At 49.1% G+C, this 140282-nt stretch overlaps 3 protein-coding genes and 1 long non-coding RNA gene across 18 annotated transcripts; 3 read left to right on the forward strand and 1 right to left on the reverse strand.

Moving 5' to 3' along the window:
* Nucleotides 1-2804: 2804 nt before the first annotated feature.
* Nucleotides 2805-105077, forward strand: TRAPPC10 (trafficking protein particle complex subunit 10). 12 transcript variants are annotated; one of them, XM_023630263.2, is made up of 24 exons: nucleotides 2805-3046; nucleotides 28119-28200; nucleotides 33065-33200; nucleotides 41665-41861; nucleotides 46035-46230; nucleotides 48074-48185; nucleotides 50633-50880; nucleotides 51170-51226; nucleotides 62785-62931; nucleotides 63579-63693; nucleotides 64531-64607; nucleotides 65398-65489; nucleotides 67658-67798; nucleotides 68115-68227; nucleotides 71316-71830; nucleotides 72914-73055; nucleotides 74491-74649; nucleotides 75463-75692; nucleotides 82307-82407; nucleotides 84306-84432; nucleotides 85833-86003; nucleotides 99742-99919; nucleotides 101316-101510; nucleotides 101859-105077. In XM_023630263.2, exons 1-24 carry the CDS (start codon nucleotides 2980-2982, stop codon nucleotides 102095-102097), a joined length of 3837 nt encoding a protein of 1278 aa, XP_023486031.1. In that variant the 5' UTR covers nucleotides 2805-2979; the 3' UTR covers nucleotides 102098-105077. The 12 variants fall into 12 exon arrangements, with proteins under 12 accessions (XP_023486031.1, XP_023486032.1, XP_070108544.1 ...); XM_023630264.2 differs by lacking the exon at nucleotides 51170-51226; XM_070252439.1 differs by lacking the exons at nucleotides 2805-3046; nucleotides 51170-51226 and adding an exon at nucleotides 4506-4593.
* LOC138920934 (uncharacterized) lies at nucleotides 64962-66694 on the reverse strand. The gene is made up of 3 exons (XR_011432994.1): nucleotides 66582-66694; nucleotides 66364-66462; nucleotides 64962-65095 (listed from the first exon to the last, which is right to left on the reverse strand). It is a non-coding gene; the product is annotated as an uncharacterized lncRNA (long non-coding RNA).
* A 1045-nt stretch (nucleotides 105078-106122) lies between the features above and the next one.
* On the forward strand, nucleotides 106123-124527 carry PWP2 (PWP2 small subunit processome component). Its single transcript, XM_023630265.2, has 21 exons — nucleotides 106123-106287; nucleotides 107451-107563; nucleotides 108709-108803; nucleotides 109222-109321; nucleotides 110258-110401; nucleotides 111316-111451; nucleotides 111765-111997; nucleotides 112396-112539; nucleotides 113293-113363; nucleotides 113855-113991; nucleotides 114558-114706; nucleotides 114888-115035; nucleotides 115364-115514; nucleotides 116537-116717; nucleotides 118475-118622; nucleotides 119216-119324; nucleotides 120686-120751; nucleotides 121683-121901; nucleotides 122057-122207; nucleotides 122485-122559; nucleotides 123903-124527. Exons 1-21 carry the CDS (start codon nucleotides 106270-106272, stop codon nucleotides 124096-124098), a joined length of 2784 nt encoding a protein of 927 aa, XP_023486033.1. The 5' UTR covers nucleotides 106123-106269; the 3' UTR covers nucleotides 124099-124527.
* Nucleotides 124528-126080: 1553 nt separating this feature from the next.
* GATD3 (glutamine amidotransferase class 1 domain containing 3) lies at nucleotides 126081-139208 on the forward strand. Of its 4 annotated transcripts, none has more exons than XM_023630266.2 (7): nucleotides 126081-126844; nucleotides 127146-127198; nucleotides 128443-128556; nucleotides 129423-129542; nucleotides 132948-133040; nucleotides 136836-136992; nucleotides 138314-139208. In XM_023630266.2, the coding sequence occupies exons 1-7, from the start codon at nucleotides 126371-126373 to the stop codon at nucleotides 138440-138442; spliced, it is 1140 nt and encodes a 379-aa protein (XP_023486034.2). In that variant the 5' UTR covers nucleotides 126081-126370; the 3' UTR covers nucleotides 138443-139208. The 4 variants fall into 4 exon arrangements, with proteins under 4 accessions (XP_023486034.2, XP_070108333.1, XP_070108332.1 ...); XM_070252232.1 differs by having other exon boundaries at nucleotides 126594-126844; nucleotides 127146-127326; XM_070252231.1 differs by having other exon boundaries at nucleotides 126596-126987.
* The last annotated feature ends 1074 nt before the right edge of the window (nucleotides 139209-140282 follow it).

Raw genomic sequence — 140282 nt, forward strand, 5'->3', positions numbered from 1 at the left:
TTTTATATTGTCCCATATGTCCCTAAGGCTCTGTTCATTTTTCCTCCTTATTTTTTCTCTTCTTCAGTTTGAATAATTTGTATTGATCCGTCTTCAAGATCACTCACTCCTTCTGCTATCTCCAATCTGCTCATAAGCCAAGGCAGCGAAATTTTCATTTCAGTTGTACTTTTCAGTTCTAGAATTTCCATTTGATTCTTTTTTTTTTTTTTTTAAAGACTGGCATCTGAACTAACAACTGTTGCCAATCTTCTTCTTTTTTTTTTAATTACTTTTTTCTCCCCAAATCCCCCCAGCACATAGTTGTATATTTTAGTTGTGGATCCCTCTAGTTGTGGCATGTGGGACGCCACCTCAACATGGCCTGATGAGCGGTGCCATGTCTGCGCCCAGGCTCCAAACCGGTGAAAGCCTGGGCCGCCGAAGCAGAGGGTGCGAACTTAACCACTCGGCCACGGGGCCGGCCCCCTGATTCTTTTTTGGTGCTTTCTGTCATTCCACTCTGAGTCCCTATCTCTTTACTCATTAAGGCCATGTTTTCATTAATTCTTCAAATATATTTACTACAGCTGCTTTATGGTTTTTTATTTGTAAGAACAGCATCTGGGCCATCTGGGGGTTGGTTTCTACTCACTGCTTTTTTTCTTGATGTGGTTTAGACTTTCTGGGTTTTGCACGTCTAGTAATTGTTCAGTGTCTGTTGGGCATTAGATAAATCATACGTTGTAGAGACTCGGGATCATCTTCCATGGAAGTCTTGACTTTTGTTCTTGTTGGCAGTTCAATTATTGTCTTTATCACCTTGCATTTGTATACGTTTAGTTTTTATTTTTATTTTTATTTTGAGGAAGATTAGCCCTGAGCTAAGTGCTGCCAATCCTCTTTTTGCTGAGGAAGACTGGCCCTGAGCTAACATCTGTGACCATCTTCCTCTACTTTATACATGGGACGCCTACTGCAGCATGGCTTTTCCCAAGCGATGCCATGTCCGCACTTGCGATCCGAACCAGCGAACCCTGGGCCACCGAGAAGCGGAACATGCGAACTCAACCACTGCGCCACTGGGCCAGCCCCTAGGTTTAGTTTTATGCTTCGTTAGGTTGTATCTGAGGAATGTCCAAGGTGTCCCCAAGCCCCCCCAATTTGGTGAGATTCAACGTCCAAACTCTGTTTCTCTTGCAGATCTCGTCAAGGCTTTGCTTTACACCTTGTTAAGGTAGGTCTGGCATACGCCTTATTTTAGGGCCGGGGTTGGCAACCTGTGACTCACACCTGGGCCATGCCCTGTTTTTGTATGGCCCTTGAGCTAAGAATGGTTTTTATATTTTTAAATAAATGTTTTAAAAAAAAATCGCAGAGGAAAATGTGAGACAGAAAGTGTATGTGGCCTGCAAAGCCTAAAATACTTATCTGGGCCTTCACTGATAAAGCTGGCTGACTCCTGGGGTCACGGCCCTCCAACTAGAGTCTTAGCTGAACGCCCTGGGTGTTAACCAGGTATCAGTGAGGTCTTTCCTGTTCCCCTGCTTGGCCTCTAGTCTTTGTGCCATTCCTAACTCTGTAACAGCCACTTCCTGGAAAGCCCTATGGAGTCTCATCCTGAACGTGCTGAGCCGTACAGACACTGAGCTGTATAGGCTTACGGGGGGCTCCCGAGGACTTCTGGCTCTCCACTCCTGATTAGCTCCTTCTTCTCCAGTGCCCCACAGCCTCCAGCTGTCCAAAACTCTGATCTTTGCCTCCTCACCCAGCTACAATGCTCCGTGCTACACTGTGCATACACATTTAACAAATATGTTCACACTCAAACTATTTCCCACGTACACTTAACCTCATTTGCAGAAGTTACCCCAAACCTACTTTCCTTGCACAAGAAACTTATATGCAGTTAAAGTAAGGTTTCATTTTATGGTGTCCTCAAAATGCGTACCACTGCCTACTCCATGGAAGGCTCTGTGTGGCTGGGTATGGGGAAGGGTTGGGGACTCACGCAAAAGACACAGTGCCTAATGCATGTGGAGACAGGAAATTAGTGCTACCGGGAGCAGGAGCAACGTGTTGTGGAAATCCAGAGAGAGGCGATTCATTCCAACCATCTGGAAGGGTCTGCACAAGCTGGTCTCCCAAGCCAGCCTGGAGGAGGAAGTGTGGTACTGTGGCGTCTTTGGGGGTAGTGAGAAGGCATATAATCTTGTTCTATTTTATGGCAGTAACATTACTCCATAAAACCAGTATAACCAGAAAACACAAGACCAGCAGTTTCGCAAGGGCTAACTGCCGTGCAGCCCAGGGGTGGGAATTAACCCTGTGTCTCAACTGATTCCCCGCGAGGCATCCATACTCTCAGCGTCTGCTAAGAGTAGCAAAGCTGGGGTAGGGGCAACAGGCCCACACGCAGGTGAGTCACGGACATGCTCGTGTCCCCAGGCCCTTGTCAGTGCCTCCAGGGGTCCTGCCTGTGTCCACACACTGTTGTCAGTATCCCCCGACGTCGCCCCACGAGCAAACGCCATTGCTAGTGCCTCCCGGGGTCGTCCCGTGTCCACATGCCGTTGTCAGTGCCTCCCGGGGTCCTGCCTGTGTCCACACACTGTTGTCAGTATCTCCCGAGGTGGCCCCGTGTCCGAATGCCATTGTCACTGACTCCTGGGGTCACTCCGAGGCGCGGAGGGAGCTTCTGCGGAGCCTCGCCCGCCGCCTGCCTTCCCTCCCCCGAGGCCGCGCGCCGCCAGGACGCCTTTCCGTCGGAGGACAGCGCCGGCTGGAGGCCTCCCCTTTAAGCCGTGCGCCCCGGAAGCGGTACCGCCGGACCGGAAGTGGATGCGGCCGGCGGCGGGCGGCCGGCTCCGGAGCTGCCTCGCGCGGCCGGGCGGGCGTCGGTGTCGCGGCCGGCGGCGCCGCTCAGGCTCGGGCTGGCCCGGCGCGGCCTCGGGGCTGCCCATGGGGCGCGGGGGGCCGGGCCGGTGACGCCGGACGCCCATGGACGCCCCTGCGGGGCCGCTGCCGCCGCTGATCTACACCATGGAGAACAAGCCCATCGTCACCTGTGAGTGCCCGTCGGCGCGGGACGGGGCGGCGGCCGTTGCGGGCAGCCCGGCCCAGGCTCGCCCGCCCCGCGGCCCGGCCCCGCCGCTTCCTGGAACGGAGGTGTGGCCGGGGCGGCGGCTGCGGCTGGCCCTCCGACCCCACCGGGGCCGCCTCCGACCTCCTCTGGGGAAGTCAGCAACTTCCCTCCGGTTTCGGCCTCCGACCTCCCCCCGGGGCGACCTTCGACCCCGCCGGGGCGACCTCCGACCTCCTGTGAGGAAGTCAGCAGTCTCCCCCCGGGGACGGTCTCTGATCCCACCTGGGCGACCTCCGACCTTCCCTGGGGAAGTCAGCAATCTCCCCCCGGGCATGGCCTCCGACCTCTCCTCGGGGACGACCTCCGACCCCGCTGGGGCGATCTCTGACCTCCCCGGGGGACGCCCTCCCAGGCCGTTCCGGCTGCAGTTTGACAGCCCGGGGAGTCGAGGGCGAGGAATGGGGGCCCCGCCGTGCACCCCGTCCAGCCCCAAGCGGGAGCTCGCCCCGCGACCGGAGGGACCGGCTTTCCCGGTGGGGACCGTTCCCTCTGATCCCTAGGAGGGCTCCGTGGCTCTCCGAGTTGCGACGGGGACGAAGTTTGCGTGCGTTCTTGTGTTGGAAGACATGGGTTTGTGCTTCGGTGAAGGGTTACCCGGTAGAAGACGCAGGTGATCTTCGGGGCCGTGCAAAGCTGCCTTTGCACGGGCACGGCGGCTTTGCTGATGGAGCGGGGACCCCGGCCGGGCGTTGTCGTGGAGTCCCCGCAGGCCCCTCGGGAGGAGAAACCCGTTTTGCAGATGAGCCTGTAAAGGCTGGGTGAGCTGCTCCGCCAGAACGTCCCACTCTGGAATCCACACTCTGGACAAGCAGGCTGGTGCCTCTTTGTTTTGGGGGTCCATTTTTTGTTTGTGACACATTTATGCATATGCAAAGGAATTGTTTTCCTCCTACAGGAAAAATTCCCCCTGATTTTTACAATGGTTAGTTTAGAATTAAATACTTTAAAAAACACGGAGCTTCTGGGAAACGTTGAAATGTTGCCTGGGGTTTTGATGACTTGCAGAGAGGTTTTTCAGACTATTAGGATTTTTAACCTTTAACAGTATTCTCTGTCTTCAGTTAATTTTTTCAAATGGTCTTTCATGCTTTGAAAGGAAGCACTCGTTCTATAGAAGACTTTGGGGGCCTAGGCCGCAGTAGACTGTTCTGTAGGTCTTGAGCACGCTCCTGTTTCTCTCCTCGTTTTAATTTTTTTCTGACTAAAGAACTTTCTCCTGGTATGCTCCCTCTTGTCAGATCCCTGGGAAGCTGTGTGTTTAAAGTTTAACTTTGTTGCTTCAGCCTTAGGTGATAAACTTTCTTAGGAAGTGGGCTGTGTCTCATCTAAATTTGGACACTTGTGTAGTTCAGCAATAGCTGTGTGCTTTTTCCCCCAGAACACTTGTCAACTAAAAGTCTTAAGACTGCACCTTCAGCCCAAGAGGACAGGTGCACGTACAGCTGATCTGGTGGCCCTGCAAGTCCCAGGTACTTTGTGAGTCCTCAGGGAAGAGGGGCCGTGCTGGGTCTTCCTGTTAGCTTTCGGTGTCCTCCAGATCCTGGAAACTTCTCCCCAAGTGCTGGGCACATTTTGAGTGCTTTATAAATATTACTTGTATGGGTATCCACATATTTAATTATATCTCGTAGCCCTTAGCTTACATTTTAATAGCAATATATTTTTCTAGGCGTTGTGTAAGTACATTTCTGAAGAGGAAGTTCCTAAAGCTCTATTGGATTCAGCTGTGACTAAGTGGGTAAATTGTTATTCTAGCAGTCGGGATTTGAGATACGTGTTTGTTTGTTTGTTTGTTTTCTGAGGAAGATTAGCCCTGAGCTAACCTCTGCCGCCAGTCCTCCCCTTTTTGCTGAGGAAGACTGGCCCTGAGCTAACATCCGTGCCCATCTTCCTCTACGTTATATGTGGGACGCCTGCCAAGCATGGCTTGCCAAGCAGTGCCATGTCCGCACCCAGGATCCAAACCGGTGAGCCCCGGGCCACCAAAGCGGGATGTGTGCACTTAACCACTGCGCCACCGGGCTGGCCCCTGCGATATGTGTTTTAATGTTTAGTTTCATACACTCTTGCATGGCACACAGCTAAAGGACACAGTTTCCTTTCCTGTAGATTTATTAGAATAGCTTATGTTGGTGGAGATTTTTTCCATGTTTAAAGCATAATGAGTAAGTGTTACCTCTACTGACGGCATCTCTGTCTTAAAGGCACAACCTTTCATTCATTGGAGTCTCAGAAAAGAGTGGTTTCAGTAAACTTTTGGAGAAAGTTAGCTGGAAAAAGAAAAAAGGTTCCTTTAAAAGTTGCAAATTTTGTAGCTTTTAAGAAGGCTGACTTCATGGATCAGACTTGAAGTTACGCTTCAGTTTATCTGGGGCTGAAGCTTCGGGAAGCAGTTGTTGTCCTGGCTTCTCCTCATGCTTTCTTTATCTTGTTCCGTTCTTTCAGCTGCATGTTTTGAAGGGCGAAGCTAGTCTAAGCCATATAGACAGAGGTATTGGAAAATTGCTTTAACAGTCCATCCAGAGACTCTTTATTCTTCACATTTTTGATGTTATGTACATAGTTCTCTTAGTATGCAACATTTTTGTTTTTAAAGTCTACTTGCATCTTTGAAATGTCACCACTTCAGATCTCCTTGAAGACTTATCAGGCCACTGCACTCTTTTTTTTTTTGAGGAAGATCAGCCCTGAGCTAACATGTGCTGCCAATCCTCCTCTTTTTGCTGAAGAAGGCTGGCCCTGAGCTAACATCCGTGCCCATCTTCCTCTACTTTGTATGTGGGGCACCTGCCACAGCATGGCTTTTGCCAAGCGGTGCCCTGTCCTCACCCAGGATCCGAACTGGGGAACCCCGGGCCGCTGAAGCAGAACGTGCCCACTTAACAGCTGTGCCACCCGGCCGGCCCCAGGCCACTGCACTCTTATGAGGTCTGTGTTAGTTCATTTTAAAATGGAAGCAGAATTTATGCTGGTTTTCAATTTCATAGAATTTAGGACATTTTACTTCAAGTGAAAATGAATTGTGCGTAGACCTTTCTGAGAAGAATGTCGACTGTGGCTGGTTCAGGGAAATTTGGGAACTGTTTATATGTGGCCGTGAGAAGAATGCAAAGTCCCCGGAGATTCGGGGTAAATAGAATACATTATTACTTGAAAACCTTGCTGAATTACTTTAATAATATTCTGAAGCTACCCGCAAGCTTTAATGGGCTTCAGTCCGTAGTTAAGTTTCTGGACCTGGTGCGGGGGGACTACCTGAGCAGGAGATGTGCTTCCGCCCAAGGCTGGTTAAGCTTGTAAACACTGGAGAATGCATCAGAAATGCGCAGGGATGTCAGCTCAGCTGTTTGTGGCACTGATGATGTGGTGATGTTGGGCAATAGATTACCTAATCATAGCAATGAGAATACCTATGGTGTCATTTATTAATCATGAAAAATGTGCACTGCAACTGAAACAAATCCAGCAGATGCATTTGATCTAAATTTAAGTTTTAGCTTAGATTTTTTTCAACCACTGGCTCAGTTCTCTGCTGTAGAATAAAGACTTAGGTTTCTGATCCGAAGGTATGTTAGGAAAGGCATTCCTTTTCCAGCTGTCTTGTTTAGAGGACAAAGTTATTGTAATTTCACTGATTTGTGGCTGTTGTTTGTTGACTGTCGGCATCATATCTAAAGTGGCACACGCCCTCGATGTGGAAAGGTGCGGTGCTCCATCCAGATGATCTGTTCTCACCAGCCTCTGCTTAGGGTGCTCCTTTCATTTCTCTGAATCTCTGTGTTTGGGGTTCTGCATCTGACATTATACATTTTGAAAGAGGGAAAAAGACAACAAAAATGAGCAGATCTGTAGTGCTTTGTACCTGGTTGGAGTTGGGTTTTTTTCCCCTTGTAGGTTGAAAGTTTTAAATTTGCATATCACAATTTTCCACCGAGCCCGAAAGTATGGTGCTTGTGATTTAACCACTTTCTCAGTTTCATTACCAGAAAAGTCACTTAAAATGTCTTTTTTTTAAATTGATGCACATAAATGCAGGTCTTGGTCCATGTTAAATGCTTAAGCCAGTAGTGAATGAACGACTGAGCAGTGGGAGAAACGTTTCTCCTTGGCAACCCTCAGTGGTTCCGGGGGTACATTTGGGGCGTGGACGGGAGGACCAGATGTGCTGCCCTTGCTGGGTCTGGCCTTCCTGCCTGTGCGTGGGTACATGACCCAGGCGTACGCAGTCCCTTCCTCCCCTGTGAAGTGGGCACAGTGGTAGTTCTAATCTCAGAGGATTGACATGGGATTAAAAGAATAAATATGTGTAAAGCGTAGTGATCAATGTGCAAAAAAATGTTTGCTGCTCAGGAGCGATTCCTAAACTTTCTGTGTTCATGGAGCCCTCAGTGTCTCAGTAATTTCTTCATGGCACCTCTGGGCTACAAAGAATATTTAATAATTCCATTTACTAAGTAGTTAGGTCCAAATAATTTTATTAAGTGTTATGTCCTAACAGTAGCTATTTAAGAAAAAATAATGCATATAAATTGGAAGAAAAATTTGTATTTCATTCTTAGATAACCCTAACAACATGCTAATGGGATGGCTGCACTTGTTGGGCACTACAGCTTCTTTCACCTGGGAATCAGCTTGGACCTTGCGACCCTCCTTGGCTGTCTTTTCTTTGTGGTACTTACCTTTTAGCACAGCCCCCCCCCCCCCTTCTGTGATGATAATGATGTCATTCAAAGGAATGAGGAATGTTATGCGATCTAATATTGAAACTGTGAATACCTCAAGTGGGGTCTGGTACCTTTCCAGTGTTGCTGTTTCCTCATTAGTTTCAAATATCTCTTGAGCGCCTGTGGGTTTGCTTTGACGCCCTGAGGCAGCTGGGGACACAGTTTGGGAACTCACGTTACTCGTATACGAGCCCACCGCTAGCGTGGATTTGAACTGATCATTTAGAAGTGAAAAGCTTCCTTTTCTATTTGAATTTCAGCTCACATGCCTAATTTACGAGATGTGTTTCTGACAAGTTTTTAGTAAATTAAAATTTTGTTTACGCAAATGACACTTAAGGGTCTGACTTTTTTTTTTAAGTGCTAGTGAACCTCTGGAATAATCGTGTGTGGCAGACATAACACACGCCAGTCTTCCCAGAGAGGCACGGACAGCACGGTGGTGCAGTCCATGCGGTGAGAGAGGAAAGCCTGAGTTGGTCATCTTGCATTGGAAATGCAGGGGGACTTACTGAAGGATTTTTTGTCTAAAAAACGTTTTTTGCCAGTTGACAGAGTATCTTTTTATATGAATTGCACAGCTTAGTGTGTGTGCTCTCACAGGGGACCGTGTGCAGGTCTCCCTTCCCTCTGCTCTCGCCTGGTGGCTTCCGCTCTAGATGACAGACCAGGCGTGGCAGAAGACTGCACGGCCTAAAATACTCCAAAACACAGGTCTTTCTCAGCAACCTCCTTCCTTGTGTTTGCCTCCGAGCCTCCTGGGCCTTCTCTCTTCCCTCTCCTGTCTCTCCTCTCTCCATCCTAGTCAAGTCTTTGCTTTGGAACTGGTTTTAACGTGAATTTTGCATGTATTCACAGTATTTTGGTCCCAGAGAATATTTGGTTTTTAAATTCAAAATTGATGACCTTGGGGGCCTGCCCAGTGGCATAGTGGTTAAGTTTGCGTGCTCTGTTTTGGCGGCCCAGGATTTTGCGAGTTCAGATCCCAGACATGGACCCACACACCGCTCGTCAAGCCGTGCTGTGGGAGCGTCCTACATACAAAATAGAGGAACACTGGCACAGATGTTGGCTCAGGGCTAATCTTTCTCAAGCGAAAAAGAGGAAGATTGGCAACAGATGTTAGCTCAGGACCAATCTTCCTCTCCAAAAAACCAAAAAATGATGACTTTGGAGTTATTTGTGACTCCTTTTTTTCTCTCACAGCTGACATTTAGTCTGTCAGCAAATATAGTTTAATCTTTAAAAAACTTATCTAGAATTCAGCCACTTCTCCCTAGCTTTACTGCTACTCTCCCAAACCCAAGCCTCCATCTTTCCCTGGGACCACTCCAGTGGCCTCCCAGCAGGCCTTCTGGTCTCTGCCCTAGCCCTTGAGGCCAGTTCTCTACGGGGCTAAGAGCAAGTCCTCTGCAAGAGAAGCCACAGCATGTACTTCCTCCGCTCAGACCCCTCCAGTGGCCACCCGCCTTCTCAGTGTGACATTCACAGGCCTTCCTGTGGGCCACGAGACCCTCCCTGACCTACAACCCCCTGGCCGCCGACCCTGGCCTCCTGGTCGTGCCTTACACCCCTGCAGCCTGCACCCACTGTGGCCTCTGCCGCTGCTGTTACTCCAGCCTGCGCTGCTCTTCCCACCCCCTCGGAGATTCCCTCCCCAACTCTGGTGGCTGCTCAAATGCCACCCAGCTATTGTTCGGCATCCCAGTGACCTTATTCAGTCTTGGTGGCTTGTACTCCCTGATGTACATATTTGTTTTTTATTGGTTTATTGTCTCTCCACCCCTCACCCAGGCTGCCCACAGACTAGAACCTGAGGTGAGTTGGAGGAACTTGGTCTGCTTTGTTCACTGCTGTTTCCGGCACCTGCAGCCGTGCTTGGCATGTGGTAGGTGCCCGTAAATTAAATAAGTAAAGGAGGGAGCATTTCTCTCAGGGAAAACTGCTCTCCATCACTTAATGCTTCCATAAGTTAGAAGTTTTGGTGGCATAAAATTATTTTCTTTAAATACATGTTTTTATCAAGATATGACAGCTTTGTAGAAAATGCTTGGAGACTTTAAATCCTGATCACTCAGACTTGTTTTTAGGAAACTGCTATGCACGTAGTTTTTTTGATACTGGAACATTCTCTGTTTAGAGTTTTTTTTTTTTTTTTCCTGCTTTATCTCCCCAAACCCCGCCTGTACACAGTTGTATATCTTAGTTGCAGGTCCTTCTAGTTGTGGGATGTGGGATGCCGCCTCAACGTGGCCTGACGAGCAGTGCCATGTCCGTGCCCAGGATCCGAACCCCGGGCCGCCGCAGCAGAGCATGCGAACTTAACCACTCGGCCATGGAGCCGGCCCCTGTTTAGAGTTTTTGAACCGAGGAAATGCATGTTAATCTAGTAAAAGAAATCCAGCTAACCGGTATGCCAGGGACTGTATTCTTTGTGGTGATCCTTCTGAGTTGTGTTCGGATATGCTGTCTTTACTGCAAGTCGACAGAAATTTAACTACATCCAAACCAAAGCATTCTTGGGTGGATGCATGCAGCTTCTGAGGTGGAACATTTAGGGTTGAGGGACTGTCAGCCTGGCATTTGGATGAAGCCTTGAGAGAAGATATATTTGTAACTTGTTTTTTTGCTAAGGAAGATTAGCCCTGAGCTAACGTCTGTGCCAGTCTTCCTCCACTTTATATGTGGGTCACTGCCACAGCATGGCTGAGGAGTGGTGTAGGTCCATGCCCAGGATCTGAACCCATGAATCTGGGCTGTTGAAGTGGAGTGGGCTGAACTTAACCACTATACCACGGGGCCAGCCCCTATTTGTAACTTTTCAAAGCTAAACTTTAGGGGCTGGTCCTGTGGCCGAGTGGTTAAGTTCACACGCTCCGCTTTGGTGGCCTAGGGTTTCACTGGTTTGGATCCTGGGCATGGACCTAGCACCACTCATCAAGCCGTGCTGAGGTGGCATCCCACATAGCAGAACTAGAAGGGCCTGCAACTAGGATATACAGCTATGTACTGGGGGGCTTTGGGGAGAAGAAGGAAAAAAAAAGATGATTGGCAACAGATGTTAGTTCACAGCCAATCTTAAAACAAAAACCCTAAACTTTAAACCTTAAAAATGCATAGATAAACTGGGATCCATTTTTATTATGAAGAATGGAATCTTGAAGTGGGATTGCTGGCTCAGAAGGTGAGAGCACTTTGGAGTTTGAACCGTGTTTCCCAAGCACCCTGTGAAAAGCTGTTTTCTGAGTTACGCTTCACTGGATAGGATCCATCTTTTTAATTGTCACCAGTCTGATGGATGGGAAAACAAACTTGTAGGTTCTTTTATTTTAAAAAAGAGCTTTATTGAGCTTTAATGTATGTACTATAAAATTCATCCGTTGTAAGTATACAATTTTTTGACTATTAATAAATTTTTCAGGTTGTACAGCCATTACCACATTTCAGTTTTAGAACCTTTTGGTCGCTTCAACGGCCTCCTTTGTACTTGTTAGCAGGTAATCCTTGCTCCCACCCCCAGACATAGGCAGTCAGTAACCTGCTTTCCATCTCTATAAATTTGCATTTTCTGGACATTTCGTAGAAATGAAATTGTGTAATATGCAGTCTTGGATCTGCCTGCTTTTCCTCGGGTGTTTTTGAGGTTCATCCGTGTCGCACCATTAATGATTTGTTCCTTCTGTTGTTGCTGTACAGTATTCCACTGTATGGATGGGCCACATCTTGTTTATCCATTCACCAGTTGATGGACACTTTCCCAATTTTTGGCTGTTGTAAATAATGCTGTTGTGAACATTTGCCTGTGTGTCTTTGTGTGGACGTGTGTTTTCATTTTCATGGGAAGATTCCTAGGAGTGGAATTGCCGTGTTGTATGATAAGCTTATGTCTGACTTTTTAAGAAACTGCCAGATTATTTTCCAAAGTGGCTGTACAGCTCAACCTTCCCACCAGCAGTGTTTGAAGGTTCCAGCGTCTTCACATCCTCTCTGATTCTTCCTTGTCTGTCTTTTTTATTGTAGCCATCCTAGTGGGCATGAAGTGGTGTGTATCCGATTTTGGTTTTAGTTTCTATCTCTGATGATTAGTGATGTTGAGCATCTTTGCCTGTTCTTATTAGCTGTTTGTATATCTTCTTTAGTGAAATGTTTGTTCAAATCTTTTGCACATTTTTAAATTAGATTATGATTGAGTTGTAAAGTTTATTATATTTTCTGGATACATGTTCTTTATCAGATAGATGATTTGCAAATATTTTCTCCTAATCTTTGGTTGTCTTTTAATTTTCTTAATGGTGTCTTTTGAAAGGCAAATGTTTTCAGTTTTGACGAAGTCCAGTTATCAGTTTTTTCTCTTGTGGATTGTGCTTTTGATATTGTAGCTCAGGACTCTTTGTCCAGCCCAAGGTCATCATAGTTGTTTGGTGTGCTGATGATGTCTTCTGAATTACCTCTTCATCTGCGTCTGCTCACATTTAGGAAGCAGAGCCGAAAACCTGTCTAGAAGATGAATTGGAATAGCACTAGGGAAAGAAAGTGCGTTCCGTGTCTGTATTTTATACGTATGTATTAGCAGTTTTCTAGGGCTGCGGTAACAAATTATCAGACACTGAATGGCTTAAAAACAGAAGTTTATTCTCTCACAGTTCTGGAGACCAGAAGTTGAAAATCAAGGTATCAGCAGGACCGCGCTCCCTCCTGAGGCCGTAGGGGAAGCCCCTTCCTTGCCTCTTCCAGCTCCCAGAAATCCTTGGTGTTTCTTGGCTTGTGGCTGCATCTCTCTGATCTCCGCCTCATCTTCACACGGCCTTCTTGCTCTCTGTGCTTTCTCTTCTGTCTCTTATCACACTCACCGTTAGATTTAGGGCTCATCTAGATAAGCTGGGATAATCTTGTTAGAGATCCTGATCTTAATTATATCTACAAAGACCCTTTTTCTAAATAATGTCCCATTCACGGGTTCTAGGGGTCAGGGTGTGGACGAATCACTTGGCCCTTTCAGCCCCTTCATCTCACTGTCTGCACTGGCATCCAGGTGCATACTGGCCAGCACCCCCGCAGGTCTTTGGTTTTCTACTGTTTCTTCTATTTTGGGGGGGCTTGTCCTTGCTGTGCTCCTGAGCAACGGAACGATTCCTGGGCATCTGCGGTTTTGGGGTCTAGATGTTGACACAAGGTGGGATGATCTCTCAGAAAAAGATGAACCTTTTCTGCAATCTCTCTTTCCTTAATTTTTTTTCCCTAGAGCATAAATGCCTTTATTTGGCTTCCTGCACATGTGTTATGTGATATTTTGATCCTCAGTATTGTTTTAGGCCTTTGTTTGCAAAATTTTTAAAAAGTGAGCAGAGAAATTTTAAAGAAACTGACAACAGGTTTAAACCTTGCTTTCTCCAGGGAACGTTGTATGTTTGGAAATTTTTCTTATTTTTAACAGGTCTGTTTAGCATTTAGAAGTCATTGCGTGAATTTCAGAGCTGAAATTGTAGGGAGAGCCTTGGAAGTAACGGTGCCCCGTTTGGTCGTCATTCCTGCTGCATCTGTAGCTCACCACTGGTGGGTACTTTTAGTGCAGCTGGGTCACTTAGTAAGTTTCCGAGCATTGAGGTGAACAGTGAGAAGGGCTGTCAGAGATCATTTTGAAGTTGAAGACCTGAGGGCTGGTGGCTGTGCCGGACTAGGGTCCCTCAGTAGTTGGTGGTGCCTCGAGGATAGCGTCAAGGTGGCTGATTCCTCCTCTGCACAGCTCTGCCAGGTACTCGGGGAGTCAGACCTCGTCTGCCTACACAGAAGGGGCTTGTCCCTGAAATTATCCCTCAAGAATGCCTTTGCTGTAGAGTTAAGTAAAATAAAAATATCGCTTCCTTTACTTCTGCAATCTAGGAACTAAGTCAGCCACACTAGAAATTTTTAGTATAATCTTACTCATTCTAAAATTAAATTCATATTCTGAGAACTGGACACCCAGCAGCATCATTGCTTATGCTGTAGGACATCGTGTCCTTTGGGGGCCCTGGGTTGCCTAGTGTAGAGTATGAAGGGGTTGGGCCAGATTCACCAGTCAGCGAATACGTAGTCGTCATCTGTTACATGCCAGGTACCATTGCAGGTACTTGGGTTTCCTCCGTGAGCAAAGACCCCAGCTCTCTTAGAGCTATGTTCTAGCAAGAGGAGATGGATGTAAATAGTAATTTATACAATATAACAGGTGAGACGTGCTATGGAAAAAGGAAGAAAGAAAAAAAGATAAGAGAAATGTGAGAGTTGTAACGTTTCGAACTTTTATTATGGAAACTTGCAAATATGTAAAAAAACCAGAATAGTGTAAAGGAGCTTTAACAATTGTGTGAATTGGTCAATCTCTATGCCCCCCCATTCCTTCCAATCCTACATTATTTTGAAGCAAATGGCAAGCATCACATACATAATTTATCTATGAATGTGTGTGTTATGGACTGAATGTTTGTAACACCCCCCATTCATATGTTGAGGCCCTAACCCCAGTGTCTTGCTATTTGGAGATGGGGCCTTCGGAAGGTGATCAGGATTAGATTAGGTCCTGAGGATGGGGCCCTCATGATGGGATTAGTGGCTTTATCAGAAAAGGAAGAGAGAGAGCTCTCCCTTCCTCCTCCAGCACCCCAAGGAAAGGCCATGGGAGCACCCAGTGGGAGGTGGCTGCGTGCGAGCCGGGAAGAGAGCTCCCACCAGGAACTGAATGACCAGCACCTTGACCTTAGACTTCTAGCCTCCAGAACTGGGAGAAAATAAATTTGTGTTGTTTAAGCCACTCTGTCCATAGTATTTTGTGATGGCGGCTAAGACAGTATGTATCTCTAAAAGATAAGGACTTTTTAAAAAAATTGATGTCATAATAGTTTATAACATTGTAGAATTTCAGTTGTACATTATTATTTGTCAGTCACGATATTAATGTGCCCCTTTACCCCTTATGCCCACCCCCAACCCCCTTCCCCTCTGGTAACTGCTAATCTGTTCTCTTTGTCCATGTATGTGTTTATAAAAGATAAGGACTTTAAAAAAACATAACTGCAAAACCTTTATCGCACCTAAAAAGAATTCCTTAATGTTGAATAGTCAATGTTTACATTTCCGATGTGTCTTAAATGTCTTTTTTTTTTTTATCATTTAGTATCCAAATAAGGTTTTTGGATACATCTTTAAGTTTCTCTTAAAATCTTGGTTTCCCCTCCATCTCCCTTTTGTTCCTTGCAGTTTGTTGAAGGGCCCAGGTTGTTCGTCCTGTGGTGGTCTCGCCTCCTGGGCTTTGCCAGCTGCGTCCTGTGGTATCCTTAAACACCATCCTCTGCCCTCTGTGTTTCCTGTGAGATGGTCGTTGCAGCCCGAGGCCAGGGCGCATTCAGGTCGGACTTTGGCAAGAGTGTCTCGTAGGTGGCGCTGTGTTCCTCCATGAGCAGGAACGCAGTGTCTGGTGGGGTCTCTTCGTGATGTTAGCAGCCATTTAATCTCACATCATTAATTCTTTAAGGGTTGCCAAATGGTGATGTTCTAATTTCACCATTTCTTCTTCATTTATTAACCGAAATATTTGTGTAGAGAGTGTGTATGTGTACATACATATACACACACATGTATATACATATATTTATATTATTGGTTACCCAGTGGCATAGTTTGTGTGGGAAAGGAAGACTAATGCTTGGTTTCCTTTACAGAATTGTTTTCAAAGTGAGTTGGCTTACTAGTGTCCTTTAGTGGTGCTCAGTTAGTTTAGGTTTTTTTTTGTTTTTTTTTTTAAGTCTCGTTATGAATTTAGGATTTAAACAACTTGACTTGTTTCAGCCCATTGCAGTTGTCATCCTTACTGAGGTGCAAGTTGTTCCGTCTCTCCCAGTTGGCTTCTCAGTTATAGGGATCTTTGTAATTTCTTTGTTGTCTGGTCTGACAAGATGTCCAGACTCCTTTTGTCCATTTCCTGCTGCCCCTTTTCAGGGGACAGGGCTAGGATGGAAAGGTAAAGTACGGCACAAGGTCACACTGATCTTTTCAATGCAAATTCAGGACCTCAGGGCTTTAATGAACTGCTCTGCCTTCTGTATTCTCTTTGTTCCGGTTCTCATGGGTGCTTGGGGATGACAGAGTTAGAGCGAGGTTCTCAGCCTGGAGCTGCGGCGGAGTGCCCTGGGGGGCTGGGTGCCTGGAGGGCTGGTTAGCACCTGTGGCCGGGCGGGGTGGGGCCTGGGCATTAGCGTGTGCAGCAGACGCCCAGGTGGTCTGGTGCTGCAGACCCGGGAGCCGCATGTCCCCCTTCCACAGGCTCTGAGTAACTGCACTCTAACTCTGCCATCACAGGCTGACTAGTGGAGACATTTAAACTTTCTGTCATCGTTTTTGTGGCACTTGGCTCAACCCCACTGGGAACGAACAGGTTCCTGTGGTTCAAGCCCCTTGTCCTGCTTCCTCTCTCTGTGGTTACACTGCTAATTGCGTATCATTTTAACTTCATTTATTTTTTCCTGATATTTTTAGGGAAAGCTTTTTAAAATTTAATTTAGTTTTATAATTATATAAAGTATTTACATGCTTCCAAAATCAAATCTCCCGCACGAGGTAGAGCAGTCTGGCGCACATCCCTGTCCTTTCCCCCTCCCCTCCCGCCTGGGTATTCTCCTTCCATAAGACAATTCGCGCATACTTGTATTTCCCTTACTTTCTTTTTCTTGGTTAAGAGATTGCAAACTACACATACATTTTTCCCATGTCGTTTTTTCCCTCAGTGTTGTCTGGAGAGCATTCCACACTAGTGTATAGAGATGTGTCCATTCCTTTGTCACAGTCCTGTAGAGCTCCATTATGGGGACGTTCCGTGGTGTATTCTCCTAGACCCCATTGGTGATGTCAGAGAATAAGAGGCATAAACTACAACAGAAGTAGAAAGGTTATTTGGGGTCTCAAGAATTGCAACTTGGGAGAGACACATGCGAGTAGAAACTCAAATGTGCTCCAAGGAGGACAGAGGAGACGGGTTAGAAGAGATGAATTACACAGGTTGTTTTGCAAGATTTGTGATTGGCGCCAGCAGCATCTATTACCTCTTGGCTACACACGATTGGTTGCTAAGGCCATCCCTAAGGCAGAAAGTTCTTATCTATGGGAGTAAGCATATTTCTTGGCAGAAGGTCAGGATGACAGCAGTGAAGCACAGCTCAAAGGTTATGTTCCATCTGGGTGGAGACGTGTAGAAGCCCCGCTTCCCGGGTGGCCATCCAGCTCCATTTTAGAAGCTTTGACGCACGTTACACCGTTTTGTTATCGTCGTCTGCAGTGGAACTTGAATGGTTTTGTCTTTTGCTGTTTCAGAGTCTCACATCGAATAGCCTTGTGTGTGCGATAGCCTTGTGTGGGCATCTGTCTTCTAATTTTGCTGGGGTATCTGTTGGGATAGATTTCTGGGGCTGCAGTAGACGTGGATGTAATTTTGCTAAATGTTGCCAAATTCTCCTCCATAATGGTGCACCTTTTGAAACTGCAATTAGACCTTGTGACACGATGACCTTTGAACAGAGTCTTTAAGGAGATGAAGGGGAAATCTGGGGATAGAGCAGCTTGGGGACCCTTCTATCCAAAGCCCAGGACAGGGGCATGCCTGGAGCGGACGAGATCTCTTCTTGAATTTGTGAGTGCTATGATTTGAACTGCTACAGTCATCCTGTTATCTTTATTTAAAAATATACAAACTGTTAAAGCCCGATTCTTCAGTATTCTTTTTTTTTTTTTTGAGGAAGATCAGCCCTGAGCTAACATCTGCTGCCAGTCCTCCTCTTTTTGCTGAGGAAGACTGGCCCTGAGCTAACATCTGTGCCCATCTTCCTCTACTTTATATGTGGGACGCCTGCCACAGCATGGCTTGATGAGCAGTGCCATGTCCGCACCTGGGATCTGAACCGGCAGACCTTGGGCCACTGAAGTGGAACGTGCCCTTAACTGCTGTGGCACTGAGCTGGCCCCTTCAGTTTTCTTATATTTAGATGCATTTATTTGATCTTTCTTTTTCTGTTGAAACTCTTGGATTTTAAGTCTAGTCTTGTCTCTTGAGAGCTAGAGAAGGTGACTGTCGTCCGCTGGTTAGGAGTGTTTGCTTAGACCTCTTTAACACTTGGCCGGGGTGCTAAATTGTCTTTCATTTTGAAAAAGAAAAAGACTTTGGGACTTTGTATCTTGTGACTGGTCTCCCATGTATCAGTTATAGTTTCTTTTCTGCAAACTCCCACGTGTGAAACTTGGTTAATGCTGGCATATTGTGGTTTTTTCCCTTTGATCACTCCTGGGGGTGGTAATTGTTATGTGGACTGGGTACTGGGAGAGTGAGAGTGTGTCACAGGCAGGGGCAGGAGGAAGGCTGGGTGGTACGGGTGTAACGGGGGAGCTGGGGATCAATCGGGGGGTATGCTGAGTTGTGATTTGAAATCACCGTCGTTTTGGCAGGCGTGACACAGGGTCTGTGACAACTGACAGCCAAGCGAAGATGATCCCTGTCACCTGGCTGCGGGAGCGACTCGTCTTTAAACCAGGCCTCTGCAGTGCACAGCTGCGCGAGGGTCCCTTTGCTTTTCTTCTCAGCTACGTGCCTTCCAGTGGAGAGAGGGCAAGGTTTCCGCATAGAAGGGGGGCTCAGTGGCCCAGTCATTGTGAGGCATAGAGTCCCCCTTGATTTCTATGTGAAGAATCTGGATGGCGTCTGGATCTGTTCTGTTCTTCCTTGTTAACCTTCAGTCCCTGCCCCCACCCCCAAATTTGAAAGCCTTTCGTGTGCGGAGACTGAGGGGCCACTGGGGAGGGTTTCCTTATTCCATGATTATGCATTTGATATTAGTTTTCCCCATGAAAGCGCTATCAATTTGAAGCATTAATTAATTTTCATTACTGCATTGACATTATACATAAATTATAGCAAATACGTTTTACATTTTATTGAGCAGGCTGAAATGACTTCCCAGTTTGTGACCTTGGACTTTTTTCTTGCTGTTGTTGAGGAAGCTTGGCCCTGAGCCAACATCTGTTGCCAGTCTTCCTCTTATTTTTGCTTGAGGAAGATTAGCCCTGAACTAACATCTTGTGGCCATCTTCCTTTATTTTGTGTGTGGGATACCTGCTACAGCATGGCTTGATGAGTGGTGTAGGTCCGTGCCAGGGATCTGAACCTGCAAACGCCAGGCTGCCAAAGTAGAGCACGTGAACTCAACCACTGCGCCACCAGGCCAGCCCTGACCGTTGACATTTTTATCGTCCATGTGAAAGTCTGTTCTACCAAAGCTGTTGAGGAGAAATTGATTAATGTGAGGTCTGTCGGCAAGCACATGCATTCTTGGGGTTAAAGACTCTGCCCTCTTTACTACTTGTTTTCAGATGGGAGTGAGCCGCCTGTTAGTGAATTGTAACTTTATTTTGTTAACAGCACACTTAAAGAATGCTGTTTCTACAAAATTTTCTATAAAGCAAATGTTAGATAAATTATGTATTTCCTTTGACTTTTTCTTCACAAGTACAATCTTAGAATCTCTTGCTTGGAACAGCCTTAAAATAGCTCCTCTTGTCCTAGTCCAGCCACTCCACAGCTGTGTGGTCTCTAGAGTCCCAACTGGGAGATGGTCAGATGTGGGCTGTGGGTTCCTCTGTCTGATGCCACAGCACTTCTGCTGAGCTGCAGTCCGTCCCCGTCATCCCCAGTCATGAGTGCTGTGGAGCCTGCAGGATAGAGCTAACCCTTTTAAATTAAGACATCATCTGTTAGGTAGGTGAAGGCAGCCGTCTTGATAACAGGCTACAATAATCTGGATGTCTTCAACAATTGAAGAGAAGGAGGGCTGTATTTTATTATAAAAGTTACTGTTCCCACACAAAATTGGGGTTCTCTTGCCCGATGCTCATAAAAAAGCCAATTATTATGACAGTCAGCTTTTGGGAAAAGAAATGTAACTTTATTTTGCGAGATCGATCTGCAACGAGACATGGGGCATGTGCCCTCAAACCTGTCTCCCTGGTCCAGGGTTTGGGGCGCAATTTGTGGGATGAAGCACAGGGCGGTCTGAAGTGTGGAGACAGATGACTGGAGGTGAGGAGAAGTGAGGTAACTGATGATGTGCGCAAGCGTAGTCAAGCTTCATGTCTCTTCACAGGACATGTGTTCACAAAATGGTGGTGTTACCATGACCTGAGGGTGGAGTTTTTAGCTCCCTGACGTCAAAAAGGTTACGGAGCATTTGTGCAGGCCCAGTTGATGAGTTGGTGGTCTCAACCTGCCTGAACTGGACAAGGGATCTCAGTTCCTGAAAAACCACTGTTAATTACTCTATTGATAAGATGGGATCAGTTGAACAAGGGTCCTGGAGGGCCCGGGGTTACATTACTATTTGTCTTTACTAAGATTATACTAAAGGGTTTGAAGAAAAATTATACTGTATGAGAGTACCAACAAATATTTAAAATTTTTATTTAAGATCTTTTACCTAACATAAATCTCCAAATTAAAATACTGATCTTGAGTCAGTGGAACAGAATTGAAAGCCCAGAAATAAAACCACACATCTATGGACAGCTAATCTTTGGCAAAGGAGCTAAGAACGTACGATGGAGAAAGGAAAGTTTCTTCAATAAATGGTGTTGGGAAAACTGGACAACCACATGCAAAAGAATGAAAGTAGATTATTATCTTTCACCATATGCAAAAATCAACTCAAAATGGATCAAAGACTTGAAGATAAGACCTGAAACCATAAAACTCCTAGGAGAAAATATAGGCAGTACACTCTGACATTGGTCTTAGAAAGATCTTTTCAAATACCATGTCTATTCTGGCAGGGGAAACAAAAGAAAAAATAGACAAATGGGACTTCATCAGACTAAAGAACTTCTGCAAGGCAAAGGAAACCAGGAACAAAAATGAAAAGACACCCCACCAACTGGAAGAAAATATTTGCAAGTCATATATCTGACAAAGGGTTAATCTCTAAACTATATGAAGAACTCACACAACTGAACAACAAGAAAACAAACAACCCCATCAAAAAATGGGCAGAGGATATGAACATTTTTCCAAAGAAGATATGCAGATGGCCAACAGGCACATGAAAAGATATTCAACATCACTAATCATCAGGGAAATGCAAATCAAAACTACACTTAGATATCACCTTACACCCGTTAGAATGGCCATGATCACCAAGACAAAAGATAGCAAATGTTGGAGAGGATGTGGAGAAAAGGGAACCCTCATCCACTGCTGGTGGGAATGCAAACTGGTGCAGCCACTATGGAAAACAGTATGGAGATTCCTCAAACTAAAAACAGACATACCATATGACCCAGCAATCCCAATACTGGGTATTTATCCAAACATCAACAGTTAACATCAGTTGACATCAACAACTCAAAGAGACTTATGCACCCCTATGTTCACTGCAGCATTATTCACAACAGCCAAGATGTGGAAGCAACCGAAGTGCCCATCGACTGATGAATGGATAAAGAAGATGTGGTGTATACATACAATGGAATACTACTCAGCCATAAAAAAGACAAAATTGTCCCATTCTCAACAACATGGTTGGCCTTGACATTACTATGTTAGGTGAAATAAGCCAGACAGAGAAAGACAAACACTGTATGATTTCACTCGTATGTGGAAGATAAACTAGCACATGGACAAAGAGAACATTTAGTGGTTACCAGAGGGGAAGGGCCTTGGGGGTGGGCACAAGGGGTGAAGGGGTGCATTTATATCGTGACTGACAAACAATAATGTACAACTGAAATTTCACAATGTTATAAACTATTGTGACCTCAATAAAAAAAATACTGATCTTGAAAATATATGATATCAGGTATTTAGAAAAGCTGCAAATTGACTGAGCATTTTGGTTTCTTTTTTTGCCACCTTCTCAGGGTTATGATTTGCCGATCCTTTGATGCTTTGGTGATAAGACTTTCACAGCTCTGCGTGTTTAAGGATTGGTAACAATGGAAAGCAGGTGACAGAAATGTTCGCGGTGTTGGTGGAAGGTCTTCTAGAACCTGTATTTTCAGCCACGGTGTCAGCACAGCCACTGTAGGTTAATTAGCAAATGGTAAAATGAAGAAACAGCAGCAAAACGGAGCCGTAGTGAAGGATGCTGAGTGCAGAGCCAGGCGCCTGGGTCTTGGTCGGTCCTGGCGTTGATGCTAGGAACTGCTTCCCCTCGGGCCGGTTGGGGAGGTTCTGGGTGCCTTGGTTTCTGTGTGTGCAGGGGCCCTCTCTCCTCGGGCTGGTGTGAAGGCTCAGGGTGACTGTGTGCCTAGGGCCTCCTGTCAGCCAGCTCTCACCTGGGGCCAGATCCTCCTGGATCAGCAGATCAAAGGTATTACGTAGATTTGGGGGTTTTTTGGTGAATTAAATGCTTTCATTTTTCCCTTGTAAGTGTCTTGTATACTTTTCATAGTTGTATTTTTTTCCTGTGGCTGCTGTAACAAATTACATAGATTTAGTGCCTTAAAACAACACAGGTATTGTCTTATAGTTTCAGAGGTCAGAAGTCTGAAATGGTCTCATTGGGCTAAAATTAAGTGGTTGGCAGGGCCCATTTCTTCTGGAGGCTCCAGAGGAGAGTCCGTTTCCTGCCTTTTCCAGCTTCTAGAGGCACCACATTCCTTGGCTCATGGTCCCTCTCCCATCTTCACAGCCAGCAGTGACCGGTTCAGTCTTTGAGATGCCATCTCTCTGGTTCCGGCTTTTCTGCCTCCTTCTCCCCAGTTAAGGACCCTTGTGAGTGCGTTGGGCCCATCTAGATAATCCAGGATAATCTCTTTACGTTAAGGTCAGATGATTAGCAACCTTAATCCATCTGCGACCTCCATTCTCCCTTGCTGTGTAATGTAACACATTCATAGGTTCCCGGAATCAGCTGGAGATTTTTGAATGCCCTTAACACAGGTGTGGAAAAAAAAAATCATAGGACATAGTGATTCTATAAGTAGAAAAGCCCTGTGTCCTTCCCACAGTGAAGGTAACTTTTGAGAGGTAACTTTTCAGTTTAACCTTGTTTTTCCCCAGACAAGTTTTAGCTCTTGAGCAGTCAGACCACGTTGGTAATTTATGCTCTTTCTGGAGACTGTTTAGTGCCAAATTCAACCTTTTCTTTTTCTTTTGGTGAGGAAGGTTGGCCCTGAGTTAACAACTATTGCCAGTCTTCCTCTTTTTGTTTGAGGAAGATTATGCCTGAGCTAACATTTGTGCCCATCTTCCTCTATTTTGTATGTGGGACGCCTGCCACAGTGTGGCTTGATGAGTGGTGTGTAGGTCCATACCTGGGATCTGAACCCGCGAACTCTGGGCCGCTGAAGTGGAGCACGTGAACTTAACCACTGCGCCACCAGGCCAGCCCCCTAAATCCAATCTTATGTCATAATCAAGACCTAAAATCGTTTAAAAATTATTGCATAAACATTATAGGAATATTAGCCACAACAAATTTATAGCTTTTTGAGCATAATGCAAACCTTTTTCCTTTAGTTAAAGAGTAACTTGTACCTTTGTTTTGGTCTCGTTTAGACATCTGACATGCCTGTAATCAGAAAGCGAGCTCCCAGTAACCTCTCCCCACACAGAGCCGCTGTGCACCCTTCAGTCTGGATGCAGGTTTTTAGCAGGCTGAAGCACTGGTTGTCTGTCTGTCTTGTTGGAGGCATCTTCACACAAAGCAGGACATCCTGGGGTCCTCTGCTCTTTAAGTATCAACTTAATACTGATTCTGTTCTGGTTGCAGTTGACTGTGAAGAATTAAAAATCTGAATTTGAAAATGCTTTGGCCTAAATAACTTTGTGACTTTGCAGCTCTAGTGGACCCTAAAATAAAAGGTTTTGTGCATGAAATGATTGAAAGTCAAAGCTTCCATTGCTCTTTTCGTTGCTGGAGGATAGACAAATTACGTATGGGTATGAGGACAGCTGGGGCTGGCCTGAGCACAGCCGCGGGGTCCGTCTGGGCTGGCGCTGAGCTTTGGCCAGACTCTCATCTCAGCGAGAGCACCATGGGTCTGGAAGGAGTGTCTAGTCTACAGTGACAGTTGACTTCTCTGAAAATTGCAGTTGTTTCAAGAATAGCCATTTTCTTATCATTTTATTGTTGGTCATCTGAAATCTGAACGATAACATCTATGTCTAGTTACTCATGTTTTGTAAACTGGTCACGTGTTAGTGTCTTTTTAATATTGGTATAAGTTACTACTTCCTCTTTGAGTTCCCAAGTCCTTCTGTTTTAAAGATTTTAAGAAAATGTTAAGCTGAGTTTGTTGAAATATGACCCATTTATGCTTAAATCACTGAAATCATCTTTTTGAATTCTTTTTTCCCCCGTGTTTAATTAGTTCTTATTTGCTTTTAACATAAAAAGTTTTAAATTGCGTGATTACTACATGATGTGTGCTGGTCAAATTCTCAGCGACTTGCGCGGTGAGGGCCTGCGTGGGTCTCTGACCGCGGGGAATAGGTCAGTTCCAGCTGGTGTAAATTGTGAGGAAATGGTTTGGTTCATTCTCTCAGAAACTGGGCTCTGCTTGCCGTTCTCGAGGAGTGTCTGAGCCGGGCTCTCAGCCTGGGACAGGTGCCGTGCAGGTCCAGGCAGCACCCAGACACAGTGCCCGCGTCTCTCTGTTCGGAGCAGGTGACTGTCCCCCGATGTTTCCCTTCATGTTCAGGGCTCCTGTGCCTGCTCCTCAGTCATCCCTCCTGCCAGGGGGCTGCCAGGCACTGATACAGCCAGGGCAGAGGAGGACTGTGCTGGTCTGCACACACCCCTGCACCCGCCTGGGTGCGGGCCCCTGTGTGCCCCCTGGCTCGCCCCAATCCTCAAATCGCTGAGCCCCCAGTGAGTGACGAGAGTGGGTCCTGTGTGTGTAGACACACGCACAGGGAAAGAGATTTATGTCAATGCGATCAGGCTTTGAATTACTCTTATTAGTTATTGTGATGTCTCCCCTCTCACCAAAAAAAGGAATCTCCGTTGTCTGAATTGAGTCTTTCAGTAGGCTTCTTGAGTCAGAAAAATAAACCCCACTTTTCTGCAGAGTCCTCTGATGCGGGCACGTCAGTAAAACCTCATTTTGCTTTTAGTAGCTCCTTTCTAACGTCCGCATCCTCATTGGTTTTCCTCGTGCCTCTGTTGCCCATGGGATTAAAATGGAAAATCAGCCTGGAAGTTGCTCTCTCTTACAGTTCAGATCCCAAAGCTCTAATGACTTTTCTCCTTCATGCTTGAGCTATTCGGGGAAGCTACAAAGTCTATGTTGTTCATTTAATTACCTGTCACATAAGATGAGATTTAATTCTTCGGAGTTTTACAGTAAGCTCTTTCCCCTCTTTCTTTTTGTGCTCTGACTCTCTGTGGCCCATTTTCAAAGGCATCTCTCATTTTCATAGTACTCGAAATAAAGATTGAAGAGTATTATAATTGATAAGACCTGTGTATTCTGAGAAGCTTACGGTGGCTTTGCTTCGTTCTTGTCCGGTCAGGGTAGAGTGTCAGTGGGTTGGAAGGATTTGGCTGCAGACGTAGATCAGGGTGCTGTCGTAGTCAGCTCTTGCTGCCGTAGCAGATAGCACAGACTGGGGCATAAGCAGCACACTTGATTCCGCACGGTTCTGGCGGCTCGATGCCCCAGATTGTGTGTCGACAGGCTTGGCTTCTGAGGCCTCTCTCCTTGGCTGTGGATGCTCTTTTCACATCTTGGTGTCTCTCCATGTGTCCCCAGTTCCTCTTCTTCTAGGTCACCAGTCAGGTTGGATTAGGGCCCACCCTGAGGACCTCATTTTACCTTAATCCCGTCTTTCAAGACCTTGTTTCCAAACCCAGTCTTGTTTCGAGGTACTAGGGGTTAGAATTTCAACACATGCCTTTTGGGGGAGGACACGGTTTGGCCTATAACAGGTTCTGAGGTCAAATGGTCACATGTTGAGTCCCCAGTTACTGTCAGATGACATCTTTGCACTTGACAGATGTGCTAATTGACCTCTACTCTTTTCAAGTTAAAGTTTGGACTTAAAGATTTATTCCAGATAGAATATAAGAAAAACTGTTACTTCATAGTTTCCATTTAGACGAGTTTTATTGTTTAGCAGGATTTCCTGTGGGAGATGGCTTGGGGGCGGGTAGGAGGCATTTCATTTTTTTACTCTGTGTACATACGTTAATTGTTCATTTATGTTAGATTTTATTGCAAGGATCATGTGTGTAGTTTTATACAGAAAATCAAGTGAAAGAGGAGAAAGCTTCCATGTAGTTCCCCTCATTTCTACCTAGCAACGAATAGTGGTTTTTGTATGTTAATCTTGCGATCTAGTAGGGGCCGGCGTGGTGGTGTAGTGGTTAAGTTTGCTCACTCTGCTCTGGCAGCCTAGGGTTAGTGGGTTTGGATCCTGGGTGCAGACCTACACTACTCACCAAGCCATGCTGTGGTGACGTCCCACATACAAAATAGAGGAGGATTGGCACAGATGTCAGCTCAGGGCCAATCTTCCTCACTGAAAAAAAGAAAAGTTAGGAAAAGAACATCTTGGAACCTTGTAAAGAGGCAACAGGAATTGGCAGTCAAAGATAAGAAATCTGGGGCCAGTCCCGTGGCAGAGTGGTTAAGTTCGTGTGTTCCACTTCAGCAGCCTGGGGTATCGCCAGTTTGGATCCTGGGCGCAGACATGACAGCACTCATCAGGCCTTGCTGTGGTGGTGTCCCACAGCACAAGCAGAAGGACCTACAACTAGAATATACAACTGTGTACTGGGGGGCTTGGGGGAGAAGAAGAAGAAAACAAAGAAGATTAGTAACAGATGTTAGCTCAGATGCTAATCTTTAAGAAAAAAGATAAATCTGAAGCTAACTGAAGATTTTCTGTAATGATTTCTAAGATGACTACCAATGACCATGATGAAAAATGATAAACATAAAAATTTTTATTTTAACAAAAAATGTAGTAATAGTGAGCCTTATTAAGTATTTACTTTGCATCAGACCTTGTTGGAGGTTATTTACTGTGTTGACTCATTTAATTCTCACCAGGCTGTGTTGGGGAGGTATTTTTATTTTCCCATTTCACAGATGGTCCCCCGACACCCAGGAAGGGTGAATGGTATCCCCAGGCTTATTCAGCCAGTACGTGGCGGAGCTGACATGGGACCCTGGCGGTCAGGCCTCAGTGTTTGTGTCCAGTCACGGTGCACCCCGCCTCTCTGCCCCTCTCGGCTCAGCTGCCTAGAAGTATCATTCCTCTCAGCAGTGACTTGACATTGTTCTGTGGTTTGGGGGAGGTTTTTTTAGGTCCATGAGAGCAAAATAAGCAGATGTATTAATGGCCCATATCAATTCCTAGTGATTGCTTTAAGATCAATATAAAAGCAGTTTGGAAAATGGTTTTGCTGAAAAGAGGATCCTCTGAGTATAAGCATTTGAGTCATCTATATGAAAAGATTTTTTTTTAGCTTAAGTGTAATATGGTCGTACAATCGTTTTATGAGCGCTAACTGGGTTTTCAGCTCTCTTAAAGCCAGGATGGAGAGCTGAATTAAACCTGAGTGGGCAGCATTAAGTCAGGCGCACCCGCATTCGGAACTAGTGTCTGCCGCTGGCCAGCTTTGTGCTCGAAACGCCTTGACCTCTCAGATCCACTTTCTGTACCTGTGAAGTCTGGTTGTGTTTGACCTTGCCTTCTAGGAGTTACCTAGGACTAAACGAGAGAGTGCATGTCAGGTGTCTTGGGTAATATGTGCACATGGAGAGTGTCCTGTGTATTGTAGCTGCTACTGGCGTTTGGATGCATATTGAGTTTATTTTGGTGAAGAAATTCGTGCTCACTTCCCTGGATTCCTTGTCTGCACGGAGTTCTGCAGCTGTTCTGAAGTTGAAGGGAGCAGTGGTTGTAGAGCACAGACTCAGGAGGAAAGCTGAGGGGAGCTGAGCTGGCTGCATCTCTACTAAGCTCTGTGGCCTTGGGCAATTTACTCAACTTTCCTGATCCTCATTCTCCTTGTGGGGAAAATCATATGTACCTACCTCACAGAGGGGTTGTGAGGGTTAAGTTAGATCATGTATGTCAAGGGCTGGGTTTTCCTGAGACCAGTTATTTAAAGGTATGAAGCAGCCTTGTTTTGTAATGTCATATTACTAAGTATAAAGTTGTCTAAAATTACCCATTTAATAACCTTTAGAGCCAATTTTGCTATATTCATCTAAAAATGTCATAGCTGGATTTCTCTTTGTTCCTGTTATAGGTGCTGGAGATCAGAATTTATTTACCTCTGTTTATCCGACGCTGTCCCAGCAGCTTCCAAGGGAACCGATGGAATGGAGAAGGTATGGCCTATTGTTTTCTGGGTGTATCTCCCTCTTCGTTTTTAGACATTTTTTTTTTTTTTTTAAAGATTTTATTTTCTCCTTTTTCTCCCCAAAGCCCCCGGTACATAGTTGTATATTCTTTGTTGTGGGTTCTTCTAGTTGTGGTATGTGGGACGCTGCCTCAGCGTGGTTTGATGAGCAGTGCCATGTCCGCGCCCAGGATTCGAACCAAACACTGGGCCGCCTGCAGCCAAGCGCGCGAACTTAACCACTTGGCCACGGGGCCAGCCCCCATTTTTAGACATTTTTGTGAGCAAGTGAGGTAGTAACAGTTGAAGCCTCAGTTCTAAGTGGATCGTAAAGAAGCTGTGTGGCATCCCTGAATCTGTGGGCCTTATTCTTTAAGGAGTGTGCTGATTGTCTCAGCGAGACCTAGGGTGCTGGAAGCAAGACAGGTCCTCTGAGTTAAAGGCTCGCTTTTGTAGGGATGACTTCTGATTCTTCATGGCTCATCAGAATGTCTTCAAGACACAGGCGTTTGGAAAGGAGACGTGCGCTCACTCAGACTGCGCATCAAGCAGAAGATGTACTCTCGGTGTGCGCTCTCGTCAAGAGCCCTCTCCACCCTGAGCTCCTGTGCTCTTTGCTTAAGGATGAGACAGTGTCCAGAAAATGTTATTTAAAAATTAGGAGAGAAACCAGATCAACCATCCCAGTTGACCTGTTGTGTGTAATTGTTCATCTAATGACTTGATCAGAGGAAATAATTGACTTTGAATTATCTTATTAGAAAACTTATTTCTGGTAAGATTAGATATTATTTCTAGAAAATGTTTGGATTTTGACTTGTTAACACAGGTAATCTGATTTTAACCAAGGTGTATAAAAAATCTCCCGTTGTTATTGATGTTCGTGTAATTCTAATTCTTGCTGCATTATTCCTGTCTGACCACCACTTTATACCATTGTAACGTGAAGAATTCCTGTGGCTTTCTGGGGATGACTTACCCAGGTTCTCTAGTGAATCAAGTCTATTTTTTCTGCACAATTATAGTGTTAGAAGGAATGTGTTTAGTTACTAACGTTCAGTATAAAGAGTGTACAGGATGTGGGAGAATGCCCTTACAGAAGAAGTGCTCAGCATCTGAGGAGGCCCAGTGCTATGAACAAGAGAGAACAAGCTTACAAGTGGAGGAGTTTAGTACCCGACAAAATGGAGTAATCTGGAAGGATTTTGAATAAGTAGACACTGTTTACACATTCAGAAAGATAAAAGAAAAAAAGTGTGTCCAAGAAACAAGAAAGGGGGTTATGAGGAAGAAGAAAAAATGAAATAAACTACATAGATTGAATATATGTATTCATCTCTTCGTCTTCCTCAAACCTCACTAAATGAGGAAAAAAGTGCTGAAAATGCCTCAGTGCACAAGGACAGAGGCGGGGGGTGGAGATGGAGGCAGCAGAGAGCTGGGAACACCTTCCGGGAGAAGGAAGAGACACAGAGGAATTGGGAGAGAGAGCTGAGAAAGCCATGTGTCTGCAGAGGTGGCTCCCTGAGAAGCAGATGAGTCCCCTGGCAGGTGACAGGGCCCATGGCCTTGGAAGGCGAGGGTAAGACCAGGTTGGAAAGGTGGGTAGCAGAAAGTGTGGGCAGGGAGTAGTTAGATGCAGGGCTCCTGCTGCCGTGTGTATGTGTGTGTGTGTCTGTGTGTGTGTGTTTGTTTGTTGAAGTGACCAAGCTTGCCTGCTCCTGCAGGGGCCTGGAGAGTCTTTCTGTGGACAGAAAACCTCCAGACTCTTGGATACGAGGCACTACAGAAAGCGGGAGAAGTGCCATTCTGAAACCAGCAAGTCTCAGTCTGAACAGGGCACAGCCGAGATCCGAGAACTGTGTGCCACATCCCAGCGAGTGGAGACCTCATCTCAGGAGAAGCCGATGGCTCCTGGAAAAGGCCTGCCACATTCCCTTTCTCGGCCAACACTGGGGGGATGTGCTTCATCACGTTTAGGACCGAGGCTGCCTCCCTGATTGGTGCAGGAGGACTCTGGGCTCCTGAGGGACGCTTCCAGGGAAGAGAATTGATAGATGTCTGATGCTTGACTTTGTGTGGGTAGTGATCAGAGGGTTTACAGTTCTGTTGGAGAGCTTGAGAGGAATTAAAAATGTTGATACTGCGAGCTAGGAAAATAAAAAATGCCAAGAAGAAAAGTTACATTATAAGGCTCCTGTAACCATAGTGTGTTACTTGGCTCATTAGTGAGCAGTGTTGCTACATTTACTAATAAGGGAAACAACATGGACAACGACTCGTGATAGAACTGCTGGAGGGTGGAGGGAGAGCAAGAGCTTGGGCACACACAGCTGGTTCTGCATCTTCCATCATGGACAGTCGAAGATTGTCTCTAAATTTAAAGTGCTCGGGGAGGTGTAGCGTGTTGAATTCCGCCTCCCAAAAAATATGTCCACCTGGGACCTGTGAATGTGACCTTATTTGGAATAAGGGTCTTTGCAGATGTAATCAAGTTAAGGATTTCTGCATGAGAGTAGTGTGGGCCTTAAATCCAACGGCAAGTGTCTGTAGAAGACACGGGGGAGAAGATCACGTGACGATGGAGACAGAGATTGGAGTGCTGCGTCTGTAAGCCAAACAATGCCACGGCTTGCCAGCAGCAGGAGAGAGGCCAGGAACGGATTCTCCCTTAGAGCTTCCAGAAGGAAGCAACGCTGCCACACCGTGATCTCAGATTTGTGGCTTCTGAGCTGTGAGATAATTAGTGTTTTAAGCCTCCAGGTTTGTGGTCATTGGTTAGAGTAGCTACAGGAAACACGTGTGGGAGGAGGCCAGAGAAGGATGGGGAGGCGCCTGCTCCTGTCGTGGGGGAGGGGGTGTGAGAGAGAAAAGCTTCTCAGTACTATTTAACATGTTAAAGCATGTACATATTACTGTGATAAAAATTAGAAATTGATTAGATCTTGGAAATAAAAAAATTGAAGCAGAAACTTTACTAGATGCAGTGAACAGTCGTGTAGCTGAAGAGCAAATTAGTGAGTTGGAAGATGGAGCTTCGAAATTGGAGTTTACTGCTGGAGATTGATGCCAAGGGCTGGAGCTGGAAAGCATGGAAGAAGAGCAGAGACACAGGCTACATCCAGGAGTTTCAGTGTCCCTCTAGTAGGTGTTTCAGAGGAGAGAACAGAGAATGAAGGGCTGGTGTCAGGATTTTCCCAGATGGGAATCAGGAGATTGCAGGAGCTCGCTGAATGTCCAGCAGAATGAAGATAAAGCAAACAAAAAGCTGTGCCAAGGAAGCAGGAGAAGAGCAAATCCGAACCTACAGTCTGTCCAGGCTTACAATGCAGCAGGAAATACAGCACCTAAGACTGGGCTTCTCCAAGTCCTGAGGGCAGGTACCTTTGAACCTGATCCTATCCCCTGCACTCTCCTGAAGAAGGAAGGCTGAATCCGAGCCCCCCCGCCCCCGCCCCCAGCCCAGGACGACGCAGGTGTGAGAGATTCTGTTCCTCTGAGGCCTTGGGGGCCAGCTGGGGCCCAGGATGGCCAGGGGCCCTCACCTGTCACTTCTGGCTGCACAAAGCCACATATGTTTGCTCCAGGGTGCCATTTAAATATTATGTTCACTGTTTGCCAGAGCACGGAGATAGTTGGGAAGCAGTGCTTACTAGAAACCTTCTCAGACACAGATGATCAGAAATCTTACGGCCCTGTCTGAAAGAATTAAAGGGCGTATCTCGACAAGAAGAAAAATGAGCCCAGAATTCACAGGATGAAAGAAGTGGCTGCCAGCAACAAGTCATAAAAATATTTTACTAAAATTAAGGTATCAATCTTTTTAAAAATTAAAAAATCTAAAATTTCAGATATGGGGAAGGAAGCAGAGAAGAAAGTGTATCTTTCCTGTCTCGTTCAAGAAGAGGGTCGACATTTGCTTTAGTCTTTGAAAGAATGATTTGTTCATGCATATTAAAAATAGTGGAGTAGAGATAGATGGTTAGACTTTCAAGCCAGCAGAGAAAAAGGATGGAAAAAGAAAACTCGATTAATCCCACAAGGGACAGGAAAAAATAGAGCCTGCAATAGGAAATACGCAAGTTCAAGTATGAGCCTAATCGTGTTAAATGTGGTTGGTGTCAGCTTACTAAACAGAGACTCCAAAGAATACGAAATCCAGCTCTTGGAATTTAAAGGAGACACAGCTACTACTGGTGGAAAATAGAGGTATGGAAAAAAGATGTATGTAGCATAATTCATTTTTCGGAAGTGTAATGAAATAGCATCCATATCCTCTGACAGCCTTAGATTAGATGTCTGTAGCTTGTGGGATTCCTCCATCTTCTTTTTCTTCTTTGGTTGAGAAAGAGTGTTTACCACTGTTTTTTCATGCTCTGCAAACAAAAGCGTGTTCTCTTTCATCGGACAGTTCTCTCTTTTTTGAATGGTACAGATTGTCCCAAAAGTGTTAGCCCAGATGAAAGCTTTCGTAGCTTCCCACTGTGCTTGGCATCTGGGAGCGCGTTTCCTCTCTTATGTAGTGACTAGAGATTCAGTTAAATTGCAAGTGATGCCCGTTTGTCTCAGAAGTCTATAGCACTGCAAACAGCCTGGTGAGGTAGAGTATTGCTGTGTGCTGTCATTGAGCAAAATGAAAGATTTTATGGAGGGGGGAGTTTGACATGTAAATGTGAACTGTGAATTATTAAAGTAATTGCTAGAACTTTTTGGACAGAGTATTATAGTTACAATTCAGGGTTAATATTATATATGTACTTCTGAACTCAGAGCTATGGTTAAATTATGTTGTGTTTTTCCTGTTTCTTTCTGCTGAACGTTCTCCTCAGTGGTGTGTTAAACATTGTTTCTAGGTCCTATGGCCGGGCTCCGAAGATGATTCACCTGGAGTCTAACTTTGTTCAGTTCAAGGAGGAGCTGCTGCCTAAGGAAGGGAACAAAGCCCTGCTCACCTTCCCCTTCCTGCACATCTACTGGACAGAGTGCTGTGTAAGTGCTCCTCGAGGGGAGGGCGCTTGCAGTGGGACTAAGCATGCACCTGTCTGGGCTTTGTTAAGACAACTGTAATTTTTCACACTTACTTTTTAATGTACTCTGTGTGTTGGTGGTCTTCTCTTTTCTCCCTTCCTCAGCTAGACGTGCAGCTTTGTCCCTGCATGTTTCTGTCCTGGTGCAGGGCCTTGCACTCATGGTAATCACCAAAGACAGTCTTCCTTCCTGTGTTGCCAGTTATTGTGAGCCATCTCACTGTCCCCGACTGGCCACTAGGTATCTTTAGTATTCGCTGTCAGTTTTGTTTTCATAGCGCCCTGTGTTCACCATCATGGCAGTTACTCTGCTTGATCATGCTGTTTGTCTCTCTCGCTGGTGTATCGACTTTCTGAGGGCGGGGCCCTGTGTCCTGCTTCCTCCCATCATGGTGCCTTTTGCAGGAGGCTCTTCATGACTGCCCATCGAGCGAGGGACACTACTGTGTGGGTATGGTGGCCTTCACTTGTACTATGCAGTTGTGTATTTATGAACCTAGAAGGAAACTTTTCATTCCTTTTTTTTTTTTTTTTTGAGGAAGATTAGCCCTGAGCTAACATATGCTGCCAGTCCTCTTTTTGCTGAGGAAGACTGGGCCTGAGCTAACATCTGTGCCCACCTTCCTCTACTTTATATGTGGGACACCTGCCACAGCATGGCTTGACAAGTGGTGCATAGGTCCACGCCCAGGATCCGAACTGGTGAACCCTGGGCCACTGAAGTGGAATGTGCGGACTTAACCGTTGTGCCACTGGGCTGGCCCCGAAACTTTTTGTTCTTGACAGAATTTTTCAGTCATGAATTAATATAGAATTCTGTGGGTCATTTCTTCCGGTTTTGACTCCAATAAAGTAAGCATTTTGCAGTATACAAAATATATAAATCGTTACATACTGTGACATTTTAACCTGAATCTGAGGCTGCAGAAATCGTTCTTTGTAATTTTAATGAGCGGGGACTCGAAGCTCATGCCTCGTTTCCCCTGGACTTTGCCCCTGGGCCACACCTTTTGCGTTTGCTGGTTTTGCTTTGTGACCTTTCCCAGGGGAGTCGTTGATGGTCTTACTCCCCCAGCAGTGAGTGTGACGGCACGTCTGAGATGTCGTCTAGATGGGAAGCTGGTTAGAGACTCAGTGTCCAGGGTGTTTATCGGGGGCCAGTCATGTAGGCAGCCTCTGCCTGGCATGTACCAAAACTGTGGAGTCCCAGAGGGGAGCAGGTGTCAGCACAAGCCATAGTGTTTGTACTGCAGTTTAGGCCCAGTGAGGCACTCTTGCCTCACGGTGGCGGGAACCCTCCCCAAATCCGCGTTCCCAGATGCCAGCCTTGGGAGCAGGCCCAGAGGTGGCCGTCCCGCCTGCTGTGCTGACTCTTCTCTACAGCCCTCAGTGGCAGTGTTAGATTCGACCTCGTGTGAGGGGTTGTCCAATTTCTCCATGCTATAGTTCTTTTTTGCCCTTGCAACCAAGAAGCCCTCTCTGGGGAGCCCCTTTCAGACCACATGAGGGTCCTGCTCCTTGTCCTGCTTGGATTTAGCACCCACTGATGATCCTTCCTGAACCAGTCTTTACTCAGAGCTGCAAATGCCATGCCCCTAAATGTCTCAGCTGGTGCTATGCTCTGGAGAAGAGTCCGTCTGGGTTTCTGCTTTATTTAATGCTCTGTAGTCAGTTATCCTTGCTTATCTTGGTGCTTGAGTTGTCCCGGATTTGCCCACTGAGTGTCACCTCCAGCTGGCTCCTGTGTCCTTTGGAGCATTTTCTAACTTTCTGGCATAGCAACGTATTCTTGGTTCTTGGACCTTTGCTCCCTTGTCCTGGGATCAGCCATTTCTTCACGGAGCACTCGGGGAGTATCGCCGCGTCTATGCCCTTCAGTAGGCGGAGTTGAGAGAGTACACATCTTAGAAATCCTGAGTTGATGCTCATGCCTCCAACTGTAGCCTAACCCCACAGGCTCCTTCTTGCCGTAGCCCAGTCCGTGTTGATCTCCGCCCTGGCTCCCGGCAGCGTCCACACGTTAGCTGCTCAGTCCTGCAGTCTGCGCACAGTGCTTTCAGAATTGCTGCGCCCAGGAACAGACCTGTGGAGAGCCCCGCGTTCGTTCACCTGGTCCTCTTCCAGGTGGACTGCATTGTGATCAGAGTGGCTTTATGAAACTTGTCTTCTCTGTGTCCAAATAAATGATCAGTTTTTGTGGTTGTTCCATGTGTGTTTGAGAATGTATTTTCTCTGTTTTCAGATTATAATGGTAAATATGTGTTTGTAAGAGCTGTCTTACTGGTTGTATTGTTTAGCTCATTTCTGTTTTGCCTCTTGGCCTGTCTTGAACTGACAGTGCCATGTTCAACTCTTCTATTATTGGTGTGTTCTACCCTCTTGCATCTTCCGTAATTCCTGTTTTCTGTAGGTGGTTGATCTTATTATTTAGTTGTATAGGTATTCATAAATATATTTTTTATGGAGCAAAATATGTAATTAAAAAACCAGTTTCTGAGTAGTGTATCATGTTTAGGAAGGCCTGGTCTATCTGAAGATAATAATTGATCTTCTCCTATATGTTCTTTTAATCATTTGATAGTTTGTTTTATATTTGGACCTGTATAGTTTCAGGTTATTTTTGTGTGTAGTAGGAGATTTGGGGCTTCATGATCTAATATTATAGTCTAAATGGGTAGCAAATTAGTTTGACTTCATTTCATAATCGACTGTCTTTTCCCCACTTATCAAAAGTGTCACCTTTATTTTAAACCAACATCCTGTATGCGCAATATCCTAGACACCTCAGTTCTATTAACCATTGTCTGTTCTGTGCCAGGACCAGACTTCTAATTATTACATTTTTATAATATGTATTGGTATCTCTTCTTTAAAATAAATCTCTTGGCTATTTTCTCTTCCTTAGAAATTTTAGAATCAGATTGTTAGGTGTATAAATTTTGTTTTCCCAAAATGGCTGTACCAATATATCCCATCCCACATGCACTTCTCTACTCGCTAGTGACATTCCTCCATTGAGAGGCTGGTCTGTGTTTCTTCCAGTTGAATCTGAGAGGGCCTCTGCCTGGCAGAAGGGGCACTCTGACTTTTGAAAAAGACTAAGTCATAAAAGGTAATGTGTCTCCTGCTGGGTCCTCTTGGTATGCTTGCTCTTAGATCCCAGACACCATTGTGTGAGGAAGTGAAGTCCCCATGGGAAGGCCACCTGGAGGTGTAGAGCCCCGGTCCCAGCAGGTCCTGGCCAACACGCTAGCGTCCGCCAGCAGGCGTGGGCTGGCCCCTGCGCCCAGCCTTCTAGCGCCACAGCTCATGCTAGGTGGAGCAGGCGAGCTATCCACCAAATCGCTGGCTCGTAGACTCGTGAGCAGAGTAAATCTTCCGGACCACCGCATAGTGTAGAGGTTTGTGGCAAAGCGGGAGGTGACTGGAACAGCAGTTGAAAAGAAAAAGACAAGACTGGAGGCGCTTTGATTGGGATTGCCTTGAGTAAGTTACAGGTTCACCTGAGAAGAATTTCAGTAATCATGAATCTTCCCACCTGGGGGCATGGTTTGTGTCTCCATTCTTTATGCCGTTTTTGTGTCCTTTAGTAATGGGTCATAACATTTTTCATAAAAATATAGTTTTTGTGGACATTATGAAGGAGGTTTCTTTTCCTAAAATTACATTTTCTAATAGAGAGCCTCTGTTTTTTTGTTCTTGTTGTAGGTTTTTGTTTTGTTTTAGTTTTGAGTATTATCTCTTAAGCAAAAGTTCCTGGAGCAAGTTGATAATGTTTAGGATCTTAGATTTAAAAGTAAAACTCTTAGTTATGTTCTCTCAGTAGTTGCTTTAGGGTTTATAGTGTACGTCAGTAACTTACCACCTCAGTCATGACCTTCAGGTCACGTTCTACTGCCACGTGGGCTGAAAACTTCCCAGCAGTGTGCTGTGCCGTCGTGGCATATGTGTTAATCCTCTGCGTGTTACAGACCCCACAGGAGGTTGTTACTCTTATGTTTTCAGTCAGTTATGTTTTCAGGAGATGAAGCATAAGAGAACACGTCTTCATATCTGCCTGCATGAGGACCATTCTCAGAGCTCCCCTTTCCTCTGTGCAGATCCCGAGTTCCCATGGGGTTCGTCTCCTCCACTGAAGGACTTCCTTCACGTCTTAGAGTGCAGGTCCATTGCTGCTGAGTTCTGGCAGCTCTCATATGTCTGAGAAAGTCTTTATTTTGCCTCACTTTAATTTACTTCACTGAGTATAGAATTCTGGTTTGACAGTTCTTTTTTCCTTTCGACACTTAAAGTTGTTACTCCGCTGTCTTGGTTTCCATTGTTACCCATGAGAAATCTTTCATTTTTGTTGTGTTACTTTCCACATAAAGTGTCTTTTTTTTCTTTGGGTTTTAAGATTTTTTCCGTTTATCACTGGTTTTAAACAATTTGATTATGATATGCCTTAGTATAGTTTTCTTCATGTTTCTTGTGCTTTGGGTTTTTTGGGCTTCTTTGCCTTATAAGTTTGATCAAATTTGGAACATTTTTGGTTATTATTTCTGCAAATATTTTTTATGTTTCTCCCTTTCTCTCCTTTGGGGACTCCAGTTAATTATATATTAGGCCACTTGAAGTCTTGCAGCTCACTGACGCGCTGTTGATATTTGATCAGTCGTGTGTTTCATTTGGATAATTTCTGTTTTTCTGTCTTCAAGTTAACTGACTGTTTCTTTTGCAGTGTCTAATCCGCCCTTAGTCCCACCCAGTGTATTTTTCAGTTTAGACTTGGTGGTTTTCATCTCTAGAAGTTCCACGTGGGTCTTTTCCTTCTTTTTAAAAGATCTTCCATGTCTCTGCTTAACATCAGTCTTTCTTCTGCCTTCTTGAATATATGAAATATGGTTATAGTAACTATTTAAATGGCTTTCTCTGCTAATTCTATTATCTGTGTCATTACTGAGTCTATTTCTATTGACTGATTTTTCTACTTACTATGGGTCATATATTCTTTCTTCTTTGTCTACCTGGCAAGTTTTTATTGGATGCCAGACATTGTGAATTTTATCTTGTTTGATGCTGGTATATTTGTAATCCTAAAAGTTTTCTTGAGTTTTGTTTAATCTGCTTGCTAAGTTTGATCCTTTTAGGTATTGATTTTATGATTTAATGGGTCTGGAGCAGTGCCCAGTCCAGCCCTAGTTATTCCTTACTTCCTGAGTGCCCCACCCAGTGACTTGAGGTTTTCCAGTCTGGCCCCTTTCCAGGCCCCTTGTGAGTGTCTAGTCCTGCCTTCTGGGTCTCTCCATGGCTTTGGGTGGTACATGCACACATGTGCTGATCAGTTCCCTGCTGAATGCTCGAGGGGCCCCTCTGCAGGCCTCTTGGGTTCTCTTTGTGCTTGGTGCACTCTCTTCCAGGATACTCCGACCTCCTATGAAGTCAGCTGCCTTCGTCTCCCAGGACTCTTCGGCCCTTTCTCATCCACGCAGGACATCTGCCAGACTTTCCCTCAGTGCCCTGCCATGTGCTGTGGTCTGGAAACTCCAGGGGGTCAGCTGGGCCCCTCGCGGGGCTCACCTCGTTTCCCTCTCTTGAGGATCCCTGTCCTTTGTCCCCTGATATCCAGGGTTTTGAAAACCCTTGATTCATGGGGTTTTTTTCGGTTGTTTCAGGTGGCTGTGTCAGTCTGGTCCCTGTACTTCGTCTCATCTGGAAGTGAGAGTCCTCCTGTGCACTGATTGATGTCAGCATGCACTCGTTGATTTCTAGTTTTTGCAGTGTAATTCATTCCCGTCATCATTTATTTTAATGCTCAAATTGTCCCAGATTTGGCCTCTGTGACCTTTCGAAATGTCCTTATTCTTTTAGCACTCCCTTACACAGGATTTTCCAGGGTCCTCTGGTCCTGTCCCTGCCGAAGCTCTGGGGTCAGCTGTTTCTCCAAGGAGCCGTGGTTCTTTCTGGTGGAAAACTGTATTTAGAAATGAAGATCTGGAGTTAGGAGTGCTCTTTGTTGTTGAGCCCTCGCAGTGGACTTACCTAGAGAATAGATGTATGTGGTATGTGTTTGCATGTGTGTCTGTCCACACATACATTTGCGTGTGTTCCATATGTAGCTTTGTGGCATGCACACACATCGTGTACGCACACACAATCCAATTCCAATCCAACACCACAGGGTTAATTCTAGTAACTCCCATCTGTGACACGGAGAAGCCAGGCACTCCTTGTCTTCCATGTGTTTGCTTATTCGAACAATCACTGTCAGTGAGCGTTCTCCTGTCACTGAGTCCTGTTCCCCCACAACACAGTGCCCCTCTCTGCTCTGGGGCTGCCGCTTTGTGCTGGATCACCCCCTCCTAGGACCTCACGTGATCCACAACACGCCGGGCAAGGTCACGCCCAGAGGGAGGCCCTCTCTGCCCTGCTAGGCCTCGGACACCTCGTGTCCTTCATCACTTCGCGTGGGGTCCCACATCTTGTTCTGTGATACCCTCCTCGCTCTGCTTGTCTCTGGTGCTGGGGCGGGGCTGCTCCTTGTCCCCCATCAGGACCCCTTCCCCACCATCCCACTAGTGGGTTCTTCTTCTTTTAGCTTGTTTCCTTAGGGACCCTTAATGTCACTGGCTCAGCGTGGGCTCCTCTCCTGAGGAGTCACCAAGTCTTTGTAGTGATGTTTGCTGTTTGCTCTCTGTCGTGAGTGGTGAGCTAGATTGTGTACTCCTGATTCCCTCAGAACTTTGGGGAACTCTGCCCTGCTGCTCAGTGAGGTCTCTTCCTGAGAGTCCTGGCAGACTGCCCAGCGGAGTGTCCCAAGAAGGGACACTGGTGTCCCCTCAGGGGGTGCAGCAGTCCCTCCCTGGTGTGGAGAGCGGGGCTGGGGGTGGGCCTGGAGTCGGGTGGGGGGCACCTGGAGCTTTCACAGCCCTTCCCGGCTCCCTGACTTGGTGGGGCCCTGTGATTGGTGTCTGCTCACTGACTCTAAGGCTGTGGGGTCTGTGGCTGCCAGCCCTCTGGCCTTTTGGTTTCACTTTCCAGGTGTGATGTATCCGGGCTCTTGGAGTTCTGACAGCACACCAGCATTGTAAACCTCATCTTCAAGTCCTAAGAACCGCCAGTCTCTGGAGGAGACGCCGTAACTGATGGATGTGAATTCGCAGAAAATTGATTTTTGCAAGATAGTTTTCATCTTAATTTTTTAGCAAAAGGTCGTTTCAGATTGTATTTGTTTCTCATTTAAACTGAGGACATGGCAATTTTTAAAATCAGACTAAAATTATAAGCACTGTCCTTTGGATCTTTTCACTATTAATTAAACCAAAAGTGGGACTGGATATAGAATTTGAGATTTAACTCATTCGTGGATAATCACATTAGCACATGTCTGTATGAGCGTTGTTCAAGAGAGTGAAAAATCCAGAGAAAATACAGGCAGGATGATAAGGAATCTTTCTGTTAAAAGAGGGGAAAGGATATATTTAAATAGAGGTATTAATTATAGTTCTCAAAGGTTTTTAGATGCCTAATTTTGAAAGGAATTAAGCATCTTGGTTTTAGATTTTCTCTCTGAGTCTGCCAAGTGGATTTGCGGAGCCTAAGAGCAATTATCAATAGAGTTAGACATAGCAAGGACAGTTCCTGTTTCCCTGTTCTTTCTGGAAGAGGACTGAGGATGGACTCACTGGCTTTTGTGCAGGTGGGGTGCTGTCTTTGGCAGGTGATGTTTGGGCCTCTGAGTCAGAAGGAGCATTGATTTTTAGGACCAGGATGGCTCCTCTGTCAATCCCTGGGAATCAGAAGAGCTTGCAAGAAGCACTAGGTTGTGCTCTTTCCTTGGGTTTGCGTTGGAAGCGGCCTTGCCCCTGACATGGTCTGTGAGTGGCATCGAGGTTAGAGTGGTTTTAGGGGCTTGCAGAGAGCTGAGGGGCTGCAGAGAAAACTGCCGGGAGGCAGGCCTTGGCTTCCTACAAACGGTCTTGGCCCTGCAGTGACAACTAGCCAGCACGATGACAGCTAGCCTGCAGCAGGAGGAGCTGCTCGCCTCCGCCATCAAGGCAGGACACACGACTGGATGGGCTTCATGCAGTGGTCGGGTTCAGGGCCTTTGGCCATAGAGACCTGGGTTTGAAGGTCCCAACTTACCTAGTAGACTCTGTCACTGTGGCAACTCACCGAGCTCTCTAACTCTCAGTCTCTTCCTCATAACTTTGGAGGACCTTCCCTCAGTGTCAGGAGTATCTGGGGACCATGTGCACCGAGGGCATGGTGCTGAGCCTGCCCAGAATGCCCACAGGTGTGGCCAGTGCTGGGCTTTACATGGAGTGTCCCTGTGTCGGAGCCATAAGGCCCTGCGGCCTCTGTGTTCTCTGTTATCAGACACGTTTTGCCCTGTAAACTAAAGCACATTGATTAACTTGCTTTCACAGTGACTTATTTATTTTTAGGATACTGAAGTGTATAAAGCTACAGTAAAAGACGACCTTACCAAGTGGCAGAATGTTCTGAAAGCTCATAGCTCTGTGGACTGGTTAATAGTGGTAGTTGAAAATGATGCCAAGAAAAAAAACAAAACCAACATCCTTCCCCGAACTTCTATTGTGGACAAAATAAGAAATGATTTTTGTAATAAACAGAGTGACAGGTAAGTGTATCTTTAATTTTCCCTCCTTGGGCTGATAGCTGGATGATGCTGGCTCCTGGGTAGCGATGAAAGTTTACTCTGAGCAGCTGTAGTGTTCCTGACCTGGAGCATGTGATGGGGGTGCCCAAGAGACCAGGGCCCTCCCCTCCTGCTCTGGCAGGCAAAGAACTGTGAGCAGTAACGCCCTGTGTGTGGCGTGGGAGGGGCGGGTCCAGTGGCTCAGTGACCGTGGAAGAGACCACACAGTGGGTCCCCTTTCTGAAGATTGGTAATGGGTGTTAGCACAAGAATGGCTTCTCGAAGTCCTACAGTCCTGTGTACAGCAGGATTCCTTAAATGTTTTGTAGCTATGGAACCCTGTGTTTTGTTTGTTTACCATATCACCTATTAAGGGTTCCTAAAAACAAGCTATAAAATGCTGACTTACTCTCCTTCGGAAACTTGAAAGTGACTCGGAAATTCTGGTGGCCACTTTGTTGCACGGACTTCCTTTCCCCTCTTGTTCATCCCTGTCTGAGTCCTGTTGTCGTCCTTCCTCTTTGGCGATGCCATTCCCAGCCTGACACTTATATAATTTACCGTCTGCCTCTCCTAGTTTAGCGCTTTAACTCGCCCAGGTCCGGGGGTGTAGTGGTGACCCTGCTCCCTGCACTGCTACAGTGTGGTCTAGTGGCAGAAACAGGCATTACTCCACCCCCAGCTCGCCACGACTGTGGTTGCCACATCTGTGGTCACCACACCTTTGGTCACCATGGTGACACATGCTCAGTGGGAGGGTTCCAGAGTGCAGCAAGAGCCTGGAGTAGGAGAGCTGGACTGCTCTGGGGGCTAATGGAGCTGCCCTGAGAAAGCAGCAGTGGGGCTAAGAAATGAAGGATGCATAGGAGTTGAAGGAAGAGATCCTGAGTGTATGTGGCTGGGAGTACCAACCAGACACTGCCACATGGCTCCTTTATTCTGTGGCTGCATCTTGTCAGGGCCACCCAACGAACTGACAATTCTTCTAAGGAAGGAGCCATAGGTGGACTTCGTTTTTATGTTCCACACAATACTGAGTACATAGTAATGTTCAAACTTGCCTTATTTATAGTTTGAATTAAATATTAGATTGTCCAGCTTATGGTTTATCTTAGAGAAATTTTGTGCAATCTGGACTTTGGGAATTTTTTCCTAAGGTCTGTTATTCATAAATTAGTTATCACAAAGGAATCAGCTTGACGTTTTATCAAGATGCTCCGTAACTGAGTGTCCGTTCCTTCACTGCAATGCAGGTACACTAACATTTTTGTTCTGAAGGAAGGAATAGATGCCCTGGGCCTGGAGGGAAGAGAGCTCTGTTTCACCAGCTGAAGGAAAAGTGGGCCAGCATGGCATAGTGAAGCAAGAGATGGAGCCAAAAATCAAACCAAATGGCCTTTCAGTTGTTAATAAAACAAATCATATTTGTTTGGGATTTTATTAAGTAAATAAATTGGTACTAATGGTGGGTATTAGTCTAAACTTATGAAATGTTCAAATTGTATGATTTTTCAAAGTGCCTATTGCTTGCTTTTAAGCCTACATTATTATTTTTTTATCTAATTGCCGAAAGTATGTTTCTGCTGAGCCTATTTAAAACTAACTTGCTTTTAATGACTATTCGTTATACGTAAAATTTAACTTACTAAAGTCTTTAACATTTCATCTTTAATATTTAAACATACCATCTAACATTTTGATTTTCGTCAGTTTGCAAAGCCACCTTTAACAAATCTGTACTTCATTTTTTAATGTAAAAACCTGGGTCACGTTTTCATAAATTTGAATTTAGTAATGTCTGTATTGACAATTGTTTTATTAGGTAATATAACTTCCGGCCTTTGGAAATATCAGAACACGTGGCCCTGAAGTGGCTTACCTTTTTTTTAACTTTAATCTTGTATTTAATTTATGATTATAAATATTACATGTTTATTGTAGAATTATTAGAAAAAGACAATAAGCGAAAGGAAAATAGATATTAACTGTTAGTGTTTGGTGTATCTTTCAGACTTTTTACGCATAATGTTTTGTGCTTGCTTTTTTCATTTAGTACGTTGTAAAAATTTTGCCATCAGCAGTAAATGTGCGTCTGTACCCTATCGTTAACGAGTGTATGGTTTCTCACAGTATCAAGGCACGTAAGGTATTTGTACAGTCTTCTGCTAGACGTATAAGTTACTGCTTACTTATTATTGTAAACAATATTATAAACATCCTTCTAGCTTAGATGGTGTATACATCCTTAATTATTTCCTTAGGCTAAATCTCTAAAAGGAACAGTCCTCGGTAAAAGGTTTTGTGCATTTTTCAGGCTTTTGGTAAGTATCGCTAAATCAGAGGGTTGGCTTATTAATTGTGCCAGCAGCTGTCCCAGTGACTGGCAGAGACCCGGCCTGGAGCCACTCGTTGTGCTGCGCCTCGGGACAGCCGTGCAGCAGGCCCTGTGAAGACGCTGCTCTCCTCCAGATTGGGCCCACCAGCCTGGGCTCTCCGTCTCTGAGCCAACCATCTAGGCTTGATGTGAATTTCTGAAGCATAGTTCTTTCTTATTAATAAAAGGAGAAGAAGGTCTGGCAACAGTAAATGCTGAAGGACGTAATAAGGGACAGAGAATATAATGAGTATATTGTCTGAGTGATAAGTACCAGGTCACTGAAAAAAAATTTTGTTTTGATGATTGGTGTTTGTGTTTGTTTCCTTTTCTACTCCACCCTGTAGGCATAGGGAGAATTCTGTGTCTGGTGAGCAATAAATGTTGATAGTTACAGTCCTTGAGAATGCCTTAAGGATAAACTACTGAACTGATAGATTCCAGCAGTTCATAGATTGAATAAATACATGTTAGCCCTTTGGGATCTTAGGAGTGGGCTGACTGGACCCCTTCATCTGTCAGGGGCAGAAATATTCTCAGAGGGGTGGAGTGACTGGAATCACAGCCAGCTGCCGATTTGATAGTTGTCTTCCCGGTGCTGACCTTTCACCTGGTGGGTCTGCTAGAGCGTGGGCTGCTTCCCCTGTTTTGTCTCCTGGCTTATGATTCCACAGATTAGCCCTTCCTCCAGAGGGCGTGAGGGGGCACAGAGACAGTGAAACTTAGAATCTCTTCTTTTTGCTACTTGCTGGTGATTCAGGTGAAATATTTACTGAGGAGAAATGTTGACGCTCCTAGCATCAATATTTTAAAATTATTTCTCAGTTCAGATTTATTCATATTTCTAAATTATTATTATCAAGGATAAAGTTAGTTACCTTTTCCAACCTGTTAGATGAGTATGTTGCCTTTTCCAAATCCATTGGAAACTCTCTTAGTTTTATGCCTTTGGTATTTTTACACCACAGATGCAGTCTTTTTGTAGTGAGATTGTATCACACCTATATGTTCAGCCATATTCATTAAGCCTTTACTTATTACTTATTTATTAACCCTGCTCTTGAGGAGCTCCCAGTCTGGTGGGAGAGACGGACCTACAGAGAGAGAAGGTGTTTACAACGTGGCCCTCCCGTGGTCGAGGTGTAATCACAGTGGGGGCCGAGCAGGCAGAGCAGCTGGGGGGGAGGGGGTGGGGAGGGCTCAGTGAGGATGTGTCAGCTGGGCCGGGGTTGAAGGGTGAATGGGAGCGTGCTAGGTGAGAGAGGAGAGCGTGAGAAGTTCACTAAGAATTCAAGCCATAGACACCTAGGTTGGATCCATGTTATAATGGTCGTCGTGTGCCATGTTATTGCTTTCTAACTTTTATCCTGTCAATTACAAGGAACTAGAGATTTTTGAAGGGAGCAGGGAAAACAAGGTTTGGCAACTAAGTGTGATATAATCACCTTATTTTACAGAGATCCCTGGAGGCAGGGTCTAAGACTCAAGACTTGTCATAAATCCCTCTCCCCTTTCCAGTCCATTCTACAGCAACTCTCGGAACAGTAGTTACTGCTCATGGGGCATCAAACCTGTTCTTGAGGAGGCCTTTTCCTCGGCTGATTTCTCACTGCCTGCCTGATGTCTTTCACCAGTTAAAGAAGGAAGAAAGGCAGGGAGGGGGGAGGAGGAAAGGAAGGGGAGGAAAGGAATCAGTTTTCACTCCAGGAGAATGGTGGCACCTGGGCAGTGGTACTGTGCTTGGAGAGTATTTTCCAGATAGTCCGTTCATGTCTCTGCAGGTGTGTCGTGCTCTCCGACCCCTTGAAGGACTCTTCTCGAACTCAGGAATCCTGGAATGCCTTCCTGACCAAACTCAGGACATTGCTTCTTATGTCTTTTACCAAAAACTTAGGCAAGTTTGAGGATGACATGAGAACCTTGAGGGAGAAGAGGACTGAGCCAGGCTGGAGCTTTTGTGAATATTTCATGGTTCAGGTACTTGATTAATTATAGAACTAGACAGTTTCCTTCTTCTCTCCTTCCCTGTCTGTCTTTCTTAATAGGCAGCTCTCTTCTGGTAATTCTTATTGGCACAGTTTTTCAAACTAAGAGGCAACGTAGTAGCTAACAGATGTTTCAGTCTCTTGGCCTGTCCAGCAGAGAGCAGAGATGGTCTCCTGAGTAATTACGTCATCAGCTCCCCTGCCGCTTCAGAGCTTGGCATCCAGCCTTTTTTGAAATGGCCTTGTCCTCAGGCCATTTGACACTAATTGTGGTTTTGTTAGTGTCTTGGGCCTTGTGGGGCGTCCACCGTGGGAGTGACTCAGGCAGGGGAGCCCTGGCGGTGGTGATGGCCCTGGTGATGAAGATGCCCTCCACCTGCCCAGCACTGGGATGAGATTATGACTGCCTAGGAGTATTTCCTCTGTGGTGTAGTCTTATAGCCTTAGGTTCTAATAAAAAGCTCATCTTAAGCTAGTTTCTTTACCATAGTTTACAAAATGTTTAGGTTTTTAAAATTGTAGTCCACACTCAGCTGTTTTTCTCTTTTGAGAAGAGAAGTGAACAAAGGGGTGTGACAGTATAATTTGGGGATAACACTGCAGGAGGTGACAAGAAGGCTGCTCTTAAGGTCCCTTATTCTTGTTCACCCTATTTTGACTGAAAAAGTATAATTTTCATATTTAAAAATCAGATATGTATTAATTGCTGATGAAATAATACACTTTGAATAAATAAAAGACTAGTTCTGATTAGAAATTCTGGTATTTCTCTTCTTCTGGTGCTTAGTGGTACTTGGATGATTGGTAGTCGTAGGGAATTGGAATGTGTTCACCATTCCGAGTGATTGACCCATTGCAGACCTTCCAGATTGCCCTGTCTCTCCACCCTTCAAGCTTAGTAAACTTAGTGTCTAAGAGTTACAAACAAGAAAGGGGGAGTCTGAATGAACCCAGTGGAATTGGATAAGAATCTGACGTATCAATGTGAACCCATGGTTGGATGGATGGATGGATAGATAGATGGATAGGTAGATAGATAAATTCAGAAATATAGATGTATGTGTGTGTGTGAGGGTTGGCACACGTACATGTATTTCTTTACTCTGTCCTTTGATAGTGCCTAGAAAAAATGACTCCAGTAACAATGAGCACACCTAGTGTTAGGATCTTGGTTTCCAAACTCCGTTCTCCAATAAAAGGTGCCAGGGCTCCCTGTAGAAGTAGTTGATTCTGGGCCTGGGGCAAGGAGAATTCAAGATGGACCTGGAATATGTTGTAGAACCAGAAAGAAGTAAGTGCACAAAAAGAGATGGAGGTCCGTCAAAGAACGTAAGCAGCACCTAAAGGAGCCTCCTAATGGCCAAAGCTGGAGCAGTTTGTGCAGCAAAATAAATAACGATAGAATTGGATTTTAACCCATGGAATAAAATTAATATCCATGAGTCTGCATGGCTATAAATAAATCGTTGGTTAAATAAGTAAATGGAGGCAAAGGTTCAGCTCTTCCATATGGAAGAATTCCAGTTAAAAAATGTCTGGGATGGCAAGGGAGATAGCAAGGATGAGAGGGGAACTGGCGTGTCCCGTGCTGCGGCTGGGCCATGGAGGGTCTCCAGCAGTCACGCTGGCCTCCTCCCACTTCTCTCCTGCCTCCTCTCTGGGCGCGCGTGAGTGTTGCCGTGCTGTGGTCACCGAGTGGATTGTCACTCAGCGTCGTGCGAGCGTTCCTCGCAATGCTGCCTGCTTTCCTCTGGTGTAATCTGCAGTAGCTATGTACTGTTTCACAAAACTGAGTTATGTTTTTGCCTTTTTTAAAACTTCTTTTTGGTGAACAGGAGGAACTTGCCTTTGTTTTTGAGATGCTGCAGCAGTTTGAAGATGCCCTGGTGCAGTATGACGAGCTGGACGCCCTGTTTTCTCAGTATGTTGTCAACTTTGGTGCTGGGGGTGAGTAGTGAAGTTTTGGAAGCAAATTCTTTTCTCAGCGTAGTTTTTCCCACTTTTCAGTAGTTTGGAAACTGCCATGTCTTTAACCAATGATTAAATCATTTGATGTTTTTATACGAATCATGTAGATTCCTATGGGAACTGGAATGGTTCCTGTAGGAAATGAAATGAGAATTAGGAATTAGTCACTTAGACTTTGAGAAGGATCTTAAGTAATGAAATGTTTAAGACGTTTTTCAGGCATAAAGTGTCATTTCTGTACTGGTGGTGCCCCTGCTTCCGGGCCCCTCGCCAGCACAAGCCTGGGAGTCTTACTTCTCCTGAGAGACTGTCTTTGTAATATTGGAGCGCTTGTGCAGTGAGTTTTCTATGACACCAGTGTAATGGGTATTCATCTTTTTTTAAAACTTTTAAACAATGTCTTAAATTCTTTTAAAAGTACAAAATTAGTACAATGAAACCATATACAAAGAAAGTTTATAATTGTCCTGTTTGTTGGTTGACATTTATTTTGAGAGAAATGGCATCGTTTTATATAGAAATTTGTCTGTAGCCTGTTCTTATTGACAGCCCCTCACAGGCGTGTCTCCGAGGTCACAGGTCAGTTTCTGAGTTATCTTTGTTCATAGCTGCCTAGTGCTTCCCAGTGTGGATTTGTTCACATGTGTGCAGCCATCCCCTGGTCTTGGACATTTGGGTTGTTTCCACTCCTGCCACCACAAGCAGTGCTGTCATAGCCATCTTTGAAAACCCTTGTCCCAGTGTCTGAAGAAAGGGCTGATCTCAAGGAACCATAACATCTGCTAGAAAACTTGTGGGAAGATGAGGTGCTGGGACAGTCAGCTTGAGCCAGGGACACTGTCCTTGTTCTGGAGATGATGATGAAATGTCACTGATTGGGTCCCACTCCAAACCAATGGTTATGAAGTTCAGGTTTGGATCCCTTACTTTGCTAAGACAGAAATATAAACATATAACCAAAGCAAAATATTTACTAACAGAATAAAAAAATTTTAGAAGAGGTAAAATTACATTTCTTAGATTTTACATATCCATACTATACATATATATCTTTTAAATATCTTACATATTTCTTACATTATATTTCACATAATTTCTTTGTTCCCTCAGTTTTAAAATAAATCTGGGGCAATTTAAAATCTAGGAGTAAGCCTGGACCACCTTTCACAGCTAAATGATAAAATTGTTCATTTTTGTTCATTTATACAACAAACACTTATTGAGAGCCCACTATGCCAGGCACTGTTCTAAATAGAGTAGGGAGCAAAACAGAATCCCTTCTTTCATGGACTTTACGTGAAGGGGGAATAGGCAAAGAAAATACACGTATAACTTGAAGTCACTCACTAATACTGTTAAGCGCAGGCTGCAAAAGAGCCTCCAGGGGAAGGGGCTAGAGTGACAGCAGGTGCTGGCTCATTCAGACAGGACGGTCTGAGAGGTTCTCTGAGGAGGCGGCATTGGACTGAGGCCTGAACGAAACATGGCAGTGAGCCGGGAGAGTACTGAGGATGGGGCGTTGGTGTAGGGACTCTGAGGGGTGGGGAAGCGCCTCACTCAGCCTTCAGGTAAATAGCTCTGAGTGTACGTTCCGTTGGATGAAGGATGCTGTTAGTTGTAGTTGCCCCTTCAGCTATTTAGTAGCATCAGTATGCCAATATAGAGTCGCTTCCTGATAGGAACATCAAATGACATGGTTATGATAACCTCCTTTTTGGAGTCAGAAAAATGGATTAAACATTTTTTTCATGAATGTCGAATGACTTGTTATTGTAGATTCTTATGTTTATTTTAAGATCATATTTGAGTCTTAAGACAATAAGTTAGAATTGGGGAGTCCTGTTGGCAATTTTTGATAGGCAAGAATTTTTTCCCCTCCTCTTCCTACGTCTACATCTTCCTTGTCCTTTCCTCTAGGAGCATGACTCAGGTAGTTGACATGGTTGAGTTAGAGGCAAGCGTGAGGCTTAAATAAGTAAGGAAAAGTGTGGGACGAAGGAAGGCAAAAAAGACCAGCATGGCCCCGTGAACAGGCTGCTCTCCAGCACACAGGTAGAGGTGAGCTAGCACAGCACGCTCCGGCCCAGGCCTGGAGCCTTCTCAGAGCTGACTGACCACAGAGCCTGAGGTCTGTCTGACCACTTAACCCATCTGACTCTGATTGCTTCCCAAGCTGTTCCTGACCTGGGCATGGTCCCTGTGCTCATCATCAAATGCCGAGTACTAAGTGGGTATACTTGTGGTAACTACCCCAGGCCTGCATCACTAGCCCAGTTCCACGCCAGACCAAGGGGGGCGGGCCAGTGGCTAGGGAGCAACTGATTGTTAAGCTGCCCGTTGGTATACGAGGTCTCATAGTCCTGAGCAAGACTCTCAGAAGGTGAAGTAATCTTAGTCAGCGCCTTTCATGATGTGTGTTTGTTTAGATGGTGCCAACTGGCTGACTTTTTTCTGCCAGCCGGTGAAGAGCTGGAATGGATTGATCCTCCGAAAGCCCATAGATATGGAGAAGCGTGAATTGATACAGAGGCAAGAAGCCACCCTGTTAGATCTGCGCAGTTACCTGTTTTCTCGCCAGTGCACCCTGCTCCTCTTCCTGCAGAGGCCGTGGGAGGTGGCTCAGCGCGCCCTAGAGCTGCTGCACAGCTGTGTGCAGGAGCTGAAGCTCTTGGAAGTGAGTCGTCTCTTTTCCCAATTTACCCGTTTCTTCATTGTTCAAACAGAAAACTCTGAACCTTGAAATCCCAGGCATTGAACTGTTGGTGCTTAGGAAGGATTTTTCTTTTTCTGAATGTCTTTAATTTTTAGCGTATTATTTGTGTAGTTACTCTGTACATTGATTAATTAATTGCTTGAAAATATAATTTCTGCTCTCAGCATGGTGGAGTTCCTGTTGGCCCAAAGCGAGCCTCTTAGATCAGTTTCTTAAAATTACTTTTTAAGATAACTGGCTTATTCCGTAGGAGCTGGTCTTCTCTGATCAAGATTACTCACCTCATGGACGTGCAGAACTAGGTTTTGTAGGTAGACATTTCTTTCAGAACTATCTTTTCATTTTGCACATGAGCATGCGGGTAACAATGTGAGTGACACGCAGCAGGCTGTGCCACATTAATCAGTAGCACGAAGTTTAATGGAAGGGACATTGTAAGTATGTGTGTGCATGTGTGTGTGAAAGAGCCAGTCAGTGAGGCTCTACACTGCTTATCTGTAGGAAATATTTGCCTTTGAAGCTTCATTTGCCCCAGGGCTCCTGAGCTCCTTTACTCCCATGAGTCGTGAGCATTTGAGTGAGGTAGGGGAACTTTGACGACTGTCTGGTCTGCGGTTCTCACCTCTGTTGTTTGAGTGACCTGTCTACCCAGAGAAACGCACACGTGCACATAGGAAATGTTCCGTGTAGCTTCAGAGGATCCACGGATACCCACAGCCCCGGTCCCCTGGTCACAGGCCCAGCGGGTGTCTATTCCGTTTTGCAGATGAGGAGAGTGGGTCTGGAAGCAGTCAGTAACTTACCCCGTGACACAACTAGTCACAGAATCCCGACTGTCGAAGCCAGGGCAGTGTCCCTTCTGTTGTGCTCCACACCAGGGCTCCCGGGGGCCCTCTCTAACGGCCTTAGACGGTGAGGGCACCTTAACCGCATTGGCTGCACCCTTGGGAGGGCTAGTCGTTTGTAACTTAGTAGCGTCTGTTTTGTGTACCCTAGAATACTAAATAACAGGCTCAACACTTGGTTTGAAATAATCTAAAGAGATTTAAACTTTTTCTTAACCAAATGAAGAGCAATTATTTTAGTTAATTTCTAAATAAGAAATACCTGGCCTAGGTGAGGCATAAACTCAAGAATTTAAGAATTTTTATCAAATTATTTTTCTTGCCTTAGACATCCGATCAAGTGAAGGAGGAAAAATAATGATTTTCTTTGGCTCCCTCTGAGTAGATTTAGATAATCGGCTTTTGCTCTTCCGACCTAGCTGGGCAGACAAGGGGGCTGGGAGATAACTGTTCATTACTAGGACAGGGCTGTCTGTGTTCATCTGTGTCTGGAGATTTTACCTGGTTTAGAGATTCAGTCTTGTTAGTGGATTGGGGGAAAATTGGGGTATTAGAGTCCAAGCAGTTCACACTTGGCACTTTCAAATGGGGAGACCTGGGGGGGTTCACTAGGAAGTGCTCTTGCTCAGCTTCAGGCAGGTGTGGGAAACCACGGTGGGCAGTGCTGAGCCCAGCCCGTCACAAACTCAAGAGTGTTTAAGAATCTTTCTCACCTTCTTTTTCTTGCCTTTGAAAGTTGACTAGTCATCAGGTGGCTGCTGGCCTGCAGAGAGGAGAGGAGGCGTTGCCAGAGCCAGGCCGAGGAGGAGAGGGCTGCCGTGAGGGGCTGGGCCCTCCTGCTGAGGGGCTACTGTCTCTGCAGGAAGGAGCCGGGCACCTACGACCACTTCCCTCTCCTCCTCTGCTCTGATCTCCTGCAGGCCTTCTGGAGGCCGGGAGGCGGGGGAGCTGTTGACAGCAGGGGGAAGTGGAAAATGGAGCTGGGAGGCCAGCCAGGACATGCAGCATAGAGTCGGGGTGGCGGTGCCTTTTCTTCTCATGTCGTTGCTCACTTGCAACTGTCCCCTCCTGGAGCCCTTCTCATTCCGGCTTGTCCAGACAGTGCAGGTGGGGCTGCCGGAGGGCATGTTAGCTGTCTCCCTCGTTCACTGCCCAGCAGCACACTTGCCTCCACCTGTCAGCTCTCCCAGTGCACAGTGGGTCCTTCTGCCCGACTTAGCTTGTCCCCTGAGCTCTGTGACCTCCCGGGCCATTGTGGAAGTGAATACACACGGGTGCATTATTACCCTTTTGGCTGGAAAGAGAAACGTGCAAGTAACAGGTGCCTCAGAGGTGCTTGTGGCTCAGGGGCAGTGTGTCAGCGTGATGTGGTTGGGCCCTCGGCTCTCGGGCTCTGTGTGGGCGTGCACTGAGGGCTTCTTAACTGCTTTGTGATGCTGCGTGCACCTCACATCCTTTGCAGTGTTCTTTCCCCTGGCTCTTTTCTTTCTGAATGAAATGGTCATCGTCATCTAGATCTTTCCTTGAGTAGAGGCTGTCCCTGCTTTCTATTACATTTATTGCTCTTTTCTGGTTCTGCTATGTCCCTCTTAGATGAGTTGACCAAAGCTGAATGCTGAATTCAAGGAGGACACACCACCCACTGCTCGCTTTCTCCGTCTCTCTCCTTAATGATCCAACTGCTTGGTGCCTGTCCCCTCATGCCCCACCAGCTAGTTGCCGTGTATGCCTGCGCTGTCACCTGTGTCTGCATTTGTCAGCCTAGTGGACGAGGTAGCTAGGCCTCTTGGATGTGCCTTGCCTGCTAAACTGCCTGGGCTTGGAGTCGCCGCGCTCCTTTGTCAGACCCCCGTCCCATGGGTAGATAGGCCTGCACGATCTTCTCTCGTCTTGCTCTCTCGTTTGACCAACGCTGACGTGAATGCTGTTCTCTTGCAGAGCTCCACTGGTGACTTCTTTTTCACTTCAGAAGTGTTTTCCTTGAAGGTGTGACTCGAGTCCAGTTGTCAGGTGTCCTTCGTGAGGGTCAGGTTTTAGGAAAACAGCCAGCACAGAGGCTGGGAGGGTGGTCTCTGGAGGCAGCCTGTCTGCCCTCAGATCCCACCCCGCTTCCCGCCAGGACTTGACTGGTTGACTTACCCTTTGCACTGCTTTTCCATCTGTGAGATGGGGCAAACCAGTAGCTGCCATTTGGATTGTGAGGACCCATGAGATAACGTGTGTCCAGGGAGCGTTAGCACAGTGCCTGCACGTCATCAGCCCTTCATACAAGTTAGGTCTTAGCGTGACCTTCCTTGTTAACATCTTCTGGAGTATTTCCTTTCAAAGGACAGAGAGTTCCCTGTAAACTCAGGTGCCAGCGTTCTCATGAGACTGTGGAGGTTGTGCGATGCTTGAAGCACGAAATTATTCCCTCAACTTTCTCATCCACGATTCTTCCTGTAGGCTGGCGTTTTGGTGCGGGAAGATTGTTACGTCTGAAATAAGCTTTACAGTTGTCAATTAACTTAAAAAGTTTATTCTTAGAGTTTCTTTTAAATTTTTGTAGAAACATTCAAAATTCAAAAGACTCAAAATTATTTCCTTTTTCTGTACGTTTGATTCTACGCTTGAGAGTAGCCTCATTTCCCTGGGACTAGGCTAGCGTTCTGGTGGATACTTGTTCATGTTCCCATCAGTGGCCAGAGGCCAGCGTTGAGCTTTGGTTCTGACACACAGGGCCGAGGTGGCTCACACTGGTGCCATCCCAGCCGTGGGCCAAGCTGTGGGGACAGAAGCTAGGGACTCGGCCAGCTGCAGACTGGGCCTGCGTGTGGTTCTTTTAGGGTTACACTTATGTTAATCCATTTTAAGCCCAAAGCCTCAGTATTGCAACCATTTTGTGCATTTCTAATTGTGACATTTCTTTAGCAGAAAATGCTGTATATATTTACTTTCATGGCTTGTAAAGCATGTCCCGGTAACTTCCTGGTTGATTTGTCAGTTGATTTAAAGTATCTTCTTTGAGAGTAGGAGGCAGTGTGGTGGCCAGATGCCGTGGGAACAAGCCCTACCTTTGTGGTAGGGCCTGGAGTCACACCCCGGGGGTGCCAATTAAGAGCCTTAGGTGAGCTCCCTGATTGAAAATCCATAAGAATGGAAATTGTACCTGCCCCATATGGCTGTTAGAGATCAAGGAGTAACATCCATAAAATTAGACCAGTTTTGTGTGAGTTCAAATGACTCCATTGCAGAGTATTTCTTTTTTTCTACAGCATTTAAAAATTTTCCCTCCATTTACCACAAGGTGAATATATTCTCTGTATAAATTTGGAAAATACAAATTTAATACAAAAAACAAAGAAGGAAGTCTCATTGCTTAGTCTAATAGCGAGAGGTCCCTTTGGGCCCGTGGCCTTTCCGTCTGTAGAGGAAGCGCAGGCTGTCGTCAGTCCCGCTGTGAACACTCGGACGCTTTAAATTCTTGGTGATCACAGCCATGTGTGTCCTTGTACATCCGTCTTTGTGTGATGTGTTTGTACAAGTAGAGTTGCTAGTTCAAGGAGACACGTTTTTAAAGCTTTTAATATATATCGTCAAATTGCCTTCCAGAAAGATCGTCCCATTCTCAGTTATACTAGCAATGCCTGTTTTCCTGCATCTTTGGTAAGAAAAAAAGTAATATGTGTATATATTTTAATCTTTAACAAATTGGTAAGTAGAACAATATTAGGAAGATATATTCTAGAAGCCCATTATATGTGTGTTTCATCGACTGCCCGAATGATTTTTTTTTAATGTGTTCACTTCAGGGCTGATTTGTTTTTATCCTCTTGTGTTCTGACTGTGTTCGCACACAGGGTGGGCCGAGTAGGAGCAGGACTCCTTGGCATCCCAGAGGAGCCGCCTGGTCTAGAGACTGGCCAGAGCTGCACACAGAGCCCATCCCAGCCAGTCGGCCAGTTTGTGAACAGGGGCCACGTGTGGTCGAAGCTTCCAGGTTAAGCCACAGGAAATAGATTAGGCCTGTGATCCAGGCTGGCCCACTGGGATTGGTGTTCTGAGGTTGGGGCCCCACAGAGGACGAAAGCCGAGGCGTGGCTCAGGAATGCAGCTCAGGGTCGTCAGGTACTCGCTGTGTACCACACCCTCCGCCGGACTCCTCCGTGGGCAGGCGGAGGCTGTTGTGTGACATTGAGCCATGAGGACCTGCACTGGAAGAGCAGTGGCAATGGGCAGGAGGAGGGAAATGTGAAGGGTGTTGCTGAGGCAGAACGGCAAGAGTTGGTGGCTCTCAGGAAGCAGAAAAAGGGTTAGAGGAAAGGACTGCCAGGCATCATTGCAGAGACAGATAACTGCCTGCCAGGCACCGCTGTGAGCGCGGGGCTGGGACACAGGGTGCACGGACGAGGAAGAGACTGGGCCCACTACCCTCAGGAAACCCAGAGAAGAGGACGTTGAGCCAGCCATGCACGCAGGCTATCAGCACGCTGCTGCCAGGCCAGGAGAGGAATGTTCAGGAGAGGGGCAGCGTCAGGAGGGAGAGCAGCTCTGCGCGGGTGCCGCTGGTCAGCTGAGTAAGCATTTACACGGGGCCTGGTACGAGGGAGGGAGGTTTCTCAGGATGCTTTTTGTGTGAGCCAGGTTTTAAAAGATTCACTCATTCAACAGATGTTCACTTGAGTGCCTCCTTTATGCCAAGCAAGCATGTATTCCAGGTGCTGTATTTTTAGCAGAGAGCAAGAGAGACCAGACCCCTGCCCTGTGGAGCTTGCATTTTGATGGAACGAGTAGGCTGAGGAAGAATTCACCAGGTGGATGTGGCTCGTGGGGCAAGTGTGAGAGTGCATTTCAGGTAGAGACAATTTGGTCACCTTTAAGGAACCGTAAAGGAGCTTGGTCTTGGTAGAATGTAAGGGGGGGAGGTAGGGCGTGGAGGGGAGGGTACAGAGGTGCTGGGGGCCAGATTTGGAAGGGAAGCATGAGGGTCAATGTATGTCACCTCGAAGGTTGGATTTTGTTCTCCAGCTAGTAGGGAGCCATTGTGGGTTTGAAGCTGGGGTGCTGTGAAAGGTGTTAGGACCTGGTGTGCGGAGGGCAGAGAGAAGCGAAGCGTCAGGTGGGGCAAGGAGAAGAGTTGGAGACTTCTGCCATAATCCGAGGGAGAAAGGATGAAGCACAGAACTAAGGCGGTTGGGGTAGATTTTAAATAAATGAATTCAAGAAAAACTTGCTCAATGAATAAAATGGTTTTGAGTCAACTGAATATATGTAAAAATAAATCTTGATCTCACACTGTCCACAATTTCAGGTGGAATTTTGATCTAAACAAGAAAGTTTCTGGAAGATAATATGGGAGAATATCTTCATGACCTTGAGGTTAGCAAATGTTTCTTAAGCAGGACTAAAAGGCACTACCCATAAAGGAAGAGAGTGATAAAGTGGGCTACGTGAAAATCAGAACTTCTCTTGGTCAGTAAATACCATTCAGTGAGTGAAAAGGCAGGCCACAGAGTGGAGGAGTGTGTCTACAGGCTGTGTAGTCGAGGCTCTTATCTAGAGAATGTGAGGAACTTGCACAGATCAGGTAGGAAAGACTGACACAGGAGCGAAGAGGCAAGGGAAGATGTCCAAAGGGGCGGTAAGCCATGTGAGAGGTGCTTAATCTCATTAATCCTAGTGAAATGCAAGCTAAAACCACTGTGAAATCCCACACACGTCCCCCAGAATGGCTGACATTGAGAGGCTTGACAAGTGTCAGTGAGGGTGGAGAGAGGGAACTCATTCACTGAGGAGGGAGTGTGAATGGACCCCCTGCTTTGGAAAGTGTGGCAGCACCTGCTGGAGCTAAACACAGACATCCCCTGTGACCCGACAGTGTCAGCCCCTGGCGCACACAGGATGTGTGCGCGTGTGTACTCAAAGACAGTGCAAAAAGGCTCGTGGCAGCATTAGTCATAATTGCTAGAAACTGGAAATAACCCAAATGTCCATCACACGCAAGGGATGCAGTTACTGCTGTGTGTTCAGATAGCAGAAGAGCATACAGCAGTGAAAACGAATGTAGTGGACGAATCGTACCAACATGAAACTGAGCTAAAGAAGTTAGACACCAGAGAATGTGTGCGTTTCGATTGCATGAATATGAAGTTCAAGATTAAGCAAAAGCAGTCTGTTGTGAGGCGCCCACCAGCGATGGTTTGCGAAGGGGACACGACTGGCAGGGGGCTCTAGGGTCCATGCTCTGCTGCGGCCATGGCTCCAGCGGGGGTGGGCATGCGAGGGTTTACTTAGCACGCGGTGTTTTTGAGCTATTTGGGTTATATAAAAAGTGGAGGTTTAGCAAAAGAAAGAATAAAAAGAATGTCTTTAATTTTAGGCTTGGAAAATGGTAAAACAAGAATAATAGCAGTCTATCAGGAGAGGAGGGGCTTTAAGAAAACTAAGGAATATAGTATATTAAGAAATTAGTTTTAAAAGTTTGTTGTTGACAAGAGAGGTTCTCTAGATGGCCCAGAAGTCTGTGGAAGGGTGCTCAGCATCCTTCTTGGTAGGGAATGTGAGTCATCAAGAAACGCCGAGACCACCGCCTGGTAGCTGAGGAGATGCCAGAGCTGCAGCTCTGCTGTGTGGACTCGGCCCGCAGAGGGGCGCGGAGGGTGGCTCCTTGTCGGGTTTGGGCGGCAGGGGGTTCTGGGCCTGGCGGCCTTCAGAGGGACACAAGCTGCCACCACCTGCAGATGTGTGGGTCACTTGGCACTCCTGGCGTGTTTGATGAAGTGCGTGCATCCCGCGTCGGCTGCCTCTCAGGCGCCGGGGCTGGCGCTCCTGACTGGCTCACTGACGTGAGCTCGCCTTCGCTGCACCAGGCTTACAACCGCTTCTAGTGGTTCCTTGTTACCATGGCTGCGGTGCAGCCGCTCTTTTCCAAAGTTTATCAGGCTTTAAAAGTTCTCAGATTCTACCATGATGGGTAAAACAACATTAAAAAACATCGACAATACCAGATGTTGGTGAGGAGATAGAAAAATTGGAACTCGCATGTAGTGATGCAAGTGTAAATTTGTACAAGCACTTGGGAAAACTGTGTGGCAGTGTCTGCTAAAGCTTAAACACGTGCCTGTCCTGTGACCCACCAGTCCCATTCCTAGGTGTGTGCTCAAGAAAATGAGGCCAACCAGAAGACAAGCACGGGAATGTTCAGAGGAGCTTGTGAACTGGCAGAGGGTCTGACTTTGGTTGATTTCCTGGCTCTGTTTCCCTAGGAATAGATAGAGTTGGTGCAACTATGGACCCAGACGACATGGCTTATGATCAGATCGCCTTCAATGTGTGGGTTGTGTCTGGACTGGGAGACTGCAGACACCTGAGGGTGAGGCCTTGTTCTAGGCCCCCCTTGGTGGCAACTGCTGTTACCTCGCGGTATCCGTGCGGCTGTTACAGGAGATGGTGGTCCCAGGCCCACAAGGCTTCGTGAGGGACCCAGTGCCGAGCCCTCCTCCTGCACAGCTGCTGCCGGGATTCTTGCAGGAGAGGGGCCCCTGATGGTGCCTGCCCGTGCCCTTCTGAGTCTGAGGAGGCTCCCTTGCCAGGGAGGGGGCAGCATTGCAAATAGTTTTATCCGGAGTAGCCAAACCCTGGAAACAACCCAAACGCCTGCCAACAGGGCGATGGATCAGTAAATTGTGGCATATTCGCAGAGAGGCGTGATACCCAGCAGGGAAGAAGAACTAGCTGCTGATAGACTCAGCAAGGCTGAATCCCACTGACATTGTGCTGGACAGCAGGAGCTGTATGCAGAAGAGCTCGTGCTGTGGGATTCTGTTTGTATGAAGCTCAGCAGTCAGGCAAAAGTCACTGGTGGTGACAGAAGTCAGAATAGCGTTCCTTTTTGGGGTGAGTGTTCACTGGGAAAAGGCTCAAGGGAACCTTCTAGGGTAACGGGAATGGTTGGTTTCTTGATTTCAGTGGCGATTACATATGTAAAAATTCATTGAGCTCTAAGCTTAGGATTTGTACCCTTTACGTATCTCGCTATATGTATTTTGTAGCTTATTTTTTTAAATGAATAATGAAATGAATGAAATCAATGAAAAAAGTATTACTCCAATTTTGTTTTAAATGCATTTGTTTCACTAGAATGTCCAAAAGCCTCAGATGCTGCACTGTGGAAGTTCTGGGCTGCCAGAGAGCCCAGCTCCGTCAGGACTTTGGGATGGGCAGGGAAGAAGCAGGAGAGCTGGTCCCTTTGGGGTGTTTACATGGGCTCTGGTTGGGAGCCGAGACAGACAGACACACAGAAAGGAGCAATGTAAGAGGTAAATGGCATGTGAAACATAGACACCATAGGACACACCAATTAATATGCAGATGTTTTTCAGTAAAAACTTAAATTTAAAATGGTGTGCAGCAGGAAATGTAGGAAGCTGCGATAGTCTCTGACGATAGAGGCCATTAGAACGCTACAGCTGCTGAGCAGAACTTGTGGTGGAAACCAGAGCGTGCGGGAGCGGTGAGCACTGTGAGGGCTGTGGTACCCAGAGGAGGGGCTGGCTGCGGTCCCCAGGCAGCACTGGGGAGGATTCCGGCTTCAGTTACAGAACGAACACTGCTTCTGTGGTAATAGGGTAGAGCACTGTGAGTCACGGGGCACACCTTTGTTCTTTGTCGTGCATCTGTGTCTCCGTGTGGGCACCTGCCTGGTGTTTCCTCTTCCTGCTGCCTTTGACCTCCTCCAGACTGGAAGTTGAAACTTCAGCAGCAGCCAGTGCCTGCCCCTAGGTTTTCTTTTTTTACCCCTAGAAAAGCTACTGCTGACTGATGCTGCTACTTTTTACACACTATTTTTCAAACTTACCAAAGTGGTACTTTCTCTTTGGAGAAAACAAACATACCAAGAAAAGATCTATTCCCTAATCTTTCCACAAAGTGGTACCATGCTTTACGTCATGGTGCGAGTCTCTAGATTCCTTCCATGCATACATGTGTGCCATACGGGTCCATTGCTTTTGGCTCTCTGCCGGTTTGGAGAGTGGCCCAGCGCCCAGGGGCTCAGGCCCCTTGATCCCGGAAACCGGCCGCCTGCACCTGGCTGCTCATACCCACAGCTCCAGGGCTCCCCTCCATGGCACTCCCTGCTCTGACTCCTGGGTGTTCTTTCCCCTCCTTGGATTCGTCTGAATCAGAAGACTCTTAACCTAAAGCGCTGTGTATAGCCCTGCTTGGTATGCACCCTTCATTCTCCCTGGCTAATTACCAGTGTGAGCCTGGGGAGAGGTGGCATGGTTAGCAGAAGTTTCCATACAGTTGGGTACCTGTGCTGGTGGTGTCTTGTGAGGTGAAAGTACCCAGATGGCCTGGCACCTGGGAACCTGGAGGTGCGGAGAGGCGAGGTCAGCTCGCTCAGAGCCCGCCCTATTTGACTGGGGAGGGAGGAGCGTGCTCTGTTCAGGGTCCCAGAGCTGTGTCCTGCCAACCAGCTCTTCTCTACATCCCTGTGGGTTTGATCCATTGTCCAGGTGAGAAAGTTGTACCACTTTATGAAAGTAGCTTCTGATCACATAATTTTTTTCTATGCTGATTATTCTTTTCAAAGGATCTAAGTAGTTTATCTCATTTTTCAAAAACTGGGCAATTTAGCTTTGATGGGAACATTTAATGGCACTCTCCGTTCTCTGCACTTGGCTCTGCGTCCTTTTCTTTGTGCTCAGAGTGCATTGAAGGAGTCCTTCTTGCATAAGTCAGTTTTATCTGCATTATATAGCTCTTCACTTGTCAAGTGATGTAGAATTGCTTCTTAAGTTTCCATTTTGAGTAGTACCAGTTAACATATCTCACCAAAACTGGGATACCAGTCGTAAGATACCTCACGATGTTAGTGCCACCCAGAACACAGTCAGCACTGCCAAGTGTTAGGGTTAAGATGCCATCAGTTGTGAGACACAGTCCTATTTCAGAGATACTAAAATGTGAAAAAAAAAATGCATTTTAGAGCCGATCATATACAGTAGATGCTTTTGTATTTCTGATAATATAGGATTATTGTTATTACTATTGTTTTACCGAGGAAGATTCGCCCTGAGCTAACATCAGTTGTCAGTCTTCTTCTATTTTGTATGTGTGTCACTGCCACAGCGTGGCCACCAACGAGTGGTATAGGTCCATGCTCAGGAACTGAACTCAGGCCGCTAAAGCAGAGCGTGCCAAACTTAGCCATTAGGCCATGGGGCCAGCCCCATAACATTATTTTTTTAATAGAAAGACTCAAGTATATACAGAAGTAGAGAGGATGATATGGTGAACTTCTGGGTACCCAGCACCAGCTTCAGTGGTCGCCAGCCAGCGCACAGGCAATCTCTTAATTCATCTGTGTCCCTGTCCACTTTCCCCTGGATTATTTTTCAGGCAAATCCTAGACATCATGTTTTATTTGTATGTAAATATTTCAGTCTGTATTTCTAAGCAACGGGAGCTCTTTTTTACAAACATACTCACACCTAAAAAAATAGGAATTAGGAATTGTGGTTGATTTTTTTTGGTGCGATTATGTTTGTAAAAAAGAGCATTACCATTAACAGTAATTCCTGAATATCATCTAATAGTTACTCAATATTTCAGATTTCTCGTTTTGAACATGCTCTTTCTGAAAGGTGACCAAGTGGTTGCCTGGCAAAGGCCACTCTTCCCTTCATAATATGTGTTGTTCAAACTGAGATGTGACATCTCTCAAACTTAGAGTAAGTGCTGAGAGTCGGCCTTTCTGTAGGCTTCTTTTCTTAGTAAGCTTTTTAAAATGCATTATTGAAAGCTGTGTCCCTGCCATGTCACTCATTGTCATCAGAAAGATGAAACCCAGTAATATCTCTGGACCCAGATCACTCCTTTCCATAGGTGAGCGGATGTCACTTTGGTTGCCATCCCCTTATCCTCCCGGTGGCTTTGCAGATGACAGCACCGTTAGATTGGGTCGCTGCTTGAACGTGTGGGAGTGTGTGCTTTCCCTGAGTGCTGTTCTCACGCACCTGCACTTGTCCCCTCCCAGGTCTCTGTCCCGCCTGGCGCTCTGGACTGCTGGGTGTTTCTGAGCTGCCTGGAGGTGTTGCAGAGGATAGAGGGCTGCTGTGACCGGGCGCAGATAGACTCGAACATTGCTCACACCGTGGGTTTGTGGAGCTATGCCACAGAGAAGGTAACTGCAGCTGAGCGCAGACGTGTGCGCTGTCCTGGGCGGTGCTCTGGGGCGGTTGGAGTAAGCTGTGTGAAGAAGTGCTGTCCACCCATCAGCACACGGGTGCTCTCGGCACTTAGGGCGTCTGGTAGCAGCCCTAGATGAGATGCTCCCCTGCTAGTATTGCTTTATTCAGCAGAGACCGAGCACTTGCTTTGCTTATGCTAAAGGCTGGTTCTAGGCCAGGAACTGGGGGGAGAGGGTAGAGAAAAGGGTGAAGCCTGGAACATTGCGTACAAATGCAGAGTGGCTTCCGCTTCAGTGACTGATGGCAGTCCCGTGTGTGCGACAGGATGGCCTGCTGGGGTTGGGGTCACGGGGCTGCAGATTGAGTGGGAGACCTTGAAAGCTTGGGAGAATGTAGCTAGGTAAATGGTGTAAGCTGAGAATTCCAGCCGCAGAGCCACTCTGAGAATTACTGTGTAGGGAAGGTGTGAGTTTGAGATTACTCCAGTAAGAAATATTTTTATATCCAGATAAGAATCACTTGGATAGGAGAGCTAGATTTCTTTTAGAATTAGGTGGATTTTAATTTTTATATTTAAATTTATAAATTTGCTGCTTACTCTAATGGCAAATTAATTGAAATTGTGGGTTTATCTCAACAGCTAAAGTCCTTGGGCTATCTGTGTGGACTTGTGTCCGAAAAAGGACCTAACTCAGAAGACCTCAATAGGACAGTTGATCTTTTGGCGGGTTTGGGAGCTGAGCGACCTGAAACAGGTACTTCCTGAGATGTGCCTGTGCGAGCAGGACCGTGGAAAGTAATGAATATGCTGGTTGTAACCTGCATGTGGTAACTAAAGTTCTGCCAATGTAATTACTTACTATTTGGGGAATTATACTCCTTATTAGCTGACCGGATTAATACACAGGATGTTTTGCCTTTTAATAACATAAAGAAATGTTAGAAATAATTTAGGAAATTGGAAGGATTTTTACAGATGTGCCTGAGTTTCTGAGAGGCCTAAGTGAGCAGCTCGTGGCTCTTTCCAGCCTGTGTGGCGCTCCAGTGCAGTGACCCCCGATTCCAGATGACCTGTCTTTCTAACAATATGGCCAGACAGATCCTTTCACTCAGTAAATTACTCCTGGGTAAGAAAGCACTTTGAAAGGAGCATTACTCGTTCTTTCACCTGTGAATGTAGTGATGAGTATGGTTTAGCAAAACTGCTGCTAAAAGTAAAGAATACCTAATGAGCTGGGAGGACTCCGACTAAATTGAAAATGTGTAATATTTACATTGCACTGTTTCAACCTGAGACCACCGCAGATCATTTTGGAAGTAATTTAATTCTTTGGAGGATTTGTAATATGTACTTTTAAAAATTCTAGTCTTAATCAAAGATAAAAGTATTAAATGAAGAGTTTAGACTATTTCGTGAATATGTTAATTGGACAGGAATACAAGTAACAGTGTAGTTTCAGTGGCATGGCCATGTTCATCGTTTCCACAAGCATCAGATGGAGTCACCTACCTTGGCATTTGAGGGTAAATGTGAACTCATATGATTGGATGTAATGAACATGAATAAAGACTCTTATTTCTTTTCTTTTAAGCCAACACAGCTCAGAGTCCTTATAAGAAACTCAAAGAAGCATTATCATCAGTGGAAGCTTTTGAAAAACACTACTTAGTAAGTATTACAAATGTTCCCCATCTATGTGGCAGAAAACTCGTCCCTAGAAGGCTCTGCTGCTCCATCACCTTCTGCCCTGGGAGTGAACTGGTCTTCGGGATCTCCACCCCCTCCTCCTTGTTGGCCCTTTAAGTTTCTTTGGTACCCTAGGGAGTTGTGATGAAACCTGGAATAGTTGTTGTTCATCAAATGTTTATTAGTATCCGTGGTGCCATAATTAGGCATAAGAGAATCTTTGGATATTTATAATTTTGTTCAAAATGGTACTGCTCCTTCAATAGAATAGAAATTGTAAGAAAGGATAATGAATCGTTTTCTGTGTACACAGGAATAATTTGGACTTGAACAGAGCTATTGTGCTTTATTTTAAAGGGTTTAAATTTGGGAGAGACCTTACAAGGCAACGTAGGTAGAAGCTTGGTGGATCCGCTTTGTTCCCAAGTCACAGTTAACTCGGGAGCGTTCGACGGTAGACTGTAGTGTTCCTGTTAGCCAAAAAGTGAGAAAAATATTAAAAATGTAACCCACATACAGAAAGTACTTTGAAAAGTTAAATATTCTCTGCCTGCTGAGTTTGTGTTTCTTTTATTATGCTTCATAATTTACACACAAGCTAAATGACTGTATAAATCTCACATTACGTTAAAACAACACGAAAATAGATGCAAAGTGAAAAATGACACGTTAATAAGGAAGTCTTTTGCTTCAGCTTTGGGTAAATAAAGATAGAATTTGTCTAGCATTAAAATTAAAGAAGAGAATTATGTGGTCTTTTGCGTTCCCACAGGATTTGTCCCACGCTACCATGGAAATGTGCACAAGTATCGGGAGGGCTCGGTCTGCTAAGCTCGTTGGGAAGGACCTGGCAGAGTTTTACATGTAACTGATTTTGAACTTTTCTTTGCATTTTAAACATTTCCTACATGTAGTAAGAGAAAATTTGTTGTGTATGGAGTTAGTACAAAGTGTACATAAATTTGTAAAGTGAAAAATGTAGAATCTGTTAACCAATCTTTTTTTTTTCAATTTCTTCTAAAACCAAATGGAGAGATTTTTAGCTTATTATCCTTAATAGCTGCTATTGATCTTTGAGTTTCTTTTATTTAATTAAATTCATTTAATGAACTTATATAATATGTTATATATAGATATATGTAGGTAATATATATAATAATACATGTAATATACATATTATAATTAAATTTATTTAATTAAATAATTATGAGGAAATATTGAAGACTCTGCATCCAATGGCAAGTGAATTGGGATATGGATCCTTAAATATCTTGTTCTATAGCAGTTTCTCTAGTTTATATCATATGCCTCCTAGGAGGATTGAAATTCTCGAGGTCAGTGATGTCAGGTAACTGCATGTCTTGTATCTGTGAGAGAGAGGCGATTTGTGACTGACTAAGAGATGGTGTGTATAAAATGCTGTAAACGTTTCCAGTCTAGCTCCAGCTTTGGAGTTGAATTCTAGAGAAAAGACTAAAAACTTAGCCTGTTTCTCATGTGTTTGATAAAATCAGCCTATCCAGGAGAAGAACCCTGGCTGGCATCAATTGCTCTTTCAAAGTACTGGAAAGAGATATAAATTACAAGGGAAAAGATGTTTAAGTTTCCTCAAAAGCAATGTGTGTTTGAAATGACGTCTTGAACTGTTTAATAATTTCATTGGATGAAACAAGAAAGAATAATTTTAACTGATTGAAGTGGCTGCAAAGAGATGCATAGATCATCTAAATGAACTTACTAGTTTTCCAAATGTGGTTGCAGCAGCTAGCCAGTCACACAACCAGCTAACGGCCGAGTTGGCTAGCATTTGGCTCTCTTGAGTCTCCATCTTTTGTATCTAAGGAGTAAGTTATTAGTTAATGGAGCAAAGACGCCATATTCTCAGACACTCTGAGTGGAGCCCGCCGGGACCCTGGTCCCTCCTGAGGCCGGGAGCTCCTGTGGGATGCTGCTGACCTGCTGGTCGGAGACTGCGGTCCTGGTTCCAGCTCGGCCGCAGACCAGCTGGGTGAGCACCAGCTTCTGTCTCCGGGGGCTGGATACCCAATGGTCTGTAGACTCCCTTCCAGCTCTAGAAGGAAGAATCTTCAGCTAGAGAGAGTAACTGAAGAAGTATGGAAGGTTCCAACCCCTTTAAAAAAACGGGGGTGGGAGAGAACCATAAAAGTCTAGAAAAACCAGTGCGCCAATTTGATAGGGTTAAAATTTATGTGAGAATTTGAGAACTCTGATTGCTTCAACTGTAGGGTAATGAAAGCTGGGATGTCTTCCAAGGATGCCTAGAGAGTGAGTGCTTATTTAGTGGTGGCCTTTGTCCCCTGAATTCAGTGGTCCCCCCTCTGGGGAAGGCCGGGGCACCCATGCTGTCGCTGAGGCCGCGGCAAGCTCTTGTTCGTTGTGCTTTGCATTTGTTTTATTCTGAACACCTTGAGGGTTTCAGCTGGACTGGGAAGGTCTGCTCTGGGGCGGCAGGTGCTGCTCCTTCACTTCTTCACAGTTCTCCGTAAGCCTCTGCACCGCTCCGTGCTGTTTGCCTGGGTTTCAGAGTCGGCCCAAGCTCTCCTCTTGGCTGGGCCGTATAGACTGCTTCAGCGTTGACCTGTCTTCTCTAGGTGGTGTGGCACGGAGCCCAGGTCTCCTGCCTTCCTCGATAACTAGCTGTGTACCTGTGGACAGATTCTTCCCCTTCTTTTACCCTTGGCATTCTTATGTGTCAGCTTTTGAAATAGTGAACAATGCCCTCACTTTTCTTATCCTGAGATTCAATTAGGAAAGTTCTTAGACTAGTGTGTGATGCTAGGCAAACGGTGTGTGTGGGATTATCACTGTGAGCCCATTTCTCGGCTCCAGTTACGCATTCCTGATTTAGTACCCTTTCTCCTGCCAGGGGAGTGGTTGGAGAAGGACGTCTAAAGATGGTACAAATGTCATGACGTGGGGTTGCAAAGGGTGGAGGGCAAGTCATGAAGATTATGTTGAAGTTCGTTGATTATCATGAACCATAATGAAAGCTTCTGTTTGTTGATTGCAAGGAGGAAAAAGTCTCCACAAAAGGCAGAAATGTATCTTCAAGGAGCATTGAAAAATTACCTGGCTGAGGGCTGGGCACTGCCTATCACACACACAAGGAAGCAACTAGCCGAATGTCAAAAACACCTGGGACAAATTGAAAAGTATCCTTTAAGTTTAGTATTTTCATGAAATAGGAAAATCGCTTTCTGTTTGTACAGCAGCAATGCCCATAGTTGAGTGTTTAATAAACACCTACTAATTAGAGAAAAATGCCACCTTGCACATAATTACTGGATCGAATATAAGTTAAATGCCTAGTCAACATATTTGATCTCTTTTTGAGTTCCTAATAACCTAAGGAAAAAAAGAAGAATCCACATGGGGCTGCAGTCCAGGGGTCCTGAGGCCGTAGAGGCTGTCCACGCAGCACCCTCAGTGTGAGGCCCCCTCTCTGGGCCCCTTGACTCTGCACTCCAGCTACCTTCAGACCAGCAGCCTCTTAGCCAGCGATCGCCACTTAACTGAAGAGGAACGGAAATACTTCTGCCAGGAGATACTCAGCTTTGCCAGCCAACAGACAGTGAGCCCAGGTAAGACTCAATTTTAAAACTTTTTATTAGGGGTATTTTCAAATATTATAGAAAAGTAAAAAGAATAATACAATGTATACTAACTACCTGCATTGAACAATTGTTAACATTTTGCTGCGTAGCAAACATGTACCTGTATCTTTCTTTCTTTTCACTTTTCTCTTTTTGCTGAACTTCAGGGCAACTCCAGACCACCTCTAACACTCTACGCTGAAACGGTTTAGCGTGCGCACCCTGAAAACCAGGGTGGTCCCCCGCCACCCCAAAGAGGGGCAGGGTTCTACCTTCAGCTGCTAAGTAGCCCACATTCAGATCTCCCTCCTTGTCTCAAAAAAGGTCTTCATAAATTATTTTAGTCGAGTCCAGTCAGAGCACATCCTGTAGCTGATTGTAGTATCTCAATTCTCTTTTGATTTAGAACAGTTCTTCCCATTTCTTTTTCTTTTTTCAAGACGTTGACTGTTTTTAATATAACAGCTTTATTGTGGTAGAATTCACGTACCATTCATCCCCTCATTTGCAGTGTACAATTCAATGACTTTTAGTATATTCACAGATAGGTGCAGCCATCATCACAGTCAATTTTAGAACATTGTTATTACCTCAAAAAGAAGCCCCATCCTTATCTCCTCCCAGCCTCCCTCCTACCCCTGGCAACTGCGAGTCCGCCTGCTGTCCCTGTAGAGACCCATTCTGGCTATTTCGTGTAAATGAAGCGTACACTGTGTGGTCTTTTGTGACCAGCTTACTTCCCTCAGCATGATGTTCTCAAGCTCCATCCATGTGGTAGCATGTCAGTATTTCATTCCTTTTTATGGCCGAATAATATCCCGTTGTATGGATAGACCACATTTTGTTTATCATGCGTTGTTTGACGTTTGGGTTGTAAGACACTGACTTGTTAAAGATACTGAGCCAGTTGTCTCATAGACTGTCCCACCTTCTGGACTCTGTTGGGTGTTCTCACGTGGGAGTGTCCAACAGGAAGGTAGATGTGAAAGGCGTAGATTCAGGCTGGATGTTTTGGCAAATATACTTTATAGACAATGCAGTGTGGTAAGAGTAAATTTATTGTACCATTTAGTTCCTTGTGTTTAGTCTTTCAAGAAGAGTACTTATTTAAAATAGTTACTGTCTTAGTCAGCTCGGGCTGCCATAACAAGTGCCATAGACTGGATGCTTAAACAACAGGCAGTGATTGTCTCCTGGTTCTGGAGGCTGGGCATCTGAGATCAAGATGCCAGCAGGGCTAGTTTCTGATGAGGACTCTCTTCCTGATTTGCCCTGTGTGGCAAGGAGAGACAGAAACAGAGAGAGGGGGAGACAGACAGAGACAGGGAGAGACAGAGACAGAGAGGGGGAGAGAGAGACAGAGAGATGGGGAGAGAGTGAGACAGACTGGGAGAGACAGACAGAGATGGGGGAGAGAGAGACAGAGAGAGAGGAGAGACAGAGACAGATACGGGGGGAGAGAGAGACTGAGAGAGAGACAGAGACAGGGCAGAGAGAGACAGACAGGGAGAGACAGAGAGAGACGGGGAGAGAGTGAGACAGAGACAGGGAGAGACAGAGATGGGGAGAGAGAGACAGAGACAGGGAGAGACAGAGAGGGGGGAGAGAGAGACAGAGACAGAGAGGGGGGAGAGAGAGAGGCAGGGAGAGACAGACAGAGGGGAGAGAGACAGACAGGGAGAGACAGAGAGGGGAGAGACAGAGACAGATGGATAGAGAGACAGGGAGAGACAGAGAGACGGGGAGAGAGACAGAGACAGGGAGAGACAGAGAGACGGGGAGGAAGAGAGACAGACAGGGAGAGGCAGAGACAGAGGGGGAGAGAGAGAGACAGAGGCAGGGAGAGACAGAGACAGAGAGAGGGGAGAGACAGAGACGGGGGAGAGAGAGAGGCAGGGAGAAACAGAGACAGGGAGAGGGAGACAGAGACAGTTCTCTCTGGTGTCTCCTCTTATAAGGGCACTGATCCCTCAGGATCTCAGCTGAACCTAATGATCTCCTAAAGGGCTCACCTCCAAATACCATCACATTGGGAGTTAGGGCTTCAGCTTAAGAATTTTGGGGAACACGATTCAGTCCAAAACAGTTACTAACTACTTGGAAGCCACTGTCTCCGAAGGTTCTGGCTTCAGGTTCATTTGGTCATTGACTGCTAGGGTGTATTTCACTCCAGTCAGGCCGTCTGGATGGGCTTCTCAGGAGCAACATAGCCTTGCTTTGTTTGGTTTTTGAGATTCTTTAATGTGCCCCAAGTGGTCGTTGGTAGAGCCATGTGCCAGGTGTGCTGTATGTGATGTGTGCATGAGACTGTGCAGTTAGGCCTTTCCTACCCACATTGCTTGGCATCTCTATATGAGTAAAATATTCTGTGCTTGTCCTCCATTTTCTTGTGGTTTTATAGCATCAATCTCAGCAAGTCCTTTAGGCGATTAGTGTTCACTAGATACTTACTGGTCAGTCCGGCAGCCTTGTGAATTTTCTAGACAAACCAGGTGCCGGTGGAAGGGATGGCAGAGAGCGCGGTGGGTTCTTCTCCCCTTGCTGACTGTGGGGCTGGGGCCCCGTTGCCCTCCTGTGGTCCAGGAGGCAGGGCTCCCCGCTTCACTGGCTGACGTCAGAGGCTGGCAAACACCTGGATTTATTTCCAGATACGTAGAGGGACACAGCTGTCTTGAGAACTTCTTTATGTGTGTGAGAAAGCGGTAGAATTCCTTGAAACAGCTCTAGGAATTGGACTTACTTACCGATTTTGTTTTGAAATTGAGACGTTAACTGACCTGTATTTCTCTTAGGTTTGCCAAAACAGAACTTAGAAACCTTTGTTTCTTCAGATTTCATGATTTCCAGACGTTATGTGTGTGTGTGTTTATGTTGTGCTTTTGACGTGTGGAGCTCTTTTTGGTGTGTGTGACAATGGCTTGAGGTTGGGAATCTTTGAACCATCTCTTGAATATCGTTGCTTCTTGCTTCTCACGTTGAGCGCGCTCCAGCTGGCCTGACGGTAGCCAAGGTCTTGCTGCCTCTCTCATCCAGCAGTGTGACTTGGGAAGTAAGACATGGTAATGTGTATTTGCAGGTCACAAAATAGTCCTCCCTATGCAGTCTTTTGCACAACTGAGAGATCTCCATTTTACCCCTTCCACTGCGGTGGTCCACGTGGGCGGTGTTTTGTCCGTGGAGATAACCATCTGCAGTCAGATGCCTGTCCCTGTCCGCGTGGAGCAGATTGCCATCAGCGTCCACTTCAGCATTGAGAAGAACAGCTACCGGAAGACAGCTGAGTGGCTTACCAAGCACAAGGCATCCAATGGGGTCATTCACTTTCCGACGGAGCCCTCGCCTTTCCCCGCAGCCCAGAACAGCTTACCAGCCCTGGAGCTATACGAGATGTTTGAGAGAAGTCCTTCCGATAATTCCTTGCACACGACAGGGATCATATGCAAAAACGTTCACATGCTCCTGAGAAGGCAGGAAAGCAGCGCCTCTCTGGATGTGCCCTCAGGTGTGGCCCTGGAGGACGGGGCCCACGTGCTAAAGTGTAGCAGTGTGACTCTGGAGCCAGGGGCCAATACGATAACGTTCAGGACGCAGGTATGTGTGGGGAGGGGGTGACTGTGGAGGCCGTCAGGAAGGGGTGTGGAGCTTGCAGAACTGTCTGAAGTGTGATGAGAATCGAGGGGGCCTCTGTCCAGTTACCCTGGTTTTGTTTTATCCCTAAGGAAAAATAGGCTGACATTGAAAAAATTCGTTTATACTTATACAGTTTTAAGGCAGTTGGTAAATTTTGAATGAAGTTCTTAACATAGATCATCATTTGTCTTCTCACTGGATTTACTTAGTTTTTTTCCCTTTGTATTAAAATACACCCTCATTTGTTAAAATGAGGAGATTTCAAAAAAGATGGCGCACTTTCATATTAAACTTGATTTTCCTTTAGTAGCTGCATGGATGTCAAAACAGTTGCTTCTGACTCATTCTGATTGAACTCTTTCCCCAGTGCAGCGTGTCCTCGAAGTTCCACCAACTGAAGGGGATTTTCCCAGTGGACGTACAGCTCTTTGTCACCTGCATTTTTAGTCTAGTCTGAGAGCAGGCCTTAAATCGCATGCTGAATGTCTCCATTAAATAACTTCTCAGGGGCCAGCCCCGTGGCCAAGTGGTTAAGTTTGCAGGCTCCACTTCAGCAGCCCAGGGTTTCGTGGTTCGGATCCTGGGTGCAGACATGGCACCGTTCATCAGGCCATGCTGAGGCAGTGTCCCACATGCCACAGCTAGAAGGACCCACAACCAAAATATGCAACTATGTACTGGGGGGATTTGGAGAGAAAAAGCAGAAGAAAATAAAAAGAAGATTGGCAAGAGTTGTTAGTTCAGGTGCCAATCTTTAAAAAAATACTTGTCAGAAGAGAATGCCGCAGATAAAGCTTATGAAATTGAAAATGCGTTATTAGCAGCATTAAGTCAAATTTGAGTGTCAGTTACTCAGAAAGTCATCGACTGAGACATTCTGAGGGCTCTTTTGAACAGCCCGAGTGTAGAAGTCTAGGCACAGAGCAGGAGGGTAAAGAGGATAAGACAGGGTCATTTCAAAGAGAGTCCAGCACAGCCTCCTTTAGGAAGCTCATAATCACGAGGATGGGTGACGACTTTCCAAATGCTTGCTTTTGACCCTAGGCCAAGGAGCCGGGAACATACACGCTGCGGCAGCTGAGCGCCTCGGTGGGCCCGGTGTGGTTTGTGCTCCCTCACATCTACCCCCTGGTGCAGTACGACGTGTACTCCCAGGAGCCGCAGCTGCACGTGGAGCCGCTCGCCGGTGAGTGGGCCGCGGGCTACAGGAGGCTGGGCTTGTTTTGTGCTTGTGCGTGTTGTGCTTCACGCGTTTACCAAGGAGTTGCTTGAAAGGAGGGCTTCCTACAACTTCAGACTTGTAGCGCTTCGGGCTGTGTCCCTCTTCGGGAGGCGTTTTGGTGGCACAGTAGAAATTTTGCCTGGGAACTAACTGGCTGTGACTCTTCTCTTCATCTGAATATTTACTTTCCTGTAATTGCTGACTTTAATGTTTAATAAAGATGCTGTATCTGAAAATAAGAAAAATTGGCCAATGTCTACTGCAGAGAATTTAATAAGTAAATATAACTTCCTGCTTAGAGTTCAGGACGCTAAATGCTAGATTTAATTATGTTCTATACTCTGATCAAAAGTCTTTTCCTTTGAAAGTGTTCATTAAACTTGATCCCCTGGCACAGCATTTGAGAAACTCAAAGCTGCTGTCCTTGTTGTTAACTTTTAAAATTGGAAGGAGTTGGTGTGAACGAATTACTGAAGACCACGTGGCCCTCAGTTAAAACACGAGTGAGCAAGTGTCCCAGTTGTTTAGGCTGGAAGCAATGTATTTATTTCCTGGTTTCTTCCATTTGGAAAAAAAAAATCAAGGAAACCATTTGTTTTTCTCTATTTGCTCTTCCCATACTCCCTGTTTCTCTACTTTTAAACTTCTCCCAGGGCTGCCAGGAAAGGCCCTCGGATGCCGAACACAAGAGTCTCTCAAAACAGTTCTTCCGTCAAAGAAGCTTTTGTGAAAAAGGCTGAGCTCTGTTGCTGGGAGGTCCTGGACGTACCAGATGAGACCGGCCGGGCCGGGCGTGCTCATGCCTCTGTTTTGCACTGCAGCCCCTCCCTCCCTCTTGTCTGTTTTTTCTTAGCTCTTGCCTCCCTCCTTCTCCCTTCCCTGGAGGGGATTCTCAGAAACCTCAGCTCATTCCACGTCTTCATTCTGTCTAGGAGAAAGCGGTAGCCATGCTCTCTATCTCACTGTTTGTGGACCAAAGATCCTGCAGGCCTGACCTGAAAAAGCCAGAGAAAATTCTGAATAGCAGCAGCACATTCGATATCGTTAGTCTCTTCTTTAGCATCATTCTCTGATTCTCTCTTACTAACTTATTGGCAGGTAAATTTTGAGACTCAAACACGGTTGCCACTGTGATCACTAACTCTCTAAGCCAGGCGGTGCTAAGACCTCAGTCTCGCATATGCTCTTGTTCCTAGCAAGAGCCCACTCAACCCTGAGTCCACGTAACGGAGATGGAGAGTGAGGGTGGAGGGATGGCAACTGAGGGAATTTGTGGAGTATCTCAAGTGAACAAATCTTTTCTAGTAGAAGAAACAGAGTGTCCTTTTAATCTCAGCGTAGGCCCTCCATTGGTACTCTTGGTTGATAGTGATGCTAATTGCTGTCTTCTTCCCTTTAGATAGCCTTTTGGCTGGTATTCCTCAGAAGGTCAAGTTCACTGTCACTACTGGTCATTACACAGTAAAAAACGGGGACAGCCTCCAGCTCAGCAACGCGGAAGCCATGTTCATCCTGTGTCACGCAGAGAACAGAGCAATGATCTATTCCAACACGAGAGGTGAGGCGGCAGTCACATAGCAAAGGTGAACTCTTGGCATTGTCATGCACTGTGAGGATGTAAGCAGCCTGTCATCCCTGCCATCCTCAAGTGGTGTCTGAGGACCTCTCCTCCCTTTGGCTTTTGATGGCAATGTCCTGCCTGTAGGTGGACGGTGACCCTACCCCTCGGCGGGTCATTAGATTTGGCAGGGATAGATTGAGAGCTGTGCACGTGCTCAGTGGCCAGGCAGCGCTGACCTTGCTGAGGACTTGTGAGGCAGCATTATAGCCTGGGTCCATGCTCCACGGTGATGCTCGGCTGGCCTCTACCTCCTTCCACCCTCCCCAACCCTCCTCACGAAAAAGCAAAAGCAAATCAGTCTTTCCAGGTGCTGGTTAGAGTGCTAAGAAAGTCCCATCTCCCCAATCTCTGGCCATGAGGTATCGAGAGGGAAGGAGGCTGTGCCCTGTTTGAGTGGGAGTTGATCTGGTGGTGGGACGGAGTGGGAACACGTTGTGCAGGGACACACACAGTACTGGAGTGGGCCACGTGGGAAGTGTCCCTTTTCTGTCTTTAGACTGAGCACAATGACAGTTGTCTGAGCCACTACCAGCCGACTTTTATGCAGTGTCGCTCTGTCTTAGGGGTTTTGTTCCTGATTTTCCTGCCTCTTCCCTCCCAAGTCAAGCCTTCCTAGACACACCCTTCCACGTGCATAGGAGCGGCAGGAGTTGGGCTGGAACTTCACTGCTGGGCCCATCACCTGCTCGAAGAGAAAGGAACAAGGAAAACAGGGAATGTGTTAGAAGTGACTTTTTCTATTTTTCCTAGAAAAAGCTTCTGATGCATTGCTCCGGGTGCAGTCCTCTGACAAGGTCACAAGCATCAGTCTGCCTGCTGCGCCTGCATACCACATGATCGAATTTGAACTGGAAGTTCTCTCTTTACCTTCAGCTCCAGCAAGTGGAGGGGAAAGCAGTGTGCTGGGGGTAACTGAGCCCCATAGGAAGCATAAGGACACGCAGAAAGCTGGCCACTGCATGGCTACCACGGACCACAAAGTAAGGAGGGGCTGGAACTGCTCAGCCTGTGGTGGCAGCCTCTGTCTGTCCTGCATGTTGTGAAAGACAGTACATAAGAGAGAACTTTTGTTGAAGTGGCAGATTTCTAGTTCTTGATATCTCAGGCTCTCGTTGGGTTTGGCACTTGTCTGTGGATCACCGCTTCTTAGATACAGGGTGCATCTTGTAAGGACAAAGGCAAACTTTTCTATTCCAACTCAAGAGGGAAGGACAGTTTATTGTAAAAGATAGAGTGTTTGCTTAGGCGGAGGTGGGTTTGGGTCCGTGGTCCATTTGTCCTCGTGCTTGGGCTGCAGGGAGTGCTGTGTCGTGCTGTGCTTCATTTCTGTGCCCTGGAACATCACATCAAACTTAGCAAGCAAGAACTTCTGTCATTTTATGCTTTGGTGCTGGTATTTATTGACAGTTATTTGAGAGGTTCATGACTTTGATCCTAGGTCCACAGTCTGTTAGCTCACGGAACATGTTGTTAACGTTGTGCTTATTCCGGGTGTGTCCATGTCTTGTAACACAAATATCTGTTCTGAAGGCTTTTGAACAGCCCATGTGTAGAAGTGTAGGCTTGTGGTCCCATAGGACTGTGTATATTTGTATTCTTTTAAAAGCTGCTACCTGAGGGTCTGGCTTCCAGTCAGCCTGAATCTAGGTGCTGAGATCCTCCCCTCTGGGACACTGACAGACTTGGCACATCCTCAATTACTGGGAGCTACTGAAAATATAATAGGCCGCCTGGACAAGCACAAAGGTTTGGGAGACTACCAAGAGCTAGGAGAGGGTTGAACGCCAAGGTTCATCTCCTACACAAGGCCACTCCTCCAAGATGGGAGAAGTGGTGGTTTTATTTGCTGAATAGAAACCAACAGAGTCAAGCAAATTGAAGAAACAGAGGAATATATTCCAAGCAGAAGAAAAAGATAAAACTTAAGGGAAACACTGTAATGATACAGAGATAAGTAATTTGCCTGAGAAAGAGTTCAAAGTAATGGTTGTTAGGATTCTCACTGACGTGGTCAATAGAATGGATGAACACAGTCAGAACTTCAACAAAGAGATGGAAAATAATAAGAAAGTGCCAAGTAGAAGTCACAGAGCTGAAGAATATAATAACTAAACTGAAAAATATGCCAGAGGTGTTCAACAGCAGACCAGGTGAAGCAGAAGAAAGGATTAGTCAACTCAAATACAAGGCAGTAGAACTCACCCAATCAGAGGCAGCAAGAAGAGAAAAGAATGAAAAACAGTGAAGATAGGGACTTGTGGGAAAGCATCAAACCAGAGTAACATTTGCATTATAATAGGGCTCCTAGCAGGAGAAGAGAGAGAAAAAGGGGTAGAAATTTCATTGGAAGAAATAATGGTTGAAAACTTCCCTAACTTGGGGAAGGAAACAGACGTCCAGATCCAGGAAGCCCAGAGAGTTCCAAACAAGATGAACCCAAAGAGATCCACACCAAGACACATTATAGTTAAAAATGTCAAAAGCTAAATACAAGGAGAGAATCTTAAAAGCAGCAAGAGAAAAGCAACTTATTACAAACAAGGGTACCCCTATAAGACTATTAGCGGATTTCCCAGCAGAAACTTTGCAGGCCAGAAGGGAGTGGCATGATATATTCAAAGTGCTGAAAGAAAAAGCTTCCCACCAAGAATGCTCTACTCAGCAAGGTTATCACTCAGAATTGAAGGAGAGAGGAAGAGTTTTCTAGACAAGCAGAAGCTAAAGGAGTTCATCACTACTCAATCAGCCTTGCAGAAATGTTAAAGGGATGTCTTTAAGACGAAAAGAAAAGGTGCTAATTAGTAACAAGAACACATGGAAAAATAAATCTCACTGGAAAGGTAAACATATAGTAAAGATAGTGGATTAATCACTCATAGAGCTAGTATGAAGGCTAAAATACAAAAATAGTAAAAATAACTGATTATAGTAGTTAAGGGATACGCAAGATAAAAAGATGTAAAATGTGATATCAGAAACATAAAACTTGGGGGAGGGAATGTAGAGCTTTAGAATGCGATCAAACTTAAGTTGTTACCAACTAAAAATAGACTGTTATACATATGTTGTTATACGTAAGCCTTATGGTAACCATAAAGCAAAAACCTATAGTAAATGCACAAAAGATAAATAGGAATAAGAATACCACTAAAGAAAGTCATCAAACCGCAAAGGAAGAGAGCAAGAGGAAAAGAAAGGAACAGAGAGGAACTACAAAAATGGCCATAAAACAGTCAACAAAATTAAAAAAATAAGCACATACATATCAATTATTACTTTAAATGTAAATGGGCTAAATTCTCTAATCTAAAGACATAGAGTGGCTGAATGGATAAAAAAACAAGACCCATCTCTATGCTGCCTACAAGAGACTCACTGTAGACGTAAAGACAGACTGAAAGGGAAGGGATGGAAAAAGATATTCCATGCAAATGGAAAACAAAAGAGAGCTGGAGTAGCTATACTTAGATCAAACAAAATAGACTTTAAAACAAACACTGTAATAACAGACGAAGAAGGGTGTTACATAATGATAGGTCAGTCTAACGAGAGGAAAACATTTGTAATTATCTATACATCCAACATAGGAACACCTAAATATATAAAGCAAAGACTAACAAACCTAAAGGGAGAAACAGACAGCAATACAGTGATAATGAGGGACTTTAATACCTCGCTTTCATCCAGACAGCAAATCAGTAAGGAAACATTTGCCTTAAACACGTTAGACCAGATGGACTTAACAGACATTTACAGAACACTCCATCCCAAAGCAACAGAATACAGATTCTTCTCAAGTGCACATGGAACATTTTCCAAGATAGATCATATATTAGGCCACAGAATAAGTCTTAATAAATTTAAGAGGATTGAAACCATATCAAACATCTTTTACAACCATAGTGGTATGAAGCTAGAAATTAATTACATGAAGAAAACTGAAAAATTCACAAATATGTGGAGATTAAACAGCATACTGCTGAACAACCAATGGGTCAAAGGAGAAATCAAAAAATACCTTGAAACAAAAGAAAATGGAAATGTAACATACTACAATTTATGAGATGCAGTGAAAGCAGTAGTAAGAGGGAAGTTCACAGGGATAAATGCCTACCTCAATAAACAAGAAAAGTCTCAAACCACCTAGTATTCCACCTCAAGGAACTAGAAAAAGAAGAACAAACGAAGCCCAAACTTAGTAGAAGGGAGGAAATAACAAAGATTAGAGCAGAAATAAATGAAATAGAGACTAAAAAGACAATAGAAAAGATCAGTGAAGCTAAGAGCTGGTTCTTTGAGAAGATAAAATTGACAAATCTTTAGCAAGACTCACCAAGAAAAAAGAGAGAGGACTCAAATAGAATCAGAAACGAAAGAGGAACTGTTAGAACTGGTAACCACAGAAATATAAGGGATCATAAGAGACTACTATGAACAATTATATGCCAACATATTGGGCAACTTAGAAGAAATGGATGAACTCCTAGAAACATATAACCTACCAAGACGGAATCATGATGAAATAGAAAAACCTGAATTGACTGATTACTAGTAAGGAGATTGAATCAGTAATCAGAAACCTCCCAACAAACGAAAGTCCAAGACCAGACAGCTTCCCTGGTGAATTCTACCAAACATTCAAAGAAGAATTAATACCGGTCCTTCTCAGACTTCCAAAAAAGAGAAGAGGAAAGAACTCTTCCAAACTCATTTTATGAGGCCAGGATTACCTTGATACCAAAACCAGACCAGGATGCTACAAGAAAAGAAAACTACAGGCCAATATCCCTGATGAACATAGGTGCAAAAATTCTCAAAAAATTTTGGCAAACTGAATTCAACAATACATTAAAAGGATCATATACCATGGTCAAGTGGGATTTGATCAAGGGATGCAAGGATGGTTCAGTGTCTGTAAATCAGTCAGTGTGATACGCCACATTAACAAAATGAAGGATGAAAATTATATGATCATTTCAGTACATGCAGAAAAAGCATTTGACAAAATTCAACATCCATTTATGATAAAAACTCTCAGCGAAGTGGGTTTAGAGAGAATGTATGTGAACATAATAAAGGCTATATATGACAAGTTCACAGCTAATAATCATACTCAATGGTCAAAAGCTGAAACCTTTTCCTCTAAGGTCAGGAACAAGACAAGGATATCCACTCTTGCCACTTTTATTCAAAATAGTATTGAAGTCCTAGCCAGAGCAATTAGGCAAGAAAAAGAAATAAAAGGCATCCAAATTGGAAAGGAGGAAGTTAAATTGTCACTATTTGCAGATGCCATGATATATATAGAAAACCCTAAAGTGTCCATCAAAAAACTGTTAGAACTAGTAAACAAATTCAGTAAAGTTGTAGGATACAGAATCAATATACAAAAGTCTGTTGCATTTCTTTACACTAATAATGAACTATCAGAAAGAGAAATTAGGAGAATCCCTTTTACAGTTACATCAAAAATAATAAAATATCTAGGAATAAATTTAACCAACGAGATGAAAGACTTGTATATTGAAAACTACAGTGGCTGGCCTGGTGGCGCAGTGGTTAAGTTCTCACGTTCCGCTTTGGCGGCCTGGGGCTCACCAGTTCGGATCCCGGGTGTGGACATGGCACCGTTTGTCAGGCTATGCTGTGATAGGCGTCCCACATATAAAGTAGAGAAAGATGGGCGTGGATGTTAGCTCAGGGCCAGTCTGCCTCAGAATAAAAAAAAGAAAATTACAATGAATGAAATTGAAGAAGACACAAATAAATGGGAAGATACTCTGCTCGTGGATTAGAAGAATTGATATTATTAAAATGTCCATATTACCCAGTATAATATATGGATTCAACACAATCCCTATCAAAATTCCAGTGGCATTTTTCACAAAAATAGAACAAACAATCCTAAAATTTATATGGAACTACAGAAGCCCTTGAATAGCCAAAGCAATCTTGAGAAAGAAGAACGAAGCTGGAGGCATCATGCTCCCTGATTTCAAACTACAGCCATGTGCTGCATTACGGTGTTTTGATCAATGACAGACCGCATATACGACACGACGGTGGTCCCATAAGATTAGTACCATATAGCCTAAATGTGTAATAGGCTATGCCATCTAGGTTTGTGCAAGTGCACTCTATGATTTTGGCAAACCACAAAATCACCTAAGGAGGCATTTCTCAGAATGCAGCCCTGTTAAGTGACGCATGACTGTATATTACAAGGCTATAGTAATTAAAACGGTATGGTATTGGCATAAAAACCAGACACACAGATCAATGGAACAGAATAGAGAGCCCAGAAATAAACCTGCACATACTTGGTCAATTAATTTACAACAAAGGAGCCGCGAATATATAATAGAGAAAGAACAGTCTCTTCAATAAATGATGTTGGGGAAACTGGACAGCCACATACAAAGGAATAAAACCGGACTACCATCTTACACCATATACAAAAGTTAACTCAAAATGGATTAAAGACTTGAACTTAAGACCTGAAACCATAAAACTCCTAGAAGAAAACATAGGTGGTAAGCTCTTTGACATAGGCTTTAGCAATGATTTTTTAAATCTGACTCCAAAAGCAAAAGCAACCAAAGCAAAAACAAACAAGTGGGATAAAGAATTTCTACACAGCAAAGGAAACCATCCACGAAATGAAAAGGCAACCTACCGAATGGGAGAAAATATTTACAAATCATAAATCTGATAAGGAACTAATACCCAAAATATATAAAGAACTCATAGAACTCAATAGCAAAATAAAAACCTGATTAACAAATGGGCAGAAGATCTGAATAGACATTTTTCCATACAGATGGCCAACAGGTACATGAAAAGGTGCTCAACATTATTAATTATTAGAGAAATGCAAATCAAAAGCACACTGAGATAGCGCCTCACACCTGCTAGAATGCCTATTACAAAAAAGACAAGAAATAGCAAGTGTTGGCAAGGATGTGAAAGAAAGAGAGCCCTTGTGCACTGTTGGTGGGAGCACAATTTGGTGCAGCCACTATGGAAAGTAGTGTGGAGGGGCCTGAAAAAATTAAAAATAGAACTACCATATGATCCAACAATTCCACTTCTGGGTATTTATCTGAAGGAAAAAACCCGCTAACTTGAAAAGATACATGCATCCCCATGTTCATTGCAGCATTATTCACGATAGCACGGTATGGAAACAACCGAAGTGTCCATTGATGGATGAATGGATAAAGAAATTGTGGTGTATATACAATGGAATATTATTCGGCTATAGAAAAGAGGGAAATCGTGCTGTGTGTTACAACATGCATGGACTTCAAGGGCATATGCTAAGTGAAATAAGACAGAGAGAAAGACAAACACTGTGCGATCTCATTTATATGCGGAATCTAAAATAAAACAAGCTCATAGATACAGAGAATAGATTGCTGGTTGCCAGGGGTGGAAGGTGGCTGTGTTTCTTAGCCTTTTATCCTACTACTTTTCTTCATACTCTTTTTTTTTTTTCAATTATTCATTTTATTTAAACTAAAAAAAAAAAATAGTTCACCCATTTTTCCTACTCAGGGGAGTGGTCTGAATGTGCATCCCTGTTTCTCCTCAGGTGTCCATCGATTGCCCATGGTCCATCTACTCCACCGTCATCGCACTGACCTTCAGCGTACCCTTCAGGACCAGACACTCTTTGCTGTCAGCCGGAACACGGTAAAAGAGGCATGCACTCCAGGCCCTGGTCCTGTCCCAGGCTCTCCTATGCGGAGACCCTTGCTGTTCATAGCCTGGCCGTGGTGACATTGAGCCCGTTTTCTTACATAACCATGATGCCATCTTCCACATGTTAAAATTCCGAGTAACTCCCTGGTGTCTTACAACACCCAGTCGATATTCAGATTTCCCCAGCTGTCTCAAAAATGATGTTGCGCAGTCGGTTTGTGGGATGTGGGATCCAAACAAAGTCCCCATTTGATTACGAGACCCCTTTTTATCCCTCCTTCCCCTTTTTCAAGCCATTGGCTCATTGACAAACTTGGGTCAATTGTCCTCTAGAAAGTTCACCATTCTAGATTAGACTGGTCACATCCTCTTGGATTTGTTTAACTAGTTACCCTGTCAATTGGTAGTCACCTCTAGAACAGCGTTTTTCAACCTTGGCCCTGCTGATGCTTTGGGTCAGATGACCCTTTGTTGTGGGGGCTGGGGGCCGTGGGGGCTGTCCTGCACACTGTAGCATGTTTAGCAGCACCCTGGCTCTCCTCCTTTATGCCAGTGACACTCCCCATCCTCCCCACCCCCAATGTGACAACAACAAATGTCTCCAGACATTGCCCAGTGTCCCCTGGGGGGCCTAAATTGCCCCCACTTGAGAACCACTGCTCTAGAGGCTTGCTGAGATCCAGAATCAGCCTTTGGACAAGAATGTTTGGAGGTGGTGTCCTGTGCTTTGTGTGTCACGCATCAGGGGACACACAGTGTCTGGCGTCCCACTGGAAGTGATGATGCTCACATTGATCACTAGGCTCAGGGAGAGTCTGGCCTCTCATTGTAACATTCCCCTTTTGCTTTCATCCGTTGATGATGTTCAGGTAATTTGGAAACAAAAATGTCAGGACCATTTTTATTTTTATTTTTTTTTTAAGATTGGCACCTGAGCTAACAACTGTTGTCAGTCTTCTCCTCCCCCTGCCCCAATCCCCCTGGTACATAGTTGTATATTTTAGTTGTGAGTCCTTCTGGTTGTGGCACGTGGGACGCCGCCTCAGCATGGCCTGACAAGCGTTGCCATGTCCGCGCCCAGGATCCAAACTGGCGAAACCCTGGGCCACAGAAACAGAGCTCGCAAACTTAACCACTCAGCCACGGGGCGGCCCCAGGACCACTTTTAGAGTGGAACATTATGGTAGCAGGGTTTTTTCCTTCAGATCACCGTGAGGGAACTACAGACATTAATGGTTAAAAACATCAGCAGTTCTCACTAGAACCTGAGTTGCTTTATTTAAGACTGGCTTTTCAAAACTCCTCTTTACCTGTAGCAGAAATTAAAGTGAACCCTGTACTGAGTTTCTCAGTGTGTGCCCATTGCCTCTGATGATGAAGAGTAGCGTTGCCCTTTCCTACACAGTTCATTGCAATCTACTACATGTTTAGGAAAATCAGTTGTAATCATTTAATGATACTGTATCAGAAACAATATTCTTTGATCCATTTTTTATCAGAAATTGCTTAGATTTTTTTATCTGACACTTTTTTCTTTTTGCTGAGGAAGATTAGCCCTGAGGTAACATCTGTGCCAGTCTTCCTCTATTTTATGTGTGGATTGTTGCCATAGCATGACCGACAAGTGGTGTAGGTCTGCACCTGGGATCCGAACCTGTGAACCCAGGCTGCTGAAGCAGAGCGTGCCGAACTTAACCACTGCGTCACAGGGCTGGCCCTTTTCTAATACTTTTACATGTGAAATCGAAAATAGGAATATATGTAACAGCTGGTTCTTATTTTGCTATGTCACTCTTTCAATTCCCCAGAAAGCCAAATATATTCACAAAGCCAAAATATATTTAATAAAGTTCTTAAATGCCAAAATCTGTTTTCTTTTTCTACTTTAGGAAGTATGTTCAAGTTTGTGTCCAGAATTTGTCAGAACTTGACTTTCAGCTGTCAGATAGTAAACTTGTAGATACCGGTGACGGTACCGACCTGCAACTAATTCCGCTAAACACGAAATCCCAGCAGGTAACTCTTTTCTAGAATTGAGCATCAACTTCTTAACAGAAGACAGCGTGAGAGGAAGAGTGTAAGATGGAGCCTCCATCGTGTTTTGATGAGAGGGACGTGTGCTTTCAGACTGAGAGTGGTCTTACTGGGGCTTAGTCAAAAGCGCTTGCACATAAGGCTGCTCTGAAACGACGGCTTTGTTGCCACGATGTGCATGTTCGCGTTTCACCTTGTGGACTGAGTGGCACAATGGATGGGTTAGGAAACAGACAGATATTTGTATTTTCAGAAGGGTTAAGTCTTAGACTTGTCCTGCTCTATGCACAGATTCACGTAACTACAGGCTTATTTGTAGTCCCAAGTTGACTGCATGGACACCATCATCCATGGGAAGTGGTGGCTGTCCCCTTCTGCCTGTAGTGCAGCACCTACCTGTGCCCAAGGAAGCGATCTTCGGTGTTGGTGTAACTTTGGAAAGGAGTCATATTCATGTGCACGCTGCCTGGCTGAGTCCTGACCTTGCTTTTTCTGTTCATTTGTCACATGTTTTCATTTATTTATTTATTTTATTTTTAATTTTTTACTCTTTTTTGAGGAAGATTAGCCCTGAGCTAATATCTGCCACCAATCCTCCTCCTTTTTAGCTGAGGAAGATTGGCCCTGAACTAACATCCATGCCCATCTTCCTCTACTTTATATGTGGGGTGCCTGCCAAAGCATGGCTCAGTAAGTGGTGCATAAGTCTGCACCCAGGATCTGAACTGGTGAACCCTGGGCCACCGAAGAGGAGCATGCGAACTTAACTGCTGCTTCTCTGGGCCGGCCCCGTCACATGTTTTTAGATAATAAATGCTGAGTGTTTAGAACAAAGCTTTTCTTAATGGATGTCTGATCTTTAGCATTTTCAAAAGATTCTTCCCAACTAACCTTTGACCTGTTTCAAATGCTACCCAAGTCTGTTACCATGCTTGTAGCTGTGGACTTCATGCATGAATTGGGAGCGGTGTTAGTTCCTCATTTAACTTAATGTTAAATGCAAAGTAATTGGCGTGGATGTAAAGATGTCCTTTTAAATTGGTTGACAGCATTTCCCCTTTTGGAAATGTATGGGATACTGTTAACCAATAAACATTCTTTATGCTTTTTTTGTAATGCCCTATGCTCTGAAGCTTATGGAATCATAGGGAATTAAAACCTTCTTACCAACTTTGTGCAGTCTTTGTTGGGGGCGAGGTCAGGTTGGAGGAGCGGAGGGCGGTGGTGGGGACGCCGGACCGCAGGCAGCGCATGCGCAGTGTGGGGCAGCAGGGCTCTGTGGGCGGCCTCTCCTAGCCGCACACATGCCGGGGCAGGCAGCGGCTTTGCACTGGGATGCCTGTTTCGCCCTGATGTACCGTGACGGCCGACTCGTTTTGCAGCGCATCTCCAGCAAGCAGTCGGTGTTCTTTGTCTGGGAGTTGCAGTGGACCCAGGAGCCTCCCCCGTCTCTGCATTGCCGCTTCTCCGTGGGATTCTCCCCGGCTGCTGAGGAACGCCTGTCTATCTCCTTAAAGCCGTATACTTACGAATTTCAAGTCGAAAATTTTTTTGTACGTATTGTATTGTTTTTTTGGTGGGGGTGTGGGTTGGGAAAATGAAAGGTGGCACGTGTCCTTTATAATCCCCCAAAAACCAGATAGACAGAGTCTTTCAATATAGTGAAGCAACAGATCAAGGAGAATAGTTAAGTCCTTGACTGGCTGGATTTTAGAACCCCAGGTCCTTTTCAAGTGACTGTCTGATACACTCTTGGTGGCGGTTCTAAGATATTTGTTTATTTGTTTGTTTATTTTTATTACTTTATTTTTTTTATTAAAAATTGGCACCCGAGCTAACATCCATTGCCAATCTTCTTTTTTTCTTCTCCCCAGAGCCCCCAGTACATAGTTGTGTATTCTAGCTGTAGGTCCTTCTAGTTGTGCTACGTGGACGGCACCTCAGCATGGCCTGATGAGCACTGCTAGGGCCACACCAGGGTCCAAACCGGCCAAACCCTGGGCCGCCAAAGTGGAGGCCACGAACTGGAACGTAACCACTCCACCACAGGCCGGCCCCTGTAAAACGTTTATAATCTATAAAGACCAAAGACTGCTGATCTCTTGTCCCATTTCTCTTCCTCACGTTGACTTAGTAATGTCCTGGAAGTGTTTCTCAGAGTCTTTTCATCTTGATCATAAACTACTCCTCAGTGGGGTTGCTTTATGAAGGCATGTCTCTAGTTTTTTAAAAGAAAAACTGAAAGTATTACAGAAATTTTCTTTTTTATTTACTTTTTAAATTTTTTTTTTACTTTTAAAATTTTTTTGAGGAAGATTAGGCCTAAGCTAACATCTGCTGCCAATCCCCCCCTTTTTGCTGAGGAAGACTGGCCCTGAGCTAACATCCATGCCCATCTTCCTCTATTTTATATGTGGGACGCCTACCACAGTATGGCTTGCCAAGTGGTGCCATGTCCGCACCCAGGATCTGAACTGGCAAACCCCGGGCTACCGAAGTGGAATGTGCACACTTAACCACTGCACCACCGGGCCAGCTCCTACAGAAATTTTCTTAACCAATGTTGTGAAGATTATCTCATAACCTGCGCATTAAGTATGGAGCTAAAAGTAGCCTTGAGCTAGGTGAATAGAATTGTGTCTTTTGATTCTTTAGTGGGGTTATTGGACTTTGTTATGTAAACCAAATTGTAAATAGACAGTTTTGTGGTTTTCCTTTTCTTCTCTGTACTACTGAAATTGTCCCACTGAAATTTGACTCTCCTGTTTTATTTAACGCTGCTCTTAGCTAAATTAGAGTTAACATAATCACTAGCATAATTTGTCTTCTTGTCATACAAGCAGACACCTTTTGATGTGTTAACAGCAGCTGAACATGCAGGTCACTCTCACAGTCAGGAGTCTGCATATGTCCATCTGGTTTGCTTGCCGCAGAAGTCGGCTCACTGCTTCGCAGTTCTCACTGTTACTTTCCTGTCTGATTTGCTTCCTCTTCAAGTTAAGAGTATGGAAAAACTTCTCCTTTAGAACTGTACAAGCTGAGTAAAAGGCCAGAGAGGAGTATCTGGTGGCTTGCTCTTTTCAAAACTGGTATTCTGGGGACCAGAAATAGAGATAGCACTTTTTTAAAAAAACATTATTGAGCTATAACTTATATACCGTAGAGTTCACCCATTTGAAGTGTACAATTCAATGAATTTAGTGTATTGACAGAGTTGTGCAACCATTACCATAATTTTAATTGAGAACAATTTCATCATTTCAGAGAGAAACCTTGTGCCCCATTAACAGTCACTCCCGTTCCTTCTTCTCAATCCTGGGCAACCACCTCTCCACAGGCCCAGCTGTCCGTGGGTTTGCCTGTTCCGCGCATTTCACATACACGAGATCGATCATATGACGTGTGGCCTTTTGGTGACTGGCTTTTCACTTGGCAGTGTTTCCTAGGTGCATTCATTTTGTAGCATATATCAAGTCTTTGTTCCTTTTGATAGCTGAATAATATTCCATTGTGTGGGCAGGCCACATTTTGTTTTTCCATTTATCAGTGGCTAGACATCTGGGTTGTTTCCACTTGGGGGCTATTGTGAATAATGACGTTATGAAGATCCTTGTGTAAAATTTTCTGTGTACGCATGTATCCAGTTCTCTTGGGTGAACACCTAGGTGGAGTTGCTGGATCGTGTGGTAACTCTGTGTTTAACTTTTTGAGAAGCTTCTTAACTGTTTTTCTAACAGACGTCACTTTACCCCACTAGCAACATATGAGGGTTCCAGTTTCCACGTACTTGTCAACACTTGTTTTGTTGTCTTTTTGATGATAGCCATCCCAATGGGTGTGAAGTGTGTATCTCGTGATTTTGCTTTGCATTTTCCTAATGGCTGATGATGTTGAGTATCTTTCATGTGCTTATTGGCCGTTCGTATATCAAAGATGTCTATTCATATTCTTTGCCCACTTTATAATAGGGTTGTCTTTTTATTATTGAGTGGTAGGAGTTCTTTATATATTTTAGATACCAGTCTCTTATCATAAATTTAATTGCGAATGTTTTCTCCCATGCTATGGGTTGTATTTTCATTTTCTTGATGGTGTCCTTTGAAGCACAAAAGTTTCTTGTTGGTTGTTTTTTGTTTTGTTTTGTTTTTGTTGCTGAGGAAGATTCACCTTGAGCTAATGTCTGTGCCAGTCTTCCTCTATTTTGTATGTGGGTCCCTGCTGATTCAGGCTCAGCGAGCCGAGGGGTCAAAAGAAAGATTTCTTGGACTCCCAAGGTCTGGTGGTTGTGCTCCTTTATTCAGAGAACAGCATGGGAACAGGATCCATGGGCAGTGAAGCGCTGCATTGTGTTGAGGGTAGGGCTAAATTTATAAGGCATAGGTATGTGGGTTATTTTTTACTAGACAAAGGAAATATCATGTAAAAAAGTTATTAAAATGGTATCATGCAGGTGGGGTCTGGTTATCGTGTGATCGTATAACTTTAGATATGAATCAGGTCAAGACATCCTATACTTCCCAGAGGCTGATATAGATCAGCATGTAGGCCAGAAGGCCTTGGGCTTCTCTCCCTGGGGCAGACTTGATCCACATCATAAAACGCCCCCTGAACCCATTTGGCCCCGAAATCCTTTGGGGATATGGATGATGGTCAGTTTTCTGTAACTACTTCCAGCTGTACAAGGTCATAGAGCTGTCCCTAAATGGGGCCATGGGGGTATAGGCAGGAAGTTCAGTGGACTGGAAGGTTGTGCCCGCAAAGTCCAAGGCAGACAAGGTACACAGAGCCTCTGGAGACGAGAGAATCATATGATGGGAAGTGGTCCAGGACGTGAAACGTTTTTGGCGTGTGGAAGACAAACAATAAAATAGACAACAAATTATAATAAGAAATACAAGCAATATGATTAACCCAATGAATAAAGCTTTGATAGTAGTCTGGAGACCTGGTCCTGACCAGGAGTTCAACCAATCACTCAGGGATAGTGTAGGGTCAGACGTAGATTTAATTTGGTGACGCGTATCGGATAGGAGGCCAGAGATGTTTTGATGGTAGTCGGGAATATAGACACAACATTCAGTTTCTATAATGGCACGAGTGCCCCCCGTGCTGCCGTAAGGCATCCGGTGCCATTCGGTTTTGGAGGACTGCCTTACGCGTTTGGGACACTTCTGAATTGAGCAGTGAAAGGATATGTTGTGTATTGTTTAATGCCTTCACGGTAAATTTGTTTAGGGCTTCCATGTGCCAGATGACACTTTCGATTCCTAATTGGGGAAGGAAAATTGAGGCAAGGTGATCATACCAGGGGAAGACAGAGCGGGTCCAGCGCTGTTGCAGGTTGGGTAGGTTAGCGGGAGGAGATACAGTAAATGTAGTTCTACCTTGCATCCAGATGAAGCCTAGGGTGCACCGTCCAATCCATCCAGGCGGCAGCCAAGGCCATAAGTTGGAGCCACATAACCACTGAGTGCTGTTAGGGGCTAACCAACATATGCTGGGCCATCTACCCCAGTCAGTCCCAAACCAGTCAATATTTTTTAAGGCTATGACAGGAGAACACATCTGACAGGGAATTTGTCCCATAGGTTGGGTCCTATTAGGCCATGTATCACAAGTGTGGTTGGTTTGTTCCCAACATAGAGTGGCCTTTTGACTGAGTTGACCATTAGTAGGAGTGAGCCAAATATATTCGTCCCAAATTTGATACAGTCCATCCTGTGTATATCGATAGGTTGGGGACTTTACTTTAGGAACCCGTTGTTTATGATCCACCTGTGACAAGGCGAATCTAGTTAGTATTTGGGCAGTAGAGTTGAAGGAAAAGTTTGATTGTGGCCAGGGAGCTCCCAGGTATCAGAGACAGATGGCCACAGGGAGACATTATGATTAGTAATAGATGAATCTTGTAGAAGAGAAGAGCTAGAAATATATTGTGTGGTAAAGGGAAGCATTGCATGTCAATCAGTACCCTGGAGGGGAGGGACCCACCAGGGGAGGCCGGAAGTACTAGACAGAGGCAAGAGTCCTCACCCCAACATGGGGTTTGGTTCCGGAGCTCAGCATAATGTTGAGCCCATTTTAAAAAAGAATTGTCTGTAATTACAAAAGGAGATAAGAGGAAAATAATGAAGATAGGGCTCATTTTGTTCTAAAAAGTAGTTTTAAATCATGAGTTTGTTCACAGGAGTAGTCCAGTTGAACAGCACGATATGGATCAGCTTTGTCCTATAAAGAAGTCATAGGTTTCATTCAGGAAATATGAGTCCAAGAAGTATGATCTTTTAACTTTACAGCTGTGGGGGTACTTAGAACGACTTGAGAAGGTCCTTTCCATTTTAGGCTTAGCCCATCAGAATGTGTTTTCCATTCCTTGAAATGTACCACATCTCCAGGATTTACCTGGCAAGATATATCGGCAGCCAATGCGTCTGGCTTAGGTGAATGATTATCCACATACTCATTTAGTTCCTTTTGTATTAGACCAGCCTCAATGGAATAGCGGTATAGTTGGTGGTAATCAGAGTCCAGTACTACATCGGCAGATGGAAAGGACCTTCCATACAGGCTTTCATAAGGGCTTAACCCTAACGTGTTCTTAGGGACAGTTCTCATCCATAGGAGGCCAATGGGTAAGAGTATAATCCAAGTTTCCAGACTTAATTTGGAGAGATGTCATTTTAGAGTATGGTTTGCTTTTTCCACTTGCCCAGGGGATTTTGGGTGCCAGGCCAAATGCCAATAGTGTTTAATTTGTAAAGCTGAAGAGACCTGTTGTGTTATTTGAGCTATGAAAGAGGCTCATTAGCACTCCGTAAGGTCTTGGGCAAGCCAAAGCGTGAGAGGATCTCCCTTAGAAGGGCCTTTGTTATTTCGATTGCCCGTTCACTTCGACAAGCAAAGGCCTCAATCCAGACTGTAAAGGTACCGACAGATACTGAAAGATACTTATAGCCATGACAGGGAGGCATTTGAGTAAAATCCAGTTGCTAGTCTTCCGCCAGATAGGTGCCCCATCGTCATACAGGCCACAAGAAGGGAGGTGGTTTAGCTGCCCCCTCTGGATTTACTTGAGCACAAGTGGCACAAGAGCAGCAGACCTGCCTAATGGTGGCATGGAGAGTATGCCCATCAAAGGATTTAGAAAGTAGTTGAGTCAAGGATTGTTTGCCAAAGTAGGTAGCCTGATGAATTCTGTTAACGAATTTCCATTGAAGGCTTTTAGGTATGAAAATGTTTCCCTGATCGTTAATTAGCCAAGACTTTTGTTTCCTGGGTGTATCCCTTTTCTTGAGTCAGGCTTATTTCTTTTTTCTTTTCTTTTTTTTTTTTTGAGGAAGATTAGCCCTGAGCTAACTACTGCCAACCCTACTCTTTTTGCTGAGGAAGACTGGCCCTGAACTAACATCCATGTCCATCTTCCTCTACTTTATACATGGGACGCTTACCACAGTATGACATGCCAAGCGGTGCCATGTCCACACCTGGGATCCGAACCGGTGAACCCCAGGCCACCAAGAAGGGGAACGTGCTAACTTAACCGCTGCGCCACCCGGCCGGCCCCCAGGGTTATTTCTTGATTTGTATAAATAGGACTAATAAGGCCTGAAGCAGGGGGAATGGGGAGTAAGCTGAAAAGATTACTCTGTTTAGCTGCCCGTGTAGCTTCCTGGTCACTGAAATTATTGCCCCTGCTCAGGGGAAGCAGCCTTCCGACGTTCCCAGCGATGGACCGTGGCCACTTGCTTTGCAAGAAGCACGGAACTCAAAAGAGCCCAAACCTCTGTTCCGTGTTCGACAGGGGAGTTCTTTGTATTGAGTAAACCCCTTCCTTTCACATGGCCCCATGTGCATGTGGGACCAATAAGGCATATTTTGAGTTAATGTAAATACTAATAACCATATGCTTCGCTGTAAATATTGATAACCATGTCCTTCGTCAGGTGAAGGGCTTGGGTAAGAGTCGTGAGTTCAGCCTTTTGGGCGGACGTGTTGGCTGGAAGGGCTTGTGCCTCATTGATGTGTGAGGCGTTGACTACAGCATAGCCTGCCTTGCATAGCCCCTGTTCTGTGAAGCTACTGCCGTCTATAAACCAGGTGTCATCTGCATTATCTCAGGAGGGAATCTAGCAGTCAGGCCTGCTAGAGTACATCTGCTCTATGACTTGAGAGCATGTGTTCTTCAAATCCTGGACTGGGTAGTCAGGACCGGGCGTAAGGTCTGCCGGATTAATCGTTCGACGCATCTGAAGGATGACCTCAGGGGTGTCTAGGAGGATGGCCTGACAGTTAGTTAGACGTCCTCCAGTCATCCATTATGCCCTTAGTTTGCAACACGGCTTGTACCTGATGGGGAGTGATGACTGTTAAAGGTTGTCCCATAGTTAATTTAGAGGCCTCCTCAATTAAAAGAGCTGAGGCTGCTACAGCCCTTGAGCAGGCTGGCCATCCCAAAGCCACCGAGTCTAGAGTTTTTGAGAAATATCCAAAAATTTGGGTCTCTGGGCCTAGTCTTTGAGTGAGGGTACCGAGGGCTCGGCCCTGCTTTTCAGCAACATAAAGAGTAAAAGGCTGGTTGCCATTAGGCAGAACCAGGGCTGGGGCAGAAGACAATTGCTATTGAATTGACCGAAAGGCCTTGTCCTCCTTTTGTGTCCATTTCAGAGGTTCTGTATCAGGTCCTCTGGTTGCTTCATACAAAGGCTTTGCTATTACCCCGAACTGAGGAAGCCATAAACGACAGACTCCTACCATACCCAATGCGAAGGTGTTTTTTTGTCTTTGGTGGTCCAAGTTCGAGAGTAGTCTTTTCCCTATTTATAGAAAGTGCCGGGTGTCCTGGGGTTAAATCATAGCCCAAATAGGACACCTGCTGTCGTGAAATTTGTGCCTTTTGTGGGGACACTCGATATCCCCATTGGGCTAAGAAATTAAGGAAAAGGACAGTATTGTGATCAGAATCCTCCTTTGTGGGACTACAAATAAGAATATCATCAACATATTGTAGTAAACCACGGCAGGGAGTTTCACATCCCGCAGATCCTTGCCTAGGGCCCTTCCAAACAAATGGGGGCTCTCCCGGAAACCTTGGGGAGGACTGTCCACGTCAGCTGGATAGGAAGAGCTTCATTAGGAAACTTCCATTCGAAGGCGAATAAAGGTTGGGAGGTTTCATCCAGAGGAATACAAAAGAAAGCATCCTTTAAGTCCAGGACTGTGGACCAATTAGAGTTTTCTGGGAGCTGGGAAAGTATAGTATCTGGGTTAGGCACGATGGGGTGGTAGGAACAGTGGCCTTATTAGTTATGCGGAGGTCCTGGACCGAATGATAATCTCCATTTGGCTTCTTTACAGGCAAGATAGGAATGTTATAGGGAGACTGACATCGTTTAAGGAGGCCGTGACTGAGGAATTTTAATATAAAGGGTTGTAATCCTAGAATTGCCTCTGGTTTTAAAGGGCGTTGCTTCTTCTGGGGTACAAGAGAAGAGTCTCTCAGGGTAATAGAGACTGGCTAAGCTGTTATAGCTCTTCTTGGAAGGGAGCAGTCCCAAACCTGGGGATCAAGTGCTTCCCATATATGGGGTAGAATATTAGAGGCAATCTGGGAAACAACAGAGCTTGGAGAGAGAGCGGCAAACAAGCCATCCTCCTCGTGTGTCAGAATAAATTGGCTTCCTAGTTTTTTCATTAAGTCTCGCCCTAATAGTAGAGTAGGACAAGTAGGTAGGACTAGAAAAGTATGGGAAAAATCTGAGTCCGATATTGGCAAGATAAAGGAAGAGTTTGATAACAAAATTTAGAGTCACCCTCTATTCCACAATTTTTGATGGGGACTTAGGAGTTGGGCCAGAGTGGCAAAGAAGTGCAGAGTAAGTGGCTCCCGTATCAATAAGAAAATTGATCTGCTTACCCTCCACATCCAGAGGAACCCGGGGCTCAGTCTGTTCAGTGGTGATGGTTGCCAGACTGGCCTCTGGGCCCCTTCAGGCAGAGTCTTCGGGATTGCATCTCCAGGCAGGGAAGTGTGTTCTTGGCCCCACCTCGCTCTGGAGGTGAGGACAGTCACGCTTCCAATGTCCCTCTCACTTGCAGAGAGGACCAGGCCCAGGAGGAAGCTCCTTTCTTGGGCACTGTTTGCTCAGTGTCCAAGTTGACGGCAGTGGTAACAAGGGGACTTACCTGGGCCTCCGGCATTGGTAGTCTGAGACTTGGGCCCCTGGTTAGCCTGTTTCTGTGGCAATTCCGCTGCTAAAATGTGAGCCTGTACCTTACCCTGTAATTTTGCCCTTCTGTCCTTATCCTGTTTAAGAGTCAAGTCCCGATCATTAAACACCTGAGTAGCAACCTCCAAAAGTCTCTGTACAGCTGTTTGAGGACCCAAGGCCAATTTAGTCAGTTTTTGGTGTATGTCTGGGGCAGATTGAGTAATGAAGTACAGGTTTAGAACGGTCATCCTTTCCGGAGAAGTAGGGTCTAGATTAGTGTATTTTCCAATAGCTTCAGCTAATCTTCCTTGAAAAGGAGCAGGGTTTTCATCTGTTCCCTGAGTTACTTATTGGAGTTTGTCAAAATTAACCGGCTTTGAAAATCCCTTCTTCATTCCCTCTAAACAGTAATCACGTGATTGCGTTGTCCAATCTTCTTCATCCCCATAATCCCGTTTGGGGTCTGTATCTGGTGCTGCAGTGCCACCTGCTGGGTATGTATGTCTGTCTCTAGTATGTAAGTCAACTGCAAATTCACGTGCTCTCACCCAAAGACGATTTCTGTTGTCTGTAGTGCAGCAACAAGTAAGAATAATACAAATATCCTGCCAGGTCAATTCAGACATCATGATGAGCTGCTGAAAGCCATTGATAAATTGGGAAGGATTTTCTGAATGTCTACCGAGTTGTCTTTAGTTGAGCCATATCAGACACTGAAAATGGCACATGGACTCGAATGGTCCCCATTTCCCTGTTTGCTACCTCGTGGAGAGGGAAATGTCTGGGATTATAAGAGGTCCCACTCCTCGTGTGACCAGCAGAACTTATGAGGGTTGAGGACTCAATTTTAGGTTCCTCCTCGTAGGGAGAGGATATTCAGGTCTTTGAGTCCTCGGGACAGGTTAAATCGACAGGAGCTGCAGGGGCCTTCGGAGGAGGTCTGACAAGGCAGTCATCATCTAATATGTCAGGTGTGGGTTTTTCTACTGTAGTGGGGGAAGCTAGACACATGCGACAAACCACTCTGAGTTCAGGATCTTGATATAGGGCCATGAATGCTTGAATATAAGGGATTTCAGACCATCTTCCCAGGCGCGGCAACGTAAGTCTAGTTGAAAAATAGTATTAAAATTTAGGGTGCCTTTCATTGGCCTTTCTCCTCATTCAGCGTATGCTGAGGCCAAACAGTATTACAGTAAAAAATGTCTCTTTTTCTTTAGATCTTGTAGATCAAATTTTGCCCAGTTATTTAAAAGGCAACCCAAAGGTGAGTCCTTAAGAACAGAATTAGAAGCTCCCATGGTCCTAGGAAGCAAAAAGACAAAAGAAGAAAGATGAAAGAAAAGGGCCCATCACCTTGAAATTCCCCCCTGAACCTAGGGCAGCATCCTACCCATTGTTCTGCCTCTGGGGTTCTTGGAGCAAGGGGTGATGGGGGCATCCCCCTGCACTGCATCCCTTGTCTGTCTTCCCTATTATGCCTGGCAGTAATAGGCGCCTGGTGAATGGTCCCAGAGATAAAAGAAAAGAGAAAAACAGTGAAGAATTTTCTGCCGGTCTTGGGGCCATTCTACCCAGTGGCATCCTGGAGTTTTCTCCCAAGAAGGGGTTCCCATACTCAACGGAAGGTTAAAGTTTGGTACTTTCCTTGAACTGGAGTCCTGATGGGGACTTTCCCACAGTTCGGAGTGTGGTCAGGAGCCATAGGGAGGTATGCCAGTCCAGCCTGAGGAAAAGAAACCTGTCACGGGAGTCTTGGAGATTGGCGACCGTCCTGATGACTTAAGAGGCCCACCCGCGCCCACGTCAAATTTATGTATTAGAGATAGGATTAGGAAGGAACGCATCAATTCATTCTTCATCACCCTAAGGCTCAAGGTACTGATTCTCTTCGGGCCGAATGCCATGGTTTGCCCCATAGAGTAGCCACGGGCGGCAAACTTGTATTCATGCAGCTGTCCGAGAAGGTTGCTGATGAAGAAGTGAATTCAGATCCATCCTTGAAAAAGAGGAAGCCACAAGGAAGAAAAGTGCATTTATCAGAACTTAAGCGCACAAGCCCGTGAAGCAAGAAAGATCCCTGTACGGGCCACCAGAGGAAATGATGTGGGCTTGGCGAGCTGAGGAGTTGAAAGAAAGATTTCCTGGACTCTCAAGATCTGGTGGTAGTGCTCCTTTGTTCAGAGAATAGCATGGGGACGGCTCGTGGGCGGTGAAGGGCTGCAGTGTGTTGATGGTAGGGTTAAATTTACAAGGCATGGGGCCGGCCCGGTGGCGCAGCAGTTAAGTTCCATGTTCTGCTTCTTGGCGGCCCGGGGTTCACTGGTTCGGATCCTGGGTGCAGACATGGCACTGCTTGGCACGCCATGCTGTGGCAGGCGTCCCCTATGTAAAGTGAAGGAACATGGGCATGGATGTTAGCTCAGGGCCAGTCTTCCTCAGCAAAAAGAGGAGGACCAGCAGTAGTAGCTCAGGGCTAATCTTCCTCAAAAAAAAAAAAAATTTACAAGGCATAGGTATGTGAGTTATTGTTACTAGACAAAGGAAAGATCATGTAAAAAAGTCGTTGAAATGGTATCAGTGCAGGTGGAGTCTGGTTATCGGGTGGTCATATAACTTTAGATGTGAATCAGATCAGGATGTCCTATGTGTCCCTGAGGGTGATACAGATCGGCATATAGGCCAGAAGGCCTTGGGCTTCTCTCCCTGGGGCAGCCTTGAACCACATCACCCACCACAGCATGGCCACTGACGAGTGGTGTAGATGTGTGCCTGGGAACTGAACCCAGGCGGCAGAAGCAGAGCGCACTGAACTTAACCACTAGGCCACAGGCCCAGCCCCTGAAGCACGAAAGTTTTTAATTTTGATAAAGTCCTACTTATCAATCTCTTTTATTCCTTGTTCTTTTGGTGTAAGATCTAAGAAATCATTGCTTATCCCAAAGTCAAAAAGATTTCCTCCCGTGTTTTCTTCTAAGAGTTTTACAGTCTTAGCTCTTACATTCAGGTCTGCAGTCTACTTTGAGTTAACCTTTGTGTATGGTGAGAGGTGGGGTCCAGATTCATTCTTTCCATGTGAGTACTCAGGTATCCCTACATCATTTGTTGAAAAGACTGTTGTTTCCCCACTGGATGATCTTCGTACCCTTGTCGAAAACTGATGGCCTTAAATGTTGAAGTTTATGTCTCAGGAGGCTTATTTCTAGGCTCTGTACCTACAGCCTCAGCAGTGGCTGTCAGGGGCGGGAGGCGCCTCACTGCCAGCTTCTGGCCCAGCGCTTCCCCTCAGCCCTTCCTCTCCTTCTCATGTGCAGCCAGAGAGCAGTGTTCCAGGACACACGCTAACGAGCACACACACCTCCATCGCTCTTCCCTCTGGGCTTCCTTTCAAGCTCTAAGCAAATTCGTACTCTTCGTTGGCTCGGCTCAGAAACATTCCAGACTGGTGTGCTCCAGCCATGAGCATCTCAGGAGCCGGAGACCCTGAGCCAGCCTTTCGCGTTGCTGGTCTTCTCCGCGCAGCACTCCTTCCCCTGCCTGCCCCTGCCCCATCCACCATGACAGATGGCTCTGCTTCAGTCCGAGCACTGTGCTCCTTTGCGTTGCACGCGCAGGCGTCTTTGACACCCTCATAGTCAGAGGGCCCTGTGAGAGCCGGGGCTGCCCCCCTTCAGATCGGTAGAAGTCTGTTGCATCTCCAAACAGATGTAACTGGGTGTTTGATGGGAAATCCCTGAGCAAAGCCCATCCAGGATTACTGTTTAGCCTGTTAGGTCCCAGAAAAATGCTTTATCTTGACAGTTGGCTATTTGAAATCCTAAAATCTTCTTTCTTTGAACATGTTACAACACCAACAGAACACTTCTAAATTGAGTTGTTCTGTAATTATATACCTGTTCTGACTTTGGTAAATTAACACTTGGTGTGTGGAGCATAGAGTGCTAGGTGGTGAGCCCTGGTTCAACAAAAGACCACGAGAAACTGAAATAGAGAAGTGTATTGCTCACAGGCGCTGGAGGAAGTAATCTGCACTCCTGGAGGGGCCACACAGGGAGATCAAGGCAGAGTGCAGGCAGAGAGCAGGCCCCAGGGCACGTGCCTTCATAGGCTCTGTGGGTGGAGTGCTCTGGCGTTCCCAGGCCAGAGCTGGATTGGTCAATTCAAACCACAAGAGTGGGTTTTGGTAAGTCCCTGGGAGTGTTATCTAAGGGGCACGTGGGGGAAGGGCTGGGAGGCAGGGGTAGGGGTGCTGTTGATCTGTAGGGCTGTTGGGGAAGTCACATCAGGGACTTACATTTCCTGTGGCTCTCTGGCTGGTATCGGGGCATGCGCTTTCATGAGAGGCCAATGTCAGCTTAAGGACTTCACAGCCGCTTGGCCAAACAAAATGAGTGGCGAGGCAGAGCACCGTGGAGTAGCTGAGCTGCACTCTAGACAGTATCCTTCAAAAGTGGAACCACAGCCTGTGGGGGTGAGCCCGTGGTCCCCTGTGCGGGTCTTGGGTCTTTGTCCTGGATTGTGAGAAAATGTAGGGCAAGTGTGAATAGATGTGACGATCAGGTAAATAGGTCATGGAGAAAGATACGTTGTGCAGAAAGTTGGTTATGGACTCAATATTGGGTGATACCGAGGAATTAATGTCAGTTTTGCTAATTGTGATCATGGCGTGTTTAGGAGAAAGAGCCCATGACTTTTAGTAATACATACTGAAGCATATGGGGTAAAGTGACAGCTTGTCTGAGGGAATCGATCACTGTCCGCTGGGCAGAGGAAGTGAATGGAGCCACTGTTGCTCACCCTGCCCCTGGGTGCTGGGCACACGGAGAGCAAGATCCTGTCCTTCTCCCGCCGTGCGTGCTGGACAGCGGTCAGCATTAGGAGGGGCGGACTTCCCAAGAGCGTGTCCCCAGGCGGTCGCTGAGGGAGGCGCACAGTCCTCTGGGTAACCTGAAGTGAAGTAGCCGCGTGGACGTCTCCTCCGTTCTCATTCAAGTCTGTGGGCAGCGCCACGCCGGCCTGCAGGAGCGTTTCTTCCGACTGTGTATTCATCTCCTTTGTCCTCTTCTCCCCACTTCTTGCCCAGACATTATATAACGTGAAAGCGGAGATACTGCCCCCTTCGGGGGCGGAGCACTGTAAGACCGGCTCGCTCTGCTCCCTGGAGGTGTCCATCACGCGGCTCTCGGGCCTCTTGGAGGTGGATAAGGATGAGGCCCTGATGGAATCCGACGAGTACTTCTCCACCAAGCTGATGTACGAAGGTGGGTCGCCGTGCCTCCTTCCCCCACTGTTGCCGGACGGACTGAGCCCTCCCTTTCACATGGTGTCGTGTCTTCTCTGAGAGAGAGCGTGCTGGAGGCCAGAGCTCGTGGGAGTGTCTGGTCATGTAAGGGGCCCTAGGCCCGCATGATGTGGAGCGTGGTTATCAGGAGCCTTCTCCAAACAGGTGTCGTCAGCAGTCGTCAGCCCGTGCTGAGCACAGTGGCACTGGCAGCGGCCCGTCTGCCTGCCTGTGAGTCAGGTCTCCCCTCACCCTGGAAGCCAAGGCTGGACTCTGCTACCTAGCAGTCTCAGTGGCCTGCACTCACGGCTCCTGCCCTTCCTCACCCTCCTTCCACCCAGGTCCCAGCTCGACCCCCACATGCACGGCTCCTCTCCCCTCCTCCCTCCCAGACAGCCCTTGTGGCCCTCCTCCCCCAGGGCCTGGGCGTCTTCAGGAGCAGGTCTCAGCTTTGGTGTCAGGCCCTTCGTACTCTCAAAATGGTTGAGGAGCCAAACAGTTATTTATTTATTTACTTTAAAATAATGGTAGACCCATTACATGACACTATTGAAAAAGAACTGTTTTCCAAAACAAACAAAAATAGCGAGAAGAACAATGCTTTGCATTCTTTCAAATCTCTGTGCTCTCTGGCTTGTGGAAGGTAAGTGAGTTTCCCACTCTGCTGCATCCAGGCTGTGGTGACATGTCGTACTGACCGGCGCACATGGGGAAACTCCAGCCTTGCATAGATGCGTAGTTGGAAAAGGGAGGGTATGTTAACAGCCTTCAGACAACTGGATGTTCTTGTTTGATACTACACCAGAACTTGACGAGTGCTAGTATTTCACAGGCTTGTTACAACCTGGAACCTGAAATCAGTGAATGAACTTTGTGTACTCGATTTCAAGTCCTTCGTCTGTCTTGCATTTTTAAAGGATCTTGTACCCAGGCATCATCTTGTAACACTGCGCACTGATCACTTGGGAACCATGGTTCCTGAGTTATGCAGATAGATCTTCCAAGTGTTGGCACCTTTCATTACACAGGATCACAAATTCACATTGGTTTCAAGCTTACACTGAACTCATCAGGACAGTTTTTGAGTATTGGGACACTGTCAAGTTCACAGTGGCAAATGCAGGTTTTGCAAAATTCTGATTTTTGACCTGAGTTTCAAATTATGTCTTGGCAGCTTGTTTGAAGTGACAGGCTCACACCATTCATTTTCAAGAAAATATCTGCCAAATACTCAAGACTGGGTAGCCGCCGCTGGTGAAGTCCCAGTGAGCTCTAGTCTGGTGAACCGCACTGTGCCAACGTCCATTTCCTGTGTTAGCTATGAATACTGAATGTCCTTTTCCGGAGTAAAACAGTGGTTTCCCTCTTTGTTTCAGTTGTTGACAACAGCAGCAATTGGGCAGTGTGTGGGAAAAGTTCTGGCGTCATCTCCATGCCTGTGGCCGCGCAGGCCACTCACAGAGTCCACATGGAGGTGATGCCCCTCTTCGCAGGCTACCTCCCCCTTCCCGACGTCAGGCTGTTTAAGTACCTCCCCCATCATTCTGCGCACTCCTCACAGCTGGATGCTGGTAAGGACTCGCAATGCAACGTACACTCAGCACTGGCGTGAGAGGGCTCCGTGCGCAGAGCTCATAAACGGACATTGTAGGCAGCAGGCTTGCTGCTGAACGGCACGTTCCCAGAGCCTGGTGATAATTTCCGAATCCAATACCAAAACTTGTCAGGCTTCCATGTCCTAGGCCCTGCTCTTAAGATCGATCCTCTGACGACCCAGGTGGGAGGTTCTCTTTACGGCGGTAGCTTCCGTTAACAGTCTTCTGCCCTGGAGGTTGGCTTGGGGTGGCCTGCTACTCTCCAGGGTGGGTAAAGGGTCAGCGTCTGTGTGGCCCGTGTCTCACTTGCTGTGCGTTTTGCAGATAGCTGGATAGAGAACGACAGCCTGTCGGTGGACAAGCACGTGGATGACCAGCTGGACAGCAGCAGCGTCAAGAGCAGGGGCAGTGTGCACTCAGCCGCCAGCAGCGAGCACAAAGGCTTGCCCATGCCCCGGCTCCAGGCGCTGCCGCCCGGCCAGGTCTTCAACGCCAGCACAGGCATGCAGATCCTGGTCCTCCCCAGCAAAGACGACCATGTCCTCGAAGTCAGCGTCACATGACCAGGCCTCGGGCTAACACATGCCCCAGACCTGGTGTGAGTGCACTTGAAGGGATCCTGACTCGCCTGTTCTCCAGTCTAACAGTTAGCTCTGACCAGACTTGGGGATTCTGCCTGGCCATGGACGCATCAGAGAATCTCAGTGTACCGCTGGTCAGCTGAGTTACATTGCTATTTCTGTGTTGTCTGTGGTGTCAGATTACATGTTGTTTTCTCATCTCCCTGGTGTCCTCCGTGTGCCCAGAGCCCCGCTTCCTGACGTCACTCCCTCCCGGCTCGTGAAAGACCCCTGAGTGGGCTCACCAGAGCAGCCTCAGTCTGCTGGTCTTGGTGGAAGTCCCTGTGTCTTTCACGTGGACACAGCAGGCTTTGTAGTACTATTAGTGACACGCGTGTGCCTTCCTGGTCACACGGCTGCCCAATTTCTGGACCAGATGGATTGGTGAGTCTCCTGAGGAGTAAAACACAGTCCTTTACCACACATCATCTAGTTGTGTTTTCTAGAATAACACCCTTTTAGGGCAGGTGGGTGGGCTGAGGGGTGGGATGGGGAGGGAATGTGACCCCTTCTGTGCCTTGGGATGTCACACTGAGCGGGCCTGGGACCTCCATGCGCTGGAGCCATTTGGAAGGTACTTGAAGCAGACTAGACAAGGGCGTAAGGAACAACTCATTATTGAAAGAGGTTAGGAGTAAATGTTTCTGCAACCCTTTTTCCCCGTAATGTTGATTGAATGTCATATGCACTTGGAATTAAATATATATTTATTTTAATTATCATTATATATGTGAGGGTTAATGTGTTGTTTTTCACTTACCTTTAAACCTAAAGTCTTTACGTGTAATTGTAACTGTATAATCAATATTTTTCTTTTGCACCTTAAATCTTAGTGATTAAGAGGTTCAAATGAAGATGAGAAGGGTCCTCTCAGTGTATTTCTAGTCTGACGAAAGTCTTGGAATGTTCTCTGCTGGTCCACTAAATTGCAGTCACACCATCCCAACAGATGAATTTGCTTTTGGTTGTAAATTTAATTGTACATATGGTTGATTTATTATTTTTAAAAGTACAAACTAACTGATGTAATGTTTATGTATAAGTCGCACCAAAAATTAAGGACAAAATAAATGTGTGTTTGTTTTTACTGGTGTGAAAGTCACAGCTTGTAAATAAGTGTTGTATGTATTAAACCTTTTCCAGCTCTCCAAAGCGATGTATTTTTGTACATATGAAAAAGAGAACTCTTAATTCACTGGGAAAGTGTGGTTGGGATTGAATTTGTCTAGATTAAGGCAAGCAAGTGTAGTCAGGTCCAGCAGAGGCGGGGCCTCGTGTGAATAACCTCAAGTGTGTGAGCCTCAGAGAGAAAGGAGCTTCCTGCAGCTGTCCTGGCCCCGGCTCGGCTCGCGCCTGCTTGAGAGGCGTGGGGTCCGAAGACACAGTTCAGACTAACAAACAGAGCCGTTGTCCTCACGCTTCTGTGTGTTGTCTTCTAACCTGTTCAACAATAAAGGTGGTGTGATTGCCCCCGTGTCTTTTTCATTTATAGAAATTGGAAAAATGTGTAAAGAAGAAAAATATCTGTTTGAACTTTTCAGAAATTTATCTTCCTTATGTGCAGTTTAATAAACTTGGTCAACTAGTTAGGCAAATTAGAACTTCCAAATCTAATGATAGTTTAGCGTTTCTAAAATGTTTGTTTTATTGGAAAAATTGATGATTGCCCCACAGATCTGCCAAGCCCTGTGAATGAAGGGATGTTTGAGACTTGACGCAGAAAAGCCTCTAACCCGCGTGGTGAGCCTTGGAGCCTGGGAACGACCCCTTCCTGGATATACAGGCTCACTTTCCCTCTCCCCTTCTGGAAGGGCATGGGATTTCTGTGTCTGGGTTCTAATCCCAGGATGAAATTCTGGAATTACGTACATATTTTAGAGGGGTAATGCAAAATATTTATGGCGGTTTCTTATTGTCTGGAAATTCAATGAAATCAAATTTATCACAGGTTTGGTTTTTTTGCCCTAATTACCCAAAGGATCTTTTGCAATCTAAGTTGCATGGGTGTCTCTGTGTTTTTCTGTTGTTTTTTTACACACAAGAGGAATGTTACCTAAAGCTTCAAGTCATTTTTTTTTTTAACTAAAAGGCTGTAATTGCATTTTTGTTGGCATAAAATTATGTGTTTGAGACGAGCTGGTTTTGTTGTAAAGAGGTAGCCGCTGCTAAATAAGAATGTGCATCAAAAAAAGAATATGCAGGCATTTTACAGATACCTGTGGAACATGTAAATACCAGCAAGTGGAAAAGAAGTTATAATTTTGGTGAATTTCATGGGTTCTCCTGTGACTGGAAAAATTATAACTCTTCTGATGCTAATGTGGAAATTGTTGTATTTAATCTGAAAATGACTTCTACCTACAGTTCCATTGTCAGCAGAGCCTGTGGTAGGTCGGGTTCCTGTGTTAGTCTTAGCTGATGAGGCTAGATAGCCCCTCAGGAGTTAGTAACGAAAATGCAGGCTTCTATTCAATTTTTCTTTAGTATTTACAATAAGATTGTTACAAAATGAAGTTAAACACTCCAGGTGTGTCTATAAAATGAAAAGTTATACTACTTTTGATAAAAGAACAAACTAGGCTGATCTAAATGTTTTACTGTCAACTGTGATCTTTAAAATAAGTCCTACGTGATTTTAAAATTTGATTTTTCATGAAAATGCCCCTTTCTCTAAATGTATTTGTCCTATACGTCAGGCTATAAGATCGGAAAGCATTGTTAAGACAATTTGCTAGGATTCTGTGACTGGAAAGGTGACAAGTTGGTGACTTTGACACTGCAGGTATTAATTCCATTTTCATGGTTTACTATGAAAGTCATTCTTCACATTATTCTGTAATATATTGTTAGACTAAAAACATTGTATTAAAACTGTTTAAAATGTAAGCATTATAATTCTGAAAATACACATTTTAAGAAGAAACTTTGCTGTTTTGAACTGCTTTCTTTTGCTGTGGGGTGTGAAAATTGAGTGTGTAAAGTTAAAGAATTTTCTTGGTTTTCTCTCCCTAATCCTTGTTCCTAACTCAAAGCGTAGATTTACTTTTGGGGGAGCATTGGGGGATTTTTCATAACGTATTAGCCAAGAGCTCACAAGAGCCACGACATCTAAGTCTGAACGGTTTTCGGGTTTTTTGTAGACGTATATGCCAACCTAACATTTGACAGAACTCTTCGGAAAAGTGTAGTGTTCAGTTCAGAGTCTCGTTCTTTTTGATCTCCCGTTCATAATACAGAGCTGTTAAACAGTAAGCGTGGGGTCAGACCTTCTCACCTGCTTGCTGCCTGAACGGTTCGTCCAGGCCGCCGGCCGAGCCCGGCCCTGGCAGGTGAGAACCAGGGCCCAGGCCCGGCGCGCGTGCGCGGCTCCGGGCCCAGCGGGCAGGGGCTCCGCCTCGGGCGGGGTATGGGCGTGGCCGGGGCTGGGGCTCCGCCTCGGGCGGGGCGGGGAATGGGCGTGGTCGGGCTGGGGCTCCGCCTCGGGCGGGGCGGGGGAGTGGGCGTGGTCGGACTGGGGCTCCGCCTCTGGGCGGGGCCGGGGGTTTGGGGCTCCGCCTCGGGCGGGGCATGGGCGTGGCCGGGGCTGGGGCTCCGCCTCGGGCGGGGCGGGGAATGGGCGTGGTCGGGCTGGGGCTCCGCCTCGGGCGGGGCGGGGGAGTGGGCGTGGTCGGACTGGGGCTCCGCCTCTGGGCGGGGCCGGGGGTTTGGGGCTCCGCCTCGGGCGGGGCATGGGCGGGGCCGGGTCTGGGGCTCCGCCTCGGGGGCGGGGGAATGGGCGTGGCCGGGGCTTGGGGCTCCGCCTCGGGGGCGGGGGCATGGGCGTGGCCGGGGGGTTGGGGCTCCGCCTCGGGGGCGGGGGCATGGGCGTGGCCGGGGGGTTGGGGCTCCGCCTCGGGGGCGGGGGCATGGGCGTGGCCGGGGGGTTGGGGCTCCGCCTCGGGCGGGGCGGGGCATGGGCGGGGCCGGGCTGGGGCTCCGCCTCGGGCGGGGCGGGGCGGCTCCTCCGGGCCGCGTGGGGCGCTGTGGCGCGGGGCCGCGTCCGCCCCGGAAGTGCTCGCTGCTAGCCGGCTGGCGGGGCGTGGAGGCTGCGGGGCGGTCCACGTGCAGCTGCCGGGATGAAGTTCGCGTACCGGGTGAGTGAGGGCGCTGGGCAGCCTGGGGCCGTGCGCTGTATTGTCCCGGAGCCCGGGGGGCCGGCAGCGGGGGCCGGGGGAGGGACCCCGTGGGCCCGGGGTGCGGGCCGCGCTGTCACTCCCATGAGGCTGAGGGAGGCCGGCCTCGAGGGCAGCAGCGGTCCCGGCCTGGACGGAGGGTCCCGGCTGCAGCTGGCGCGTTGAGGACCCAGCCGCGCGGAGCGGGCTGGGAGCCGCTCGGGCCGGACCCCGTTTTCCGGAGGCCGCGTGAGGTCTGTCAGAGCGCGACGTGGGGAGGACTCAGGGACACACGGCCGGGGGGTGCCTGCCGCCGCGACCCCAATGGCGGCCCCTCCCCTGCAGGCTGTTCTCGGGCGGCCCCCCAGCTCCGCCCCGCACCCCCTCTGCCCACACCTGTTCTTGGGATCTCGGCCTCAGCGCCCTGCCCCGGGACCCTCCTCCGTCCCCACCCAGCTCCCCGCCGCCGCGCTCTGTCCTCTGGTCCCCTGCTGTGCGAAGTAGCCTCACTGGCCTCCCTGCTTCCCCTCCTGCGCCCACGGCCGATCGCTGGCCTTCAGTACTCGGGAGTGGGAACCCCCATGCTCTGCTGGAAACCTCGCTGACCAAGCTCCTCCCTGGCTCTCCGCCCTGCTGGCCTGGTGGCCCCTCCAAGCTCCTCCTGGCCCACCCTCTGAGATACCTCTCCCGCCCGCTGTGGGGTGTCTGTCTTCAGCACCACCCCGCTCTTTGATTCTCTGTCTCTCCACTGCCCGCCTGTGGAGGTGGGATATGAGGGCGCTGAGGGCAGAGATGGGGCTCAGGGAGTGCTCACATTTGATGGCTGTACTCATGGATTAATTACAGAGCGCTCGTCATCTTTGCTGCTTTTCTGAGACGTGGGTCCCATCCTCTCCTTCCCCGGTGGATGCCTGCTGTCTGGAGGCTCCCCCGACACCCCGGTGCCCCTCACCTGCTGCACTTCTTCCTCCCTCTTGCTCAGGGCTGGGCTGCATGGGTGCCCAGGAAGTGTCCCAGGGGATGGCCGGGGACCCTGCAAGCGGTGCTGCACCATCCCCTTGACCAGAGGCCTCATTCGGCCCTTGTCCAGGGTTCTGGAGACTCTGTATTTTCTTGGTGTTCAGACAGCTTTGCTTTCTTTTCAGTTTTCAAATTTGCTGGGGACCGTCTATAGGTGTGGAAACTTAAATTTTACCTGTGATGGCAATTCAGTCATCAGTCCTGTGGGAAACAGAGTCACTGTATTTGACCTTAAAAAGTAAGTACCCTAAAATGACGTTAACAGAGTGATTGTTGTAATTTGCATGTGAAAAACAACGGTGTTTTCCTAACTTTCCTTTTAATAGTACCCTGTTAAGTCAGGCAGCCTGAAGGAGGGCTCTGGGACCTTCAGTGGTGTGGACGGGCCAGTGGTGGAACTGGCCCAGAAGTCCCGGTGTCTTCCTTCTGGTCCCTCAGCTAAACCTCGCGGATCTAGGAGTATCTAGGTCTTTGACATTACCTTCAAGGTAGAAATCATGAGTCACTGAATTGTCTGGGAAAAGGTGCCCAAGAACGTGGACGCCGCCTGTCCCTTGTGGTCCCTCCTGCTGGATGAGCACGGCGCTCGCCCAGATCAGTTCTGCGTGCAGATTGACTCTTTCTTGTGGATGAGCGCGTGGTGAAGGGGGAGGACTCCTGGTCGGGCTATCACCCCTTCCCAGACGTGTGCAACCTGGGTGGGATCCTCCTGTCACAGAGGCACCTGGGTTTCTGTCCCGCTCCACAGGCCTCGGTTTTTGTGTCTGTAAGATGGGACAGTAGTACGTGCCTCCTCAGTGAGTTGCTTCCTGCAGTGCCCATGCAGGGTGTGCCCAGGGCCGGCTGCTGGCTTGGTCTTTTCCAGTTAGTTTAAATGACCTCTGATGGGGCTTTCTAGAGTAACCACCGTATGTTCGTTGAGGAGAAGTTGAGGAATAAAATAGTAAAGAGCAAAATTAGAATCTAAGCCAGTGGTTGCTTGTTTTTCCACTTTTGTGCATTTTCCCCTTTCTGTATAGTTTTACAGGGATGTGCTGTCCTTGTGGTTAATCTCTCCTGTTGGATAGTTAGCTTGTTTCTAGTTTTCTGACTTTATACCTTTGCAGAATCCACTTGGGATGCAATCCTCAAAACAAACCTGACATATCTAAAACCCATCTTTAAGGTCTTTGATATGCTTTGCCCAGTTTTCTCCAGGGTCATTGTCTTATTTCCTCTCCCTGCAGTGAGGAGCGGGGGTGAGTGATGAGCTCTGGCCCAGGGCTCTGATGGGACAGGAGTGGGTGTGGCACAGGGACCAGTGAGCTGGTGGTCCGAGCCCGGCCCAGCCTCCTCATCTGACAACGCGAGACCAACTGCATGGTTCTGGTTTTTGTCTCTCAGCAACAAATCTGACACTCTGCCCCTGGCCACTCGGTACAACATCAAGTGTGTGGGTCTGTCCCCGGATGGCCGCCTCGCCATCATCGTCGATGAAGGTAACTGCCCTCCTCTGAGAGATGGCGATTCAGGGTCATGACTGATGGCACCGGCTGAGGGTGGACGTGGCGGGCCTCAGGGTGACATGAGGCCGACGCCATGTCCCAAAGTGGGGGGGTCTAGGCCGCATGGTCATCTCCCCCGGTTGCTTCCGTGTCTGGGGCCCTGGGGGGCTTCAGGATGAGGGCGTGTGTGCAGGGCATGGATGTGCCAGGGCGTCCTCGTTGGTTGTGCGCTGCTGGCACGTGAGCGCTGGCTCCCTGTGCCGTGGGGCACACGTTCCGCAGTCCTGATGCCTGCAGTGGAAACGTGTGGAACCTCACTGTGTCTCGGTTGTACCTGTGCAGTGAATCTGCTGCCTGGGGTGGGCTGTCACGTCTGGGAGGACTGCGTGATTGCCACGCGCCCTTCCTGCAGGGGGGAACGCGCTGCTGGTCAGTCTGGTCTGCAGGTCCGTGCTCCACCACTTCCACTTCAAGGGCTCTGTGCACAGCGTCTCCTTCTCCCCTGATGGCAGGTAAGGGCCTCTGGGCCTGGGGCGGGGAGCTGTTGAGGTGCAGACTCTGTGACCCGCACGGCGGGGCTGGAGCCAGCTCGTGTGAACCTAGAGGTCTCTTTCCACCCAGCACTCACTGTGGGAGCCTGTGCCAATGCCTCGTCTTGGCCAACCACAAATGGCCCCGAGCCGAGTGCTCCCGCAGGGTCCAGGCCCTTCTCCCCCACTCAAAGGCAGATGTTCACACCTCCAGTGGGAGGTTCTAAAAGTTCTGATCCAAACCATCTCCAGAGCAGGTGTGGCCCTCAGAGGGTCTCCCAGCCTCCAGACAGTGGGGCCGTGGAGGATCCACCACTGCCAAGTGGCACAGACCCCTGGCTTCGATGTCCACAGTGAGGAGGATGTGTGGGGACAGGGGCCTGGCCAGACTCAGCCCTGCTCTGGGTTCAAGGGCCTCAGGAGACAGGGCTCGTTCCCAGGTTGATCAGACCCCGGCTGACCCTGATGTGCTATGGAGGGGGTGGTTCTGGGTTTTAGTCAGGAGCCCCCACCCCACGGCCACACTCAGAAACCTCTTAAGAGTGGCACCTGAGGCAGCGGCTGCTCCTTGGCACCCGTCACGTGGGGCCAGTGTCTTCCTTTGGGTTCCAACCGGGGCTGTCTGAGGTTGGCCTGGCCTCGAGGACCACATCCCAGGTTGATGGGCGTGCCTGAGGGGCCTCTGCTCTGGGCAGAGGTGTGGCCGGGCCCAGGGTGCTGCAGGGTCTGTCTGCCTGTCCTTCTTCAGCCTCGTCCCTGAAGGAGAAGCGGGGACTTGGGGCCAGTGAGAGGCAGGTCCCCAAGGTTGCCTCGTAGGAAACTGGCCCCAGAGCAGGAGAGCTGTCCTCTCAGGGGCTCTGAGCTGGTCTCAGGGTCTCCTTGGTGTTGAATATCGACGGGCCCCCGTTTCCATGGCAGGAAATTCGTCGTCACAAAAGGCAACATCGCTCAGCTGTACCATGCCCCTGGGAGGAAGCGAGAATTCAACGCGTTCGTCCTGGACAAAACCTACTTTGGGCCGTACGATGAGACCACGTGCATCGACTGGACAGATGACTCCCGGTGAGGCCTGCAGGGCAGGGCTCGGAAGGGAGGCCTGTAGCCAGCCTGGTGTTTGACAACGCTGGGTGGCTCTTGGCGCATGCTGAAGTTTCCTTTAGAAATGGCCTCTCATGGGCCTCATGTGGGGCTGGATGCAGGGCGGGCTCCGGGTTGAATTAGGTCTGCCCTGGCCTTAGTCACGGGAAGCCAGAGTGGGATCTGGACCCTGGCGAGGAACGCTGTCAACCAGTGCATGCAGCCTGGTTTGTGGCCCCAAACATCCAGAGCAGCTGTGGCATCTCCCCTCATGGGTGCTTGGGGAGCACTGCAGCCCCATCCTCTCATGACTGCCATCTCTAACCATCTGGAAAGGCACCTGGGAGTGGCTGGCTTTTTCTCAGCTACCCCGAGTTCTGTGCGCAGGGAGCAGCAGGGGCTGGTGGTGGGGGCTGATTTGTACGTCACACCAGCTGCCACAGTGGGGGGACACAGCCCCCAGGCAGCACGCAGTGTGTCAGCAGGAGACAGCGGTCCCACTCCTGGGACGGTCTGTGGTACAGGGGCAGGGTACCCAGCGGCCAAGCCTTCCCACTCTCAGCGAGGCTGGGCCGTCCCACCTCTGTCCCTGTTTACGCCGTAAGCAGAGTTCGATCCGATTCGGGTCGGGGATATGAGGAGCAGGCTCCCAGGTGGCACCCCACAGGCTCGGCGGTCGGTTCTTAGGGCTCCCCTCAGCTGCCCTGCTGTGAGGCACTGCTTTGTGAGGAAGGATGGAGACACATGTGCATTGAGGCTCATGGTCCCAGGAGAAGCACAGAGAGGAGATGCAGGCTGGCAGACCCAGGCGTGTCCCCGTCTGCCACCCTGGGGCATCCCCTCTGTGCTGGGGGGCCTCAGCTGTGATCCTGAGCACGAGCTGTGTCTCCTCCATCCAGGTGCTTTGTGGTTGGAAGCAAAGACATGTCCACATGGGTGTTTGGGGCCGAGCGCTGGGACAACCTCATCTACTACGCGCTGGGGGGACACAAGGACGCCATCGTGGCCTGCTTCTTCGAATCCAGCAGTCTGGATGTACGTCCCTGCACCCAGAGCCCCCAGCCCACTGGCATCTCTGGTCACAGCTGCAAATGCGGGATGCACCAGGAGGCTGTGGTGCTGGGCCCTCCCCTGGGGCCCCCGGGGGCCGTTCTCAGGCCACCTGGGGGTATTTGGGAACTGACGGTGGCTGCTGGCTCCCCGTCGGGAGTTTTTTCTCCCAGTGCACAGGGGCAGGCCTTGGCGGAACTGGTGACACTAAGACAGGGTTCTTGTCCTGGCCTCCTGTGGGCCGGCAAGGGCCAGGGGTCGGGTGCCCACGCCCACACGCAAGTGCTTCCCTTTGCAGCTGTACACGCTCAGCCAAGACGGAGCCTTGTGCGTGTGGCAGTGTGACACACCCCCAGAGGGCCTGAGGCTGAAAGCCCCCACTGGCTGGAGGGCAGACCTACTGCAGAGAGAGGATGAGAATGAGGATGGGGACGAGGACGAGGATGGGGAGAGAGAGGCCACCGTCCGAGGGAAGGCCGCGCCGGCCGCTGAGGAGCAGCAGGGCAAAGTGAAGTACTCTCGGCTGGCCAAGTAGGTCTGCACTGCGGCGGGCCAGCATCACACGCTGGGGGCAGCCGATGCACTCTTGCAGGCTCTCCTGCTTTGGAGGGAGCCGAGCGGGAGGTGGGCAGGCGACGACCTGCAGGCTCGGGGACAGGCCATTTTCCCGTGGGCCCATCCTGGGGATGTGTCCTGGGGACCAGCCAAGAGGCTGCTGGGTCCTGCGCACGGCCAGGGAGGCCTTAGGAGTGGAGAGCCGAGGGGTGAGGAGATGGGCGGTTGCCCTCAGGGCCTGAGAGGCAGTGCAGTCAGCGCTGCCCCCGCGTGTCCCACGTGCAGCCAGGGCCTCTGGCCTGGGGTCCCAGGCAGGCACTCAACGGGGGCAAGAGACCAGCCTGGCTGTCTCGTCGTCCTTCCCGTCTGTTTAGGTACTTCTTTAATAAAGAAGGGGATTTTAACAACCTGACAGCTGCAGCGTATCACAAGAAGACCCACCTCTTGGTCACTGGGTTTGCTTCTGGAATCTTCCACCTTCACGAGCTCCCAGAGTTCAACCTCATCCACTCCCTGAGGTGAGCACCTCTGCTCTGTGGCCTGTGTGGTTTCCTGAGTGCTCAAGAGTGGGAGTGAGTCTGACAGGCCCACGCACGGCATGGGTATGGGCGGAGGCTGTGCTGTGCTGACCTGACTGAGCACTGTGGACGCCTGACCTCGCCTTCGTCCTGGCCAGGCAGGAAGGCAGCTTAGAGTGAACTGGACATTGCTGCCCATCTTTGTCTCAGACCCACGCTCCCTCCCTGGGCTTTGATCCCACAGCGGGATTGTGTCACTTTTCTTTTTTTTTAATTATTTTTACTTTTTTGGTGAGGAAGATTGTCCCTGAGCCAACATCTATGGCAATCTTCCTCTACTTTGTATGTGGGACACCACCACAGCACGGCTTGGTAAGCGGTGTGTAGGTCCATGCCTGGCATCCGAACCCGCAAACCCCTGGCTGCCCAAGCAGAGTACAGGAACTTAACTGCTATGCCTCTGGGCTGGTCCCGCATCCTTTGTTTTTATTTTCCTTTGTTCCTTTCTGTTTATCTTTGGAAGTTAAAATATGGGTATCACAGAATCACGCAGCTTCCAAGTTTTGAGTGCAGGGCACTGCTCTGGGTTTTCTTATGCTTTAACAAAATGAATTGTTTATATCTAGTAAGTGGGCAGGGAGAAGGTGGGTCCGGACGGTAGGGGCCACCTGGTCCTGCCTTCGCCCACCTGGGCCCCCCAGGGTCGGTCCAGGAGGCTCTTCCTTGCTCACTGAGCCCTGCTTTTCTGCTCAGCATCTCGGATCAGAGGATTGCATCCGTCTCCATCAACAGCTCCGGGGACTGGATCGCCTTCGGCTGCTCAGGTTTGTGTGAGAATAAGAATAGAGCTTCTGCTGCAGGACAGCTGCCTGTCGTCCCCTCGGGCACTGGGGACACAGCCGGGAGAGACGCCTTGGGGGGCCTGTTGTGTGCAGAGCGGGTCAGCTGGGTGGCTCAAGTGCGCAGGAGCAGTCAGTGAAACTTCCAGAGCAAGAGCTCCTCTGAGCTGTGAGTCTCTTGTTGCCTGAATCTCGGTCTCCGGCCGCAGCCCCTGGCCTGGGGCCTTGGCCCTCTGGTGGGCCGCAGCAGGTGTCCTGTGTGGCATTCCCACTCTGCGTGCTGGTGATTCAGGAGGTTGACTGTGCTGGGTGCCCTCACTCAGGTGGAGGATGCTGGTGCCTGACTCAGGGTGGGGCAGGGGGTCAGGGTACCAGCGTGAGTCGAGGCCGGGCAGGCCGACAGTCGATAGTGTGCCCCTGTCTGCCCACGGGACGGAGCATCGTGTGCCAATCCCCAGCCCGTGTGTGCTCTGCAGGCCTGGGCCAGCTGCTGGTGTGGGAGTGGCAGAGCGAGTCCTACGTGCTCAAGCAGCAGGGCCACTTCAACAGCATGGTGTCCCTGGCCTACTCCCCCGACGGGCAGTACATTGTGACCGGCGGGGATGACGGCAAGGTGGGGCTGCTGCGCCACGGCATGGGGCTGGCGGATGGCGGCGGGGAGGGATGGATCCTGTCTGTCCTGCCGGCTAGGGTACCAGGTCTGGGCTGAGGGGGGCGCATGGCATTCGTGGCCAGGCTCTGCCTGTAGGGTTCAGCCTGGAGCTTGCGGGCTCTCCCCGCCTCGTCTGGGCTCCCGAAGAGGCTTTTACAGACTTAGCCACATCTGGGTGGAGAGGGTTCGGGGTCTGTTTCCCCGTCATTGGCTCTGGCTCCCGTACACCTGTCGCTTCTTGGCTGAGGGGTCTGTGGTGCTAGCAGCTGCCGTCTGAGGTGGGCAGGTCCTTGCTGCACCTCCTGGGGCAGACATGGAGTCCCTGCAACCCCCCAGCCCTCCCTCACGGGGTGACAGGAGACGAGCAGCGGACAATCTTTCTAGGCCTCAGTGCCCACACGGGGTGTGTGTGTGCGTGGGTGTCTATCTGTGTGTGCTTGGGGCTGGGGGTCCCGGTTTGGAGAGGTGTGTGGGCGTGTGCGGTCCTGAGCCGTGGCTGCCTACCCCTCACGCGCTGCCTACCGCAGGTCAAGGTGTGGAACACCCTCAGTGGCTTCTGCTTCATCACTTTCACGGAACACTCCAGCGGGGTCACTGGCGTGACCTTCACTGCCACTGGCTACGTCATTGTGACCTCTTCCATGGATGGGACCGTGCGTGCCTTTGACCTTCACAGGTGACCCTTCTGTTGGGATGCTGGCTCAGAGCAGCTTCTTCTCTGCAGTGGGCTGTGAGAGAGAGGCTGAGGGTTCCGGGTTTGTCAGGAAGTATGTGGTGTAGATGAATGCAGAGGGTTGAAGCCCAGCGTCTGGGACTTCAGAGAGCCATGCCAAGCAGGACTTTTCTTTTCCCGGCAGGTACCGGAACTTCCGCACCTTCACGTCTCCACGCCCCACCCAGTTCTCCTGCGTGGCTGTGGACTCGAGCGGGGAGATTGTCTCTGCTGGGGCCCAGGACTCCTTCGAGATCTTTATCTGGTCAATGCAGACAGGCAGGCTCCTTGACGTAAGGACGTGGGTCCCAGGAGCCTTGCTCTAGAAGGGGCTGGGACCAGAGGGCTGGGGGACAGGCCACTCACAACGCACCAGGAGGGGCCTCCAGCAGACTGAGGGGAGCGAGTGGGTCAGAGGTCACGTCTCGGGAGCAGGCAGCACTGTTCACATGCGTTTTCTGGCCTGGCCTCCTCTCCCTTCCTTGCGCCCAGATAGAGTCAGCCCGCCTTATCCCACAGCCTCAGGGCACTCAGATGGCCGTGTCTCAGCAGCCACAGCCTCTGTGCCTGCTGTCCGGCTCAGGGCTGCCCACCATGGCTCTTGCCTCTGAACCACTGTAGGTTTTGTCTGGCCACGAGGGGCCCATCAGCGGCCTGTGTTTTAACCCAATGAAGTCGGTGCTGGCCAGTGCCTCCTGGGACAGGACGGTGCGTCTATGGGACATGGCCGACAGCTGGAGAACCACAGAGACCCTGGCCCTGACCTCCGACGGTGAGCTGCACAGTGGGCTTAGTGGGCAGAAATTGTGACCCAGGACGAGGGTCTGGTCTCCGTGCTGTTACCTGCCTGTCTTGGTTGTGTGTCTGGATGTAAACCCAGGACCCCCCACGCCCCGCAGCTGTCAGGATTGGCGGTCAGTCCAGGGTCACTTAGCATTGGACATCCATGTAGGAGAGCGAGCCAGGGGCCCAGGCTGAGCAGGCCTCCTGCCGCTTTCTGCTCTTGCCTGTGGGTTAGCTTGTCCCCAAGGAGCGGCCGGTGCTCTGCTCGGCTTGAGCCATAGGGAGAAGCACGAGGTGACTGTAGGCGGCATAGGAGGCCTCACGGCTCAAGCCGGGTGGGCCCTGCCTCCCGTATCTGTGAGGGGAGTGACCCGGAGCACAGCCAGGCTCTATGTGAATGTCTTGTGACAGCTGCTCTCTCCCTGGTGGCTGAGTTGATAGGTCACGCCAAAGACCAAACCGTTTGCCATCTGGCCCTGTGCCAAACACATTTGCTGCCCCTAGGACTCACAGGTCCCTCCATGTTCTCTGCTTCCCACCGCCCCATCCGGCTCCGGTTCAGGCTTTTGGCAGTCGGTGTCGTCCATTTTTGTGGGGCCTCCGTACTGACCTTCCTCCTCTAGTTAGCCTGTTTCTAGTCTGTCCTGCGTCTCCATCAGAACAGCCTTTGCTGTGACCTCCAAGTCACTGTGACTCACCCCTGCCCGGCCTCTGCTTTCACCCTGCGCCCTCCCACCAGACTGGCCCCTGCTCAGTCGTGCATCCTGGGCGTCCATGGCCCCACCTGGACCCCTTGCCCCCCGAGGCGGCTGGGGCCCTGCTTGCACAAGCAGCCGATGTGGCTCCAAGCTATTCGTGCTGGGGCACAGGCCTCCCTCATGGGGCTGGAGTTTCTCCTCCCCCCGCCCAGACCCGGACCCTCGCAGAGCTGATGATGAGGCCCAGTGAGGGTGGGCCCATCTGCTGGAACCCAGGGTCTTCCTTGGGCCCTGATTTTGCGTCTCTTTTCAGCTCTGGCTGTGACTTTTCGCCCCGATGGTGCAGAGCTGGCTGTGGCCACACTGAACTCGCAAATCACCTTCTGGGACCCCGAGAACGCCGTGCAGACGGGCTCCATTGAGGGCAGGCATGACCTCAAGACAGGAAGGAAGGAGCTGGACAAGATCACCGCCAAGCACTCAGCCAAGGGGAAGTGAGTGCCTCAGCGAGGGCGTGGGGCGTCAGGTGGTGGGCACCAAGGGTGTGGGGCCCGGGGCACTGAGGGCGTGGGGTGATGGGCACTGAGGGTATGAGGTGAAGGGCACTGAGGGCATGAGGCAGGGGCACCGAGAGTGCAGAGCAGCAGGCACTGAGGGCATGGGGCATGGGGCACCAAGGGTGAGGGGCGCAGGGTAGCAGGCACTGAGGGCATAGGGCGCAGGGTGGTGGGCACCGAGGGCGTGGGGCACAGGACAGCTGGCACCGAGGGTGTGGGTCATGAGGCACCGATGGCGTGGGGTGCAGGGTGGCGGGCACCACACCAAGGGTCTGGGGCATGGGGCACCGATGGCGTGGGGCACAGGGCGGCAGGCACCGAGAGCGTGGGGAGTGGGGCACCGAGGGCACGGGGCGGCAGGCTGGGAGCCTGCTCAGCAGCGGGAGCTCTTCCTCCCAGAGGAGACAGGGAAGCTGTGCTGCGGTTTTGTGCGCTGCGGGGTTGATAGATTCCAGCGTCCTCACACACCTTTGGTATTAATGGTGCTGCCGTGGACGTGCAGGGACGAGTTTGTGTGGGCTCGTTTCTAGTTCTCTTAAGTGTGTCCCGAGGAGTGGAATCGCTGGGTGACCACAGGTGACGGTGTTTAAGTTTCTGAGGAACCACCACACTGTCTGCCAGAGAGCCTGCAGCGTTTCACCTTCCCACCAGCAGCATGGGGGTCCCAGGTCCCCACGCCTTCACAGACTCGTCCTGTCGTTTTACATGGCAGCCGTTCTGGTGGGCGTGAGATGGGGGCTCGTGGTTGTGACTCACGTTTCCCTAAGGACTGGTGGTGGTGAGCGTCTTTTCCTGGGCTCTCGGCCGTTTGTGTGTCGGCCTTGGGGAAACGTCCAGCCAGAGCATTTGCTGTTTTAACTGGGCTCTTTCTTTATTGCTGACTTGTTAGATGTGTTAAAATGTGAGCCCCTCATCAGATAAATGATCTGCTGGTTTTTTCTCCCATTCTGCGAGTTGACTTGACTTTCTTGACGGTGTCTTTTAAAGTACTACAGTTTTACTTCTGAAGACCTCCAGTTCATCTCTTGTGCTTTTGGTGTCATGCCTAACAATCCATTGCCTAACTCAAGGTCACTGTCTGAGTTCTGTGAGCAAAGCGGGCGCATGTGCCAGGTTTCTAGTCCTGCAGGACTGAGAAGGCACTCCCATGAGTGGCTACTCGCAGGGCGGCAGGCAGACCGGCCTCCTTTTCATTCCTACTTGAGCCACATGGTCCTTTTGTGAAAATCTCGTACCTTTTGAGAGGCTGTGGCACACGCCCCTAGTCTGGAGAACCCAGTAGAGTGACTAGACGTTGTAAACTACAGGTTCAAAGTCCTGCGGGAGGGGCCGGCCTGGTGGCGCAGGGGTTAAGTGCGTACTTTCCGCTTCAGCGGCCCAGGGATCTCAGGTTCAGATCCCGGGTGCGAACATGGCACTGCTCAAGCTGTGCTGTGGCAGGTGTCCCACATAGAAAGTAGAGGAAGATGGACACGGATGTGAGCTCAGGGCCAGTCTTCCTCAGCAAAAAGAGGAGGATTGGCGACATGTTAGCTCAAGGCTAATCTTCCTCAAAAAAAGAAAAAGTCCTGTGGGAGTTTCAGCCTGAGCTGTGGAGAATGCTGGGAGGGTGGCCTTTGCCCTCTGGAATTTGGGTGGGACCACACATCAGAAGTCCCCTGGTGGCGACAAAGTCCTCCTCCCCTCTGCTTCAGGGCCTTCACCACTCTCTGCTACTCTGCGGACGGCCAGAGCATCCTGGCGGGAGGGATGTCCAAGTTTGTGTGCATCTACCACATCAAGGAGCAGATTCTCAGGAAGAAGTTTGAGATCTCCTGCAACCTCTCGCTGGATGCCATGGAGGTGAGCCGGTGCGCGGGGTCTCCACTGCACGGCCCCACGGGCTCACAGGACCCCAGTGTGGACCAAGTGTGCTGTGGAGGTGCAAGGCTGCTGCTGCGGACGGCCTGGCCCTGCCCCTTGCCCTCCTCGCGCTCCGGCTCCGCAGGATCCGGGGTGGGGCCCCTGGGCAGACTCGCGCTTGCCTGGGTTCACTGCTCTGGCCCCATCGCAGGGCAAGGGCTCCTGTGTGGGCCAGAAGCCCGCCCCTCCTAAGTGTTTCTGGGGGCATGTGTCCTCGCGTGTCCCTGAGGATGTGCAGCCGCCCTGGGTGTCACGCTGACATGCGCTGTGTGCCTCCCCTGCAGAGGCTCACGAGCCTTTCCAGTGTTGAGTTAGGGACTCCGACACCGCTGAGGTGGCAGCAGGGACTCCCACCCGACAGCAGTGGAATCTGAGGGGATGGTCTGCCATGGAAGGGGCTGAGATGGGCTTGTCACTGTCCCTTCTCGGGGTCCGTGTGTCCTGTGCGTGTTCCACACAGGGCTGGGGGCTCGTCCTGCTGCGCCCTCCCCTCCCCTCCAGCTGGTGAGTGGTCCATGGACTTGCCTTTCTAGGAATTTTTGAACCGCAGGAAAATGACGGAGTTTGGTAACCTGGCACTAATCGATCAAGACGCTGGGGAGGAGGCCGGAGTTGCGATACCGCTGCCGGGAGTGAAGAAAGGTGGGCAGAGGGCCGCTCGGGCCCTGGACAGCCACAGCAGGCCACCCTCTCACCTCCTGATTTCCCGGGGCAACAGTGGTTTTGCTCTCTGGCTGGGGCTGCAACAGTTGACGACCAGGTGCTCCCACTACACGCGGGTGGCGCTGGGCCGGGGGCTGGGGGCGCAGGGAGCCTCCCGTGAGTTGCTACATGGCCCGCGGCCTCCTGGCTTGTCTGGCTGTCGGTTTGTTCAGCGGTCAGCGCCCAGCCCTGCACCTCTCACTCCCCCGACATGGGCCACAAGGACTCTGGTGTCAGAGCTGGCAGTCCGGGAGGCCTGAGGGGCACATGTGCCTCACAGGGACAGGGCAGAAGCCTCAGGCCCCTCGGGCCCTGGTAGACCAGCATGAAGGGACAGCCATCCCCAGAAAGCCTGCATGTCTCTGTGCGCCGGCACTGGGCACAGTGTGGGGGTGGCTGCCCTGCCCTGCCCGCCCTGGCCCCTGGTGCTGGCCGGGCCTGGTTCCCTCCAGGCCTGCGCTGACGCATCCCGAGGACTTCCTGACGAGCGTGGCCCCTGCTTCCTCGGGTGTGTGGAGCGGCGGTGCTCAGCCTATATGGAGACGTTCTGAGTGTCTCAGCCTGGGTGGAGACGCTGTTGGCGTTGAGTCTGGGGAGCCCAGGGGCTCTGCTGGACCCGCAAGGACCTGGCCCCAAATGCTGGTCATCCCGAGGTCAAGAGCCCCCAGCAGAGTACTTCCAGGGGCGCACACAAAATGTCATGGCGGTGGCCTCCAGGAAGGGCTCCAGGTGGGAGATGGGCTGAGAGGAGACTGACTTTTCACAGGTCTCCTTTGTGTCATTGAATTTCATACCGTGGGAATAGATTACCTACTTAAAAAGCTAATTTGAAGAGAAAATGCTAGCAAGTATTCACATGACGATACCCAGTGAGAGTGAGCCTCCACTCCACAGAGCTACCTTGTGCAGTCGTGTGGCTTGTGCACTGCACAAAGAGGCTGGCTGAATGGGTAGGGAGGAACTGGAACCACCCTGCCTCGCAGCCCTGGGCTGGGCAGAGACCTTTTCCAAGAACAAACAAGCTGTTTGCTGGCCAGGCCAGATGCACAGGAGAGTGTCTTCTCCAAGGGCTCCTGTGTGGAGGCCAGCAGCACCTATGAGACAGCATCTGAGGCCCCAGCCCAGCACTCGCCTGCTGCATCTGTGAACAGGATGGGAGGGCCAGGGGACAGGGCTGCCATTCCTGATGGGCCCATCGCCACCCCTGGCCAACAACATGCCCCTGGGGTGGCCCTCCCTCTGTTGGGTGAGTGGTGAGGGCTGTGCTGCCCTGTAACTGAGAGCGGTTCCTGTGTCTTCAGGTGACATGAGCTCTCGGCACTTCAAACCGGAGATCAGGGTGACCTCGCTCCGCTTCTCTCCCACTGGTGAGCCCTGAGCAGCGGGTTGTTGGTGCTGGAAGGGGCAGGGGTTGGTCCTGATGGGTGTGAGGGCCTGAGCTTGCACGATGGGCCTGTCACCTCTGCTCCCAGGGACAAAGTCGGTCTCAGAGCGTTTGTCCAGCTCTGGGCCACACTGTCCCCTGTGGGTAAGACGTGGTGGTCTTTGTCCTCGCCAGAGGACGGCTGTGAAAGCTCTTACCTCAGACACACCAGGCTTCGAAACAGGGAGGTGGGCACCTGCCCTGAGCACCCTTTTCGTGTACCAGTCAAGACTGTCCCAGGGGGCTGCCTTGTCTGCCATCCGGCGCCTTGCTCCCCCATCCTGTCCCTCCCTGTATTGAGGGCGTCCGGTGGACTGGTTCTGAGGGGCTGTGGGGGAGGGTCTGTGCCCCCTCGTACAGGTGGTCCCGCAGAGCAGAGCTCCACAGGGCTTGCAGTGGGCTGATCTTATGGTTGACAGTGACACTCTCCAGCACCCATTGAGTGACAGGAGCAGCGAGTGCAGGACAGCACGTGCCCCCACCGGGGGTGTGAGCCGGTTTATTTGCATGTTTTCTCCTGGCATCACGGTGAAGTTCAAAAGTTGGCGCAGAGGCCACACGGCCTGCAAAGCTGAAAATCTTTCCCTTTACAGAGAAGCCTGCTGGGCCTGGTGTAAACCAAGGGGCAGACGTTTGTATATGTGTCTGCTCACATGCACACACAGCAGTTCTGGAGGAATGCCTGTGGAAGTGACCCAGGCGTCCCTTCCAGAGAGGAGCTGGTGGCTGGGAGAGCATAAGAGGAAGACGTCCCCATGTTCCTTTCTGTGCTGCTGCTTTTGGGACCAGGGGAACGTATCCAATACCTGTTCTTCAAACAGTGGGGAGAAGTGAGCATAAATCTTCAGGAACCCTCTTGACTGCTTAATCCCCAGGGCGCTGCTGGGCGGCCACCACCACCGAGGGGCTCCTCATCTACTCCCTGGACGCCCAGATGCTCTTTGACCCATTTGAGCTGGACACCAGCGTCACCCCCGGGCGGGTCCGGGCGGCACTGCGCCAGCGGGACTTCACCAGGGCCATCCTCATGGCCTTCCGGCTCAACGAGAAGAAGCTGCTGCAGGAGGCCCTGGAGTCTGTGCCCTGGGACGAGAGTGAGTGCCCGGGGCCGGGGCCCGGGAGGGGCCAGGAGGACCCTCCGTCCAGACCCAGTGGTCGGGATTCCCGGCCTCTTTGCAAATGCAGGAATCGTCTTTCCTCCTGATTTGATTCTCTGCAGCGTGAGCATGGTTTCCTCCTCTCCTTGCAGTTGACGTTGTCAGCTCCTCCCTCCCGGAGTTGTATGTGGAGAAAGTGCTTGAGTTTTTAGCTTCATCCTTTGAGGCGTCTCACCATCTAGAATTCTACCTCATATGGACTCAGAAGTTGCTCATGGCGCATGGTCAGAAGCTGAAGTCCAGGTATGATGTGCTCACATGCTCATCCATGTGTGACTTCTGTCACTTGATCAGCTGGTCCCTATAGATAAAGAGGGAAACTTTACATTGCAAACACCGCGTGAAGTGAGGCCAGATGCAAACAGGATGTGAGGCGAAGCCTTTACAGGCCACAACGGTTTGAGGTGAAGCTTTTCCACGTGTACACAGTGTGAGGCGAGGCCTTGACACAACGAACACTGCGGGCGACGGGGCTGTGGCGTCCCGTTACTGCCGCGCACTCAGGGGCGTCTCCTTGCAGAGCGGGGACGCTGCTGCCCGCAGTGCAGCTCCTTCAGAAGAGCATCCAGCGGCACCTGGACGACGTCTCCAAACTGTACGTGTTGCGACGCGGCTGGTGGGTGGGGCGGGGCTGGCGCTTTGTGCTGGCTCCCCCGGGGCTGCTCCCTGCGTCGTCTGACGGGACAGGAGGTCCCCGTGTTGGGGGTGCTAGCTCCCTCGCTGCCCCGAGCCAAATACGCCTGGCTGCCGCATGGTGGGACAGATGGCCCGTGTCAGGCGTGTCCTGGGTGGAGGAGAGCTCTCAATGATGCAGTAGAAGAGGCGGTGCGGTCAGGAGCCCCGTCCCCTGTCCCCAGGTGGCTTCCTGATGGTTCAGGCACTTTCTGGCCCCTCCCTTGAGGCCGAGCAGCCCATGAAGGCCCCACAGCGTGGCCTCTCCTGAGGGTCACCGTCCCTGCTGTTGGCGGGGTGTGTAGAGAGCGGTGGGGTCCGAGGCGCTGAGTTCAGGATCGGTGGCCAGGTGCCCCAGCTCGGATCCTGAAGGTCTTCCCCTGCTCTTGACTGCCCGCTGTCCACAGGCGGAGGCCTGTGTTTGGGCCCAGTGGTCCAGGGTCCTCCTGCCTGTCCGTGGCTGGTTCCTCTGTCTTTAAGAGTCCTGAACCAGGCCTTCCTCCCTAACTTTTCTTCCCGACTCTGCCATCTGCTGGGGAGAGCCTTCCCTTTGTTGGGGCCTCCGTGACTCCACAGAGCTCTGTCCGAGAGGCTGGGCACCTCCTGTCACCCCTCATTTCTTGGTGCTCCCGTAGAGGCAGTCTCCCTGGACCCCGGCATCGAGGGCTGTTGCTGATGTGTGGGCACAGCTGGCTCTCGTGTGTTGATCGGGGGGGCTCCAGCTATGCTTCCAGACCTAGAGTCCGGTTCAGAGTTCCTGCACGGGCGGTCGCACCGCTTGCACACTCTGTGGTGTGCTGCGTTTATTCCTTCCTCGCGAATCCTTTCACCTTACAGTTCATTCTCACCAGCGAATTTCTGCGTTGACATGATGGTGTGACTTCTCCCTTACTCTGTCACTGTGGGGAACTAACTGACTCAGCATGTTCCTCTCTGCTCCAAAACGGCCCTGGGCTCCGCAGCGGTCCCTTCCTCCGGGGTCTGCTGGGCCTGAGTGGCGAAGCCAGAGACGGGCAGGGGCAGTGAGGACAGAGCAGAAGGGATGGATCTCACAGTCAGGTCCTGGAAGGCCTTCGCTGCTCCAGAGCCAGGAGGGTGGCCGGGCAGGGACATGGGGAGGAGAGAAGTGAGGCAGGTTGGGGCTCCTACAGCCTGTGGCTGGTTTTTCTCTGAGTCCCGGTGGTGGTTGGTACGGGCGAGCCGGGCTTTTCACTGGAAGGATGACTGTGTTGCTTTTGCCGACATGATTCCTGTGACCTTCAACAGCTGCGACTGGAACCGCTACAGCATTCAGTACGCTCTGGCCGTTTCCAAGCAGCGGGGCATGAAACGCCCCTCGGAACCGCTGGGAAGTGAGGAGGAAGCAGGCGCTTCTGACGACGATGACGATGACGACGACGACAGTCTGCACCTGCTCGGAGGAGGACACGGGGGCGAGGATGAGGACGGGCTGCTGGCATAGAGCCACCATGTTTGCAGTCCCGCTCATTTCGGTTAAGACCCCGAGAGTTGGAACTGAACCGCACTGCCTGGGCCCGGGACGTGAGGGGAGGGCAGCCCAGAAGTGTGGCAGTGCTGTCGCCAAGGACTCGCTCCTCCTGTAAGAGCCAAACAGGCAGCAGCGGCAGAGCAGGCCGACCATCCCCAGCCAGCGCAGGCCCGGCCCACGGGCCTCGGGATCCAGCGGCGGTAATGAAGATCAGGGATGGTGTCTGCTGTTGAAAACGCCTTCCAGAGACGAATGGGTTCACATTGATAGACTTTGGATGAGAGTTATTTATATTTTTGATATGACATTTTGATGATAAATTTAGGGATGAAAAAGATGGGGTTTTGTAAAATGCAAGTATGAATTAAGTCTAAACTCTGAACTAAAAATGTTTATAATATATCCTGGGTGTGGTTGACATGCAGGGGGATCAGGGCCACCTGCCTGCTGGCACCTCCATGCCCGGGGAGCAGGTGAGCAGGGCAGATGGATCGCCGGCCATGTGCCCGCCCTCACAGCCCCCAGCCTAGGCCGCCTGCCCTGTAATCTCCTACACAGGGTCGGGCAGGAGCATCTGCCTGACTCTGACATCAGAGAGGGACGTGCAGGAGCCTGGGGCTGGGACCGGATGGTCCTCCTGGGGAGCTCACTTAGACCTGCCTGGCCAGCCCTGCACAGGCCACACAGGGGAGGAGACGGGCCGCTCTGCCCTTCAGTGCCCCTCGGGAAGGGTCCCTGTGAGAGTGTCTTGGACCAGCTTCTCAAATATAGCCAGGCGCCCGGTCCCTGTGGCTTGGGAGCAGCAGCCTCCAGTCAGGACACGGGCAGACCTGGGTGCAGTATGTCCCAGATAGCCTGTGGGCATGGCTCAAAGGAAAAGGAAAGCCCTTCACAGCTGGCCTGGTGCCCACTGGAGGGGGCTGTCACCTGAGTCTGTTCACCCAGTGTGTGCTCAGGTCTCCAGTGTCACTGGGCGTTTGTTCCTGCTCGTCGTCTCCAAGCATAACTTAGGCTGGAAAACTCTCTAGCATTCCCTCCTCACCCCAGCTTTTTCTGTAACTTTCACGTGTGCAGGTGAAATGCAGCTGAGCAGAGGCCCCTGGAGGTGCAGCTGACGGAAGTGGGGCTCTGCAGGTGGGGTCCAGGAGCAGTGGTCGAGTGGCCAGTGTGGTCAAGGCCTGGCAGCAGCACTGGGAGGAAGCTTGGTAGAGAGGCGGGGTCTTGGCTCCCAGACTGACTGAATAGACTCTGTATGTTAGTGTTTGCTTCCTAAAAGAGAGCAGCTGACCTAGTGCATTTTAGCATCGTCCCCATGATCACCAGCTAGTGTTCTGGATGTGGCCCTGAGAAACAGTCCCTCAGGAGCCGTGAGAAGCCAGGATGCCAGTGGGAGTGCAGGGAGGATTGAGAACGGCTCTCCTGGGTCCAGAAGAAATTGGGTCCATCCATAGAAATGGAGGAGTCAGTGATGAAGGTTCAGGAATAAAGACAGTGAGACATTCCAAGCTTGTCTTTGGTTATAACTTTTACAATGCCCTATGTTTGTTATTCTAGTTTCCTAGGAGAATCTCCTTGCAGAGATCAACTGTAAAAGTCTTTAAAATAGGACAATTTGAATGTCAATAAGGACAGTGCTGGCCCTGGGTTGAAACATCCAATGTATCTGCCTGTTGCTCACCAGCTGCCTCCAAAGTGACCATTCAAATCCATTCAAATTACTTCAAAAACCTGTGTTGTTGGTTTGAAAAGTGGTAAATTAAGGGAAAGAATAAGGCATTTATCCAGTCGTTTCTATGTGAACCAGCTCCTGGATAACCACTAGGTATTTTTTGACCGGGAGAATTCCAACTAGCCCCTCAAGGCGTCAGAGTAGCCCCATTTTGCAATGATTTAGTGCCTCGGTACAGGTCACAAGGAGAGAGCAGACAGCACTACGGCTGTTCCTGCCCCACACTGACCCTGGAGGAGCCTCCGGAAGGAAATTGGAGGACAGGCAGTTTACCTCGCGGTGCAGCCCGCAAACCAAGAGGGACACTCTGGAGAAGGGGTAACATCAAGGGAAACAAAGAACAGGAGGTGGGGCCCTGCAGTGTGAAGACCTCATTTGGATCCCGATTCAAACACTAAGAAAAAAAGGACATTTATGAGAATTCGACATTTGAACGCTGGTCATTCGACACGGAGGAACCACTTTTAGGGATGACGATGACGCTGAAGTTGATTCTTAGTCTATTTTAGAGCAGCGATGCTCAGCCGCTGCTGCCCCGCGCCCGGCCCGGAGACACGGGACACCGGGCCCGGGCAGGGCAGCCGAGAGCCGGACACAAGGAGCGGGAGGGAGGCGGCGGGGCGGGCGAACCCCTCCGCCCGGGGTCGCGATCACCCTCTTCCGCGAGGACAGAGCCAAAGCTCCCCGGGACGACTGCGCAGGCGCGGCCCCGCCCCCGGCGCACTCGCGGGAGTGGAACGGGACGAGGCGACTGCGCAGGGGCGGCCGGCTGGGTTCCGTGCGTGGCTCCGTGGTCACGTGACCCTCCGACCCCCGCCGTCCCGCGCACCCATGGCGGCCGTCTGGGCCCTGATGGCACCCAGGCTGGCGGCGGCCTCCGCGCTCGCGCCGCTCCCCGGCCTGCGGCCGCTGCCCGCCAACACTCGGACGCCCTCCCCGCGCGCAGCCCTGCACGGCTCCGCGCCGCGCCCCGGGCCCAAGGTCGCGCTGGTGAGTGGACGCCGGCGGGCGGGGCGTGGGGGCGGGGCCGCCGCCCGAGGTCCGGCCCTCTCCCTCCCCCTCCCCCGGCCCGAGGTCCGGTCCTTTCACCCCCACCGTCCGACGTCGGAGACCCCCTCCTCTCCCCGCCCGAGGTTGGCCCCCTCCCCGCCTCCGAGGTCCGGTCCCCGCCCCAGGTCGGCGCCCTCCGCCCGAGGTCGGGTCCTCATCTGCCCCCGCCCCAGGTCGGACTTCTCCTCCCCGTCTCGGGGCCCCCTGTGCGCACCCCCAGTGACCGTCCGCCCCTCCGCAGGTGCTGTCGGGATGCGGAGTCTACGACGGCACGGAGCTCCACGAGGCCTCAGCGTAAGCCCCTCGGGACAGTCCTGGGGCGGGGGGCGCCTCTTCCTGAGCCCTTTGAAGAAACTTCCCCTTAGACAGGCAAAAATGACTGGTCAGGCCTCGGGACACAAAGGAAAAGTTTTATAGATCAGGTGTGTAAAATAGAGGAACGCATAAAACGAGCTTTGTAAACATGTCCTGTGGCGGTGTCCCCCAGGGATGACCACGTGCCCTCTGCCTTCTGGTGTTTCTCACACCCCGTGTTAACAATGGGCTCACGGAAATGGGTGCTGGTTTTGCTTGGCCCTCCAGCTGATCTCAGGGCAGCGCAGCGCCCTTGGCTGTCTGAGGACAGAGCGTCATTGATGTGACCCGGCAGCTGGTGCTGAGTAGTTTGTATCCTGTTTTTTTTATTTTTTGGAGAAAGGTTCCTGTGAGCAGGACCATTCTGGGCTGTCAGGTTTGGGATAAGTTGGGGGACAGTGAGGCACCCCTCCCACCCTCAAGCCTCCCGGGTACCCACAGGCGCCTGAGGCTGGTGGCTGTGCGTGGCCGCCGAGCCCGCCCCGTTGGGGTTGCCTGCCCCCGTGTCCTGGTGTTGGCGCCGGATGTGGAGTGAACTTTGGAGCCCGCGGCGCTGGGGGGGTGACCAGGAGAGTGTCCTGGTGGGGGCTGAGGAACGAGAGAGCTGAGGCAGCAACAGGGAGCCGGTGAACAGCTTGAAAACCTCTCAGGCCCGGGCAGGGAGGTTACTGGGAGCAGAGCCCCAGCACCAGGGTAGTCCTGGCTCTACCAGCTCATGAACCCCGTGCCGCCTCCGCCTCCTGCAGGGAGCCACGAGGGCCCTGCACCTGGGACGGGGTGGTGACGGAGCAGCCCTCAGGGAGCCCTGCACATCTCCCTGTCTCTCTCCCACCCCCGTGGTGGGAAAGCTGGCGGAGACCAGGAATGAACTTACTATCCTGACCGAAAGCCCCCTCAAACCTCAAGGCCCGTCAGTTGGCCTGTGGGAGGAAGAGCATCCAGAGCAGCCTGGGAATCCTGATAACCCGGCTGTGATACCAGCCGGGCCACCCTGCTCCGGACACCATCTTGTGAAGGGAGCTTGGAGACTAGCTGGTCTCCACAGGCTAGTTCAGTGACAGTGACTTTGAATTGTGGGCGTTTGAGTTGTTAGCAAGTGAACTGTAACTTTCTGTAAAGCAAGTAGATGAACGTAGGGGTTTGTACCTGGCTCTCAGCTAAAATGCTGTTGTCCTCCCGTGCAGGATACTGGTTCACCTGAGCCGTGGCGGTGCTGAGGTCCAGATCTTTGCTCCTGACGTCCCTCAGATGCACGTGATTGACCACACCAAGGGGCAGCCTGCTGAGAGTGAAACCAGGTGTGGGTCCACCCCTCTGGTCCTTGAGCGTGGACAAGGGGCAAGTTGACAGTCCTGGAGAACCTGCATGCGTAGGTTCTTCACCCTGGGTGGGAGCTGGATCTGTGTCTAAATGAACCATCTTCCTCCAGAGCAGTCGTCCTCAGGCCGTTCTGTAAATGCTGCGAGCCTAGGATGTTGTTAACTCTAGATGCCTGCCAAAACGTTGAAGGAAAATTCCCACCCAGCAAGGACCTCATACCTTCCTTCTAACTAAAGGAGTGCGTCTCATGGGCTTGGGTCGCCCACCTCGTTCCCCTCTTGCGGCCCCACATCTCTGAGCCAGCTCCCGGGCACATTTCTGTTCTGGAGGCATGTGCTGTCCTGGCCCTGCCCGGCCTGTGGCCCTTGGAGGCTGTGGTTCCAGCACCTTCCAGCTAGGTTTAGACAGAGAGAGGTGGGGCCTGCGGTTCCCCACTCAGGAGCCCCGTGGTTTCTTTTTCTGCCTGGGCCTTGGCCCTGAGCCCCACAGCCGAGGGTGGTAGCAACTTCTGCTGTGGCTCATCCTGGGGCTGCTTCGCTCTCCCCGAGCAGTAGTTTCTTACTGTCCCATCATCCATCAACTCCCCGCACTAAATGCTGTCTGCTTCAGACGCTCGGAGGGGCTTCCATCTTCCTGGTGGCCCCAGGCTCACACAGAAAGTGCCAGATAATTTGGCATTACTGTAACTGTGTCACATTTTCTAGGTATCGGCCTTAATGCACGTGTGAGCGCATGTCCCCGAGGCCGAGGGAACATGTCTGCTTGTCTTGTGATAGACTCCAGCCTGCCCCCTTTTCCTGGTTGCACACTGAACCTCTTTTCCGGCCTCTGTGTTCTTTGCCAGGAATGTTCTGACTGAGTCGGCAAGGATCGCCCGCGGCAAGATCACTGACCTGGCTAGACTCAGCGTGGCCAACCACGACGCCGCCATCTTCCCCGGAGGCTTTGGAGCCGCCAAAAACCTGTACGTGTTTGAGCTCTGGGGTCTTCTGCTTTTCACCTGGAGCGGTCGATGGGGATGAGGTGGTGATGTGAACGGCTCTTGGGGGCCTTAGGGTCCAGGCAATGCACAGAGCTGCTCTGTGATGGGGACTGCTGTAGGGTGAGGCTGGGTAGTGTTTGAGCAAGCTGTGGGTTTTCCTCTCCCTGCTCCTTTCTGAGCCCTCAGGGACCTGGCCACCTTTGAGGGCTTGGGCTCCCTCCCATCTGACAAGGGTGCTCACAGGTCTCGTCACTCAGAACTCGTCTCCCTGTTGGTGGTCCTCAGACACCAGCTCTCCTGTGGGCCTCGCAGCACGGAAACCTGCTTTCCCGCTCAGGCCCTTTGGGCGACGGTCCTGGGTGGAGGAAGGGAGCCCTTTCTCGCTTTGCCCTCTGGGTTGTTGCCACGGTAACTGGACCACAAGTTTGCAAGACCGTCATGGTATAGCTGTGACGTTGTTTGGGTTTCAGGTTCTCTTTCTGTTCCCTTCTTTCTTCTGTCTCTGGTTTCACGGAATGCCTGCCTGTCCCGGCACATCCCTCAAGGTGGGCCTGGGGCTGCTGCTCCAGTGATGGAGGGTCCCCGCACAGCCATCAGGTGCGGGAAGATGGGAGGTGGCTGCGCCAGTAGTTTGGGGGCGTTAAACAGGCGATGTACTGTGCGTAACAGCCGGGACTACATGTGTTTTGGTGGAAACACAATAGATCAGCAAATCAGGCCCTAAACCAAGCATTTTCCTGTGTCAAGGATAAGAACATTTCTCTGTCCCAGGTCCAGGGGCCTCTGGGGAAAGGTGTCTGGCTGTGCCGACAGGCAGCCAGCCCCTGGGGCTTGCCTTCCCGCTGCCTGGGCCATTCTGGGGTTCTGCAGCCTCAGCTGACCGGGCCCCAGTAGTCTGCCTGCTCGCTCCTCTGCTGGAAACTCTGGTCAGAAGGGGGTGGGCCGGGGTTCAAGGCCAATACCTCGGATCTTCTCGCCTTCTGCCCACCCTCTGCTGTGCCCACCGCCTCCTCAGGGCATCACTCCGAGAATCCCTGCTCTTCCTTCGTTTCCCCCCTGCGCCCCTGTTCACTCTCAGACTCTGAGTGGGTGCTGGTGCCCGCCTGCTTTCCTCCCGCCTGGTTCTCCAGTCTCACACCATCCCGTTTCCCTCCTCGCTGAGCTGTCCGTGTCTCTTTTCTGAGGTTTCCAGTATCCACTGCTTCCTAACCCCGATGGGTCCCGTTCTCCCCCCAGCTCTGAGTTCCCTGAGTGCTGTCTTCATGCCCTGGGAACTGCCCGCTGGGCTCGTTCTTCCCAGCTGCTCCTTCCCGGAGCTGCCTCCCTCCTGCACCCCGTCCCCAGGAGTTTCATCTGCACGTGGCTCAGCTGTCCCCACGTCCGCACCGTGGATCTCCACCTTTCTGACCCGCATTTCCAGCTGCCTGCCTGAGTGGTTGGACCCACTTGTTGCTGTTTAAAGCTGCATCCCCCAACCTGTGCTCAGCTTCCGTCAGGCTCTTGTTCTCTGGACCCCTCGTGTTCAGGGGAGGCGGTGGGTGGGGTTCAGGCCAGATGCCTGGGATCCTGTGCTCACCGTCCTCAGTTCCTGTGCTCCACCTGGCTCAGTCAGCTGGCCGGCTGATCATCGGCCTTCCACCTGCAGCAGCCCGGCAACCTCCTGGCTGGCTGTGTGGGCGCCCTGCCCCCAAAGTAAGGGGCAGAGGCTGTTGCATTCCCTGAAGTCTGACTCTACTCACAGGCCTCGCGTGTTCTGACACCTCGAGGCTCTCTCCACCTGCGGATGTCAGAACACCTCCTTTTGCCAGATTCCCACCCGGTTTCCCAGCCCCTTGAAATGGTGCCCATGCTCCTTTCTCTTGCTGGAAGCACTGTCCCTGCCTCACGTCCACTCCTCCCGAAAACCAGCCTGTCAAGTGATTTCCCCACCTCACCATCTTCACAAGTCTCCAGACAGGCGATGCAGAGAGCGGTCTGTGTTGGCTGTTCTGTGACTTCCAACAGGACCAGGCATGCTTTCTCAGAAGGACGAGCCAGGTTCAGAAGCCATTGCCCCTTACCTCTGATGCTTGGTACTCGAGGGCAGTTTGAGATTTGTTGGGGTCGTGTCCCGGCAAGGCTGACCGCCCGCCCTTGGTTGACTCAGAAGCGCAGACGTGGGCTGTGCAGGGTTATTGGTTGTTTGGCTTGGTGTTCGAGGAAGCGGTGGGCCTTGGCTCAGTGCACGTGTGAGCTCGTGCTCCCTGGGGAAAGCTGGGCTTCTGGTCACTGGCCCCATTCTTTCTCACCTTTCCAGAAGGAAGGCCAGCTCCCACGTCAGCGGTCTGTGTGGTGGCTGCTTTGGTTGTTCAGGGAGCAGGCGAGTTCACTTCTTCCTGCTTGGGGCTCTGGCTCCTCTCAGGCACTGTTACCAGCTTCTGCACGTATTTCCCGAGAGATCTGTATATCTGGTTAAGATCTCACCAGTGAGCAGCCTCTCAGCTCACTGTTGTGCAGTCTATATTTCCGCTCAGCAGCGTGGCTTGGTGCTGGTCCGTTAATTGTCCGACAGCTGCCCCACAGATCCCATTGGGTAGACAACCCAAGCCTGCTGGACGTGCGTGATTGCCAGTCCTCTTTTTTGTCTTAATAGCTTTTTGGAGGTGTAATTGACATACACACCTTTAAAATGTAAAATTCAATAAGTTTTGATGTGTGCGTGCACCCCAAGAAACCGTCACCACGTTAGGATAGCAAACATCCGTCTCCCCCAAGAGTTTTCTAGTCCTTTGTGTGTGATACTGCAGACGTCCTAGGATTGAGGAGTCGAACACATAAACAGAATAGAAGAAAGCCCGGAAGTGAGGCTCTCGGGAAAGGGGGGGTGTCTTTTGAAGTTTGATGGGTCTCACCACATTGCCTTCCAGAGCGATGTACGGGCGCGTGCCCGCCAGTGGTGGGAGGGGCCGTAGAGACTCCTCAGCTGCCCTTGTCTGGTGAAGAAGCAGCTGTCCGATGTGCTTCGCCTTTCTTTTCCTTGTTAGTGAAGTGCAGCATCTGTTGCTGGTTTTAGGCCAGTCGGATGTCGGCTGTTTCTCGTTTACCAAGCGGACTTCCGAGCGCCCTGGGGGCCTGGCTTGGCTTTGCTCTGGTGTCTGTGCTCCACTGTGCCTCTGTTGTCCTCCCTCCTGCTGGTTCCCGTGCTTCTTTCTGTTTTAAAAAGCAGAAAAAAAGTGTATGTGTACGTATATACAATTATGTGAAAAGCCATGTGCACACACATTAGTGACTGATTTCAGGGACTGTGGAGTTAACGGACCCACGTGTAAGCCTCGGGTGGGGTTGGAGGCTCCCCAGGCCGGGGGCCACCCAGCCGCAAGATCTGAGGATGCCTCCTCTCTCTGGTAGGAGCACGTTCGCCATAGACGGGAAGGACTGCAAGGTCAACAAAGACGTCGAGCGTGTCCTGAAGGAGTTCCACGAGGCCGGGAAGCCCATCGGGTACGTACCGCCAAAGCGGGCCTGGCAGGACGTGGGGCCTCCACTTGGGGCCCGGTGACGGCTGGCCTGGGTCTGAGACTGGGCTGTGGAGGGAGGGCGGCGGCTGGAGCCTGCGGCCCGGGGCTCACAGCCAGGAGCTCCCGTTGAGCCGTGTGGGCTTGGGAACTCTCAGCCCTTTCGTCACTTTCGTCGCTTTCGCCAAGGGGGTTTCATGTGATCTCACAGGTGCCTTCCAGCTCTGAAAGTTCTCTGGTCACTTTTATTTCTTCTGACGACTTAGCAGGAAGGAGAGGGGATGATTCTTTCAGCTTCTGGAAGGTTCCCTAGTCTGTGCTTCCCTGACCCCCAGCCTTTACTGGCGCCTCTTCCCCTCGCCTGGCCTTGCCTTCCCATGCCTGCTCAGAGCAGCCCCGTAGTTACCACTCAGATTTCTATTCTCCGTCACTGTCGTGAGCACCCTTCCTGACGCCTTGTCACTTGGCTGCCCTTCTGGAGGTACACACTGATCGCAGGTCATGGCCCAAGGACTGGGTCCTGAGGCCAGCCACACACGAGCGTCCTTGTCCTCCTCTGCACGACCAAACTCACACCGTGGCACAGCCTTTGCTCACGCCACAGCCTGCAGTCCTCGGTCCTGGCAGGTGGGCGAGGCCAGCCGTCACCTGCAGCCAGGAGAGGCTCTCAGAGATGTGGGGTGGAGACCCCCTCATCAGGCCTGATCTCGTCGGACTTGTGTTTCCACAAATACCCCGGCAGTCGCTCCTCCGTCCTGCTCCAGTGCAGTGTGCTGTTTGTCCACATGTACTCCACACCGCAGCGCGTGGACCACGTGGCTTTGGAGTCTGTTGCTGGTTGGAGAAGGCCTCTCAGGAGCACAGCAGTGCACAGACAACTAAAAACTAAAAACTAAATTCACCAATACACAATCTCGAGGCCACTTCCAATCTCCATCAGATATGCTTGCTACCATATTGTTGGCAAACCGAAAGAGAACAATATTCTGTTAGAACCCTCTGAGCTACAGAGGCTCAAAAGGGCAGTCCCCACTGAAGGCCAGCGTCCTTCCCAGACCCTGTGGTCACTTGCCTGAGGCTCTGCCCAGTCATCACCCAGGGAGCCCCAGATCATGAGCGGCGCCAGCCTTGGGTCCATAGCCCGGGCGCACGTCTGCATGCACAGCATCTCCCTCCATCCTCCCAGAGTTGGACCTGCTCGGAAGAGACGGTACCTTCCTCAGAAGAGAGGAAGCATGGAGAGTGGGCGATGCCGATACTGCGTGGCCGCTTTCCTCCCAGGACACTGTCATTGGAGCAGCACCTGTTTACGTGGGCGAGCGCCCAGGGAGGAGCCTGGCGCCCTTTCTTTGTGACCAACTCAGAAGTACAATACATAGGACAGAAGCTGAGCAGACTGGCCACTTTCCTGCGGGCGTTCTGCCTATTTGTATAAACAGACGTCTCAGCTGAGTGCACTCGAGAGGAAGCAAGGCCAGTGTTGTCCCCTGCTAACCGTGGGGCGTGGAGGCTGGGCGGGGATGGCGACTACTCTTATCAGTCGCCTTGTCATTGCTGGAGGCTCACTTCAGTCCCTCCCACAGCAGTTTCTTTAGTGTTGTCCTGGCCACGGATGAAATGCCCTTTTCAGGCAGTGCGCCTCGCGTCCCCCTTCCCAGCAGTCCCGTGACTTCTCAGCCTTCTCGTCAGAAGCACAGATGGGCGATGGGGGTTCCGCCAGCTTTGCTGCCTTGCTCGTGTGTCCCCTGACTTCAGCACAGGAGTGCTGCAGGCCAGGGCTCTGTCAGGAGTGCGCTGTCGGCCAGCGTCACCGTCCGCAGCTTGAGACCACAGCCAGCGTCCACAGCACGAACAGCCTGACTCGAGGGCTCATGGCCGCAGCGTTTGTTTCTGGGCATCCTGCACTGGGCTTCCAGTGCCTCTGAGTCTACTGACGCGGGACACTCCCAACATCGGTTCAGGTGGCTGCTTACCTATCAGTGGCTAAGGGAAATTGTGTCTCCTGGGTTTCTAATCAAAAGTTGTTTCGATTGTCGTGACATTTAAACAAGTTTGTAAATACGTTTTTAACGATATTTTGTTACACCAGCCTCAAGATGGGGCCTTGCATGTCAGCACAAGTAGGAGTGGTCCTCGCTGTCCAAAATAGACCATTCCTGCAAAACCTTTCAGAAGCCAAAACAGTGTAAAGCGAAGAAGCAATTCCCACTAATTTACGTGGGAAAAGTTTTTGACTGTTCCTAGACCCAAAAAATAATCTGAATCATGCAAATAATACACAAAACCTAGAATACCAGTAACAGGCAGTGAAAGTGGGAATGAAGTGCTAAGCATACAGCTCATAGGAAGTAGAAGTTACGTGTGAATGGTGCAGTTTCACATACGAGAACCCAGGAGGCAGCGAGCGCCCTGGAAGGCTGAGCAGTCTGGGGTGATGGTGGGTGGCAGGCTGAGTCCTGGGAGGTGGGGTGGTGGGAGGTACAGGAGACTGCGGTGGAGGAGAAATAAGAGGGTCACCTCTTAACATCTCATCATCAGCCGTCCGTCAGGGCAGGCAGGTCAGTAACCACCACCCCTTCTGCACCTGCCGCTGTGGCAAGCATCTCGGCTCCCGTCTGCTGTGGCTCCTGGGCAGGGCGTGAAATACTGCGTGTGCTGACTGCTCAGCCTCCCTACCGGCCCAGTGCAAAACAAAGGCTGACTGCCGTCTTCGCTTTTCACCTTTTTTCATAAAAGTGTGAAAACCTTCTTTGGATTTCTTTCATTTGGCCGCAGCGGGCACTGATGTGGGGCTTTTGTCAAAGTAAAGTGGCATGAAATGGACTCTGGGATAGTGGGGGAAGCCTATAGGTGCTGTTAAAGACAGGGAGAAGAGGGTTATGAAAGGGAGGGGGCTGGGGTGCGTGGAGCCCAGGTGAGGAGAGGGCAGTCCTTGATGGAGCCACACGATGGGTCGCCTGGCCTGGAGCTGCTGTGGCAGTTGACACATGTTCTCACGCCGGGCATTCTGCAGCACCCGGCGCCTGGACGCCTCAGTGTCGACTGAAGCAACGGGCTCAGGCACCATTGGGTGGGAGCGCCTCCTGGTGAAGAGCAGAACCTCTTGGGAGCCCCGAGGGCAGGCACTGTGATGGCCTGGTGTGTGCACCCAAGAGTGACCGTGAAGCTCAGGTGCTGCTGGCACAGGCTGCTCGTGGGTGTGTAGTAGGGTTGGTGCTCTGCTGAGAGGGTCCTCAGCTCCCTCGGGGCCAGGCATCCACCTACCTCTGCACCGACAGGTCAGCCGAGGCTGCTGGTTGAACTGTGTCCCCTGGCTCCTTGTGTCCCCTTTGGAGGAGGGGGTCTGGTTACAGCCAGTCAGTACAGCTGTGGTTATTTGTTGCCGTGTGAGAAGCCACCCCCAAAACTCAGGCCTAAGACAGCTGCCACCATCTGCTGCCTCCTCTGCGAGTCGACCTCTGCATCCCCACACACCACATCCGGTGGCTTGTCCTTGTCTGGCAGCTGGTGCCCGGAGGCTCCAGACGTCGGGGAGCAAGCTGAGGACCAAGTCACGATGTGGCTCTCCCACGCTCCATCGGTCAGAGCCGCCATGGGTCCAGGGGGCAGGCTCACCTCTCAGAGCTGGCAGTGGCTCTGCTGCGGTGCCCTCCACCCCCACGACTGCTGGCGTTGGTGCTTGTTTTCAAGGTTACTTAGGTTCTTTAGGCTGCCTCGTAGCACCCCCCGGCCTGGCATCCACACGCACGGTCCTGAGCTGACCTTGTCCTTCACCTTTCAGCTTGTGCTGCATTGCTCCTGTCCTTGCAGCCAGAGTGCTCCGCGGCGTTGAGGTCACCGTGGGCCATGAGCAGGAGGAAGGCGGCAAGTGGCCATACGCCGGCACCGCGGAGGCCATCAAAGCCCTGGGCGCCAAGCACTGCGTGAAGGGAGTGACCATATCCTTTCTGGCGGTGGGGGACAGTGCGTGGTGCTGGGTCCCCCTCCTCTGGTCCTTTGGGGCTGTCTTGGGCAGCAGCCTCTTCAACCAGTCACTGCCCTGCTGGGGCACCGGCCTGCTGGGGCCTGGTGCCCAGCGCTGAGAGGTCTCTGCCTGTGCTGTGGCCATGTTTCCGGGCCCGTCCAGTGGGCACATGCTGCCCTCGGCTCAGCCCGGCTCCCTGGTGGGGCAAGGAGATAGAGGCTGGAGGGCCGGGGAGCTGCCTGCTCTTGGAGGGAGAGAGCGAGGGCCCAAGGCAGGGTGGAGGCTAGGGGAAGGGATGTGGGTGGGGGCGCTTCCCGGCTTTATTCTTATTTTGGTGGAAGCTTCCCGGGCAGAGGGGATGGGTGTCAATCCCAGACAGCCTCATTGCCCCTGTTCCTCCTGCGAGTGAGTCCTCTGCATGCTGAGATGATGGACTGAGGATGCGGAAGGGAGCTGCTGGCAGAGCTCTGCAGGCGTGCAGAACCTCAGGCCACAGGCTGACTGTGTCCTGGGTCTACATCTGGACCCAGAGAATCTGCACGTGGGCCCAAGTCAGGAACAGAACAGCTGTGTCCTCGAAGGTGCCCGAGACAGCTTTGGGTGCCTGTCTTGGAGGTTGTGTCTGTGTCAAAGGTGGCTTTCTCTCTTCGGAGTGTCTCTATTTGCAGGTGGTTTCAGGTGTCAATTTTCCACCTCCCTTCAGAGCAGAGTGGCTAGCAGACCTGGCGGTTGGTTGGCATGGGGTTGGCCCTGGGGCCTTTGGCATAGGTCCAAGGACACACATGTTGGTTAGGGTGGAGGCAGGGTAGGGGTCAGGCCGTGCATTGTGTGGAGCATGGATCCCAGGTTGAGTTGGCCTCTGTGGCTCCTCTATGGTGGGAGCGGGCACTCGACAGTGTCTCAGTTTCTTGATCTGAAAAATGGAGGTGCTGCTGCCGCCTTCACGGCTGTCGTGGGGTCCCAGGTCTGTGTTGGTCTCGTGTGGCCTGATGGTGTAAAGCGTGTTATGAAGCCAGTGCTCTCGTTGCTGAGATTGCGAGCGTTTTTCCTTTTGAGAACACGCTGATCGGGAACTCGTTCCACGTTCTTCGGTTAAGTAGTGCAGACAGTGCGGAAGGCGGGGCCCTGTCGGCAGAGGTTGCTCCAGGAGGGTTCCCCACGTTTCACATATGTTGAGGAGGAGCGTGGCATGCGCCCCTGAGGGCGGCCTGGCAGCAGCGGCCAGGGTGGATGCTTTATGCCTAAGGTTCTCTCTCGTCCTTGCTGGGTGACGTTTTTCCGTAACTTCTGTGCACGAAGCTCACGTCGACCAGAAAAACAAGGTGGTCACGACCCCAGCCTTCATGTGCGAGACCGCGCTCCATCACATCCACGATGGGATTGGGGCCATGGTGAAGAAGGTGCTGGAACTCACCCGAAAGTGATGCTGCTCAGTGCCGTGGCCTCAGCCTCGTCCACCAGGTGGAGCTGGTGGCCTGCTTTCCTGTCCAGCTTGGACTATGATAGCAATTTATTTTTGTGCTTAGGTTGATAGTTATTTTCTGCCTGAAGAGGGAGCGTGCGACATACTTGGGGTCAGGGGTAGAGGATGTGAGACGTTTCGCCCTCCACTGGGCTTCCCTTCCTTCCATGCGGAGGAAGGAGCAAAGCGTGCACCCAGTGGCTGCTGGAGTTTGCCTGTGTGACCTGAAGATTTCAGTCAAGGCAGCTTTCTTGGGGAGAATCGGGTAGACAGATCCTTCTGCAGTCTTAGCTTGGCTTGCTTCAGAGTGCTCAGTGTTCAGAAGGGAAATTTCTTAAATGTGCAAATCTCGTATTCAGGAAAGCACAGCGCCATGCTTGTGGCTAATTGAAGATTCTCCAGTGTGGAGTAAATGAGTGCTGATTAACTGAACGGTGAGGGGGTTTCCGTAGCAGACAGTCCCTTTGGCCAGGGAGGATGAGCTCCTTGCCAAAAGGACACTTCTCACAGCTGCGTTCCAGGCCTTCTGAAACCAGCAAGTGAGGACTATGAATGAAGCTTCTTAAATTAGTCTCAGTTCTCTTAATTTTCAGGAAGAAAGGGAAGTTGCAGATACTTAGCCCGCGTGGTTGCCCTGCGGGCTTGTGACGTCAGGCTGGTCCCAGGCCGTGCACAGCAGCTGATGTAGATGTGTGAGGAAGGGCAATAAAGTATGTTCACCTCTGTGAGCGTGGCTTCTGTTCTGGGTGGCAGCCCCGGGGCGTTTGTGGGCCTCACCCCTTGTGGCCCTTTCCCCTCCGTCTGTCTGCTCTGACCCTGGAGGTGCCTTGGACACGCCGCAGTGTTTGCGCCCCCTTTAGTTTTGAGAAAGCTGCTTGGTGTCACAGCCAGGCTGTTTAGTTTGATCCAGTTTGCACTGAGCTGTGGGGTGCTGTCCTGGGAATGGGGCGTAGACACAGGTCACCCCACTCTCCCTCTCTCCCCACCCCTCTGCCCTGTGAGTGAAATGATGGACGTGCGGTCTTCCAGGGCCTGTGGGAGTGCGGGGAGGGCAGGCCTGCTGGTACAGGGCTTCCCAGGCCCCTCTGGCTCGCCTGGTGGCTGTGTCAGCCGGCCTCAGGCGTTTCTGGTTCTTCCTCCACGGGGACTCTGTTCTCTGGTGGCCTGTCTTTCTCCCACTGCGGCTGGGCCTCACAGGGTGAGGGCCCCCTCAGCACACCTGCAGGCACCAGCCACGCTGGCCAGGGTTGTCCTTACCCCATGCAGCCAAAGGTCGCCTCACAGGGCCCATCAGAGGTCAGGCAACCCAGGTTAACGTCCCCTTCCTAAGAAACTTGTTGATTAAAGTGCTTTTTACATGTGTGTGCACCTGTGTGTGCATGTATGGAAGCGTGCACAAAGCACGAGTGTGCACCTCGTTGAGTTTTCACCGTGAGCACACCTGTGGAGGCCCTGCTCGGAGCCGCCCTGCTTCCTACCAGAGCCGGGCCCACGCGGGAGATGGCACGTTTCGGCTCCGTGCACAGGGAGCCCTTGCTGTGTGTCTCTCCCTTAGGGAGATGTCCACACGGATGAGGCGGGCACGGGCTGTGACCGTCCCTGTCGGTGTCTGGGTGCACTTCCATAGGCCCCTGCTGATGTGTCTGGGTCTCAAGTGCAGGGACGGTTCAGTCAGTGTCATGGGAACATCGAGGACTTTTCCAGAGTATCTGTGCTCGTTTTCCTCCCACCAGCAGTGGTGAGGGTTCTGGCTGGGCCCCAGCCTCCCGGCACTGCAGCTGCTGGGCCTTCTTCGTTTCATC

The sequence above is a fragment of the Equus caballus genome, chromosome 26 (assembly GCF_041296265.1).
Source record: "Equus caballus isolate H_3958 breed thoroughbred chromosome 26, TB-T2T, whole genome shotgun sequence".
NCBI lineage: Eukaryota > Metazoa > Chordata > Mammalia > Perissodactyla > Equidae > Equus > Equus caballus.

Coding starts and splice junctions, on each gene's coding strand:
- GATD3 (XM_023630266.2), top strand. CDS start 126,371: ATGCTCAGCCGCTGCTGCCCCGCGCCCGGCCCGGAGACACGGGACACC. Junction 129,543..132,947: donor TTTGGAGCCGCCAAAAACCT/GTACGTGTTTGA, acceptor TCTCTCTGGTAG/GAGCACGTTCGCCATAGACG. Junction 136,993..138,313: donor ACTGCGTGAAGGGAGTGACC/ATATCCTTTCTG, acceptor ACTTCTGTGCAC/GAAGCTCACGTCGACCAGAA.
- TRAPPC10 (XM_023630263.2), top strand. CDS start 2,980: ATGGACGCCCCTGCGGGGCCGCTGCCGCCGCTGATCTACACCATGGAG. Junction 28,201..33,064: donor GAACCGATGGAATGGAGAAG/GTATGGCCTATT, acceptor CATTGTTTCTAG/GTCCTATGGCCGGGCTCCGA. Junction 71,831..72,913: donor CGATAACGTTCAGGACGCAG/GTATGTGTGGGG, acceptor TTTTGACCCTAG/GCCAAGGAGCCGGGAACATA.
- PWP2 (XM_023630265.2), top strand. Junction 112,540..113,292: donor AACCTCATCCACTCCCTGAG/GTGAGCACCTCT, acceptor TTTTCTGCTCAG/CATCTCGGATCAGAGGATTG. Junction 119,325..120,685: donor GCTGCCGGGAGTGAAGAAAG/GTGGGCAGAGGG, acceptor CTGTGTCTTCAG/GTGACATGAGCTCTCGGCAC.